Raw genomic sequence first — 144,179 nt, 5'->3', positions numbered from 1 at the left:
ATTTAACAAGAAAGAGCCAAGCAATAGTAAATTGTTTCATAGCCCTGTTCCCATGAACAGCACAAAATTTTCTCTAAAACACTACACACTCCAAAACTAACATATTCAACAGCTAAATCTAATCATACTCAATATGCTTCTACCTTACTTTGTGTCAGTGCGTAAAATCCTAACAAGATTCTTTTAAAAACTCCTTATGGGAAATCTGTCACCACCTCATTTCCTGAAGCTCCAAAGCGAGCTGTTTAACTCAGTGTTAAGAAATTTCCCACATCTTTCTTTTTGTTTTCCTTCTCCTGGCTGGCACAATTTTTGATATGTAGTAGGTACTACTTTGTTTAATTTCATTTAATTGAAGATATAAAATCAAGGTTTAAATGTTCATAAAAATTTATGAGGGAAACATTTCTTCAAATTACTAAAGCTGAAGCCAATAAAATGACAGTAAAATTCTAAAACACCTATTTTCTTTCATCCAAAAAATCCCTATTCTTCTATTGCAGATTAGCTCAAAGAACTTAAAACATTTTTTTTCAAAACCAACAAAGAACAAAAGGGTAAATTTTTAAAACACAATTCAGGAGTTTGAGCAGATTCAGAATTTTCTCGTCATTAAAGGTAATGAACCTTTGACACTGTAGCTTTAATATTCGGAGAAGGCAACGGCACCCCACTCCAGTACTCTTGCCTGGAAAATCCCGTGGGTGGAGGAGCCTGGTAGGCTGCAGTCCATGGGGTCGCTAAGAGTTGGACACGACTGAGCGACTTCACTTTCACTTTTCACTTTCCTGCACTGGAGGAGGAAATGGCAACCCACTCCAGTGTTCTTGCCTGGAGAATCCCAGGGACAGGGGAGCCTGGTGGGCTGCCATCTCTGGGGTCGCACAGAGTCAGACACAACTGAAGCGACTTAGCAGCAGCATTCTTCTTCAAATGTGTTCATAACTATTCACGGTGAAGCAGTTTTAGGTTCACTGAATTTACATGCTGCATATTACAGAGCATGACAGCTTTGAAATTCCATAGGCAAGAAACTTGTGACTTCCAATTCATTGTTATGCTGTAAATTTATAGATATGTAATAGATATTTTCATCTACAAAGATTACACTTGCAGTAAGAAGCATGATAACCATTTCATTTCTGCCATGTTTAGCACCAGTTTCTGAATGAGCACATCCAATCACGTTGTTATCTATTCCTTAAATATTTTAGGACCTTTCATGTTTGTTCCAGTATGCTAAGCCATGCAACTCTAAATTTCTAGTGCCGTCCAGAGGCTGCAAAACTTTAACATATTTTGAGATCAATTATTAGAACACAAAGGTGTCTGAAGGAGAACGTGACACAGCAACTGCGGAGCTATTTTATTCACGGGACTTTTTTGAGAATCTTATAAAGATTACAGACACTGTCAGAACAAATGCATACTTTCACGAAATTTTGCTTACAACTTTAGGAATTTCAAAGAATACTGAAGTCTGATTCTTGGATCCCAGATTAAGAATCTTCACCTAGTTTAGTCCCCTTGAGTAAGTGAGTATATGTGTGCTCAGTCATGTCCGACTCCTTGCAACCCCATGAACTGTAGCCTGCCAGGCTCCTCTATTCATGGGATTTTCTAGGCAAGAATACTGGAGTGGTTTGCCATTCTCTTCAGAGGATCTTCCCAACCCCATGTGCTATGCTGTACTTAGACACTCAGTCATGTCTGACTCTTTGTGACTCTATGGTCTGTAGCCCGCCAGGCTCCTCTGTCCTTGACGATTCTCCAGGCAAGAATGCTGGAGTGGTTCGCTATGCACTCCCCCAGGGGATTTTTCCGGTTCAGGGATCGAATCCAGGTCTCCTGCATTGCAGGCGGATTCTTTACCATCTGAGCCACCAGGGAAGCCCCTTCCCAACCTATACTGGGAGCCAAAGCCCAGCACTGTGGGCCAGGACTCAGCACTTCAGTGGCCCAGCCAGTCTAAAACTCAAGCTTTTGCTGTCTGAGTTCATTACTATTTTTCTGCACAGTACTCAAATTCAAAAGAGGTAACTAGGAACAAAACACAGGATAACAATTCAAAGTTCTTATTAGATATGGAATAAAGTCTGAACAAGACAGACAAGTAGGTGCAGTAATTCTAGCATAATATATTTAGTGGTAGAAAATAATCATAGCAAGCCATCAAAAATGACATCCTAGGGACTTGCCTGGTGGCCCAGTGGTCAAGATTCTACCTACCAATGCAGGGGACAAGGGTTCAGCCCCTGGTGTAGGAAGATCCCACATGCCACGAGGCAACTAAGCCCGCGTGCCACAACGAGAGAGAAGCTTGGATGCCGCAACTAGAGATGCCCATGTGCTGCAGCTAAGACCCAACCAGCCAAATAGATTAAATAAATAAAAGTGACAGCCTAGGCATGAGTGGTCAAAGTACATCCCACACAGTGAGCACAGATAACCAATATAAAGTGATCGCTGGAAGGAAGGAGGGGGAAGGGCAGAGACAAGGTGGGAAGTCAAGGAGGGGAGGGGAGAGAAATGTGTTTACCAGCACAGAATTAAACATTCATCTAAAATGTCGTGCTTCTGCTAAGGTTAACACAGTCTTATTTGTCCAGTTAAGTGAAAATGTGACCATGATATGGTGCTTCCCTGATGGCTCAGCAGGTAAAGAATCTGCCGACAATGCAGGAGATACACGGATTTGATCCCTGGGCCAGGAAGATCCCCTGGATGAGGAAATGGCAACCTACTCCAGTATTCTTGCCTGAAAAATCTCATGGACAAAGGAGGCTGGTGGGCTACAGCCCATGGGGTGGCAAAGAGTTGGACATGACTGAGCAACTAAGCATGCACATCATGTGACAATACAAAAGCCTGCTATTAAGTAGTTATCAAACGAACAAATATTATCTCAGTTTTTTTTTAACCTTGGAGTAAGATGGATCCTGCTAAGATGGTGCTTTGTTCAGAGAAGGAGCAGGTGGGGTGGAAGAGCCTGGGAGATGGCGGGAGCTAAGATTTCAGAAGAAAGCAGAAGCCACTCTGCACAAAGAGGAAGACGTGTTTAGAACCCCTCGTAGAGGGAAGGACAGAGATGGGAAAGAGGACAGGGTGCAGAGTGGGCAGGTGGCAGGAGGGCTCTGCTCTGGGAATGTACTGGAAAAGGGAAGGACTAATCTGACTCCACATCTCACCTGTTTCTTTTGCTTTAACACTGTGCTCAGTTGCCCGTGCTGAGTCACATTGGCTTTGCATCTTTTGTAAAAGAATGCTGCCCAGAGCCTGAAATACACAGGGGAGTCTGTTCTCAGGGCTCTGACCTTTAAGGGTCCATCCACATAGAGATAAAAAGTTGCAGAACAGACAAGAGCACTTGTTTTATTGGAAGTTTATAGAAACATAATGACCTGACCTAACTGCACAGCTGCAAGAACAAAGGATTGCTACACCAAAACGTCTGCAACAGAAAACAACCCCCCTTCCTCACCTTGCCCTTTAAAAATGTTTTGCTGAAACACTTCAGAGAGTTTGAAGTTTGGGGAGCACAAGCCACCCATCTCCTTGCATGAGCCTGCAATGACTCTTTCTCTGCTCCAAACTCTAATTTTTTTATTTGTTTGACCTCACAGTGCAATGGGCACATGAACATGCTGTTGAGAATATGAACTCAGTAACAGTATCTCTTTCTCAGAACCCCCAAATCTTGAGATTGGTCTAAAACTCAAAGAATGTTTAATATGAGTGGTCAGTTTATGGAAGACACTGAATGACCTAAACACTTTCTTTAGGGGCACCCCACTCCAGTACTTTTGCCTAGAAACTCCCATGGATGGAGGAGCCTGGTAGGCTGCAGTCCATGGGGTTGCTAGAGTCAGACACAACTGAGAGACTTCAGTTTCACTTTTCACTTTCATGCACTGGAGAAGGAAATGGAAACCCACTCCAGTGTTCTTGCCTGGAGAATCCCAGGTATGGGAGAGTCTGGGCGGCTGCTGTCGATGGGGTCACACAGAGTCAGACACGACTGAAGCGACTTAGCAGCAGCAGCAGCAGCAGGGGCCAAAACAAAGCTGTTAACTCTAGCTCAAAGGTTAAAGCATTTGCCTGCAATGCAAGAGACCTAAGTTCGATCCCTGGAAGATCCCCTGGAGAAGGAAATGGCAACCCACTCCAGTATTCTTGCCTGGAGAATCCCATGGACGGAGGAGCCTGGTGGGCTACAGTCCACAGGGTGGCAAAGAGTCGGACACGACTGAGCGACTTCACTTCACTTCACTTCAACTCTAAGAAAACTCTTTCTGACAATAGAATGTATGTCCAAAGAATATTATAGACTCTTCTCTGGAAATGTTAATGTTGAATTAGTTATCCAAGAGATTGAAATGACGTAGGTATAAAACCAACTGAACTGAAGTTCAATCAACTAACTGAAGTTACCAAAGTCTGCTAAATATCTTCTTTAGTATCTTTTAACTCAATTTTTATGTTTCCATGGTTTGCTTTTTTCAATAGTCCACATGTTTTAATATATTAGACACCATTAGAAACAAGAATTTCAGGTACTGAATTTAAATATATCTGTGAAATTCACTCATGCACATGGATTTCATTAAGTTCGGTGAAGCAAATAAAGTCTGTTGTTATGAAGAGGACCTTTGACAGCTCATAATTACATAAAAATAAGTGCATCAGTTGAGGAGTAGAACAAAATTAAGATGTCAGCATTGATGAATCTCATAACTAAAATTTTAAGAAGCACTTTAAAACTCGGTAACTTTTCCCTATTTTGTGTGGCTACATTAAAGTGGTAATAATTAATTTTGCAGCAACTTGACAGTAATTATTTAACCCAACACATCATGGAAGGTAATTTTAGAAATGATGGACTAAAATACATTAAATCTGCTTAGCTAATTAAACCATGAAAGACTAAGATTGGAATTGCAACGAGAATTCAATTTAATTCAAAACCTGAACAAAATTTATATATTAGAAGTAAATGATTGGTTCTAACACTTATAAGTAAGGATAACAATACTAAAACAAAAACAAGCTCCAGGTCAAAACGCTAGTAAGAGGCATCTTTGGCAGTGGTAGCAGCAAGATTCTTTTTGGTAAATACTGGTAGCCAACAATAGTTAGAACAGATATATGTCCAGGCTTCACTTAAAAGCTAGTCTCAGATCAAAACCCACCACACATGGTAGGTATTGCATTGAATCTGTAGACTGCCTGGGGTAGTATGGTCATTTCAACAGCATTAATTCTTCCAGTCTACAGGCACAGTATACCTTTCCATCTCTGTGTCACCTTCAGTTTCTTTCATCAGTGTCTCAGAGTTGTCTGAGTACAAGTCTTTGACCTCCTTAGCTAGATTTATTCCTTGTTATTTCATTATTCTTTATATGATTGTAAATGGGACTGTTCTCTTAATTTTTCTTTCTGGTAGTTCCCTGTTAGTGTATAGAAATACAACTATTGGCTTTGGGCTTATTATATATGACTTTATTTGAAGAAGGAAATGGCAACCCACTCCAGTATTCTTGCCTGAGAAATCCCCATGGACAGAGGAGCCTGGTGGGCTACAGTCCATGGGGTCACAAAACAGTCAGACATGATGTAGCAACTAAACAATAACAGCAACATGCCTTTATTGTGTTGAGGGATGTTGTCTCTGTAGCCACCTTGTTGAGAGTTTCTATCGTAAGTAGACATTGAATTTTGTCTAAAGCTTTTTCTGCATCTGTTGAGATGATCAATCTGTTAATGAGGTGTATTGCACTGATACATGTGTGGATACCAAACCATTCTTGCATCCCTGGGATAAATCCCAATCATGGTGTATGATCCTTTAAAGTATTATTGAATTTGATCTGCTAATATTATGTTGAGGATTTTTGCATCTATGTTCATTAGTGATAATGGCCAGTAATGGTCTCTTTTATGATATCTTTGTCTGGTATCGAGGTGACCCTAGACTTATAGTATGTGTTCAGAAATGTTCTGTCCTCTGCAAGTTTTTGGAATAATTTGAGAAGGATGGATCTTAACTCTTCTCTAAATGTTTGGTAGAAATCACCTGTGAAGTTATCTGATCTTGGACTTCTGTTTGTTGAGATTTTTTAAATTACTGATTTCATTTCATTAATGGTCACCAGAGCTATATGCTATAGGGGTTCCTCCTATGTGGACTGCATGGGCCCTTCTGCTGTTGTGAGCTGACTACTGTGGGCTAGTATGCTTCTCTGACTCTTGTTTCAGTTGGTTGCCAAGCCCTGTCTTGTGCGGAGGCTGCCTGCTGTGGTTGGTGGGGCCAAGTATTGGCATGGCTGGATATAGGGCCAGGGAATCTTGGTCCATACCACCTTATTGGTGGGAGGTGCTGGGTCATGATGGGGGGTGGACTTCTGGTAGGCAGGGTCAGTTTTGTCATGGCTGAATATGGAGTCCATGGTATCTTGGAGCCGGAGGTGGGGCCATGCCCTGGTGTCTCTAGCCCTGGGCATCCTGGAGTCAGTGTTAGCTCACAGGTGGTGGGACGAGGGCCCAAGGGATTCCAGAGATGGTGCTGTCCCTTTGGTGTGTAGGGTTGGGTTCTGGGCCCTCTGGTGGGCAGGGCCAGTCCCAGGGCAGCTGGGGTCATAGGGGTTCCATGGCAGCCAGCTGTTGTGTGGGGCTGTGTCCCCACCCACCTACCTGCCTGGTCCGGGGTGTCCCAGGGCTGGTGCTGACTGGCTGGTAGGTGGGACTGGGTTCTGGAACTAGAGGGAGGATTTCAAAATAGCACTCACAGCACCAGCATTCTCATGGTGGATGAGCCCCACACAATGGCTGCTGTAGCATCCACATCCCCAGGGTGAGCTTCCACTACCTCCAGTCTCTCTGCAAGTCTCTTCAGCATCAGCAAGCAGGTTTGACCCAGACTCCTTCCAAACAACTGCCTCTGCCCTGGGTCCTGGGTTCTGTGTGAGCTTGGCAAGCATGGAGTCTCCCCTTCCCACTTGTCTCTCTTAAGCCTTGACTTTCTCTGTAAACTTCTAGCTAGCCTACCATTGAGCTCTCAATTATCATGGAGCCTCCTCTCAACTGTGTATTACCAAGCTCTCCATCATTTCTGAGAGTGTCCTTAACTGGGAACTTCCCCAAGCTCTCCTCCAGAAAAATTCTGTCTCCTTAGGGAGGGCAGTGAACCCCCTGCTTCTTCCCTGGGAGAAGCTGGCCCATTGCTCCAGAGCTAAGCAGGACATGTGCTTTAGTCACTCAGTCGTGTCTGACTCTTTGTGACTCCATGCACTGTAGCCCACCAGGCTCCACTGTCCATGGGTTTCTCCAGGCAAAAATAATGGAGTGGGTTGCCATGCCCTTTTCCAGGGGATCTTCCCAACCCAGGTACTGAACCAAGTGTCTCCCTTCTCCTACACTGACAGGTGGGTCCTTTACCTCTAGCACCACCTGGGAAGCCCAAGGACTTCAAATAACTGCTTTCAAAATAATTTTCACCACTTTTGTTTCATTGGAGAGAGTCTACAGAGAGTCCCAGATCACCATTCCAATATGTTTTCCATTTATGTATGTTTTTACCATTCAGTTAAATTTTCTATTTGTGTTTTACAATGTAAGTAATATATTAATTTACTGCATATAATATAGTCATACATATACGTAAGTTGCAAATAATCCTACCTGTGTTGCTCAAAATATCTCCGAGAAGGCGCTCAGTCAAAACTGTATGAATGGATTTATCTCTGGGCTTTCTATTTTGTTCCATTGATCTATATTTCTGTCTTTATGCCAGTACCATACTGTCTTGATGACTGTAGCTTTGTAGTATAGTCTGAAGTCAGGCAGGTTGATTCCCTTAATTCCATTCTTTCTTTCTCAAGATTCCTTTGGCCATTCGAGGTTTTTTGTATTTCCATACAAATTGTGAAATTATTTGTTCTAGTTCTGTGAAAAATACTGTTGGTAGCTTGATAGGGATTGCATTGAATCTATAGATTGCTTTGGGTAGTATACTAATTTTCACTATATTGATTCTTCCAATCCATGAACATGGTATGTTTCTCCATCTATTTGTGTCATCTTTGATTTCTTTCACAGAGTTTTATAGTTTTCTATATATATTCTTTGTTTCTTTAGGTCAGACGTGACTGAAGCAACTTAGCAGCAGCAGCAGCATTACTAAATATTTTATTCTTTTTGTCACAATGGTAATGGAATTGTTTCCTTAATTTCTCTTTCTGTTTTATCATTGTTAGCATATAGGAATGAAAGGGATTTCTGTGTATTAATTTTATATCCTGCAACTTTACTATATTCATTGATTAGCTCTAGCAATTTTCTGGTGGTGTCTTTAGGGTTTTCTATGTAGAGGATCATGTCATCTGCAAACAGTGAGAGTTTTACTTCTTTTACAATCTGTGTTCCTTTTATTTCTTTTTCTTCTCTGATTGGTGTGGCTAAAACTTCCAAAACAGTGTTGAATAGTAGTGGTGAGAGTGGGCACCCTTATCTTGTTCTTGATTTTAGGGGAAATGCTTTCAATTTTTCACCACTGATAATGTTTGCTGTGGGTTTATCATATATGGCTTTTATTATGTTGAGGTATGTTCCTTCTATGTCTGCTTTCTGGAGGGTTTTTACCATAAATGGATGTTGAATTTTGTTGAAGGCTTTTTCTGTACCTACTGAGATAACCAAATGGTTTTTATCTTTCAATTTGTTGATGTGGTGTATCACATTGATTGATTTGCAAATATTGAAGAATCCTTGGATCCCTGGGATAAAGCCCACTTGGTCATGATGTATGATCTTTTTAATATGTTGTTGGATTCTGTTTGCTAGAATTTTGTTGAGGATTTTTGCATCTACATTCATCAGTGATATTGGCCTGTAGGTTTCTTTTTCTGTGGCATCTTTGTCTGGTTTTGGTATTAGGGTGATGGTGGCCTCATAGAATGAGTTTCGTAGTTTACTTTCCTCCGCAATTTTCTGGAAGAGTTTGAGTAGGATAGGTGTTAGCTCTTCTCTAACTTTTTGGTAGAATTCACCTGTGAAGCCATCTAGTCCTGGGCTTTTGTTTGTTGGAAGATTTTTGGACACCTTATCTTTGACAAGTAGGCAAGAATATACAATGGAGAAAAGACAATCTCTTTAACAAGTGGTGCTGGGAAAATTGCTCAACCATCTGTAAAAGAATGAGACTAGAACACTTTCTAACACCATACACAAAAATAAACTCAAAATGGATTAAAGATCTAAATGTAAGACCAGAAACTATAAAACTCCTAGAGGAAAACAGGAAAAACACTCTTTGACATAAATCACAGCAGGATCCTATATGACCCACCTTCCGGGGTAATGGAAATAAAAGCAAAATCAACAAATGGGACCTAACTAAACTTAAAAGCTTTTGCAAAATGAAAGAAACTATAAGCAAGGTGAAAAGACAGCCTTCAGAATGGGAGAAAAATAATAACAAATGAAGCAACTGACAAAGAATTAATCTCAAAAATATACAAGCAGCTCATACCAGAAAAATAAACAACCCAATCAAAAAATGGGCCAAAGAACTAAACAGACATTTCTTCACAGAAGACATACAGATGGCTAACAAACACATGAAAAGATGCTTAACATCACTCATTATCAGAGAAATGCAAATCAAAACCACAATGAGGTACCATCTCACACTGGCTGCTATCAAAACGTCTACAAACAATAAATGCTGAAGAGGGTGCAGAGAAAAGGGAACCCTCTTACACTGTTGGTAGGAATGCAAACTAGTACAGTCACTATGGAGAACAGTGTGGAGATTCCTTAAAAAATTGGAAATAGAACCCAGCAATCCCACTGCTTGGCACACACACTGAGGAAACCAGAATTGAAAGAGACACGTGCACCCCAATGTTCATTGCAGCACTGTTTACAATAGCCAGGACATGGAAGCAATCTAGATGTCCATTGGCAGACAAATGGCTAAGAAAGCTGTGGGGCATATACACAATGGAATTTTATTCTGCTATTAAAAAGAATGCATTTGAATCAGTTCTAATGAGGTGGATGAAACTGGAGCCTATTATACAGAATGAAGTAGGTCAGAAAGAGAAACACCAATACAGTATATTAATGCATATATATGGAATTTAGAAAGATGGTAACGATGACCCTATATGCAAAACAGCAAAAGAGACACAGATATAAAGAATAGACTTTTGGACTCTGTGGGAGAAGGCAAGGTTTTTGATTTGATAAAATGACTTGAAACATGTATATTACCATATGTGAAATCGATCACCAGTCCAAGGTTGATGCATGAAACAGGGCACTCAAAGCTGATGCACTGGGACAACCCTGAAGGATGGGATGGGGAGTGAGGTGGGAAGAGGGTTCAGGATGGGGGACACATGTACACCCATGGCTGATTCATATCAGTGTATGGCAAAAACCACTACAATATTGTAAAGTAATTAGCCTCCAATTAAAATAAATTAGTTAAAAACAAAACAAAACATGTATGGAGAGTTCAGACCTTTCCACACTCCTGGCTTTTTCCCCATATTTCTCTTCGGATACATTTAGCTTTTCCATCAGGGAAATCATGGCCAGCGCTCTGGGTCCTCTGGGCCGTCACCTTCCCCAGGAAGAAACTGTGGAGCCAAGTCGCTCTCCCACGTGGGCGAAGGGGTCAGTGAGCAAATACTGACAGACACAGAAGCACTAATAGGAGAACTGTGTGCCTTAAAATCATTTCAGCGAACCTCTTCAGGCTTTAAAAAAGAAAAGAAATGAAAAGAATCGTGGTACTGCTTCTTCTCCTTTAGGAAGTAGAGGATGGGCACTATTCCCAAGCGCAAATCCCGCGGGGCACCCCCAGCGGCCAGTCCCTGGCCCTGCGCTGTGTCCGGAGGAGCCAGGGAGGTTCGCGGCGGGCCGGCCGGGGTCCCTCCGAAGCCCGCGAAAAGCCGGGCCCCCCGCATCGATGCCCGGACACGCGCGGGAAGGGCGGCGCTGGCTGGGGTACCTCGAGGGACGAGGGCCTTGGAGGGGGACCGGCCGGTGCTCGCGGAACTCCGAGCACCGATCCGCGAGGCCACGGCGCTGGACCCGGGGTGGGAGCGTCTGGAAGGCGGGGGCCGGAGGAGGAGGGGTGCCCTGAGGCCGCGGGGCCGAGAATCGGGGAGGGGGCAGCGAAGGGCGCGCCCGTGGACTTGAGCGCGGGGCCGGTGCGCGTCCGGACCCCCAGCCACCCCGCCTCCCCGGGCGCCGGGTCCAGGGCGCCACGAGCCCGCACTGGGATATGGGCACCCGCGGCTGGGGGAACGCCCCCCAAGCCTGGGAGCTGAGCCGCCTTGGCGGTCGCCGAGGGAGGAGGACGAAGGCGCGGCCCGCTCTGCCCGGGAGAGGCCGGTGGTCCCCTTCCGCCTGGGATGGAGGACCTGGCGGAACCGGCACGCACCCCCAGACCCGGGGAAGCGGCTCAGGTAAGGAGCGCGGCCGCGTGCCACCGCCTCGCCCCAGTGGCCCAGTGTCCACCCCTGAACCTGCCCGCTGCTCACCCCCTCCCAGCCCTGTCCCACGAACCCCGCCGCCTCCTGCCGGGGCCCTGGCCGGCCAGCACCTGCCCCTACGCCGCTGCGCTCCGCGGAGGTGGGGAGGGGGAGCTCTGCGGTGTAGTTGGGACCCTTCTCCAGTCTTTACTCCAAAGACTAAAGGCTGAGCCGTGCGCAGACAGGACTTAACTTCGGGAGAGGGAACGGTGGTCCGTGACCCGGCCTTGCGCATCCCTCGGCGGCGGGTGGGTGGGAGCGCCCTTAGGGGCTAACCTGGGCTTCGGGGGACGGGAGGGGGACAGAAAGCCCTGAAGTGCCCCGTCTCACCCCCTCTTCACTGGGGTGGTCCCTCCATCCTCATCCACTACCCTCAAAGCACCCTTAGGTGTATGTTTACATGTTATCACTTGGTTACGTTGGGATTAATTATCAATAGGAAGTCAGTAACAGCCATCCAGCGTAGTTGCTGTTCATAAATTTCGGGACAGTAGCGTGCAGTATTTCTGGGAAGCCGCTGATCTTCAAGTGTTACCCGCTGTCTCGGAGCAGGTGATGCAGGGCTGGCGCTCCGTGTAGATGCGCGGTACCTTGGTGCAGTGCTGCTGGGTCTTCCTTAAAGCGGGTAAATCCGTGTGAAGCAGAGGAGTTGTTTTTTTTTTTTTTTTTTAAGTAAGCCTTTTAATATGGCTCTTTTCGTGCTCTTCTTCCTTTCATATGAGCAGGTTATTTTAAAACTATGAAAAGTAGATTTTACAATATTACTCAAATATTTACTTAAGCTGATCTCTTGGCTCTTGGTGGTGGACTACTTTGCTGGAGGGTTCGATGTGCCTGGTATTAAAACTTCCTCGGAGAAAACAGAGCCTCCAACAGAGTGCTGTCAAGCGATATCCAGTCCACGTATGCAAAACGTCTTTCAGGGAACTTTTCAAATTGTAGAACAGTCATGTTTTCAAGTATTTTACTTTCTGTGAATCCTGTGTTCTTTCCATTTTCAATGCTTGTTAGTGCTGACTCAACATTAAGCACAGTATTTAATAGATATTTCACATAAATCATTAACACAGATAATATACTTGCACTTACAGGTTTAGAAGCATAAAGTGTCCTGCATAATAGTTATCATCTATGAGATAATGTTTCTTTAATCTCAGAAAAAAATGTAGTGATGAGTTTTAACAAATTAAATTCATTAGAGCTACATAGCAGACTATGAAAGAAATAAGCAAAGCTTCACATTTAGCCAATAATTTGTTTGCTTTTTTTAAACTATAAAAGCACCTCTTTCGGAGATAATGAGACTCATTTCAATTTTAAAGACGTGTTTTATTCCTCTGGCTAGATCATATTTAAAATATATCAGATTAAATATATATATATGTACTATTACATTTTAATCAGCATCATTTCATTATCTTGGTTCTTATTTTTCTTTTAATTTATCAGACCCTCATTTAGTCGTTAGTACTTAAGATTGTGCCCTACAAGAACTCCTGTCTTACTGTGGGTAATACATGCAAGTGTCCACAGACATAGTTACAGTTAAGCAAAAAAAAAAAAAAAAAGGTAATTTTTTTCTTTCTCTAGAATTGTATAGTTAAAAAGTGATTTATATGGGAATGATCATTGTAGTGTAATAATTAAACATTTAATTTTACAAACATTTAATTTTCTAGACATAGGAGATAGTGATTTGTGATTTTTAAAAAAATACCTATTTTATTGTCTTCTTAGTTGAATTTATATGAAGTAAACACAACAGGCTATGTGCTGTCAGTTCTGCAAATGCAGTGTTCTCTGTATAGACGACCTCATTTGAAGTATATTTGCATATAAATTTCTGAGTGTAGCACCATCTAAATTAGGAAACAAAATAACTGTGTATAACAACTTGTCTTTTTAGCATATCATTCTGCTATATGTGAGGGAGATGTTTGTTGTGGAATAGGAGGCCTTGGGAAGAGGAAGAAGACAGAAAAGAGATGCTTCCTCAAGGTCGTATACCCCTTTGAAGATTTGGTGAGAGTTACAGGTGTGCTATCCAGAAAAATGCCTGGAGAGGTGTACCTACTTTGGATTCAGTTTCAAGAGGTTAACAACCCTCTAAGCTCAGTCTTGGACCCCAACCAAGATCACTTAAGTTAGGTTTTTAGCATGTCAGTGGGCTTGGTTGCTGCACATACAAAACCCTAAATCATTCCATTATAGCAAAACAGAGCTGCATTAATAATTACCTTCATAATAAAACAATGAAAACTGAATTGGAAAAGAAACATGAATTAGGTATAAATTTATTAAAATGTGCTTATTCTTTTTGTCTGTTGCTAAACTCTTTTTTCAAAAATAAGGTCTCTGAATGAGAAAAGGAAGAATTTTAATATGAAAATGTTAACTAAAATCGTATTACACTGATGACAGAGACCTAAGGAGCAAACAGATATGAAAAAGCTAGGACTGGACACAAGCTGTGTTCAATGTCTGTATGAATCACTGAGTTATTTAGGTGAAATTCTGTGGGTTGTGTTATAAGTGAGATTCTAACCAATGATCCCTCTTGGTAGCCATGATTTCATCCTCCGTATCCTTCTCCTTTAAGATTCTTAACTCAGTCTGTTTGTTTATAATTCCTTAGTTCAAAATGCCTTGAGGGAAATATCCAATAAATTGCTGTTGAGAATCTCCTTCTCAGATGTATCCTTAGTAATTGTCTTCTGGTGTTTGCCCTCAAAAGAAAAGTGCTGTTTTGTTGCGTTGATTGAGCTCCTGCTTAAACCAGGCACTTTAGGAGTTCTACTTCATCCCGTCTTCACCAGCACCCCCTGATTAGGGCCCCTGATAATACAGAAGGAACCTGGGCCCAGAGAGGCTGTTTTTGTTTTTTTTTTTTAACTTTACAATATTGTATTAGTTTTGCCAAATATCGAAATGAATCCGCCACAGGTATACCTGTGTTCCCATCCTGAACCCTCCTCCCTCCTCCCTCCCCATACCCTCCCTCTGGGTCGTCCCAGTGCACCAGCCCCAAGCATCCAGTATCGTGCATCGAACCTGGACTGGCGACTCGTTTCATACATGATATTATACATGTTTCAATGCTATTCTCCCAACTCTCCCCACCCTTTCCCTCTCCCACAGAGTCCATAAGACTGATCTATACATCAGTGTCTCTTTTGCTGTCTTGTATACAGGGTTATTGTTACCATCTTTCTAAATTCCATATATATGCATTAGTATACTGTATTGGTGTTTTTCTTTCTGGCTTACCTCACTCTGTATAATAGGCTCCAGTTTCATCCACCTCATTAGAACTGATTCAAATGTATTCTTTTTAATGGCTGAGTAATACTCCATTGTGTATATGTACCATAGCTTTCTTATCCATTCATCTGCTGATGGACATATAGGTTGCTTCCATGTCCTGGCTATTATAAACAGTGCTGCGATGAACACTGGGGTACACGTGTCTCTTTCCCTTCTGGTTTCCTCAGTGTGTATGCCCAGCAGTGGGATTGCTGGATCATAAGGCAGTTCTATTTCCAGTTTTTTAAGGAATCTCCACACTGTTCTCCATAGTGGCTGTACTAGAGAGGCTGTTTTTATTGGCCCAGATGGCTGCTGGGCAAAACTGAGTAATAACACAGACCTGACCCCAAATCTGTGCCTCCCATCACAGACAGAGCACAGAGGGTTTTTAGGGCAGTGAAAATACTCTCTATGAATCAGTACAGGAGGAAAACTGCAAAATTCACAAATATGTAGAAGTTAAACAACACGCTCCTGAACAACCAGTGGGTCAAAGAAGAAATCAAAGGGGAAGTGAAAAAATACCTTGACACAAATGAAATGACAACACAATATAAAATCTTTGGGGTGCTGTAAAAGCAGTTCTAAGAGGAGAGTTGAAGGCAAAGTACTTATATTCAGAAAAAATAAAGATCTCAAATAAACAGTTTCATTTTACACCTCAAGGAACTAGAAAAGTAGATCAAGCCCAGCAGAAGGAAGGAAATTACAAATGTCAGAGGAGAAATAAATGAAATAGAGACTAAAAAGACAGCAGAAAAGATCAATGAAACTAGGAGCTGGCTTTTAAAAAATAATTAAAATTTACAAATCTTTAGTTAAACTTAAAAGAGAGGACTCATAAAATCAGAAGTTAAAAGAGAGTCATTACAAATGATAGTGCAGAAATACAAAGGATCATGAGGGACTACTATGAACAATTATATGCCAACAAATTGGATAACCTAGAAGAAATGGATATATCCTAGAAAAATGCAACATACTAAGACTCAGTTCAGTTCAGTCACTCAGTCATGTGTGACTCTTTGCAACCCCATGAACTGCAGCACGCCAGGCCTCCCTGTCCATCACCAACTCCCAGAGTTCACTCAAACTCATATCCATCGAGTCTGTGATGCCATCCAGCCATCTCATCCTCTGTCGTCTCCCTCTCCTCCTGCCCCCAATCCATCCCAGCATCAGAGTCTTTTCCAATGAGTCAACCCTTTGCATGAGGTGGCCAAAGTATTGGAGTTTCAGCTTTAACATCAGTCCTTCCAATGAACACCAAGGACAGATCTCCTTTAGAATGGACTGGTTGGATCTCCTTGCAGTCTAAGGGACTATCAAGAGTCTTCTCCAACACCACAGTTCAAAAGCATCAATTCTTCGGCCCTCAGCTTTCTTCACAGTCCAACTCTCACATCCATACATGACCACTGGAAAAACCATAACCTTGACTAGATGGACCTTTGTTGGCAAAGTAATGTCTCTGCTTTTCAATATGCTATCTAGGTTGATCATAACTATCCTTCCAAAGAGTAAGCATCTTTTAATTTCAGGGCTGCAATCACCATTTGCAGTGATTTTGGAGCCCAGAAAAATAAAGTCTGACAGTGTTTCCACTCTTTCCCCATCTATTTCCCATGAAGTGATGGGACCAGATGCCATGATCTTAGTTTTCTGAATGTTGAGCTTTAAGCCAACTTTTTCACTCTCCTCTTTCACTTTCATCAAAAGGCTTTTTAGTTCCTCTTCACTTTCTGCCATAAGGGTGGTGTCATCTGCATATCTGAGGTTATTGATATTTCTCCCAGCAATCTTGATTCCAGCTTGTGCTTCTTCCAGTCCAGCGTTTCTCATGATGTACTCTGCATAGAAGTTAAATAAGCAGGGTAACAATATACAGCCTTGACATACTCCTTTTCCTATTTGGAACCAGTCTGTTGTTCCATGTCCAGTTCTAACTGTTGCTTCCTGACCTGCATACAGGTTTCTCAAGAGGCAGGTCAGGTGGTCTGGTATTCCCATCTCTTGAAGAATTTTCCACAGTTTATTGTGATCCACACAGTCAAAGGCTTTGGCATAGTCAATAAAGCAGAAATAGATGTTTTTCTGGAACTCTCTTGCTTTTTCAATGATCCAGCGGATGTTGGCAATTTGATCTCTGAAATCCCTTGCATTCTTATACACTAATAATGAGGAAACAGAAAGAAAAATTAAGGAAACAATTCCATTCACCATTGCAATGGAAAGAATAAAATACTTAGGAATATATCTACCTAAAGAAACTAAAGACCTATATATAGAAAACTATAAAACACTGGTGAAAGAAATCAAAGAGGACACTAATAGATGGAGAAATATACCATGTTCATGGATTGGAAGAATCAATATAGTGAAAATGAGTATACTACCCAAAGCAATTTATAGATTCAACGCAATCCCTATCAAGCTACCAATGGTATTCTTCACAGAGCTAGAACAAATAATTTCACAATTTGTATGGAAATACAAAAAATCTCGAATAGCCAAAGCTATGTTGAAAAAGAAGAATGGAACTGGAGGAATCAACCTACCTGACTTCAGGCTCTACTACAAAGCCACAGTCATCAAGACAGTATGGTACTGGCACAAAGACAGAAATATAGATCAATGGAACAAAATGGAAAGCCCAGAGATAAATCCACACACATATGGACACCTTATCTTTGACAAAGGAGGCAAGAATATACAATGGATTAAAAACAATCTTTTTAACAAGTGGTGCTGGGAAAACTGGTCAACCACTTGTAAAAGAATGAAACTAGAGCACTTTCTAACACCTTACACAAAAATAAACTCAAAATAGATTAAAGAACTAAATGTAAGACCAGAAACTATAAAACTCCTAGAGGAGAACATAGGCAAAACACTCTCAGACATACATCACAGCAGGATCCTCTATGACCCACCTCCCAGAATATTGGAAATAAAAGCAAAAATAAACAAATGGGACCTAATTAACCTTAAAAGCTTCTGCACAACAAAGGAAACTATAAGCAAAGTGAAAAGACAGCCTTCAGAATGGGAGAAAATAATAGCAAATGAAGCAACTGACAAACAACTAATCTCAAAAATATACAAGCAACTCCTACAGCTCAATTCCAGAAAAATAAATGACCCAATCAAAAAATGGGCCAAAGAACTAAATAGACATTTCTCCAAAGAAGACATACAGATGGCTAACAAACACATGAAAAGATGCTCAACATCACTCATTATCAGAGAAATGCAAATCAAAACCACTATGAGGTACCATTTCACGCCAGTCAGAATGGCCGTGATCCAAAAGTCTACAAGCAATAAATGCTGGAGAGGATGTGGAGAAAAGGGAACCCTCTTACACTGTTGGTGGGAATGCAAACTAGTAGAGCCACTATGGAGAACAGTGTGGAGATTCCTTAAAAAACTGGAAATAGAACTACCTTATGATCCAGCAATCCCACTGCTGGGCATACACACTGAGGAAAGCAGAATTGAAAGAGACACGTGTACCCCAATGTTCATTGCAGCACTGTTTATAATAGCCAGGACATGGAAGCAACCTAGATGTCCATCAGCAGATGAATGGATAAGAAAGCTGTGGTACATATACACAATGGAGTATTACTCAGCCATTAAAAAGAATACATTTGAGTCAGTTCTAATGAGGTGGATGAAACTGGAGCCTATTATACAGAGTGAGGTAAGCCAGAAAGAAAAACACCAGTACAGTATACTAACGCATATATATGGAATTTAGAAAGATGGTAACAATAACCCTGTATACAAGACAGCAAAAGAGACACTGATGTATAGAACAGTCTTATGGACTCTGTGGGATAGGGAGAGGGTGGGATGATTTGGGAGAATGGCATTGAAATACGTATAATATCATATATGGAACGAGTCGCCAGTCCAGGTTCGATGCACGATACTGGATGCTTGGGGCTGGTGCACTGGGACGACCCAGAGGGATGGTATGGGGAGGGAGGAGGGAGGAGGGTTCAGGATGGGGAACACATGTATACCTGTGGCGGATTCATTTTGATATTTGGCAAAACCAATACAATATTGTAAAGTTTAAAAATGAAATAAAAAAAAATAAAAATAAAACCAGCTTGAACATCTGGAAGTTCATGGTTCACGTATTGCTGAAGCCTGGCTTGGAGAATTTTGAGCATTACTTTACTAGCGTGTGAGATGAGTGCAATTGTGCGGTAGTTTGAGCGTTCTTTGGCATTGCCTTTCTTTGGGATTGGAATGAAAACTGACCTTTTCCTAAATCAGGAAGAAATACGATATCTAATTGGCCAGTAGCAAGTAGGGAGATTGAATCAAAATCAAAACTCTCCCAACAAAGAAAAGCTATAGACCAGGAAAATTCTACCTACGTTTAAAGAATTAATGCAGTTTCTTTTCAAACTCTTCCAGAAGAGTGAAAATGTGACAACTGCCTTTTGAATTTTTACTTTTTAAATCAACCTGTTCAAATCATAGGAGAAACAGGAGCCGATCATTTCAAAATGGAACATGTGACCAGTTTGATCATGTGAAAGTAAAGGAGAAGTGATGGAGGGCTGGAGAAGAAGGGGCACATGTCTAGGTGGGGGGAAATGCTAACATCCTCAACTAGAGAGCAGACAGATGAAGAGATGCTCTGTCGTCAGGGACCAGGAAAGAAATGCTGACATAGACTGTTTGGAATTTCAGAGGTGACCGCGGATAAAACAACATAGGGAAAAGGAGAAGAAGGTCACTGGGTGATAATGTGCATGAACTCAGCCAATAGCATGAGTCCAGAGTTAATAAATCAAGCTACAGCCATTTAAGGTTATTTAAAGGTCAGAAGTGAGTATGGGGAAGAAGATGTAAGTAGTGACTTGGGCCAGTGGACATGGAGATTGGTAGGGAGATGCGGGAGACTTCAGGTTTCTCATAAGACCCCCCCACCTTTTTTTTTAGCTGTGAGACTTACAGGATCTTAGTTCCCCGACCAAGGATTGAATGCAGACCCTTGGCAGTGAAAGCACAAAGTCCCAACCACCAGACCACCAGGGAATTCCCTATCACAAGCCCTTCTGATGGTTTTCCTCCCCAGCGTGTGTGGGTTCTGCTTTGCTAATTGCTCAGTGTTTCCTGTCATTCTGATGGGCACACACAGCACTTCCATACTCTGCCCAAAAGTCCATACTTACTGAGGCTGTAGTATCCGTTTTCTGTGAATTAGCAAAGTTATATGTTCATGGAATAATGCTTTTTAATTATTGTGATGCAATTCAGGCATTACCAGTGGATAACCTTTGAAATTTAAGGTCATGCTCCACTTTCTCTTCTTAAATCTTAAAGTTTTCTATTCCTTTTAGTCTTCCCTTTTCCTACCTCTTATTTTTCCAGCAGTCCAATGCTTTATCCTCTCTGTCTTCCCTAAAAACACTCAATTAGCCCTTGATACTGAATACTGACTCCTAAATTCCCCAAAAGTACCATGAAAAGTATAAGATACCCCATCAGTAGTCTAGTAGTTTCATTTTTATTGATTTGGAGACTCTGAAGGGACTATGAATTGTTTTTGTTAAAATGCATACACTTGGAGACTTCTCTGGTGGTTTAATGTAAAGTATCTGCCTGCCAAATGCAGGGGACATGGGTTCAATCCCTGGTCCAGGAAGATTCCACATGCCAAGGGGCAATGAAGCCCGTGTGCTGCAATTACTGAGCCCTCACTCTGAAGGCCGTGCTCCACAACAAAAGAAGCCGCTGCAGTGAGGAGCCTGTGCACTGCTCTAGAGAGTAGTCCCCACCCGCAGCAACTAGAGAAAGCCCGCGTAGCAATGATGACCCAGTGCAGCCAAAAAAACAAATAAATAAAAATAAAATGCATACACTTGGATCACCCCTATTTAAAAAGTCATCAGAGAGGCGGGTGAGAGGGCTCCGGGTAATTATATTAATAACATTCCAGATGAAAAACTTGAGTTTTCAGTTGTGTATAGAATCATTTGATCACTTCATTTTACTTACTTGAAAAGTCTGTGGCCATCTGTTTTGAAGAACTACAGCTTCAATTGAAGGAGCAAATGATTCACATGGTATTTTTTTAAAAAGGTTTAAAGTTGATCACTTACAAAAGAATTTAACTTGATTTCACATTTCATTTACTCTGAAAGCCATCCTCTTACCACTGTTATACTGACCTCTTCTGGATAATTCTTGCAATGTCATTCTGATCATATATGTTAGCTCTGTGTGTGTGTGTGTGTGTGTATGTGTGTGTTACTGTACACTGTGGAATTGCTGCCATTAAAAAGCAGAGTTTGGTGTAACTGCAGAGTTCAACTAATTGAGGGTTTACTATATGCAGGTGCAAAGCAGGTAGTTCATGGTCCAGTAGAGAGAACAGGTTTACAAACCAATGATGGCCATGTACCTACAAGCAATTATAATAAGTTTTTAAGTGCATATAGAAGAAAAAGCAGAAAAAAATGAGCGAGAGCTCTAGTCCGAGGTCCAGTGGGCGCCCGACAGCACGGTGACTCCTGTGGTTCCTTACAGAACCCACAGGGAGAGGACAGGTGAGATGGGCAGGGCCTGACTATAAAGGGGCGTGTGCCTGTCTGGACCTGGCACCCCATTCCGACGGCTTGCTGAAGGACTTGAAGCAGGGGAGTGATAAGGACAGCATTTCCTGTTCTCAGAGTTAATGTGGCATCGGGGAGAGTAAGACACAACACAGTGTACCTGCACTCAGGGAAGCAGGTACCAGCTACACACCAGGCAGACCTTAAGGGGAGGTCCCCAGTCAGAGGGGGACCCAGGGCGGAGAGGGGGGCAGAGCAGGAGGGGCGGTGTTGATTGGTGACCGGCAGGCGGGTTAGCAAGGGGGCTTCCTCGATGTGTCTCCCTGGACTGTGTGGAGGATGGAGTCGTAAGCCAGAAAAGGAAGGATGGGCAAAGGGGCAGGTTTGGGGAAGTGATGAAAGTGTAGCCAGGGTCAGGGAGACTTTGCTGTCGATGCTGTCAGTGGCAGGTAGAGTATAAAGTCTCAGGGACCGTTCAGGATGGGACCATTGTCTATTCATCAACTTCAGCTGGACCCTGAACGGAGACTCATACATTTCACTGGTAACTTTACTCCCTACCTCTTCAAAGCAGCTACTCCTCACTTCTCTGTTCTTTCCAAAACTCGAATTATCTCATCTAAAAATTGCTTCCCTCCATGCCCTTAGCAGCTCTGACCTTGAACAAAGTGGTTTACATCTAGTGGAGGGGTAGACTAGTTTTCTTTAAGGCTTCTTATAGCTTTATAATGTTATCATTCTGTTGAAAACAAATGCGACGTGTGCATGTGAGTTACAAACCTGAACTATGCTTTGATGCTTTGAAGATCTCTTTTCAATAGTATCAACTGTGGTATAAAATCAAAAGATTTTGTTTTCAAAGCCATCCTTCCAGCAGGATTAAAAGTTTGGTCGATAGTGTTAAATATATCTGTGAATGAGAATGGAGAACAGATATAGAACTTGACTAATGTGCTTACAAGACAGCCCCCAAGCTGAAAATTCATTGCTGTAACTCAGTTAATCGACTGATGAAAGGTCCCTTTGTAAGTAACTTTTAAGTGTGACATTTCAACCAGAATATTGAGTTAGGGGTTTCAGATTTTGACTATTCAGGCACTCGGTGATATTAAAATACATCTCATATCATCACTGTTAAATATAATAGGTATTTTTGTTGAGAATTGGTGGCTTTGCCATAGTATTTTGTCCAACTGAATTGCCACGAGAGAAAAAAATAGTGATGCACAAAGAATTCATGTAAGATTTTTCAGTGTCTTATAAATAAATGTACGATTAGTTGAAGCTGTATCAGCTTTTCATTTAAGGCCTGCAGCTGTTGGTGTAAGAAGCATCAAATTTCAAAAGAAGTTAGAGCATAAATAAATAGCATGAGAAAAAGTCTCCTGAGAAGAAAATAAAATAAAAATTAAGCATCTGGATTATCATTCACATTGCTTCTCACAGTCAAGGTTTGGTGCCAAAATATCAATTTCAAGTACATAATTTAGTCAGTTTCAATTCATGCTAGAAACCAGGCTCTGTAAAAATAATGAAGAATAAAAGATTAAGATTATTCAAAAGTTGAGTAGATTTTCTTTACACCTTATAAAAGATGAATGATCTAATTGTTCTTTTTAAAGAAACAGACTTAAATTGAGAGACTTAAATTGAAGAAAGTAGGGAAAACCACTAGACCATTCAGGTATGACCTAAATCAAATCCCTTATGATTATACAGTGGAAGTGAGAAATAGATTGCAGGGACTGAATCTGATAGATAGAGTGCCCGATGAACTATGGACTGAGGTTCTTGACACTGTACAGGAGACAGGGATCAAGACCATCCCCATGGAAAAGAAATGCAAAAAAGCAAAGCCTTACAAATAGCTGTGAAAAGAAGAGAAGCGAAAAGCAAAGGAGAAAAGGAAAGATATAAGCATCTGAATGCAGAGTTCCAAAGAATAGCAAGAAGAGATAAGAAAGCCTTCCTCAGCGATCAATGCAAAGAAATAGAGGAAAACAACAGAATGGGAAAGACTAGAGATCTCTTCAAGAAAATTAGAAATACCAAGGGAACATTTCATGCAAAGATGGGCTCGATAAAGGACAGAAATGGTATGGACCTAAAAGAAGCAGAAGATTTTAAGAAGAGGTGGAAAGAGTACACAGAAGAACTATACAAAAAAGAGCTTCACGACCCAGATAATCATGATGGTGTGATCACTCACCTAGAGCCAGACATCCTGGAATGTGAAGTCAAGTGGGCCTTAGAAAGCATCACTTCAAACAAAGCTAGTGGAGGTGATGGAATTCCAGTTGAGCTATTTCAAATCCTGAAAGATGATGCTGTGAAAGTGCTACACTCAATATGCCAGCAAATTTGGAAAACTCAGCAGTGGCCACAGGACTGGAAAAGGTCAGTTTTCATTCCAATCCCAAAGAAAGGCAATGCCAAAGAATGCTCAAACTACCATACAATTGCACTCATCTCACATGCTAGTAAAGTAATGCTCAAAATTCTCCAAGCCAGGCTTCAGGAATACATGAACTGTGAACTTCCTGATGTTCAAGCTGGTTTTAGAAAAGGCAGAGGAACCAGAGATCAAATTGCCAACATCCGCTGGATCATTGAAAAAGCAAGAGAGTTCCAGAAAAATATCTACTTCTGCTTTATTGACTATGCCAAAGCCTTTGACTGTGTGGATCACAATAAACTGTGGAAAATTCTTCAAGAGATGGGAATACCAGACCACCTGAGAAACCTGTATGCAGGTCAGGAAGCAACAGTTAGAACTGGACATGGAACAACAGACTGATTCCAAATAGGAAAAGGAGTATGTCAAGGCTGTATATTGTTACCCTGCTTATTTAACTTCTATGCAGAGTACATCATGAGAAACGCTGGGCTGGAAGAAGCACAAGCTGGAATCAAGATTGCTGGGAGAAATATCAATAACCTCAGATATGCAGATGACACCACCCTTATGGCAGAAAGTGAAGAGGAACTAAAAAGCCTTTTGATGAAAGTGAAAGAGGAGAGTGAAAAAGTTGGCTTAAAGCTCAACTTTTTTCAGAAAACTAAGATCATGGCATCTGGTCCTATCACTTCATGGGAAATAGATGGGGAAACAGTGGAAACACTGTCAGACTTTATTTTTCTGGGCTCCAAAATCACTGCAAATGGTGATTGCAGCCCTGAAATTAAAAGATGCTTACTCTTTGGAAGGATAGTTATGATCAACCTAGATAGCATATTGAAAAGCAGAGACATTACTTTGCTAACAAAGGATCGTCTAGTCAAGGCTATGGTTTTTCCAGTAGTCGTGTATGGATGTGAGAGTTGGACTGTGAAGAAAGCTGAGGGCCGAAGAATTGATGCTTTTGAACTGTGGTGTTGAAGAAGACCCTTGAGAGTCCCTTAGACTGCAAGGAGATCCAACCAGTCCATTCTAAAGGAGATCAGTCCTGGGTGTTCTTTGGAAGGAATGATTCTAAAGCTGAAACTCCAATACTTTGGCCACCTCATGTGAAGAGCTGACTCATTGGAAAAGACTCTGATGCTGGGATGGATTGGGGGCAGGAGGAGAGGGAGACGACAGAGGATGAGATGGCTGGATGGCATCACCAGCCCGATGGACGTGAGTTTGAGTGAACTCTGGGAGTTGGTGATGGACAGGGAGGCCTGGCGTGCTGCAACTCATGGGGTCGCAAACAGTCGGACACGATTGATCGACTGAACTGAAATGAAGACTACATAAATCACCTTGTTGCTGCTGCTGCTGCTAAGTCATTTCAGTCATGTCCGACTCTGTGCGACCCCATAGACAGGCCCACCAGTCTCCCCTGTCCCTGGGATTCTCCAGGCAAGAACACTGGAGTGGGTTGCCATTTCCTTCTCCAATGCATGAAAGTGAAAAGTGAAAGTGAAGTCACTTAGTCATGTCCGACCCTCAACTACCCCATGGACTGCAGACTACCAGACTCCTCCGTCCATGGGATTTTCCAGGCAAGAGTACTGCAGTGGGGTGCCATTACCTTCTCTGCCTTGTTGCTTTCATGTAATTTGTTAAACAAGATGTAATTTTAGTTTACTGAGAAAATAACTGTCATAATTTTAACATGTCGAGTCTAACTTCTCTTTATTGTAATGATCATTATTTAAGGTTTTCTCAAATATTAAAGTTTTTTCACTTAAAAGAGGTCTAAAAAAAGTGACAGTCACTCAGTTGTGTCCAGCTCTTTGCGATCCAGGGACTATACAGTCCGTGGAATTCTCCAGGCCAGAATACTGGAGTGGGTAGCTTTTCCCTCCTCCAGGGGATCTTCCCAACGCAGGGATCAAACACAGGTCTCCTGCATTGCAGGCAGATTCTTTACCAGCTGAGCCACAAGGGAAGCCCCCCCCAAAAGATCTAAAGAAAGTGATTTTTAAAGACTGTTACATAAGACTTAGCAGTTTACTTGAAAGAGAACAGTATACATTTAATACTAGCAAAGTCGCATGTGAATCTGATTTTTATAAGACTTTTGTTGACATTGGATTCCGCTGGAAATGCGTCCCACAGGCTTTTCCTGCTCATTTAAGGTCAAGTTCACTGTAGATAGTTAAAATCACATACTAGGGTCATGATTCAGGGTTTAACTGTTGGTTTTGTAGGAGGATTTTCTCCTTGGCACACTTAGTGCTGTGTCCTGGAATTGGTGCCCAGACAATTTTAAGTGTGGTATGAGCTGTTTGTGTCACGGGAATAAAATTAGATGCGCCTGTTGCTAATAGAAGGGAATGAAACATGAGACAGACCCAGAATGGGAGCCTTCCTCCGGCTGCCTGGCAAACTTGACCCCTCCCCTCTCACTGCGCAATTCCTGGGACAGCCTCAAATCCTGTCTCAGAAGCTCTGAAGGAGTACAGTTAATTCACTTTGTGCTTTTTGACAACATTTAAGGTAAGTAATCGGCTTTAACTTGGATCTTACAGAATTAGAATGTTCAACTTAAAGACCAAATAGGTATAAGGCTTCTTGATTATTTTTCCTTCATAGATGACATAATGGAAAATAAATTTAAAATGTTAAATAAATTTAGCTCAAATGATTATATATTAAATATCAACAAAATGGAATTAACACTTCATTTCAACTTTCAAGTTTTTCCAACTACTAAAATGCTACATGATATTCTAGCATGATTATGTCCTAATAGTTTTAATTTTAGAACACCATGACAGTATTTTTGTATTATCAGGCATTAGTTGTTGCTGCTGCTGCTGCTACGTCACTTCAGTCATGTCCGACTCTGTGTGACCCCATGGACGGCAGCCCACCAGGCTCCCCCGTCCCTGGGATTCTCCAGGCAAGAACACTGGAGTGGGTTGCCATTTCCTTCCCCAATGCATGAAAGTGAAAAGTGAAAGGGAAGTCCCTCAGTCATGTCTGACTCTTAGCAACCCCATGGATTGCAGCCTACCAGGCTCCTCCATCCATGGGATTTTCCATAGTGTAGTTATCTAGATAAAGAGTAATCTTTCAGATCACCTACTTCTAATTCTGGGCTTCTCTGGTTGCTCAGACAGTAAAGAATCTGCCTGCAATGAAGGAGACCCGGGTTTGATCCCCGGGTGGGAAGATCCCCTGGAGAAGGGAATGGCAACCCACTGCAGAGTTCTTGCCAGGAGAATTCCATGGACAGAGGAGCCTGGCGGGCTACAGTCCATGGGGTCAGAAAGAGTCAGACACGACTGAGTGACTATCACTTTCACTTTCACTCACTTTTCACTTCTAGTTCTACTCTTAAACTTTTGTGGTAGAAGTACATTTGCTTTACATTTTGTCATAGTTTTGTCAAAGACGTTTAAACAGAGTAAAATTCATGAGAACCAAAGCCCAGGTGGTTTGATACATTGAGAATAAGCAAAACAGAAGCAAAATGCCAGCTTCAGCTGCCCAACTCTTCTTGGATAAAAAAGGGAAAAATGTCTCTCTCCCCAAATCTGGGGAAAATAGTCTATTGCTCAAAATATGTATCAGAAAGTATAGTAAGTAGAATATGAGGTAAACGTGTGCTGTGCTTTGACCTGTTAAATGTCTGTTCTTTCTGGTGGATCCTAAGTAACATAGGCCTTTGGAGGACGTGTTTCTAAAGAAAGTCATCAAGGAAGATAATAGGGAAAAAATAGCTTGGCTGGCTGGAAAATTTGCCAGCAGAATGGAGTAACTCACTAGTGCAAAATGAACTACAAAACTCCCTGTGTTTATGTTTTGCTTGTTTTCTTGGAAACGTTTTGTAGAGATGGATACAGAGGCGTACTTACCACCTTGTGGTTCAAGTTGTTGTTAGTCTTAGAGGTTCTAGAATTTATCTGAGGTTTCTTTCAAAGCCAAATGAAAAGCAGTGTTTCACTATATTTAAATATCAAATTCCAAAGACTAACACATCCAAGTTTCCTGAATATGTTGGCTAAGCTTGCAGCTAAAATGCTGCAAATAAAGCTGTTCCGTGTTGTCCTTTAAAAAATAAACACTGTAGTCATTAAACTAAATTCCTACTGTTGTTTTTCAGTCACTTAAGTCGTGTCTGACTCTGTGACCCCAAGGACTGCAGCACACCAGGCTTCTCTGTCCTTCACTATCTCCCAGAGTGCTCAAACTCATGTCCATTGAGTCGGTGATGCCATCCAACCATCTCATCCTCTGTCGTCCCCTTTTCCTTCTGCCTTCAATTCTTCCCAGCATCAGGGTCTTTTGCAGTGAGTCAGCTCTTTGCATCAGGTGGCCAAAGGATTAGAGCTTCAGCTTCTGCATCAGTCCTCCCAATGAATATTCAGGACTGGTTTCCTTTAGAATTGACTGGTTTGATCTCCTTGCAGTCCAAGGGACTCTCAAGAGTCTTCTCCAGCACCACAGTTTGAAAGCATCAATTCTTTGGCACTCAGCCTTTTTTGTGGTCCAACTCTACTATACTGAAGGTGAAAATCAAATAACAATTGTAAATTATGAATGGGTGCCCATTTTGTTTAATTTTGCACATTTTGTGGGACCTGGGAGGGGTTCCCCCAGCTCCCTCTTCTACATGGCTGCTTCTCAAGTGAGCCCAGCACTGCTCGCCCCCCGTGGCTTTGCTTTCCTAGTGAGGAACCTTCAGAACCCACCTCTGCTTCCTTCTTTCCTTCCTGCCTCCTTTCTCAACCTCAGGAGCATCTAGCCTTATTCTTCTCTGGACCTACTTCAGGACCAGATCGTTCTGTGGTGTTCGTGTGAGCTTTGTAGAATTCCTTACCCACTGTCTTTGCTGTTCCAGACTCCACGCTCACTTCTTGTTTCACATCTTACTGTGCCTTAGGGAATTTCCTGGGAAATAGATGCAGGAGTGTTTGGTGATCTGCAGACTTACAGGAGACTTGAGACTTCTCCCAGAGTCCTTCACAGTGTCTGAGTCCACTTGACTTTGTTCCAGCTGGTGTGCTGTGCATGCTGGTGAAGGAGCTGGCATTCCCATGGGTTGTGTGTGCCCAAAGCAAGTGTGCTTCATCCTGAAGCCACTGGGATAGAATTAGTCTTGTGGGAGGTCACTTTGGTTGCCATGAAGATTGGATAAGGGGCATGGAGGGGGAGAGAGGAGCTGTAAAACGTCAAAAGATGGCCTCAGCTGAGGTCTGGAAAACAGACCCCAAGGGAGAACCAGCAGGAAGAAGTCGTTGCCGTGGAGACAGTACCTAAAACCCATCCTCACTTTTGTGACTGTTTTAACTCTTACTTGAAACATTTTCAGCGAGTTTTACATGTGCAGCATCTTTGAAGAAACACACTCTCAAGAAGCCTAGTAGGTCACTTGAGTTGATCAGTTGACCAACTGTTTGTTCCTCAGTGGACAGAATCGATCATCACGTCACAGAACTAAGCAGGTGTGACTCTTGATTTCAGTCTGTGTTATATGATAGTGAAAGGGAAATACCTAAGATAATATGGTTGAAAAGTGAGAGTAGAAACAGCCCTTCTCTGATGCTAATCGTCTTCCCAAATCCAACTCATTTATCAAGGTAGAACTTTGCATGATCTTGAAATACACTGTTGAAATACAGAGTACTTATGGATAGACATTCCTGGTAGAAAATGAAGTAGCCTGAGGTCACTAAGGTGTGAAATGCAGGACAAGTCCAGCTATAAACCTGTAGGTGCTGGTTATATACTGGTGAACAAAACAGAGAACAAAACACCCTTATTTGGGCCTTATTTCTGCTAACTTCAGCTTCTGGACATTGCCATTACTCCTTAGTCAAACATGACATAAGGACGTGGTAAAAGCTTCAGATTTCTGAGTTTATTTAATAAAAACAAGAGTAAAACACTAAGAAAACATGTTTGAATTGCTCATCTTCATAATCATAGCCCTGCTTTAAAATAGTCTCTAACTGAACTAAGAAACAAGCATGCATTTTAAAACCGCAGTTTTATGACCTAACAGTTGTATGACGGTGGCTGAAAGTGTGGTTTTTTTTCCTCTTGTTACTTTTTCATTTAAATAAAGGTTTCTTCCCTGATCAGGAATGTTAGCTAGTTAAAGGGCATTTATTCTGTTGGTTTGGTGTATTCTGTAAGGAACTTTTTAAAAATGGCAGCTTGCCATTTTGTTTTAAAAGTCAGTTCTGTTGTAGAGACGAGAGAACAGTTTGATGACCTTGTAACCTGTGACTCTCTCTGTGCGTGTGTGTGTTTTATAGCAGGGGCCTTTGTGATGGTGAGAATTGTATTGATTGTGACTTTGGATGAAATTGATAACTACAGGTTGTGTACTTTGCTTTATTTTATAGTCATGCTAAGCAATTTGGCCAAAAATGAAGCAGAACTATTTTTTAAATTATTTGGTCATCCTAAATGTAGTCATAAAGTTGGGACAGGTATAGTGAATTTTCTGTTAGCTTTTCTATTATCAGAGAAATATATATAGCAAAAGGTAGATATATACAAATTTTTTAATCTGAAAAAATACAGAAAGACATTTGGGAAATGCAATTTTAAGTGAAAAAGGTAGAATATAGAGAGAAATTATTGTTAACATTTTTAAAATTTGTTTATAGTCTGTTTCTATGGGTGTATATTTTAATATGTATTTCACATTCTGTTTTTCATTCAGCACTCTACCATTAGCATTTCTCTAGGATATTCAAGATATATGCTTTCAAGCAGTTAATTCTGTTATGTTATAATAATCCAATAACTAGTTACTCTGATGTTTAAACCTTAACATTATTTGTTGTTGTTGCTTAGTCATGTCTTGACTCTTTTGTGACCCCACAGACTGTATAGCCCACCAGGCTTCTCTGTCCATGGGATCCTCCAGGCAAGAGTACTGGAGTGGGTTGCCATTTCCTCTTGCAGGGGATCATCGAACCCCAGGTCTCCCATGTCTCCTGCATTGGCAGGCAGATTCTTTACCACTGAGCCACTAAGAAAGCCTTTACTTTCCAGTCATTCACCATTATAGATAAAGTAAAACAAATACCTTTAAACATCAATCTTCATTTTCATTCCTGATTGTTTCTTTGGAATAAGTTTCTAGAATTGAAATTACTGTCTGTTTGAAATTCTCGGTACATAGTGCCAAATATCCTTCTAGAGGAATGGTGTTAATTTTCACTTTCAACAGCAGAGGAGTTTCATGCCCATTTTTCAAACATATCCATATGATATCACTTATGTGTGCCAATGTTGGCTAGAACCGGTTTTTAAATTTCCCTTACTGTTTGAAAACTGCCTGTGGAATTTGTGTTTGTGCTTCCTGGTGAAGTAGAATCCTTTACTGTGTATTAACCATTTGAGTTTCTTTAATGTGTGTGCATGGTTTTGCTCAAGTTGTATTGATTTATTTATCTTTCTAAGGGTATTAACGTTGTCTTGTCTTTAAGGCAAATATTTCCTCCATTAGTTATCTACTGTTGAATTTTCCTTATTGATGTACTTTTTGTCACATCTACCAAGGCGACCTCTTCGTTTTCCTAAATGTTGGCACCATGTAGGAATTATGTGAGTTATGATGCAAACCGTGACCTCCAAAACTAAAAGATAATAAGATTATCTTGGATGAAGCTAGGTTTGTGATAGGTTTACACCAGCAATAGTAAGCTCTATATAGGAATAGAAATATGTAACAATTGGAAGACATACATGTGTGTGCGTGCGAGAATGTGTATATACACTCATGCTTAGAAAACAGCTGTTTTTATTGATCTCTGACAATATTGTAAAAAATATGTGATAGTTTTGAATTCTGAGTCTCTGGCCATACCCCTCCAATCCAGTCTCAGACTCTGAGCTTATCTTTTATGGACTGTCTGAATTTGCCACCATTATTTAGATGACACGTGTTTGAAATTAATATAACAGAATGATGTGATATGATGGGATTGAGTGTGTCCAGGGAAGACTTCTTGGAGGAGATGACATGTGAACTGGTGCTGAAGGTGAGGAGGGGGCCAGCAGAGGGTGTCAGGTGGGGAGGATGCCCAACAGTGAGTCCTGACCTGAGGGTTCACCTGGGCTGTTTGCAAGTAGGTGGGGCACTGTGGTAGCAGATGAAGAGGTGAGCGAAGGCTCTCATGTAGGGTTGGGGGTGCGGGCGATAGAGGAGCCTCGATGTTCTCAGTGGGGAAAAGCCATGGGAAGATTTGACATTGTAGAGTGACAGGCACTGAATTTTATTTCATGTTCCTGCCGCTGGGTAGAGAGAGGCTTCCAGAAGGGGAGGAAGGGAGACAGGTTTGCAGTGGTGAAGATGAGGGACTTCGAGGGGCTGGCACCAGAGTGGTTGCCATGGAAATGGAGGGAAGTAGGCAGCCCGAGGATCTAGGCTGAAGGTGGAGTTGGTGTGGGGCTGATGTGGGGCTTGAAGGGGAAAGGGGGAAGCAAGAATGACTTCAGAGACTTTGAAGACCTGGGTGGGTGGTGATGGACTTTCTCATATAAAAAAAAAAAAAAACTGGAGGAGTCAAAGATGAGTAAGTGAAGAATGCCCTCATGAAACTGTTAATAACTGCTTGGGTTTTGAATAATGCAGATTGTCAGTCTTCGGTGTTTGAAAATACTGAGTGATGAACAGCACTGTTTTATACAATCAGTTTGAACATGGGGGAAATGCCCATTCAGTTGGAAAGAGATTTAAAGAATTATTTTAGACCATGACATTTTAAATAAGGATATCTTTAAATCATTCCTAAAAGTAAATGCATAAAAAAATCTCAGAGGAGAGTTCTTTATGTTCTGATTCATCATTTTGCTATCTTTACAATCAGAAAAGTCATCATAATTTCTAATTTTAATTTAAACAAAACTGCGCTCTTTGTGTGTGTGTGTGTGTAAAGAGGAGAATGAGCAACTTTTACAAATCTCTTCCTAAAGTGGAAATTGTTACTGAAACTCTTACCCTGATTTACATAAAATGATGGATGTTTATAAACATTTGTACACATCCACGTTTTGATCTTTCTTGAAGTAGGTCAGTACTTGGGACCTTTATTATAAGCAAATGTTGGTGTGATTGGTATCTTGTAAAGATAATTCTAATTTTAAATTCTGAGTAATATTTAATGGCTGAAGGAAGATGTAACCTAATTGTTTGGCATAAAACTGAGGAACTGGAATTTTTTTCACAAGACTTATAGGTACCAGCTTGATTTTCCTCCCACTGAATCTTTTAAGAACTTGATCACTTGACTGTTGTAGGTTGATGCTTCAATTCCAAAGTTAATCCTGCAGAATTTTGAAAGCTGTATATGTATTGAGTTTATTGAATAAGACCTGAAAATGTGATTGTTGTTGTAGTCGCTAAGTCATGTCCAACTCTTTTGCGATCCCATGGACTCCATAGCCTACCATGTTCCTCTGTCCATGGGATTTCCCAGGCAAGAATACTGGAGTGAGTTGCCATTTACTTCTTCAGGGAATCTTCCCAAGCCAGGGACTGAACTCTCATCTCCTGCATTGACAGGTGGGTTCTTTACCACTGAGCCACCTTGGAAACCCTGGAAATATGATCACTGGATCTCAAATGAATTTGTTATATCTAATATGGTAAATGACAGATTATCACTGTGGCTGAAATACAATGACATGTTTCAAAGTATTCTTTAATGCTCTTTTCAAAAATCACTTAATTTTGGAGATTTGTTATTGGGGTAAAAAAATGTTTTGTTGGACTAATGGTCAGTCAATATTGACAAATTCTCTCTCTGTCTGTCTGTCTGTCCCTTTGTCCCTCTCCCCACTCCCACTTCCCACCTCCTCCCCTTTTCCCCCTCCCCCTCTTCACCTCCTACCTGTGGCAGATGGTGCATGAACAATACACCACGATCACGGAGGGCACCCACATAGAGCGGCCAGAGAACCAGGCTGTCTACAAAATCGGCATTTATGGCTGGAGAAAGCGTTGCCTGTATTTGTTCGTCCTTCTTTTGCTCATCGTCCTCCTTGTGAATTTTGCTCTTACCATTTGGATTCTTAGAGTCATGTGGTTTTCCCCAGTAAGTGATATTTTTCCTGATAATCGTGTTCTCGTCTTGTTTGTGCTGTCAGTCCATCCCCATTGCATCAACAGAAGCTCCCTGCCATGCAGTTAGTGTTTGTCTCCTGTCTGGATAGAATGCTCAGTAGAAAAAAAAAATACATATAACATTTAAAGTAATATAGCATTTACCTTTTCTTAACCTTTTTTAACAGTTTCACTGCTAATTATACGGTGTTGATTTTACAGTGAGTTTTCATTGCAGTTTTTCCACTCGTCATTATCTTTTCATGGTGGGAAAATTGGAGCTATCTTGAGTTTGGGGTTGATTGTGTGTCATGATTGCTTAAAGGATTATTTAATTCATTAACTAACAAAATTTTGCAAATTGTTTTTTTCTAATTTCACTAATTTATAAATATTTACCATTCAGATGCAACTTACTTGATTTTTTAAAAGCCCCATTCTGATATGCAATAAATTCTAGTACACATTTCAGTATTTAACAGCAAACTTAGTAACTAACGAATTCAGTTCAGTCACTCGGTCATTTCCGACTCTTTGCAACCCCATAGACTACAGCACGTCAGGCCTCCCAGTCCATCACCAACTCCCAGAGCTTACTCAAACTCATGTCCATTGAGTTGGTGATGCCATCCAACCATCCCATCCTCTGTCATCCCCTCCTCCTCCCGCCTTCAATCTTTCCCAGCATCAGGGTCTTTTCCAACAAGTCAGTTCTTCTTCTCATCAGGTGGCCAAAGTATTGAAGTTTCAGCTTCAGCATCAGTCCTTCCAATGAATATTCAGGACTGATTTCCTTTAGGATGGACTGGTTGGATCTCCTTGCAGTCCAAGGGACTCTCAAGAGTCTTCTCCAACACCACAGTTCAAAAGCATCAATTCTTTGGCACTTAGCTTTCTTTATAGTCCAACTCTCACATCCATACATGACCACTGGAAAAACCATAGCTTTGACTAGACTGACCTTTGTTGGCAAAGTAATGTCTCTGCTTTTGAATATGCTGTCTATGTTGGTCATAACTTTTATTCCAAGGAGCAAGCATCTTTTAATTTCATGCCTGCAGTCACCATCTGCAGTGATTTTGGAGCCCAGAAAAATAAAGTCAGCCACTGTTTCCCCACTATTTCCCATGAAGTGATGGGACCAGATGCCATGATCTTAGTTTTCTGAACATTGAGTTTTAAGCCAATTTTCACTCTCCTCTTTCACTTTCATCAAGAGGCTCTTTAGTTCTTCTTCATTTTCTGCCAGAAGGGTGGTGTCATCTGTGTATCTGAGGTTATTGATATTTCTCCCAGCAAACTTGATTCCAGCTTGTGCTTCTTCCAGTCCAGTGTTTCTCATGATGTGTTCTGCATATAAGGTAAATAAGCAGGGTGACAATATAGAGCCCTGACATACTCCTTTTCCTATTTGGAACCAGTCTATTGTTCCATGTCCAGTTCTAATTATTGCTTCCTGATCTCCATGCAGATTTCTCAGGAGACAGGTCAGGTGGTCTGATATTCCCATCTCTTTCAGAATTTTCCATAGTTTGTTGTGATCCACACAATCAAAGGCTTTGGCATAGTTCACAAGCAGAAGTAGATGTTTTTCTGGAACTCTCTTGCTTTTTCCATGATCCAGCGGATGTTAGCAATTTGATCTCTGGTTCCTCTACCTTTTCTAAATTCAGCTTGAACATCTCAAAGTTCATGGTTCACGTACTGTTGAAGCCTGGCTTGGAAAATTTTGAGCATTCCTTTGCTAGCGTGTGAGATGAGTGCAATTGTGCAGTAGTTTGAGCATTCTTTGGCATCTCCTTTCTTTGGGATTGGAATGAATAATTTAGTAACCTAAAAATCAGTCATTATAAGGAATTCAGAGTCTGTTTTAGGCACTTTCACGTTCTCAAGATAGCTGGGTAATTTTATATGCTTTAATAATATTTTGTGTCCTTTTTGAAAAAAAATTCATCTAATGCAGAGTGTTTTTTACTTTACCAGATAGTCACAGTGAGAAAAGATGCAGCAATGAACATTTTTTGGAGACTGAATGAAAGTTGAACTCCTCAGGTTTACACCCCAGGGTCTGTCAGGGACACCTCCTGACTACACGGTCCTGTCTGGCCTCAGAAAGACCCTTGCTATGTGGAAGGCTGGGGGATGAGCAGGAAGACGCTGGAAAGGCCTGGAAGGGAGACGCACCCACCCGCCCCCCACCTCCAGCCCCACAACTGCTGGAGACAGAAGACTGTAACAGCCCCTGGGCACCAGGGGCCATGCGTTCTCCCAGCCACTGTGTGATCCTACAGCGTGGTTGGCGCTCAGTCAGTGTGTCCTGAAAGAATAATGATGTGCATTTTCTTAGAAATACGTGTCAATTAATCCCACAGACTTTGCGTGAACATTGTTATACTGTGAGCCCACCTGGTGCTCTTGGCTGTTTATCATAAAGTGATTATTTAAATCTTACCTGCATTTCCTAAATAGTCCTTTGTATTTACACAAGATTTAATATAACACTGAATACTGAATAAAAACAACTAAAGTTATAAATAGAGTGCGTAAGAGAAATGCAGAAAAAGGCCGATAGGAAATCTATGAAAATGTATACATAATTTAAGTTGATAATAAAAGAAGTGAAAAAGAAAGCAATAGCAGAATCTCTGCTCTTGTTAACAGGTAGGCATGGGTCACCTGCATGTTACGGCAGATGGACTTCACCTGGAGGGGGAATCTGAGTTTTTATTCCCGTTGTATGTCAAAGAAATACGCTCCAGAGTGGTAAGAAAATGAGGACATGTTTAAATAATTTGTTTTATGAAAAATAAATAATGGTTTGCATTTCTAATGAAAAGGATGTCTGCACTGACATTGCATGGCTCCCTGGCCATGTGCCTTGGTGTGCCCGGGCACACAGTGAGTGACCAGCAGGGTCACACCCCAAACCTTGCCCAGAAACCCCAGCCCCACCCCCAGCAGGTTTTTTTCATCTCATTGACCAGAGTTGTGTCACTTGGGTCTCCCTCCCCAAAGACAGGCTGAGAAAGCAATTAGCATTTCCAGCCCCTGAGGTGGAAGCCAGAAAAAAAAAGTGGGGAGAGGGGAGTTGGAAAGCATCCATGAGACAGGCAGAGTGGTTCCCCCGACAGCTGACTGTGTCCATGCCCGGGGGTGGGCCCCGCAGCCCTGACTGCAGCCGTGTCCTCCCTTTCAGGGAGAATGATAAAAAGAAAAAAAAAACAAGGGCCTGGACGTTGGCACCTGAAGACTGGGCTCCATCATGGAACTGTGACTTGCTGGCTGTGACCGTGGGAGAACTGTCATTTAATCTCTTTGAACTCAATTTCCTCATCTCTAGATGAGGAATAAAGCTACCTCCTCCAAAGTGTGGAGGTAAATGAGAGGATGGATGGCCAAAATCTTTGGTGAATTGTTAGCTTTTATTATCATACTAGTTATTTCATAACAAAGCAAAAACAAGTAGTAAGCTCACACCATTGGATAAAAGGTGAGACGCTGGTAAACCCATGTGCTTCCACAAAGCAAATTGGAGAATTTCTAACCAGCCAGACGTCCAAAGTGCTCCTAAAACTTCTTTCCTTCTGGGGAAAAAAAAACAACGCACCATTCCTCCACAACTTTGGAAGATATTTGGTTCCCTCTGAGTGACATAAACCCACCTGAATCCAACAGCCGAATTACTGCATTCCTTTTGAAGAAAACTGTTTACATAAGAGCCAGCAATCTTCTGTGAAACAAAGCCCCCATTCAGACTGTGACCCCACTTACATGCTCATAAAGCCACTTTATCTTCCAACAAAGAGCTCTAAAAGCGTAGGCATCCAGCAGATTTTAAAAGCTCTTGAAATTGTGAGAAGGCTTTTGTGTTTTGAAAATAAGTAATACAGTCTTTATTATAGAAGAGCTAAACATTCTCTGATTTATCTTTTAAAATATATCATATCCTGAACATAAATTGTGAGAAATAAAATTTTAATCTTTTTGAAAAGACCAAACAAACACTGACTAAAATTTAATTGTTTCAGATCTTCACATTGAGAATGGACCTGGTGTATTATAAAATGTACATGGGCTCTGTAAACCCATGAGGTTATTTATATTTTGTGGGGAAATAATTTAATGCATTTACCCCATTCACATAATACAATCCAAGTTTTAAAAAATTTAGCCGCAGTTTATAGGCTCACAGGATCTGTGATATCAGAAAAATTATTTTCTATAAATCCTCAATTTATATACAAATGTAAAGGTATAGTCATTTTAGATAGTATACATTTGGCTCACTGTGTGAATCCACTTTTAGGACTCATCTCTGCTTCTGCAGTCTACACAGAATGTGACCATGAATGCACGCAACACGGAAGGAGAAGTCACAGGCCGGTTAAAAGTGGGTAAGTTGAGCTTCATCAGAGTGCTTTGAGTGTGTGTGTGGTCCACGAGCAGTTGTGCCAAATGGATATATTTGTTTTTCTCTTCTAAAGGGTTCAGAGTTATTTATGAGCAATCAGAGTGTGAGTTTTCTAAGTATCATGCTGTGTCGACCATAGAGAGTCACTCACCTGGTGGGAGGACAGTCTGAAGTATTTTAATTGAAGTTATTTTGATTCCAAGAAATAGAGGACCGTTTCAGGTAGTACAAGAAGCACAGTGACTACTGCAGGATACAAAACCATCTTGCAGAGACAGAGAACAGAAAACAAAGTAGTTGAGCTCAAGGAAAAAAAGACCCGGGGCTGAGAGTCAAAGTATTCCTCCTCCCTCTTTCTCTCCCCTTCCTTCTCTCCACCATGTTTCCTTCCTTTCTGTGTGTGTTTGCCCATGATTTTCACTTGGGTATTGTGATTACATCAGTCCTAACTCCACAGGACTCTCTGGTCCTTCCTCTGGTTGACTGTAGTTCTCAACACCAGCCAACTTAGTCTTCAGTGTCTTCAATTCTGAACTCACAACAAAGTACCCTAATTGGCCCAATCACTCTGTCCAATCAACTGCCCTTGGGTGAGCCTTGTACACCCATCTGATCAACGAATAAGATCAGAGAATATGGTCACATGGAAGCAAGGTCCCATGGAATCTTGCACAGAGAGCAAAATGATTAGAAGAATAAGTATCAATGGAAGAAATAACAAAAGAGCAAACAGATGGTGAAAGGAATATATATTTGTACTACATATATATATAATGTGTATGCATATATATAATATATATATAAATGTATATATATATATACATTTACCAGTTCAGTTCAGTTACTCAGTCATGTCTGACTCTTTGAGACCCCATGGACTGCAGCACGCCGGATCTCCCTGTCCATCACCAACTCCCAGAGTTTATTCAAACTCATGTCCATTGAGTTGGTGATGCCATCCAATCATCTCATCTTCTGTCGTCCCCTTCTCCTACTGCTTTCAATCTTTCCCAGCATCAAGGTCTTTTCAAATGAGTCAGTTCTTCGCATCAGGTGGCCAAAGTATTGGAGCTTCAGCTTCAGCATCAGTCCTTCCAATGAATATTCAGGACTGATCCCCTTTAGGATGGACTGGTTGGATCTCCTTGCAATCCAAGGAATTCTCAAGAGTCTTCTCCAACACCACAGTTCAAAAGCATCAATTTTTTAGTGCTCAGCTTTCTTTATAGTCCAACTCTCACATCCATACATGACCAATGAAAAAACCATAGCTTTGACTAGATCGACCTTTGTTGGCAAAGTATCATCTCTGCTTTTTAATATGCTGTTTCAATGGCAATATTTTAATAATATTCCAAAGAATGTACATATATAATAACTTGATTATGTTATACTCAAATATTGTAGTTAGGTTATTCTATTCAGTCATTATCACAGTTCTTAATTCAGGCCACTCATATACTTAGTAGGTGTTTTCAATAAATACTTATTGAATGAATGAATAGAGGAGTGAATGAAAGATTGTGTAGTATGGGATGGGCTGAAAAACCAGCTGGGAGAGAGTTCTAGGAGACGGACTGGGGTAAGATGGCCTGTCTAGGGAGTTCCAAAGTGCACTGGGGTTCAGGTATAAGTCTGAGCTACACCACAAGGGATTTGGGGTCATGGAGAGGATCATGGGTGGGAAACAGATTCAAAATTTAGCAGCCAAAACAGAGAGAACTTCAACAAAAAAAGTCATGAATAAAAATCAAGGGGTTAGCAGCATTATGCACAACAGTCAAAACATGGAAACAGCATAAGTGTCCATCAGTGGATGATGGATAAAGAAGATGTGGCATATATGCACAATGGAATACTATTTATTCCGCCACAGAAAAGAACAAAATAATACCATCTGCAGCAACACGAATGAACCTAGAGGTTGTCATACTAAAGTGATCAGATCAGATCAGTCGCTCAGTCGTGTCCGACTCTTTGCGACCCCATGAATCGCAGCACGCCAGGCCTCCCTGTCCATCACCAACTCCTGGAGTTCACTCAGACTCACATCCATCGAGTCAGTGATGCCATCCAGCCATCTCATCCTCTGTCGTCCCCTTCTCCTCCTGCCCACAATCCCTCCCAGCATCAAAGTCTTTTCCAATGAGTCAACTCTTCACATGAGGTGGCCAAAGTACTGGAGTTTCAGCTTTAGCATCATTCCTTCCAAAGAAATCCCAGGGCTGATCTCTTTCAGAATGGACTGGTTGGATCTCCTTGCAATCCAAGGGAATCTCAAGAGCCTTCTCCAACACCACAGTTCAAAAGCATCAATTCTTCGGCACTCAGCTTTCTTCACAGTCCAACTCTCACATCCATACATGACCACAGGAAAAACCATAGCCTTGACTAGACGAAACTTTGTTGGCAAAGTAATGTCTCTGCTTTTGAATACGCTATCTATTCTATTGGTCATAACTTTCCTTCCAAGGAGTAAGAGTCTTTTAATTTCATGGCTGCAGTCACCATCTGCAGTGATTTTGGAGCCCAGAAAAATAAAGTCTGACACTGTTTCCACTGTTTCCCCATCTATTTCCCATGAAGTGATGGGACTGGATGCCATGATCTTCATTTTCTGAATGTTGAGCTTGAAGCCAACTTTTTCACTCTCCACTTTCACTTTCATCAAGAGGCTTTTGAGTTCCTCTTCACTTTCTGCCATAAGAGTGGTGCCATCTGCATATCTGAGGTTATTGATATTTCTCCTGGCAATCTTGATCCCAGCTTGTGTTTCTTCCAGTCCAGTGTTTCTCATGATGTACTCTGCATAGAAGTTAAATAAGCAGCGTGACAATATACAGCCTTGACATACTCCTTTTCCTATTTGGAACCAGTGTGTTGTTCCATGTCCAGTTCTAACTGTTGCTTCCTGACCTGCATACAAATTTCTCAAGAGGCAAGTCCCAAAGAGATATGGCTAATACCATATGATATCAGTTATATTTTGAATCTAAAAAAAAATTATAAAATATGACACAAGTGATACATACAAAACAAAAACAGGCTCACAGACATAGAGAACAGATTATGGTTGCCATGGGGGAGGGGACTGGGAAGAGGAATGGATTGGGTGGTTGGGGTTAGCTGCTGCTGCTTCTAAGTCGCTTCAGTCGTGTCCAACTCTGTGTGACCCCATAGACGGCAGCCCACCAGGCTCCCCCGTCCCTGGGATTCTCCAGGCAAAAACACTGGAGTGGGTTGCCATTTCCTTCTCCAATGAGTGAAAGTAAAGTCTCTCAGTCGTATCTGACCCTTAGAGACCCCATGGACTGCAGCCTACCAGGCTCCTCCATCCATGGGATTTTCCAGGCAAGAGTACTGGAGTGGGGTGCCAATGCCCTCTCCAGCTGGGGTTAGTAGATGCAAACTATTACCTAGAGAAGGCATGAACAGCAAGGTTCTACTGTATAGCACAGGGAACTATATTCAATATCCTGTAATCAACCATAGGGCTTCCCTGGTGGCTCAGTGGTAAAGAATCCACCTGCCAATTTGTAGGAGATACGGGTTTGATACCTGGGTTGGGAAGATCCCCTGGAGAAGGAAATGGCAACCCACTCCAGTATTCTTGCCTGGAACATGGGGAGCTTGGCGAGCTACAGTCCATGAGGTTACAACATGAAGTTAGACACGACTTAGCAACTAAACAACAAAAACAACAATAAACCGTAATGGAAAAGAATATGAAAATGTGTGTGTGTATATATATATATAACTGAATCACTTTACAGCAGAAGTTACAATATCGTAAATCTACTCTACTTTTAAAAACCCCTTTTTAAAAACAAGGGGTTCATCCACAGTGCTGCTGTAAACAGGACTGGAGCCCTTTCCTCGTTATTTAGGTCCGTGGACTCATGCGTGTAGATGTAAAAGACTAGCCTAAAGATTAGAGTCAAGCTACACAGATAAGGGTCATTGACTCCAGGCTTATAAAACTGAACTCAATAATGCAAGATTACTCTAAAAAATTAGTAGAGTGAACTTAACTGCAGTTTTCTACTTCCAGGCCAGTATTTGTCCGGTACCATATTTGCAGCGGTAGAATAAAACCTTCCTAAAGGACTTTGTGCTGTTTGTTTTTAAATGATGCTCTCTTAAGTTAAAGCTAGCATAGTGGGGAGGGGCAACGTTAATGGGGTATATTGTGAGTTAGGGAGAATTTGATTGTGTTTTTACAAGAAAAACCCTTGGGCCAGTTTCACAAACTGAATTCATCAGACCATAAAACCTGCCTTTATTTACTTCCTTTATCTTTTATTTATTTCCCTCTTTGTTTGAAACAAAGCCTTTCATTAGAAATTTTATTTTACCAAATAGCTCTTTCTTCATCATGAAAAAAGTATTTGAGTTTTGTTTCTTAAAGGACGTGGCTGCAAATGAGGGTGATGTGTTCACTTCTAATGCACACCACTAAGGTTATAAAATCTAGTAGACTATTAATAAGAGTTAGAAGATTTAGTTATAAACAGTTATTTTAAGAGGTGATTTATTCCTATGGCAGGCTTGTTGTCACGTGGAGAACAGTTTCTTTTGAAGTGGAAAACAGAAACATGTTTAAACACTAAACATGTTTCAGTGTCTATATTTTTTATTAAATGAAGATGGAATTTTATTCACCTCTGTGCCTTTGCTGGGGTAGCCCCTCTACCTGGAAAGTCTCATTCTCCCCTCATCAGGGAGACACTGATGCTTCCAGGTCAGCCCAGACATTCTCCTCCCAGGGTGTCAGGAATTCCTTGTTGGGTTCTCGCTGGACACTGTCCATGTTCGTTTCATGGCACTTATCACATTGCCCTGGGCTTACATTCTGTTGTCCTCAGTGGACTGTGAATTCCATCTGCATCTCACTCATTCATATATATTAAATTCTTAGCACAGAACTTTGAACATAAAAAACATAAAAGAAATTTGTATTGAATGGGAGAGACTCACTCTCCTGCATTTTCTTTGATTTGACAGTTTGCTTGGCTCTGTTACTCATGAAAACTATGCAGCTAAACTCATTTGTTGAATATTTCAACAATATATATGAAGTAATGGTTACAGAAAAAATAGGTCATTTAGTTGAGCCCTTTTACTTAATAAATTTCCCTCAAATTGTCATATGAACCTGCAGGGAGCTAAACAGTGAACTCTTACTGGATATATTACTCCGGTTTTTTCATCTTGATTTTAAGCTCAAATAACTTCAAATTCATCACTTAATGCAGATCAATGTTTATATGATAAATACATCAGATATATCCGTGACCCAGAAGAGATAAATAGTGACACTGAGTCACAGGGTAACTGAGTTTGGGGGAAAGCTAAGAAGAGCAAAAATACAGGCAACTAACAAAAAATAAAGCGAGCCTTCCTAAAGAGAACAGAGAAAACATAGAGGGGGAAAAAAATCACTTCCACTTTATAACATACGCATACATACACATACATATATTTAAATGAAGCATGTATGTGGAGGGTTTTGAGGTACAGATCAGAATATGTATTGTGACAATATCCAAAACTGATTAATGTATTATTGGAAAACTTCTATTTAATTTCTAGCAGGTCCCCCTCAACTTGAATGAATGCTGTGAGGGACACAGGGACACATACACAAAAGCTTTCAGTTCAGTTCAGTTCAGTCGCTCAGTCGTGTCTGACTCTTTTCGACCACATGAATTGCAGCACGCCAGGCCTCCCTGTCAAGTATCCATTTGACAATAAACTTACTTTTCTAGATAAGACTATAGAGCCAACAAAAGAATTCAGGAACACTTGAACAAATGCTGAATGCTGTGTTCTAGAGAGATTAGTGAAGTAAAGTGAAGTCACTCAGTTGTGTCTGACTCTTTGTGACTGCATGGACTGTAGCCTACCAGACTCCTCTGTCCATTGGATTTTCCAGGCAATAGTCCTGGAGTGGATTGCCATTTCCATCTCCAGGGGATCTTCCCAACCCAGGGATCCAACCCCGGTCTACCACATTGTAGACAGATGTTTTACCGTCTGAGCCACCAGGGCAGACAGGTAATCAAGAGAGATTAATCCAGCGTTAATCCTTCATGCTGGGTTAAGGTGCAGGGTTGGAAGAACAAGAAGCACAGAGAAATTAGGAGACATAGAATGATGTGCACCAATGAGGGAGACTGAACAAGATCTCACCCACCAAACGTACATCATCACAATGCCTGGCCCTAGAAGCATCCATGAAACAAACATCTGCTGAGTCAGTCATGGGTTGCTCACAGTGGGTCTAAAGTTCATGAGAAAGGAGTCAACTTGGAGGACAAAGTGATGCCCTGTCCCTGAAATAGAAGATGTGGAGGAGACAGAAATGTCTGGGATGAAGGGGAAGGGCAGAAGTTGGAGGGTGTATTTCCATGGTGATGTCTGTTTTCTCCAAGGAGTAGGAGGTGAGGGGTAGGGCAGAGGCGAGAATCCGAGTGACTCATTGCCTGGGTTAACTTTGGTCACCGAGATGGTCTTTCACAGATCTCACATTTCAGAAAACAAAATCCTCAGTTGTTGATATGCAAAAGAATAGCAATTTAAGTAATCTGCATAGAAGAATTATATTATTTTTGGCAGGTTTTAAAAACTGGAAAAAATTAATTTTTAAATAATTCGTTCATACATATATTTGATATATACTAACACACATGTGACCTAAATTAATTTTAATAAGATTTAGGGTTAAGACTTAAAATTTAATCACAGAATTAAAAAAAATAAACTATTGGTGACAAATCCCAAATGTTTAGTAATTTGGTACTACTGCGTGACAGCACATGTAAAAGTAGAGTTTGTAACACTGCATAGAGTAAACACTTTATAATAAGCTGTTTTAATTAATTCTTTAGGTCCCCAAATGGTAGAGGTCCAGAGTCAGCAGTTTCAGATCCACTCCAAGGATGGCAAGCCACTGTTCACTGTGGATGAAGAGAAAGTCATGGTTGGTACAGATAAACTACGAGTAACAGGTAGGTATAGCTCTTAATTTTTGATTAAGGAATACTTGACAAACAACATTAGCTTCAGGTATACAGTATGGTGATTCAATATTCATATATATCGTGAAATGATCCACACTAAGTCTAGTTAATGTCCATCACCACACATATTTACAAATTTATTTTCTTGTTATGAGAACTTTTAAGATGCACTGTCTTAGCAACTTTCAAATATACCATACAGTATTATTAACTAGGGGGCTTCCCAGGTGGCTCAGTGGTAAAGTACAAGCCTGCCAATGCAGGAGACTTGGGTTCGATCCCTGAGTCAGGAAAATCCCCTGGAGAAGGAAATGGCAACCCACTCTAGCAGTCTTGCCTGGGAAATTGCATGGACAGAGGAGCCTGGCTGACTGTAGTCCATAGTGTCGCAAAAGACTCGGACAGGACTTAGCGACTAAACAACAGTTGCTTTCTGGTTTTAAAATAAGCCTGAGTAGGAAAGATACGTACACCCCAGTGTTCACAGCAGCACTGTTTATAATAGCCACGATTTGGAAGCAACCTAAGTGTACATCAAGAGAGGAATGGATAAAGATGAGGTATGTATATACAATGGAATCTAACTCAGCCATTAAAAAGAACGAAATAATGCCATTTGCAGTAACATAGATGGACCTAAAGAGTGTTATATTAAATCAAGTAAGTCAGACAGAGAAGAAGAAATATGATATGACATCCCTTATATGTGTAATCTAAACAGAAATGATACAAATGAACTTACTTACAAAACAGAAAGAGACTCACAGACTTAGAGAGTGAGTTTATGGTTGCTGGGGGGAGGAGAAGGATGGGGGAAAAGGATACTTAGGGAGTTTGAGATGAACATGTACACACTGCTATATTTAAAATGGATAACCAACAAGGACCTACTGTATAGCCCAGGGAACTCTGTTCAATGTTATGTGGCTGGGAGGGGAGTCTGGGGGAGAATGGATACGTGTATATGTAAGGCTGAGTCCCTTTTCTGTCCACGTGAAACTACCACAACATTGTTCATCAGCTATACCCCAATACAAAATAAAAAGTCAAAACAAACCTGGGTATTTGCAACTGCTTTAAAAATCATATTTGGTTTATAGGAACCTAGTGAAATCGTGGTGTTCTTGGAAAAGTAGGAAAGCAGTTATGCCTATGTTATCCCACAACTCAAACGTCTGTACAGTCAACAATCAGAACCTACATGTCCCGTAAAACGCAGTATAGAGGCTTGATCTGCTGGCCGTTGTTTACTTTTGTAAGAATGCTGCACCTTTGGTTTGTGTTTAGGGCCTGAAGGGGCTCTTTTTGAACATTCGGTGGAGACGCCCCTCGTAAGACCCGACCCACCCCAGGACCTCAGGTAAGAGTTTTGTTCAGACGCCTCAGCAGATGCTACCAGGTGGTTCCTCATTCTGATGACCTTCCACCCATGACAGGTCATTTCTGACAGAATCCAGGGGTGAACGTCCTTGTGCGCGTCCCGTCTTCCCGTCTCTGAGACGCAGGCCTGGTGACCAGCCCTGCCCCTGCCCCAGGGCAGCCTGCACTGTTCTGGTAGACTAGTTCCTCCTCCAGGAAACCTCAGGGACTTGGCTAAATGCCACTATTTTATTTATTTTTTCCTAGCTTTTTTTTTATTGTGGTAAAAATACGCATATAAAATGTATCATTGTAACCATTTTTAAATGTATAGTTCAGAACATATTTATACTTTACAAACTTAAAAGTTTTGTTTTTTATTTTCTATTATGGTTTACCACAGGATATTGAATATAGTTCCCTGTGCTCTACAGTAAGACCTTTTTGTTTATCCATCCTGTATATAGCAGTTTGCATCTGTTAACCCCAAACTCCCAATCCTTCTCTCCCTCCATCACCACTCTTCCCCTTGACAGCCACAGGTCTGTTCCCTATGTTTGTGGGTCTGTTTGTGTTTAGTAGATGAGTTCATTGTGTCATATTTGAGATTCCACATACAAGTGGCATCATCGATGGCTCAGCAGGTAAAGAATCTGCTTGAGATGCAGGAGACACGGGAGATGTGGGTTTGATCCCTGGGTGGGGAAGATCCCTTGGAGGATGACATGGCAACCCACTCCAATATTCTAGACTATTGCTTGAAAAATCCCATGGACAGAGGAGCCTGGCGGTCTACAGTTCAAAGGGTCGCAATGACTCGGACGTGACTGAGCCCACAGCACACATAAGTGACATCCTATGGCATTTGTCTTTGTCTGACTAGAATATGTACTAGAGAGTAGTATAATCTCTAGGTCCATCCATACAGTTGCACACAGCATTGTTTCACTCTTTTGTGTAACTGAATAATATTCCATTGTGTGTGTGTGTGTGTAAATATACCACAGCATCTTTATCCCTTCACTTGTCGATGGACATTGAGGTGGTTTCCACAGTTTCTGGTTACTGTGAGTAGCATTGCTATTAAAGTAGGGGTGTAAATGCAGCTATTTAAAAATGCTTCATTGACTCCATGTCAGCCATAGGAAAGTCCAGAATGCTCCCGGGGCACTTGGCCTGTGACCTAGTCTCCGTGGGGCCCCCTAGACTGGCACCCTGGGCACCTCTGCTCACTCGTCCTGAGACCCAGCAGCTGCCAGCCCCAAGCTCCACACTCCCACACACCTTGTCCCACCTGACTGGGGTGCCCCTCCTGACCTTGGACACCCATGGACGTCTCCTTGTCCTCATGCTTCGGCTCACCAACCCATCGTTCTTCCCTGAAAATCATCAGCTGAGGTAAAACAATGGCACCTTTTAGAGAAAGAGAATTGTGTCCTATATGGGCTTAAAATGTCCAAAAGGCATTCTCAGAAATTTCAGTTTATATTACATTTTTAAAATATGTGCACTGTGAGTAGAGACAAGAGCATTACAAAACTGAGAACGTGATGAATCCATATATGCAAAGAAATTGGAAAACTTTGATATATCTTTTTTCAACTGTGGCAAAATGCACATAAATTTTACCTTCTTAACCACTTTTAAACGTACAGTTCAAAAGCCTATGGCAGGCTCATTGTTGTCAACCATCCCTACCTCCAGTCGCCAGAATTCTTTACGTCTTGCAAAACTGAAACTCCACGCCCCTTAAACACTAACTCCTGTCCCCTTCCCCAGGCCCTGCACGCCACCACCCTGCCCTGTGTGTCTATGGGTCTGAGGGCTCTCGGCACGTTGTTTAAGTGGGATCGTACAGTATGTGTCCTTTTGTGACTGGCACAATATCCTCAACCTTTGGTATATCTCTATGCAATATCAAAATGTATAAAATCACCTCGTTCCATATGTGTTTATTCTTTATACAGAGTCTCTGTGTGCCTGTGTGTATTTCACCGTATCACTGGCTACTGAATGTCCTTTACTGCTGTAACTGTTTATTCCAATAGTATATTTGTGCTTTATAACAAAAACAAACAGTAGTTTTAAAAACAAGTGTCTTCAAGTCTACAGTGTCACTTAAAGTCACATTTAGAATTTGAACTGGAAAAATATTCAGGTCAACTAGCACATTCTAATATATTATGTATAATAGGGGAATAATGTACAGTAGGAACCCTAGCTTTACAAACAAGCCTGGTGACCTTGGCCAAACTAACCCTTTGAGGCTATATTTCATCATAAAACATTGGTAGTATTATATATCTCAGTATTCTGGGGAAGATTTAATAAGCTATGAAGTTAAAAATGTTTTGTAAACTGAAAGTGGCATACAAATAATCATTTTTATTATCATTATTATACCAACTAGATATTCATACCAAATGGAATTGGAGTTAGGAAATTTGGCATTTCACTTAACGTTAATGTCTAATTAAACATTAATCTAAAGCAAGTGAGAGTTCAATTCATCTTACCCACTTAGAGAACATTTGCAGCATAAAATTAGATTGTGACTATAATTAAATTGTAACAGTTTCATTGATTTTGATAAAGGACCATGAGATCAATATTAGGGAAGAAGAACATTTTATCTTTGTAGGAAAGAAACATGATTCAATCTCTTAAAAAATAATGCCATGAGAAAAATTTTGTTATTAAAAATAATATAAATTGTAGAGCTGCCAAACCACTCTTTGCAGTGAACGTCACTGTTTTAAAAGTATGGGCCTCATTATTAAACAATTCGTCTTACATTTTTCCCTTTAGGAAATAAATTTTCTGGCTTCTACAGCAGGCCTTTCAGTATTCTCTGGCTTTCTAAAACGTGACACTAAGGGAACATTCCATAACCCAAGTGTTACAACCAGAGTGACTGAGAACATAATGAAATTATAAGGAATTGCTTGAGGAATGGGGTTTGGATGGAAGACATGAACTAACAGGTTTCGAATGCCTGCCACCGCCAGGAAATGCGTCTGTGCTGTCACATAATTTCTCTCATTTCCTCATCAGCTCGACCTGAAAAGCATCAACTCAATCCCCATTTTACAAAAGAGAACACTGAGCTCAAGGTAGGAGCACGTTCTAAGACACAAAGGAAAAAAGGCAGCCAACTGATGACTCAACAGCTCTGGCTCCAAAGCCAGTGTACGCTGTGTTCCCACCTTCCACCACGCAGGGGAAGCCTTTAGTGATTCACTCCCTGATTTACCACCGGACTCTGCTGACTGAGTGCATGAGAGCTGTACTGTCTTCTGTGAGTTTGTGCTGTCACCTGTCCTTCCCTTTTTATGTCTATGTCCAGTAGCATTACTATTCCTGGCCTGAGTAAAAGGAGATCGATTCTGGAATATCTTAACTGACCTATGAAAACTTTGTGGATGTTGTTGGGTTAAGATCATGAAGATCATTTATAAAAAGACCTCTGAAATATACATGTTTAAATATCACAATTTAAATTTTGGTATTTGCTCAAATGGTAGTTATGAAAGCATAACAGTTATTTTCTTTAAGAAAAGTATATAATTGACTTGTATTTAAGCTAGATTTACATTTCTTAGGGCAAGGTCATCCTCAAGAGAAGCATGAACTGTAACATACCATTTTAAAGCTAATTCTCATTTATGCATGATATAATTCAATCTTTTTTAAAAAAAATCAGCAAAAATGTATAAAGTGTGTCTACATGCCAGAGTCTATATAGATGCTGGTTCCACAGTGATAAAAGGCATGGTCCCTGACCTTAGTGAGTTTAGAGTCTGTTGGAAGAAAGAAACGTGCAAACAAGTTACAATGACATCATTCATTGTGATGAAGGTGCAAAACGATAGTGAGGGTGTAGGAGAAAGAGTGTAACTCTTCCGAGGGTGATCTGAGATGAAGTCACAGATAGGAAAGCTCTTGAACGGAAACTTAAGGAATCAGTAGATGTGGATGCAGTGGGGTGAACTGCAAAGCCCCTACAGTCCAGTAGGGATGTGATGGTGGAAACCATGCCCAGGACACAGTAACAGATATGTTTCTTCATTAGATCAATAAAATGAACAGACATGGAAGTATTTGTTCCCATTTCAAACACTTGTAAATGTTGGTTTCCTTAGTACAGTTCATAAATATAAGTAGAAACCAAGGAAGCCCATTCATTCCCAGGTCCCAGTAATCAAGTAGAAAATTCATGGTCACTGCATGTGTCACTCAGTCGTGTCTGACTCTTTGCAAACCCGTGGACTGTGACCCACCAGGCTCCTCTGTCCATGGGATTCTCCAGACAAGAATACTGCAGTGGGTTGCCATGCTCTCCTCCAGGGGATCCTCCCAATCCAGGGATCAAAGCCAGGTCTCGTGCATCTCCTGCATTGCAGGCGGGCTCTTCACCACTGGCACTACCGGGGAAGCCCATGGTGGAGTGGAAGCTAAGTCAGGGGTACTCAAGGGGAAAGCAGGATTCCACGGAGACCAGGGGCTGGGACTTGAATATTTTATGGAGACTGAGATTCCAAGCTACAAGCCAGTGTGTATGAAATACCCAGAGATATCTCATAGATCTTGAGAAGATATTTCAGCGTCTGGTAGGACTAAGCACACACGCGCGTGCACACACACACACAAACACACACATATGCATACACACATACATACACACACACCCTCTCAGAGTTTTTCTCTCTCACCATTTCTCTGTCTGTTCTTGCTTATTTTTCCATGTTAGGTCTTTGATATCTGACCATGCTGAACGCATTCATGGAAATGTGTACTTCAGAGCATTCTCATCTTAGCCTTTTTGGTAATATGGGTCTAAACCTGTGCTGAATTGAAATGTTTCATCTTCAAGGATAGAAATGATGCAGAGGGGAGGAAGTCTGCTTCTGGGAGCATCGCGTTATGAGAACATTAACAACTAGTCATTGGTCCTGTTGAGGTCACTTGTGGTTTGAGAATGACCCTGGAAATGGACTCACCTTCACCAGGGTCCCTGAAATGGGCCCAGCAGTGCAGGGTACTCACACCCTCCTCCTTCCCCTCCGCTGTCTTCCATCAGTCCAGGCAGGAAAGACGCAGGCAGTTAGCAGTGGCCAGAAGGTGCCTCCATCAGCAGACCAGGCTCAGTGTGTTTCCCCCAACACCTAAACCCAACAGAACTTGACCAATACATTCCAGGAATATCTCTGCTTCTAACACTCAAAGTCATATTTTAACATGTATAACAGGCCAGATCTTACATACTGAGAGGGACATAAGAAAAGGGAGCTTTATTTTCCATAACAAATAGTGGTAGATGAGAAAACCTGCCAATTAAAGGTAGTAATCCACCTGACTTAAAGGTTGATCAGTACCACTTAGTCATAAAAAAGAACGAAATAATGTCATTTGCAGCAACATGGATACAACTAGAGATTATCATACTAAGTCAAGTAAGCCAAACAGAGAAAGACAAATAATATAGGATATCACTTATATGTGGAATTTAAAATATGACGCAAATGAAACTGTCTGTGAAACACTTAAGGACATAAAGAATAGACTGGTGGGTGCCAAGCAAGTTGGGGGAGGGAAGGATTGGGAATTTGGGATTAGCAGATGCAGATTATTATATATAGGATGGATAAGCAACAAGGTCCTACTGTGTAGCATAGAGAACTGTACTCAGTATTCTGTGATAAACTATAATGGAACAGAATATAAAAGATTTTATATATATATATATATAAAATGTATAACCAAGTCACTTTTCTATGCAGCCAAAATTAATTAACACAACATTGTAAATCAACTATACTTCAATTAAGAAATTATTTTAAATGTCGATCAGTCACTTCAGATGCACGTTCATTACCAGGCACTTCTCACCTCTTAAATGCTACCCTTTCCTTCTCCTACCACCTGCACCCTACTCTGACCCTGCAGTGGGATGGGTCCTTTTCTCCTTCTTGTGGATCTTTAAACATTCCAAGCAAGTCAGCCTTTCGCCTTTTGGTTGAGTCAGGCTGGAGCAGCTGAAAAGCCTGTCCAGTGATCCTGTTGGGCCATCTGGTGGAAATGCCATCAGTCGCTTCCAGGCAGAAGCAAATAAGAGAAGTTCCCTGCTCCTGTGTTCCTGGTTCTGTATCTGTGTTTGACTAAATCACAAGGAGATGCTGCTGAATCTTACAGAAACAAGGCCTGCTGAGGCCAGTCTCAACCCTGTCTGTAAACTCCATTAGTTAATCATTCTTCCAGGAGAAATTGCTGCATGTGCCCTGTAATCTTCCTAAATGGAAAAATAAAAAAGCAGACAACAAAGTCCAAACTTTTGTGAACATGTAGCAAATGAATGTGTTGCCCTTAAATTTCTCTTTTTCCCAAAGAAGTTTGGGTTTGGGCTAAAAAAAAAGTTTTCCAGAAATATTCACCAGTAGCACTTTCTTTTGGTGTGGCATGCCAGACCACTGACCACGCTGTCTGGAGCTGCCGCACAGGGCTGGGATGGTCTAACGTTTGCATCAGTTTTCAGAGGATATTAATTTCATAGATTCTCATTGATAGGAAGTTAATTTCTTTATTCCACTTTATTTCTGGATTTATCAATGAAAATCAACCCTGAATATTCACTGAAAGGACTGATGCTGGAGCTGAAGCTCCAATACTTTGGCCACCTGATGGGAAGAGCTAACTCACTGGAAAAGACCCTGATGCTGGGAAAGATTGAAGGCAGGAGGAGAAGGGGACGACAGAGGATGAGATGGTTGGACGGCATTACTGACTCAATGGACATGAGTTAGAGCAAACCTGGGAGACAGTGAAGGATAGAGGACCCTGGAATGCTACAGTCCATGGGGTTGCAAAGAGCTGGACATGACTTAGTGACTGAACAGCAGCTGTTCAGTCCAACCCCATGGACTGCAGCATGCCAGGCTCCCATGTATGGCAAAAACCACAGTATTATAAAGGAATTAGCATCTAATTAAAATAAATTAATTTAAAAAATTTTTTAAAGAATGAATGAATATACTATATATCTTACTGATATATATTCTCTATATGTCTCTATCTCTATTGGAAGATACTATGTCTTACTGATTATATTCTCTAAGATTTATGTTCTCTAAGAATATAATAAGTAAAATACATAGTATATTTTCCATTGGTTGGGAGATTCCTGAGGTGGCTGTTTTTTATGCCATTTTTTCTTGGTTTCCTTCCCTCATTTCAGACTAGAATCCCCGACACGGAGTCTCAGCATGGACGCCCCCAAAGGCATTCACATTCAAGCCCCTGCGGGGAAGATCGAGGCCCTTACCCAGATGGACATCGTTCTTCAGAGCAGTGATGGGACGGTGAGTCCATCAGATGGTGCGTGGTGGGTGCTCCCATTGTACAAGCCTCATGTCTACTAAGTAATGATGACATTCACGTCCAATAAGGCATCAGCAAATTACAGTTTGCAAAGAGACGTCATGAAAGGCATCACAGAAAATGTGAAAGAAGGAAAAAAATTAACACTGAAAGAAAAGCCAAAAAAGGTTAAAAGCAGTCTCTGTTGGATCCAGACTGCTTTCTTTGGCATTTGTACTATCAAGTCTCCTGTTGTTTTCAGCTTTGAAAAAGTCCTGGACATTCAGAGCTCGCAAAGAATGTCCATCCTGCCACTTCCTAGTGACCCTCTCGGTAGAACTGTCCCTGAGGGTCACCTGTAAGGGATAACTCTTTATTTTTTTTTTTTTTTACCACCCAGGGTGCTCGCTCACATCAAGTCCTGGTTCAGTGAAAGTCAAATATGAAAAATAAGAGTTGCAATAAAGAAAACTCTGGAACCTCCAGTCCAGAAATAAAACATCCCTGATAAGAGTCCCTCTCAGAATGGGCAGCAAGGCACAGGCTCCCTATTATTTATTGATCCTTCTAGTGTAAAATCAATTCGCCAATTACCTGTTTGAATCAGGGACATTAACAGGCCTCTCTGGGCCTCTCTCCTCATTTGTCAAGTACCGGAAATAGTATCTACTTCACTATGTCACAGGGCTAAGAGACATCAATGCAGAAAGATAATTTTGAACTGATACTAATTTAACATTAAGAGAGGGTGTGGTTGAGGCTGCAGAGGGAGACCACAGGAGGCAGGTTCAGCCCTGGCTTGGCAAGATCCCCTGGAGAATGGAATGTCAACCCAAGTATTCCTGCCTGGGAAATCCCATGGACAGAGGAGCCTGGGCCCGCTATAGCCCATGCGTCACAAAGAGTCTCACACAACTTAGTAACTAACAGCAGCAGCAGCAAAGCATTAGACAATAACCTATATAGGTTCTGCTCCAAAAAACATAAGACCATTTGACTTCCTGCTCTGACGGTGACTCAGACCCCAGGGCAAAGCCTGCCTGCCATGCACTTGTACTGTCACCCTGCACTTCCCCCAGAGACGTCAGCATCCCAGGATGCCAGTGTATTCAGAGCTTGGCCTGACGGGACCAGAGCCACATAAAACAAAGGTGGGATTCAACCTTGTTGGCGAGGAAGAACATGGGAGCTTCCCAAACATAGTTTAGTTCATTCTGATGAGTGAGCACCCTGCCAGGGCTCAGGCTTGGTTGCTCTGTACTATGACTCTAATTTCTTTCAGCTGTCACAGATTTCCAAAACTCAATCAACAGCCATTTGTGTGCATCTTGGTTCAACTAAACCTCTCTAGGAACAAATCCCATGGACGGAGGAGCCTGGTGGGCTGCAGTCCATGGGGTCGCTAGAGTCGGACACAACTGAGAGACTTCACTCTCACTTTTCACTTTCATGCATTGGAGAAGGAAATGGAAACCCACTGCAGTGTTCTTGCCTGGAGAATCCCAGGGACGGGGAAGCCTGGTGGGCTGCCATCTATGGGGTCGCACAGAGTCGGACACAAGTAAAGCGACTTAGCAGCAGCAGCAGGAACAAAAGTCCAGTGGGTCCCCTCTTATTTTAGTTGTCTGTCACCTGCTTCCTGTATCTAATAGAAGGCAACAGAGTTGCAAATAAAATTTTAAAAGCTGGAGAAATGGTTGCTAGCCATTATGATGAATTTAATTGCCTCTCCTAGGAAAATAATATCATGAGCAATTCCAGCATTCACATGGTAAAATGAATAAGATGAGTCAACTTCTGCGGCTTGTATTTTATCCTAATAGAAGGAGAAGTTGAAGGTCAAAGTGGAACACAAAGTCAATGTGAATCAAAAAATGGTATTTATTTTGGCCAGATAACTCTGAAAGGTCTTCAAGGAGTGTCACATCATACACTTTCCTAGCTGGCCTAGTGCAATGAGTAAAAGAAAAAAAAAAGACTTCCCTCCAGTTCCTAAGGAATATTTATCCCCACTGCCCAGATGGAAACTAGAAATAGGCTTTGAAAGAATCAGGTCATCGTAATGTGACTTCAGCCGAGGCAGGTGCCTACTTCATTTTCTATGCAGAGAAAGAACTTGGAACATTTGGTGCATTTGAGTTTCGTGTTTGTCATGTTCCCTCCCCCTTGACCACATCTTGTCTCGCTCTCTCCCAAGCAGGTTGTGCTCGACGCGGAAACTGTGTGTTTGCCGGAGCTGGCTCTTGGGAGCCAGGGGCCCGCGGGCAGCTCCCAAGGGCTCTACGAGGTCTGTGTGTGTCCGGATGGGAAGCTCTACCTGTCTGTGGCTGGCATGGGTACCACATGCCACGAACACAGTCACCTCTGCCTCTAAACCATCAGCATCGCCCAGGGAGCACCTTCTGTGTCTCGGTACGCTCAGTAGTGCAGACCTCAGCCTTCCCAGCAGGAGCCACTCGACAACAGTGAGCTGAGTTTGCGTGTGGGAGTTTGAAAGGAGCTCAAATGTACGACTGAAAATGTTCCCATGAAACTTTGTGATCTCAGAGTGGACCTTAGACACAGAAGTCCAAGGATCAGAAGAAGTGTTGATCCCACCAGACGGGCTCGTTGCCATCATAACCAATGTGACTTTCCCTGTCCTGTGTGTGTCGGTCTGTGATGGGATGTCAGGCTGCTGTGTGGAATGGATGCATGGATGCGTGATGCTCAGCTGGGGACCTCTGACCTCCTGTGAGAGTAGTCTGAGTCCTGCCCAGCTGCCCCAGAGTTCTCTGAGGTTTTCCACTGTGTCACTCAATCCTGCAGGAGCTGTATTCATTTCAACACAAAGTGTGTCTGGTTTCAGAAGAAAATCTTCAAGTTTTAAAGGGATGTTCAAATTGATTAGTCTTTCAGAATGTGGTCAGGGAGTAAATTGTACACAACTGATCATGTTTCTTTATATAGTCCATAAGCAATAAAAATCAACCTACATTTTTCATAGACTTCACCGTGTGTGTTACTTTCTTTAATCCTCACAACTCTTTGAGTTCAGTACTGTTTTTCCCCCAGTTGCTGGTGATAAAAAAAAAAAAAAGGTTCAGATGAGTCAAGTCACAGGTCACCCAGTATCTACTAAAATTAAACTCAACTGGACCCTAACATTTCAACATCAGTTTCCACTTTGGAAAACTTTGATCTGTGTCTCACTGCACCTGCATCACCTGTTTACCTGATACCTGCACAGACGGGCTGATGCCTACATGAAAGGTGGAGAAACTAAAGTCAAGGGGAGTTTTGTCACCCACCAAGACGGCCCCACGAGCTGGTGGGGGCTCGCCGCTGCCCAGCCCGCGTGCTCACCTCACAGGAGCCGTGAGGGACCGGGAGTGGAGTGGCGCTTCACCGAGTCACTGCTCACAGTTGCCGTCCTTGGCTGTGTGATCTGTATATGAATACGGTGGACGCACACACTGAACCCATGGATGCTCTGGTTTTGTGGTTTTACTTACACGGTGGAATGCCTTCATCACACCGAAGGCCAGGTGTTGGTTTTGATGTCTGTTTTACTGATCGTTCCCGTTAGAATCCCCACACGGCACAAGACGTGGTGGGACCAACAGCACTGCAACTTTCCCATCAAAGGATTTATGACTAGAAATACAACATCGGTTTCATTTTCCACAGTCTCAGAACTGAGAGAAAACTGGTCTTTATTTCTAATGCTGTCTTAACAAGGTGTTAACAATGCAACCCATTCCTAACAGTTTCTTAATATTTAAATTACTGGTATTATAAACATTTGAAATTATTAATACAAAATAAAATACAAATTAAAATTTTAAAAATACAGTGTGTCCTAATCAGTTAAGAGCAAACTCAACTCTGAATATAACACTCCTAGTTTCAGGGTATTGGGAGGGTGGGGACTTAGATTATTTAAATAAGTATTTGCCTTTTCCATTTAGTTAAGTCCTGATTTTTAGAATTAATGTCTGCTTTCTTGCTGTGACACTCCTGTTGTCATAGTAGTGTTGTCATTTTTGTGTCATATTTACTCTCTTATACCATGTTTGTGCAGGAAAAAAAGTCTTCCAACCCAATTGATGTAGATGGGTTCTCATAGAATGTGTGTACATGTCCAAAAAAATGATGTCGATGATAAAGCAAAGTCAAAAAAAAAAAAGAATCAAAGGACGGGGAATGAACATTTTAAATGTATAGATCAGTCTTATGGACTCCGTGGGAGAGGGAGAGGGTGGGGAGATTTGGGAGAATGGCATTGAAACATGTATAATATCATGTATGAAACGAGTCGCCAGTCCAGGTTCGATGCACGATACTGGATGCTTGGGGCTGGTGCGCTGGACAACCCAGAGGGAAGGTATGGGGAGGGAGGAGGGAGGAGGGTTCAGGATGGGGAACACAGGTATACCTGTGGTGGATTCATTTCAATATTTGGCAAAACTAATACAATATTGTAAAGTTTAAAAATAAAATAAAATTTAAAAAAAATAAAAAACTGTAAACAGAAAAAAATAAATAAGTAAACATAAGACATGACATCATAAAACTCCTAGAAGAGATTACAGGCAAAACATTCTCTGACATAAATTGTACCAATGTTTTCTTAGGTTAATCTTCCAAGGCAATCAAAAATAAAAGCAAAAACAAATGGGACCTAATGAAATTTACAAGCTTTTATTCAACAATGGAAACCATAAACAAAATGAGAAGGCAACCTATGGACTGGCAGAAAATATTTACAAATGATACAACCAACAAGGGCTTAATTTCAAAAATATACAAACAATTCATACAACTCAATAACAAAAAACCAAACAGTGCAATCAAAAAATGGAATACTACTCAGCCATAAAAAGCCATAAAAAAGAGTGAAATAATGCCATTCACAGCAATCTAGATGCAACTAGAGATTATAATACTAAGTGCAGTAACTCAGAAATAGACAAATACCATGTGATATCACTTATATGTGGAATCTAAAATATGACACAACCAAACCTATCTGTGAAACAGAAGCAGACTCTCATGGACATGGAGAACAGACTTTTTGCTAAGGCAGAGGGGGATTGGGGAAGGGTTGGAGTGGGAGGTTGGAGTTAGCAGGTATAAATTATTAAATATGTGGAATGGATAAACAACAGCACCCTAATATATAACACAGAGAACTAAATTCAGTATCCTATGATAATCCATAATGGAAAAGAATATGAAAAAAAGAATGTGTATATACATACATATGTAAAATGAAACCACATTGCTGTATAGCAGAAATTAACACAACACTGTAAATCAACTATATTTCAATTTAAAAAAAAGAAGAAATTTATCATATAAAATTATTAAAAATAAAAAATAAATAAATAAATAAAAGGTGTAAATCCAAACTTTTGTTTCTAGCTGCATTCTCCAGAGTGATGAGGAATTTCTCCTTGGTTACAACACAGACTTTCAGATGGGCTGTATTCTAGACTGTACTGCATAAACCTACCGTGTTAAGTACATTATACAGTGTAGTTGAAATCTCCACCGAAGGGGCGAGGCCATGCTAGGAGCACCCACAACGAGGCACATACCCAGAGAGCACTACACACCAAGTGGCTGCGACCACTGACTATCGGTTGATACTTTAGGGACCTTGAAAAACAGTCTTTATTTCTTTTCCAATTTCCAAACCGACTGAGAAGCAGACACAAGTCAAAAAATGAAGATCAAAATGTCAGCTTTAATAGTAAAGTTAGATTTGCAGCAAACTAGACTTGCTAAGACCTTTCAGTGGAGCAAACGTGAACCTCTCAACCCCTCCCAGTTCCGCAGCTCCTACAGGGCTCAGGTTCCCCCCTCGGGCACCCCCCAGGTCAGTCTCTGCCCGTGGGGGACAGGGTGGGAGCTCTTCTGAAGAGCAGAGCCATCCCCGGCATGGAGCCAGCGAGGCTCGGTTGCTTGCACTGTTTGTCCCCACCATTCCCTGATCTAACACATCACGGCTCACTGGGCTTCAGTCTTCTTTGTAACTGCCACTGCACACTGGCTGTGGTTTGAAAACCAAGTGAACTTTGGGTCGGGCATAAACAAGCAGGTGGAATAAGAGGGTAAAAAGGGCACGGAGTAGAAAGTGAATTTTGAGCTGAATAGTCAGTGCAGCTTCAGTTTTTGTCCTGGGCTTTGTATCCAGGGCCTTAACAAACACAAGAGAAAGAAGCAGAGATTTTAAGCATGTGGTTCCTCTTTTTAAATAAAATGTAACGCACGTTGGCTCTGGTATCCATGTCCCCCCAGGCTCTCCCATGCCTTGACAGCACAGGCCTGGGACTAGCTTCCTAACCAATGGAGGACTGATGACACTTTAGACCAAATGTGGCAAAACGAGATCAGTGGAGAAGCTTTAGAAGTCAGGGATTTAGGAAACTCCACCCGCAGTTAGGAAGCTCCAGCTCCTGCCCATGGGCAGGCATCCTGCGGGCATGGACTCTGGCCCCAGTGGCTGGTCAACTCCTGGAAGGAGACCTCTTCCCACGTGGTGTCCGCATGTCTCCCACTGGCTCCAGGCTCTGGTGGAACCCTGAGCAATACTTGACTAGCTAAGTCTTATCTACTTGCCATTCTCTACTCTCTTATCCTTGAGGTCGACAAAACGCTGAAGGACACAGGATGTCAACTGGCACTGATGGAAGGATACCCACTGGTCCCCAAAGCTAACCTGTCAACTACTTCTCTTTATTTGACTAAACGCTACGTGAATGTCTTCCCAGCATCATTCTCGGGCCTTCACCTGTTCCCCACTGGTGGCTGCAGACCACTCGGGCCTCCTGCCCACAGGACAGCACAGAGCCCATCTCCATGGGCAGAAGGCCTGTTCCAACCCCCTCCCCGGGAGCAGCTGCTCACACACTGGTTGGCAGTCTCCAGTTTCCTTTTAATAAGAAAAGCAAAATAGGGTAAAAGGCATAAAATAATAATAATAAAAAAAAAATAGTTCGGGTCCAAAATTACTTACCCTGAACTTCAAAATCTAAGTTTCAAATAATGAAAACTTCCCAAATCCACCTGCTGTAAACTCTGGGCAGCAAAACCTGATCTAAGTTTAGATAAGGCTGTTTCTCAGGTCTGTGTAGTTTAGGGTGGGTGGGTGTTCATGGTTTCACTGTGTTTGATTAAAGGGAGTGGCCCAACCCCCACCCCCAATGGAAAAGCCTCATTAGACCCAGTTTATACACAGTGGTACTAACTTTCTAAAATCCAAATTCTGAAATACATTTGTATGCAAGGGCTTCATGGAAAGGACTGCAGACCTATAATTTTTCTGTTAAAGGAAGTCTAGAAAAAACACAAAACTCCATCAACTATCACAAAGGCCAAAATTTTCTGTGTACATTTTAATATCCGAAAGCAATAAAATACATTGCAAGTGTTGAATCTGAGTTTTAAAGTAGCAATAACTTAAAAGTCCCAAATAGCTGGAGACCCAGAATTTGGGGGTCCCCAGGACAGAGAACCCCAAGTTTGGTGTGTAGGGTTTGAAAACTTGTGCCTCAGGTATAAGAGGAACATCACCCACCTGTTAGGGCTCAGGTGTGAACTAGCCCCAGCGCACAGCCCTTCCCTGAAGCAAGGTCAGCATCCATCCAGCCTCTACTACAGAATAATTCTATTTCATATATTTCCAAATACATATGTGTAATCACATATGTTGAAGTTCCAATACTTTGGCCACCTGATGCAAAGAGTCAACTCATTGGAAAAGACCCTGATGCTGGAAAATATTGAAGGCAAAAGGAGAAGGGGGCGACAGAAGATGAGATGGTTAGACAGCATCATGATTCAATGGACATGAATTTGAGCCAATTCCAGGAGATAGGGGAGGCCAGGGAAGCCTGGCATGCTGCAGTCCATGGGGGGGTTGCAAGGAGTCAGATACAATTTAGCAACTGAACAACAACAAAAATTATAAATGTCAACTAATCGCATTCCCTAAAAAGGTGAAATAAAATCAACTCTTAACAAAATCAACGAGCACCTAATAAACTGAATATATACCAAGTACTTTATACTCAGTCATAAAAAGAAACCCCTTAAAATTCCAGTATAAAATACATATGAAAGTTCTATCCTAGTATTTCCAATAAACACACATATACACAGCATGTCAAACCTTAATACCGGAAGATACTAAGTTTGATTTTCAAGGAACTTTTTCTCAAGAAATACCAGTTACAATGACTTCATATGTACATTTGCTTTATTAAAATTGTGGCACTTAATATAATAGCAGAAATCATCACATGGCTCACATCCAGAAGCAATACAATAGTGGAGGTGCAAACATTCCTTATTACCAGTACAAGTAAAAAAAGTGGTAATGTGTCCCATAAGCCCTTAATTGCATAAAATATTATACTGCACATCATTTACAGCCAGCACACTTAAATAATTATCATCTTTTATATTCTGCAAGGGATATAACGTTCATAGGACATTCAAACATGATAAAAATTAAACATCAGTTCTGAATTATTCATGGGGAAGACACAAGCTGATAATTCCTCTTTTATAACCTACTGGATATTTTCACATGATTTTACAATTTTTCAATGTCTTCAGAGTGAAATCCCAAGAAAAAAAAACTCCACTAAGTGCCATGTTGAAGGACAAAAAATGTTGAGTGCAGCACCTTTAGACAATGAAAGATCACATCCTGTCCAACCACACCATATAAATTAGGGCGTTTGTGGGAAACGCGTACAAACAAACATCAAGCAAATGCCCTCACAGGTGACGGGCATGGCTTTGGCAAGCAGTTCTCAGAAGCAATATTCACATCCAGCGAGAACAGGGGCCACCACCAGGTCTCCCGTGTGCCACCTTCGTGATCTGGGATGCCTGCAAGCCCAGGGAAGGGGACCTCCAGGAAAAGGATGTGAAGGGCACTCAGGGCACCCTAGTGGGGGCTGTCTGCAGAGTCTCAATCAAGTAGTATTCAGGATAAAATACTGTACCACGTTATACATGTGCTAAGTATCTAGTATGTAAAACTGCAACAGGCTCATAATCAGATCCAGCTGATAATGCACCCAAGAGGATCTGCTTAAAGAAACAATAAAGCTCCACAGACCTAATCCCCCTAATTTGTTTCAACCAATGATATGTCCAGTGTTTCATTAGCTCCTTCAAAAATACTGCATACATTAAAAACATAAAACTAACTCCCCCCGCCCCCCCACCACCAACCAGAGACACAGAGACTCTAACAGACCGCTGAGCTTTGGTGTGTAAAGTGCAGTTCACAGAGGTGCTGGCCAGCCAGCCAGCCGCATCCAGTGATTTCAAGTTCACCACCAGCCTCAAAACACTACTCTCTCAGGTCAAGGTTCCCTGTGGACATCCACATTAGTAAGAAGGTCAAGATTCTACCTGATCAACCCCCAATGTGCTTCACCATCCCTGAATGCTGGCAATGGGGCTTAAGGAAGGACAGTGAGTCATATTTGTGCTACGACATGTCCAGGACATAGCTCCCTGCTTCTCTCCTGGTGTTGCCTCACACTTTCTGTTGTATGAAGTTTTCAAGTTTTATGATGATACAGGCAGTACATTCCATCACCCTCATGGCAACCTCAGACGTGAACCTGTCATTGGGGATCTGCGGGAAGGGCAGCAGGTCAGGGTACCTGGTCTTCAAGCTGTCCACACCGTAGGCCTCCAGGGTGTGGACGTCGTTGGTCAGGCCCTCCAACTGCTGGCTGTACTCCTCGATCTTCTGCGCCAGGGCCGTTGGCTTCACATCTTTGTCAGATTTGCCCCGCACAGCGTAGTCGGCCGCTATGAGAGCCAGCTTGGCAGACAGGAAGCATTTGAAGCACACCCACTCGTTGGCATTCTTGTGCAGGTCATTCCTGGCAGCCGAGAAGTTGGCCCTGGCCTGGCGCAGCCACCTGCGCGCCTCCACCGGGTTGCCGACCGTCTTGAAAGTAGGGGGCACAAAGAACCTCTGGGAGTACGTCTGCCCAGCCGGTGGCGGGCCTTTCTCTTTATTTTGCTGCTGCCTCTCGGATTTGTGGCTCGTGGCCTCCTGGTTCCATGATGTGTAAAATCTCTGGAAGGAGAACTTCTCTGACTGGAACCGGGTAGCCGAGGTGGGAAACGTCCTCCTCGAGGCTCTGTCTGCATTTTGATCAAGAAAAGCCTGTTTCTCTAACCTGTTAATCTCATTCTGCAGATGCTTGAAAACCTCATTAGCCATGTCATGGTCCTCTGGGTTTTTGTCAGGGTGCCATTTCAGGTACAACCGCCTGATAATCTTCTTCCTCTCTGACTCAGGAAGCTTCCAGGCTTGCTCCACCACAGACGTCACCTCCTTTAGAATTTCTGGGAGAGAAGTAGCCTTGAGCTTTTTGGGGGAATGATGCTTGGAAGATGGGGTCTTGAGGCCCTCTCTCCCAGGGAAGAGGGGTGGGACGCTTCGAAGACCGGGGGCCAGGAACTCTGTGGGGCTGGTAGGGGTGGAAGGGGCACTGTCTCTGCTCTGGGAGCTCTCCTCTGGCCGTGAGAACTTATACAGATCCAGAGAGCTAACGATTTTGTATTCACTGTAGCCAATGTCAATCTGATAAATCTTTCCTAGGAAGCTCGAGTTGTCGGCGTCTTCTCTTTCGACCTCTTGTACGATGATGGCATACGTGTACGTTGGCTGGTACGACCCGTAGATGTCCCCGCCTTCGGCATCGACAAGGTACCCAACATACTCTCCCGGGTAAAAGACATTCATGGGGTCCATGAGCAGGGTGTAATGAATCTCAGCAGGTATTGGCGTGCCAGGCATTGGCAGTTCAAGTTTTGATGGTTCTGAAGAGTCGTACTTCACGCCTAGGCTGTCAAGCTTCTCACTGATCCTGTAAATGTCGTTGCATCCCAGCATAGCAATTAGGTAGGACGTGTCGGAGATCAGGTTATCGGTCGCCGACTTCAGCGTCATGGCCAAGGCCAGCAGGAAGTTGATGTCCTTACTGTCTGAGTGTTGTATGTACAGCAGGATGACGGCATTCCCAAACCGCTTCAGGAAAGCGAAGGTCTCGCTCCTGCTCTGGGGGATGGGGTTGAAGCCTTTCACCCGTAGTGTGGTCTGAAGCTTCTCGAAGCAGGACACCTTCAGCCCTTCCCGGAGGGCCTTGCAGAGGCGGATGGCCTTCTCCTCATTGGCCAGGAAGGCATTGTCATTCTCATGCTTCATGATCCTGACGAGGCCTGCGATGAACTGCTCAGAGGACAGCAGGAGCTGCAGCCGGCCTTGGAGTGAGCACAGTGCCCCGAACTGGCACACCCTGGGGGTCTCCTCGTCCAGCTGCTCCTCCAGGATGCTGCTCAGCAGGCGCGGACGCAGTTTCTGGGGGAAGAGCATGATGAGCTTGGTGTGGAAGCCGTGGTCCTTCCCCAAGTAACACTGGCTGAGGTCCACCAGCATCTGCACCCCGATGCTGCCCTGGATCCGGCTCTTGTAGTGTGGGGCATCATCGAATACCAGGATGCTCGACCTGACCAGCCGGCCATCCTGGCTTGGCAGGTAGAGTGCGAGGTCCCGGATGTTCTCCAGGTCGCCCCGTACCTTGACGGAGTCGTTCTGCAGACTCCTGAACAGGCCAGAAACAACCCTCTTGACAGTGCGCATCTCGTTCGGGTCCAGCTGCTTCCCTTCGGAGTTCTTGAAGATGCGGCTCAGCACCTCCACATACTGCTTGGTGGAGATGACGTCCTCAGTACCCAAATGTTTGAACAGCTGGTGGAAGGTGCCCAGCTCTAAGGGCAGCTTGTACAGATACGGCTTGAAATCGGACTCGTACTCCAGGTTGATCACCACCTCCTCCGGCTTCAGGAGCTTCCAGCCATCTTCCACCATCACAAAAGCAACACCCCGCAGCTGGAAACGGAACTCCCTCTTCTCGGCGCTGAGGAACTCGTATATGCTCCTCAGGACCTTGGCTCTAGTCCTGACCATATCTTCATCCAGTGTCGTGATGTTGCACACATTCCTGCAGTTGTTGATGACCTTGTCCACGGGGGGGTCAAGGTTCACGTTCAGCAGGCTCAGAACCTGCTCCAGCTGCTCCTGGGGGCCGAGGTCACTCCCTGCTTGCTCCCTGATGCTCAGGGGCGTGGCCTTCTCTGGGAGGATGGGGCAGGACGTCCACAGCAGCTGCAGCACATCGCACTGCTTGAACTTCGGGTTCACCTGGGCACCGCTGAACCTGATGAGGGGGAGCGTCCCGTTCACCTCCTGATATTGAGGGTGAAATCGGATGAACTCTGCGGGAGCCCGCTCTGGACACAAGAAGGGGATCAGAGACAGTTCTTTCAGGAAGTCCCCCACGAACAGATCCGTTCGTTCCTGGAATATGTGATGGAGAAGGATGTCGACCGTGTTCTGCAGCGTTTCCTTAGACCAGTTTTCTGTATTAGCTCGCACACTGATCTCCTTAGCAAACTGCAACAACTGCTGCTGAGAAAGGATGTGTTTCAGTCCAATGTTTCTTAGGAATTCTACCCAAGAGGTCATAAATGCAACTTGATTTTTGGGTTTTATAAGTTGTTCCAGTTTTTTAAAGAAGTCCTTTGGGATGAACAATTTTTCAGGAAGCATAACTTCAAAAACTCTTACAGTTCTGTCATAGAAATGCTTTGCTTGCTTTAGTCGGTTGTTAGCATCGTGGATTATCAATAAGCCTTCCAGCTTTTCAAAAAGCTGTTCCTTGATCTCAGACAGCTCCTCAACATTCGACAGTCTATTCTTGAGATAAATCAAATGCTCTAGTTTTGCATCGTAAGAGAGATTTTCAATTTTTGGTAAGAGGTGTTTCAAATATACCTCAAGATCATCCACAGGTACACAACCCAGAAGCTCATACAGTTCTTTCAGGTGTATTTTTTCTTCAAGAAATGCAGAGGACGATGATTGCGTCCATTTTTCCACTTCAGCGGAGGGAATACTTTTTGTAAGCACGTAGCATGTTCCAAACTTTGCAATGCTCATGTAGCGACCACTGATGGATTTGTAGCATGGAAGTGACTTTAAAATTTTTATGTCATCTTGAGACATCAAGTGATTCAAATTGCAGTTGAAATACATCAAAAGTGCTTCAAAGTCATTTTCCACTAATTTTTCAGTTCTAAACGTTGAGGTTTGGACCATGTAATGCACAGCCTTCAAAATGCTTGTGGGGCTCTCTATGTTGGCCGTGTGAGAGGACAACAGAGGGACAAATGCACTGTCTTTGGAGCAGATTTTGTTCAAAGCCAGCTGAATGCAGCCAGCTTTCATGAGGGCATGAAAAACCTTATCAGTCTGGGCGTTTGGGAATACAGCGATGTGCATGAGGCTCAGCGGGAGCAGGACGTCCCCCTCAGGGACCACAAGCTGGTTGGCCGACACAGTGAACTTTGTTCCGGGGAGCAGGGCCCAGTCTCTCAGGGTGTCCATGACGGCATCAAAGGCTGGCTTTGTTTCCTCTTGGTCCTCCTTCACGTTCATGGACTCGCTGATGAAATGCCAGGCATTCTTCAGCCAAGACTCACTGGCAAAGCTGTCTTTCCACTTGGTGCAGCTCTTGGTCTTGTACTCGCGGGGCAGCACAGAGGGCAGCAGGTCAGCAAAGCTGGAAATGTCAAACACTTTTGCGACTTTGCAGTTCAGTAAAATATTGCTGTACTTCAAGTACAGTGTGTTCATGAACAGGTCTTTGCGGGATGGGATCAGTTCGTGGTATGTTGTTAGAAACTTGGGACGTTTTGCATCAAAAGTTTGCAAAACACTGTCCAGGGTAATGAGAAGGGGCAGGCCCTCCACTTCAAACTCACTTTCTTCTGTGTCCTTAAAACAATAATCGACTAAAAGTTTTAAACTGTGGAAAAGCTTCAGGTTGGTCTGCTGGAGACGACAGGGCAGCTTCCCAATATGGCAGTTGGTGTCGGGGGAGGAAAAGGTCATTAAGAAAGCCCGGACATCGGCAGGGGTGACATAGCTCACAGGGATGTTGGCGTCCACAAGGCAGTGGTACAGGTTAGCAGTCTCATCACAGTTATAAACCAGGTTGAAGCCGATCTCCAAGAGCAGGTGTTTCAGCCTGTAGACGTTTTCTGCGACCGTTTTGCGTGTGGTGATGTTATAATCTGCATTTTTAAGGTGCTGTAGCTCATCCTGCAGTAGATTGTCAAAGAACGGCCTGGTTTTATTTGAGGTGGACATGTTGACCCAGGTGATGATGACGGCGGAGTGCAGGTCGGAGCCGTCGATGCTGGGAGCGCGCACCACTGGAAGGAGGCGCTTCATGTCATCGTGGATGCAGCTGTACAGCGCCTTCACCAAACAGTACAGGTCTGGCTGGAGGTCCAGCCTGTTGACGGGGAAAAATGACAGGAACTTCTTCAGCGTGTCCTTGACAACGTGGATGGGCGTGCTCTGCAGGACCGACAGCGTTGGGTCTGAGCCGGGGAAGTAGCGCTTCTTCAGCTGGGCCAGCAGCTCCACATACGCAGGCGCAATGAGTGCCGTCATCAGGCTGCTGTTCCAGTCGCTGCGCACGCCGACCCCGTTGTCATCTCGCCACAGGTTCCTGCGGGCCGAGTCCAGTGCAAAGTGGCCGTTCACGTGGAATGGGAGCCCCGTCTCTAAAGAGAGTGGCAGGAAGCAGAAGACCCTGTGGGGCTTCTTGTAGTTGTGGGTGATGCAGGCAGCCACACCCCCGCGAGGGAAGAGTGTGATGTCCTGGTTCTTGTGTGCTGACACAACGCTCTTGGACACCTTGTCCATGCTAGAGAAGCCAGACCTGTTACAGATGAGCCAGGAGGTGAGGCTCCCCTCAGAGTCCTCAGTGTCCATGGTGTAGGTGACCTGCTGCACTGGGATGTCTGGGAGCTGCCTCTTCTTTGTGACACTGTCAATGACAGACGCGTGAAACTGCTTCCTCTTCAGCCGGTCCCCGTCAGTGATGTTGCCCTTCACAGAATACAGCACGTTCAGGGCACCCGTGGCTTTGTCTATTTCACAAATAGAGATTTTTTCCATGTGGTTAAGAAACATTAACAGCTCTGCCCCATCTGACCGCAGCTTGTCCAGGAGGTTCTGGACCATCCTATCAGATGATGGAACTGATGAGATCTCCGAAACCTTTGCCATCTCTGCATTACGGAGAGGGAATCGGAACATCGTGCAGTTGTCCAGCTTGAAGTGGGTTCCCAGGTAAAGATCCAGGACGTCCGAGAACTGAGTTCTAAAATCCGCATCCAGGTCTCTGAACATGCGTCCAGGACTGACAGATGTGGCCCCCGGTGCATACCTGGCGTGAGGGTCGAAAATGCACAGGATGTCATTGCCAGAGATGAAGGAGGGGCAGTCTGTGATGTGATATACGGAGTTGAACCCCACCCCATACTGCCCGGTCTTACAAGGGTTCCCTTCCTTGGTGCCTCTGCCCAGGTTCTGGATCCCTCTGACGTCATCCTCCGTGAAAGGCTGGTTGTTGTACACACACAGTGCTGGCCCCTGCAAGGGTGCCCACTTATCATCAAATATCCTGTCCACTGGGTGCTGCCTGGGGTCAAACACAAAGCAGATCTCCGTGGCTTTTGCATCATCAGCGTTCTGAAGCAGCTCTTTCAACATTTCCTTTTCTGAAGGATAGGCATTGAGGATGCTCTTAATTCTGCTGGTCAGTTTTTCCTTCTGCCCAAACTCCGAGCCCAGCGTCGTGAAGCACACGTTGGATGCATACCGTTCCAGGGCTTTGTGCCGCTTTGGCACTGCACCCAGTTTCACGGCTACTTCCCTGGGTATGTCTGCGTGACAGTACTTGACAGTGCTGTCCTTCACTTTTATCCAGGGACAGTCATTATAGCACAGAGACTTCGCAGGGAGAAGCTTAAGGTTAGTATCTGGCAATAATATGTGGCCATAATTTTTCTCACAAAATTCTTGTTTCTTTTCTCTAATGAGACTCCATATCCCCTCACTGATTATTCGCCGGCAGAGCTGAAAATTCTCTTCTGTTACTTGTTTGGTTTCTTTTTCTTGAGCTATGGATTCCAAAACGAGGGCAAAATCTTCCACAGTGAAAGACTGCCTCACACCCACACTTTCAAAAAGTTCACGGAAATTATTTTTATATTTATTAGGCAACTGATAAAGGTATGGGGCTGCTTCAAAATTTAAATGAAAAGCCACCTTTTCTGAGTTGACATATGCATTCTCAACTAGAATGAAGCTAAAGGTTTTCAGCTTTTCAGTGACTGCCGTCTTGGTGCTGTCATTCTGCATCATCGCCTCATGGAGGTATTTGTAGCAAGCGTTGGTGATGTTCTCCTGATATAATGTGATCCCATCATCAACTGACTTTGCAACTTCTCTCAGCTGGTTCACAACCAGCTCAACTGTGGGTTTCCGGAGCAAACCCAGAAACTCCTTCACCGCCAAGGGCACAGACCCACAGCCTCTGAAGGAATGAGAATTTTCATTTAGAATTGGTTGCAAAAGACAGACTATATCCTGGTGCTCAGCTATATAGAGGTCAGTTGCTGCAAACATGGTTTCAGGCTTAAAGCTGTTGCCTTTCCAATCCAAAGAGAAACCTGCCGGCTTCGTCAGAAATGGGAGGAAGGGGATTGTTTGATACGTTGCAGCAAAATCCTTTGCTCTTGGATCCCTTATTTTCAGTTTTTCATCAATAAGACTTAACAGGATGCTACTTCGTAGACAAGCAGCTGCGTGATCACTTTTATTAATTTCAGCTACTGACTCTGCACGCTCCAGCATGTCGTCCCACAAAATATCATCCTTCGCCATACCTAGCTGGACTAGTTTGATCAGAATAATAGGGTTTAGATAGTCCTGAGTGGAACCGTAAGGAAATCGTCCATCTTTAGTATCAAATAACTTAGCGACGCGTCCTTCAGGGTGGATTAATCTTGACGGTAAAACCAAAGGATGCCCCTCCAAAGAGCAGGGGATACATGGGGTAACGCGGAGGATCCCCGAGAACTCATCAACTTTCTCATTTAGGACAAAATTCATTAAAGGATCTCTGAGTTCTGCTTCAATTTCCTGAATATTTGGGAAAAACACTTCTGAAAAAAACTGTCTCTCTGAAAATGTATTTTCCAACAGTATCTGTTTGCAGCCAGCTTCTTCAAATCCTAGCTTTACCGAAGAAGGAAGTTCAACAGCACAAAGGTTTTTCGACCCTGTCTTCTTGAGGTATTTCAAAAATATCTTGAAGGCGGCTGGACCAACATCTCTTCTTTTAAGTATGGAGTCATCCAGAAATCTCACGTTCTTCATGGAGACCCACATGGACCCGTCGGAAAAGACCCTCGTCAAGTCCTTCCCTTTCCCATGGGCGATGTCTTCATAAAACCCTTGGCAGATGACAGAAAAGTCATCATGCACTAGGTCGGGGTCAGGCCATACAGTGTGGTAAGTGTAGTCCGTCAGCTCCCCGCTGGCAGCTAGCTCACGCAGCACGCTGAGAGCCTCCAAGTACGCTTTCACGACCACGTGCCTCATGAAGGTGGTGTTCCAGCGCCCCTTCGTGTCTGTCTTCCAGATCTCTTTCCTGTTTGAAGTAACAGCAAAGCACCCATTGATGTGAACTGGCAATCCCGTCTTTATCCGCAGGGGTAAATAGCAGAACACTTCTCCAGCCTGTGGCCGCACGGCCCACTTCTGGTCCTGGACTTCAGCAAGGAGAACCGCCACAGCCCCACATGGGACCAGGCCCAACCTTCTCCCGCTCTCACTCAGGGAGAACCTGAGTGCCTCCCCTGTGTCCATGCAGGTACAGATCAGCCATGTGGTACAATCCACAGTTTTCTGGGGCAACTCATCCGACGGCTTTTTGGATTGGCCCACCTTAGCCATTTCAAAGAGAGCAGCCGGGTCATCTTCTGGACCTCTGAAAAGTGGTGACTGTAAGTCCGCAATCCTTCGGAACACATGGTGAAATTCCTCCACTGTGATCTGCAGGATGCAAGATGACTTGGGGGCCTCGGCGGGGAGCTTTTTGTTACTGGTGCCACAAGTTTTCATGAGCTTAGCAGCTTCTTTTAGAACGCTGATGACAGGTGCGGTCAGCGCTTTGGTGGAGCATGGTTTTTTTTTTATGACTATTGTGTCCTGTGCTAAGCTGGGATTGGTCTCCTCAATCTTCAGGTACTTCAAGTACATGGAGGTTACATTCTGAGTGAAAATGATGAGTCTGTGTCCACAGAGACTAAACTCATCCACCAGAGAGTAGATGTCAGCTGTGTTGTAGCAGGTGCTGCTGACCTCGCTCACTTTGGCTTCCTGCTGGGTTCTGAAGGACAGTCGGAACAGAGTCCCGCTATAACTGTAGGGTGCCTCCACCGTCAGGGGCAACTGACAGTCAAACACGTTCATGAATGGTTTGAACTGATTAGGAAACTTCCTGAGTCTCTTCTGCTGTTTGCTCCAGTTAATTTTGATCCCAGGGTTAGACCTGTCCTTAATGTGCTTGCTAATGTGGTTGATGTTCGGGTCAAACATTATCATGAACTCTCGGCTCATAATGACAGGGATGTCAGTGATGTGGTACACAGAGTTGAACCCAAGACCAAACTTCCCAACCTTGTCAACTTCGGCCCTCTTCAGAGATTCCCCAAGCCTGGTTATGTTCACAAAGTCTGAATCCGAGAACTGGGAGTTGTTGAATGACCACAGAGCCGGCCCATGGCACGCTGCCATCCCCGGGTCCAGGAGATTCTCTCGGATGTCCATGTTTCTTCTCATGTCAATCATGAAGCTGCATTCTGTTGCATTTGCATCATCAGCATTTTGAAGAAGCTCTTTAAAGATATCTGACACCGAAGGGTACTCTTCCAGAATGTTTTTGATCCTTACCGTCAGCGGTTCTCGTTGTCCTGACTGCTCAAAGCCCATGTTCTCAGGGTTGATTAGTCTTGTACTGAGGCATGGGACTTTCAGCCACTCGGCGGTTTTCATGGGTATGTCCTCATGCACCAAAATGATAGGCTCCACAGAATCTTCCAGTAAGTCATTCAGGTCATCAACTTTGATGTCACAGTAGCAGCATTCATGAATTGGCTTCATGATGAGCTTGGAAGGGTTCTTGCTATGATGTATAGGAACCGGTGTGTTGGGGCTTGCTGGAATCTGATTGCTGTAAAGCCACCTGATAATGTTCAACATAAGATGAAGATTCTGTTTGCTTTCCTGGTCACTGAGGTCTTGGTCACTTTTGAGATACACCTTCTGAATGACCATGGAAATATGATCTGCTGTCAACTCCTCTATTGAGCCACAGGCCTTAAACAGCTGGTGGAACTTTGCCATGGTTTTAGGCACACTATGCAAATAAGGCTGAAGGTCAAGATCATGGAATGGTTTTATCACAGCTTGGGCGAGAGGACAGAACTTTTTGCCAGTCCAAACCCACGGAAATTTTAAGGCTCTGAAAGCATCTTTCCCTTCATTTAAATGATCATGCATGAATCCATAAATTTCAAGCAAAATATGTTGGAATTGGTAGTAGTCTTCATCACTAAAGGTCTTTGATGTATACCAATCCACAACGATCTTAAAGTGCTTTAAGACAGCGTTGATACCAGGTTTTGTGAGGATGCCTAAAGCTTTCTCCAAGTTTACATGTACGCTCTCCACAAGGGGAAGTGACGAGCCAACCAGGATGGCATGGGCTGCATCGCACATGTCAGGGGGTGCACAGAGCTCACAGAGGTCGCCCTTCCAGACTAAGGAGCCTGGGTAGTTTGGGGGCCTTTCCTTGCAAGCTGGAACCCATTTTATCTTCTTTAAGGTCGCCTTCCCTTCACATGAGTGCAGCAGGGCAGGGTTCTTATTTAAAACCAGTAAGAGTGTCCTGGCTTTCTTCAGGAGAGTGTCCTGATTTGGACAAGAACTGGCCTGTAAGGCTTCAATTTTTTTAGCCACTTGCACAACATCTTTCTCTTTGAGACTGGCTTCATTTTTCAAGCCAATCTGTCTTAAAGAGTGAAGGATGTCTGGGGAGGTAAAGGCCGAAGGTGGGAAACAAGCTTCCTCTTCGTCATAGAAGAGGTCCTTCAACACCTCTATGTCAGGGTCGAAGAGTTCACTGGCCATCACCAGCCGCCCTGGCGGGAGCTGAATAAATTTTAGTGGTGTTAACCAATCAAGCACATTTGGGTTCTCACTTTTGAGAGAGGACAGGTTCTCAAGGACCCATAGCACAAGGTGTGTCACCTCTTCTTGAGAGTAAAATGTACTTTCTATGTCTTTTAAGATGAGCTTCAAGCAGCTGGTGGTCCTGACCTTCTCCACCTTCAGCAAGTTCGCCAGGCGGATGGTGGCCTCATCGCTGCTGTCGACCACTGAGATGGAGAGCCGCAGACCAGCCGGGAGAGTGGCCGCAGGGTGCAGGACCCTGCAGCCCTTCAGCCTGGTGTAGGAGGACAGCCCCTGGCTGGATGAATGGTTGATGCGCTTGAATATTGTCAGCTCCTGAATTATTCTCTTCTCCTTCTCACTGCTCTCAGTCAAGTTGGCTAAGAACTTACGCAGGGCGTCTTTGTGCGTTGGAAGCAGCGATGCAACCTGGTTACACAGCTTCTGCAGAGGCATCTTCTCCATGATGTGTAGCACAGCACTCGGTGAGGGCAGGTGGATATATTTTTTAATAAGTGGGTGCTGTATGGAGGCATCTAATTTTTTAAGGACAATCCCTCCAAGCTTCTGTACCACATCCGCTAAAAATTCTGGAAGCTGTGCTTCCGACTCGTCATCTAAAATGACTAATGAAGGAGCCCTGAGTCTGATGAGCTCCACACACGTCTGCCCTTCTTCTAGTGGGGTCCTGGGGATGAGCGGCATCTCATCAAATAAAGTCAGATCCTCTGAAAAATGTACGTAGAGATGCTTCCACACCATCCTAAGCCATGACACAGACGGGTGCTTTCTGTCTTCATCGCATGGGTACCACTGGACAATCAACTCTCTGCCAGGCCAGAATGTGTTCATTACTTCTTTGATAAGACGTGCAAAGCGATCTGTATTAAGGAGCTGAAGCTGAGTGCAGGGTCTTCCTGCAAGTCACATAAAGAGATGCTATGAGTACATACAAGTCTGCTGTCACTCATTTAACTTGCATATTCTTGCACAGTGGATAGGCCTAGAAAGTCACTTTGAGAGTTTTAAGCACACTGTAAAAATGCAACAATTTGGCATAATTGTGCTGATAGAGCCTAGAGAAGTAATATTTTTCTCTGGAAAGTGCTTACTTTATTTTTTTTATAAATTTTATTTATTTTATTTGGCTGCATCAGGTGTTGGCTGCAACACACAGGATCTTCAGTCTTCACTGAAGCATGTGGGACCTTTAGTTTGTAGCAAGTGTGATCTAGTTCCCCGGCCAGGGATTGAGCCAAGCCTCCTGCACTGGGAGCACGAGTCTCAGCCACTGGACCACCAGGAAAGCCCCTGGAAAGTGCTTATTTTAAATAAATACATAGAATGCATTTACATGCATTTTAAAAATTACCCTATAGTATCACACAAATGGAATCAACATGGAAAATAATTTTTAGTGGTGATTTGATCACAAATAAGACCATCAAAGAAAATGTAAATAAAGCTTAAAGAAGCCTCATTTTATTTAAGAATAATTTATAAGCAGGCCCTGTAAGAATTTTTCTTTGTGGTGCTCCCAGGAGCCAAGCAGCTGAAAGGATAAAGTGAGGCTCCAGGTGAGAGTATGGGGACTGGTGTCCCTGTCCTAGCTGACCCAGGCTGTAGGAACTGAGGCCGCCAGTAGCCTGGAGCTTCCTGTCTACCACGACTGGACATTTGAGAAGAGGGGGCTAGCACGGCCTCTCTGGGACTTGAGGGCTCACTGGAGAGAGGAAGGGGCCGAGGTTACAGCTCTGAGATGCTCTGTGCATGTCCAGGCAGGGAGCACAGCCACGACCCTCCGAGGCAGAGTTTCACTTGTGCTTATCACCCAGGAAAGGGCATTCTTCTGGACTCTGGCCTTGGCAGCAATGCTTTAGGGATAAGCAACAGGGCACAGGGGCCAGCTGTGATGGCATCCTTTCCCCACCAGGTAGCTGCACCCTGGGACGGTTGATAAACCAGGAGGCTAGTAAGGTTTTCTCTGGGGAAAAAACATGTTTGCTGATTTTCAGCCACTGGTCTAGAAGATAACATTTTATTTCTAAGCACAGTTTGTGTTTCTGTGTATTTGTCTATAATACCAGGGATAATAAAATTTTAAAATAACATGATATACCTGTGGGTATATATTTGCCTATACAGGGAAATAAAAAGCATCTCAAATTCAATCTTATGCAAACTAACATTCCATTTTCTCCCTAGCATACATATAATATCTAGACTCTGGAAAGACTAATTTTGGAAAAAAATATAAAAAGGGGAACACCTCAAGCCCCTTGAAATTTTGTCCATCAATATCTGTTAACCAGGGAAGGACACTCTTATTTCACAGACTCACATACCAGGGAGATGGCCTTAACTTCTACCAAGAAGATTCTCTCTCATGTTACAATAAGACATTTAAAATTACTGCCACAGAAGTTTAAGCAAGGACACACTTCTGCAACTGTTGAAGACACCAATACCCATGTCCTAATTATTGTCAGTTTCTACACTATGTGACATAGGGTGAGTCAGGCAGTAGTGTTTAAGAAGTCACAAAATCTTGTCTATAGTCTGAGTAGCACAGCCTCCTTGGTCTGTGAGTCCCATTAAAATATTATTTTTTAATTCATTTTTAATTTTCTGAAAAATGCTTACTGAATTATCTATAATAGAATATCCAAATCACAAGGCAAGGATATAATATCAAAGATACAAAAAAAGAGTTAGAAATTAAAATTCAGAACACTCAAAAAACAGAAAAACCAAATGTGCAGCACACTGTGTTCCATGTTAATAACTGCCACCCAACATGCACTCTGCAGATAATCCTGTCCAATAACCTTGCATGAAATTCAGCAGCCTATAAGCCACATACCTACCTTCAGTACAGCTGTCTAGTATCGATGTGCAAATAAAATGTCAATGATATGCACACACCACATGTAACATGCGACCATGTGCGCCACGTGTAACATGTGATTCACGTGTACACCACACGTAATGTGGTTGCACACACCACATGTAACATGCGATTGACGCACACAGCACATGTAACATGCGATTAATGCCAGTCATGCTTTGATGAAACAAATCATAAAAAATAAAGGAGAGAGAAAATGTAGTAAGAGACAATTCTAAGCACAGAAGTCAATTAGACTTGGAGTTCTGATTTCTGTTTATTTTGTAGTTAAGCTTTCAGCTTTTTCCCTAAAGTATAAATGTTAACACAGAAAAATGTCTCCATGCCCTGGATTGGGGCACCCTTGAAATTGTGAAGCACCTCAACTGGTATCCATAAAATAGTTCAACAGCATTTATTAAATGACTTGTGCTTCTGTGGCCCTGCCTTTCGAATTATCAGCACTGTCAAAAGAGGTTAAGTATTTTGTGCCAGGCATGTTCCTAGAGAGAGAGTGTTTATCAGTTGTAACTATTCAGGAACAACTCTGCTCAGAGTGGTTTGTGCTTTCCTGTGGGTCAGCTCAAGGTAAAACCGTCAGCATGCTAAATCTATGGTTCAGCCCTCACTTTGAGGAAGATTTTCCATGTGGATGGAAACAGGATGCTACAGTCCACTTGAAAATAAGATGAGGTGCCAGTTAAACTGTAGGCCATCTGTCAGTCAAATCTTCAAAGGAAGAAAAAGGAAACAAAGGACAGAAAAGCAGCACACAGGGATGGAGAGGGCAGCTCGGTGGCCAGCCCGGTGCTCCCAGAGCTCTGCAAGGTCCCAGGGAAGCCTCCCTCTACTCCACAGGGCACCAGGCTGGCTCAGAACAGCACTGCGAGCAGACTTCTCAAGAAGTCGGCAGTGACACTGCAGTGCGGCCCTCGCTTCCATCCTGAACAGGAGACAGACGACAAGTCGGGCGGTGGCCGACGCCACCCAGAGCACCCCCTGCCCCGGGGCAGGCGGCTAACCATGCAGCCTGCTGACAACAAGACTCTGCCTTCCGCTCCTTAAAGATGTAGGAATACAGTCACGGTAGCTGTGAGGGATCAGCCACTTTTCCTACAAGCTAGAAAACAAGGTTAATACTTATATGAATTATCACTATAACAGTGACTTAGCTTCTAAATTAATTTTAGCTTCAAGGAATAGACTGACTCCAAATGTTTACTATAATGTTTACTATAAAAACAGTTTCTATACAGCTAATCTCATATCCTGATTTTCCAAGGGAAACAGAAACTGGAGGAAAACAATGCAAGTCTATCAAAATTTTTTATAAAAAGACAGTCAATAACTGACACTTCACGGACAGAGATCCTAGAATGGATGTCCCTCTGTCCATTTCAATCTCATCATATAACAAGTGTGGACACTCTCACCCTTCCATTAAATCCCACAGCTTAAATACCAATCTCAGCATAATTGTTTCATTTGAGACTAAATGTTCTATGAACTGAAACATGGCCTGATTGTGGCATGTGTAACAACCACCTATGTACTCTACTAGTATAGTTTCCTCTCTCCTTTAATTGTTAGCACCAGAAAATAATACTGATACAACTTCTAGCTACTGGGGTAAATGAAAAAAACAGGATTCAAAGAATCAAATGAAAAAAACATCAGGCTGCAAATGAATACAACACTTAGTCATCATACCTGAGTATCCCCAGAGAAGTTGTTGTGCTAGAATATAATTAAATCCGTTCTTAGAAAAAGCCGGAATTGTCACAGTTTTCACATAATGGCTACAGCAATTATTCTGAATCTTAAGATAGCACTGTTTTCAGAATCTTACACATCATTATGTAAAAGAAAAGCCATAAACAAACTCCAAACATAGCAGAATATACATTTAAGATTTAAGGATATACTTCAATATAATTGACCTAGGTTCGATTCCTGGGTCAGGAAGATCTGCTGGAGAAGGAATAGGCTACCCACTCCAGTTTTCTTGGGCTTCCCTTATGGCTCAGCTAGTAAAGAATCCACCTGCAATGCGGGAGACCTGGGTTAAATCCCTGGGTTGGGAAGATCTCCTGGAGAAGGGAAAGGCTACCCACTCCAGTATGCTGGCCTGGAGAATTCCATGGACTGTATAGTCCATGGGGTTGCAAAGAGTTGGACACAGCTGAGCAACTTTCACTTTCAATATAAACTAAATCCAAATTATGAAGCATTCCTACCATGTGTCTGATTCAACTGCTTTTCTTCTACTTCCTCCAAAACCTATTTACCTGCTCTTCTAACTTCCAAGAGTCACCCATTTACTCAAGTAACTTAATACAGAAATAACCTAGACCTGTGATAGAAAAAACAAAACAACAGAATCTTCACCCCAACTCTGAAGCTCCAGATAGTCCTAAGTCCTTCAAGCTCTTTCAGCCTCAATGTCTCTGTCCCTCAGAGGAGGATTAAGGTGGAGAACAAATAAGACACAGAAGATATGCATTTGAAAAGAAATTCTGACTCATGGCCACACTACAGGCATCTGCCTGCTTGTATCCCCGTCCCCGCAGCTCCACCCCACCCAGCCCAGCAACGGAAGCTCAGCATCAGCCTATCAACCTGGCACTGGGAACATGAAAGAGACTAATGGGTGGCTTCCTAGTCTGTCTGGCCCAGGAAAACGGGGCTGTGATCAGGCAGAAAAGATTAAAAGGGTGGCGACAGACTTGAATGACACAGGTCTGTGTGGCCTGCAGGGGCAGGGGCGTGGGGGGGTGCGGGGGCAGGGATAGCACAGAGAGCCTCTCCCTGGAGGAGACTTGTGGGTTGAAGGCAAAGAGATGAACAGAAGCCTACAGGCAGGGTGCAAGAGAGTATTTTAAGCAAAGGGGACACTGTGTGCAGAAACACAGATGCACGAAAACCTGAATTCGTGTAAAAGAAAACTTTACCAAGTGTCCACCCTGAAGCGGGCACTGTGCCGCGCGGGGGTGACAAGCCTCACAGGGCTCTGCTCTCTCGGATGAAGGGAACTCTGGTCTCTTGAGGCCAGTCACGGGAGCCCCGCAGGCCACTCAAACAAGACGGGACCTGTCCAGAGTCAGGACACACACTGGAACCCATCAGCAGACGGTGATGAGATGAGATGAGCACAGCAGGGAGGAGGCCCTGGGGGCTCACAGCACAGCCGGAGAAGGGCGACGCAGAAATTCCATCCCCAGAGCCCAGAGACACGAGAACAAGGGTGGTGATGGTGCTGTGCTCACAAGGAAAGATCACACAAGAGGCGAGACAGATATGGACACAAGATGAGGACTCGAGCAGGGAAAGCGTGGACTTTGAGCTCCCTGAGGAGCTCCATGGACAGAATGACAACAGTGTTTCTCATTAGCCAGGTGTCATGTTAAACTACACGCTCTATGCACACCAGCTTATCTTCAGAGAAAGCCTGCCCAAACTAAAATATCACTGGAGAGGTTGTCAATAGCCTGCCTGATGGCATCATGCAAACTGGATAAAATTCAGCTGGTAGGCTGGGACTGCCTGCCATGCTCCACTCAACCCTTATTCTCATTTCATTACACTTGTAAGAAAGAAAGCAATCTTTCGTTTCATGTAGTTGAATCTCGAGCGCCCCAGATACACTTTTCTGGAAGGATGTCACTGATGAGGAAAGAGGTTCACAGAGATCAGGTAATTTGTTGAAGGTCACACAATGGAGGAATCAAGTCTGAGCCCAGATCTGTGCATTGACAGAGCCTGGGCCCATACCCACCACCCTGCACAGCACTGCGAGTCCTGAAACTGGGGACCAACAGAAGACATACAGACTACTACACGTGTGTGATCAAGGGACCTGGGTGAACAAGGAGGCCCAAAGACTATAAGGAGTTTCTGAACTGACCCCCATTAAGGGGTCAACTAAGGAACAGAAATTCACAAATAATTCTTAAAAGCAGCCAAAGAAGTATCAGGACAACAAGAGAACCGGGGAATTAAAGATGAGTGACCAGTAGGAGCAAAGCCTCAGGGGGACCAGGTAAGAAGAACAAAACAATTTCACTGGATTTAATAATTTTTTAAAAGTCATTAATTGGTGATCTCAGTCAGGCAATTTTATTGCACTGAATGAAAAGTGCGTCTGCAGAGACAGCAGATGGTGAGCAAGTGTAGACGACAAGCACATGCCACTCCCCTGGATGCTGGACTACACAGAAAGCAAACCAAAGTCAAGGTTGGCTTTGTTTCCCCCAAATGGAGAAGACTCTGTGGATGACAACAAACTGTGGAAAATTCTTAAAGAGATGGGAATACCAGACCACCTGACCTGCCTCCTGAGAAATCTGTAACCAGGTCAGGAAGCAACAGTTAGCACTGGACATGGAACAACAGACTGGTTCCAAATAGGGAAAGGAGTACATCAAGGCTATATATTGTCACCCTGCTTATTTAACTTATATGCAAAGTACATCATGAGAAATGCCAGGCTGGATGAAGCACAAGCTGGAATCAAGATTGCTGGGATGAACATCAATAACCTCAGATATACAGATGACATCACCCTTAAGGCAGAAAATGAAGAAGAACTAAAGAGCTTCTTGATGAAAGTGAAAGAGGAGAGTGAATAAGTTGGCTTAAAACTCAACATTCAGAAAACTAAGATCATGGCATCTGGTCCCATCACTTCATGGCAAATAGATGGGGAAACAATGGAAACAGTGAGAGACTTTATTTTTTGGGTTCCAAAATCACTGCAGATGGTGATTGCAGCCATGAAATTAAAAGATGCTTTCTCCTTCGAGGAAAAGTTATGACCAAAGTTGACAGCATATTAAAAAGGAGAGACATTACTTTGCCAACAAAGGTCTGTCTAGTTAAAGCTGTGGTTTTTCCAGTAGTCATGTATAGATGTTGGACTATAAAGAAAGCTGAGCACCAAAGAACCGATGCTTTTGAACTGTGGTGTTGGAGAAGATTCTTGAGAGTCCCTTGGACAGCAAGGAGATCCAACCAGTCCATCCTAAAGGAAATCAGTCCTGAATATTCATTGGAAGGACTCATGCTGAAGCTGAAACTCCAATACTTTGGCGACCTGATGCGAAGAACTGACTCATTTGAAAAGACCCTGATGCTGGGAAAGATTGAAGGCAGGAGGAGAAGGGGATGACAGAGGATGAGATGGCTGGATAGCATCACCGACTCAGTGAATATGAGTTTGAGTAGGCTCTTGGAGTTGGTGGTGGACAGGGAAGCCTGGCGTGCTACAGTCCATGAAGTCACAAAGAATCAGACACGACTGAGCTACTTAACTGGCTGACTGAACTGAAGTGTACAACTGCAAATGAGAGGCAACAGAGTTAAATAGTGAGAGTACAGTCAGTACCACAGTACTTAGCTGAGGATTTTACAGTGAAACAAGTGGAAGATAAAACTTCCACATGATGAGGTATTTTGTTGGGGCTACTCCCACTGCCAAAGAAAACACTTCCCATGCAACTGTGTGCAGCTGTACTTCCAAATGTGGCCAATCAGATTTTACTTACATTTAGGAAAGAGAAGCCCACAGTGCTTTGTGTCAGCAAAAGGATCACATAATCGGTTTTTGCAGCCGAAAAGATCCACTGACATTTCACGTCTGTGACGTTCCCACCGTAGGAAGGGAGCCCCACAGATGCAGCCCTCTTGGCCTCTCTTCTCATACTCCTGCCCCACACACCAGAAAGGAGACTGGCTCATTGACTGCTCAGTGTAGGAAGAAACGCCTGCCCCTGCCCAGGGGGATGCCCGAGGTAGCTCCCGCAGCTCCGCAGTGCAGGGCGGGCCAGGAAGGAAGTCGAGGTCCCCAATGCTGCCTGTAACCAGCCTGGTAAGCTCGTCCATCTCACCCTAGAGGTCACAGTACAGGCCCACAGCATGCCCTAAGCCACACCCCCAAGACCAGGGTCACCGCAGTGACGCAGGGCTGACCAGTAAGGTCTACCAACTGGTTCCTCTCTGGGTCTTCCTTCACCAACTGGGGTCCCAGGAAAGGAAAGCAAAGGGGTCATTACTGAGTCCCCACTGGCCCTACACCATAATGCTCCCCAAGCAGTAAATCTGTTCTTGGGGATAAGGTGACATCAAAAATACATTTCTGTCTAGAACTAATGGTAAAAAACAACAGGGAGGATGCCCAGGAGGTAGTCCCTTCACCAAGTGGCCAGATAAAGAAACCAGAAAGGCTAGAGACCAGGATGATTACATAATCACAAGGGTGGCAGGCTAATACTAATACTTAAATCCAGATAAGTGACAGTGAAGACAACTCCTGAGATAACTAGCTGCACATCACGGGTGACAGTAACAGCAAAGACGTCCCTTCTAGTGTAAAACCAGGAACCAGAGATAAAACACAGAGTCTGCAGATGATTCCAAAATAACAAATCAGAACTCACAGTAGATGAGAAAACGAGAACACACACAGAGTGGGAAGACTCAGCTTTACAAAGACGTCAAATTACTGAGTTAACAGTAGATAAATGTAACTCATCCCAAAAATATTACGATAGGTCCCCATTCATGCAAGGCTAGAGAAGAGGTTGTGGCCACTCCCTGTGCCACAGAGTACTTGAAAATTCGAAGTAAGACCAACATTATCCTGCTGGTCTTCTACCCTTTGAGTCTGATTTGATTCTGAATAATTTTCAACTGATTTTCAACTCTCTACCTACCTCAGAAACTAATGCACATGAACAAAAATTCTCTCTTCAAAACAAAGTGAAACCACACAATGAAATAGCACTGCTGTGAGAAAGAACGGTCTGCAACTGCAGACACCAAGCTGGATCCCAAATTCAGGGCCAGTGACCGCAGCAGACTGTGTGCACATGGATTCCCCCCACAGGAAGCACAGGAAGCCCTGAGTCCATCTGTGCTGTCGAGAGTCAGGGTCACAGTTGCCTTTGGGTGGCCAGGACTATCTCAGAGAGGCAGCCAGTCTTCTGGTTCTGATCTGGGTATGTTCAGCTTATAAAATTCCACTAGACCTATACGTCAAGGCTGTATATTGTCACCCTGTTTATTTAACTTATATACAGAGTACATCATGAGAAATGCTGGACTGGAAGAAACACAAGCTGGAATCAAGATTGCCGGGAGAAATATCAATAACCTCAGATATGCAGATGATACCACCCTTATGGCAGACAGTGAAGAGGAACTAAAAAGCCTCTTGATGAAAGTTAAAGTGGAGAGTGAAAAAGTTGGCTTAAAGCTCAACATTCAGAAAACGAAGATCATGGCATCCAGTCCCATCACTTCAGGGGAAATAGATGGGGAAACAGTGGAAACAGTGTCAGACTTTATTTTTCTGGGCTCCAAAATCACTGCAGATGGTGACTGCAGCCACGAAATTAAAAGACGCTTACTCCTTGGAAGGAAAGTTATGACCAACCTAGATAGCATAATCAAAAGCAGAGACATTACTTTGCCAACAAAGTTTCGTCTAGTCAAGGCTATGGTTTTTCCTGTGGTCATTTATGGATGTGAGAGTTGGACTGTGAAGAAAGCTGAGGGCTGAAGAATTGATGCTTTTGAACTGTGGTGTTGGAGAAGACTCTTGAGAGTCCCTTGGACTGCAAGGAGATCCAACCAGTCCATTCTGAAAGAGATCAGCCCTGGGATTTCTTTGGAAGGAATGATGCTAAAGCTGAAACTCCAGTACTTTGGCTACCTCATGCGAAGAGTTGACTCATTGGAAAAGACTCTGATGCTGGGAGGGATTGGGGGCAAGTGGAAAAGGGGACGACAGAGGATGAGATGGCTGGATGGCATCACTGACTCGATGGACGTGAGTCTGAGTGAACTCCGGGAGTTGGCGATGGACAGGGAGGCCTGGCGTGCTGCGATTCATGGGGTCGCAAAGAGTCAGTCACGACTGAGTGACTGATCTGATCTGATCTGATGTGTAAGATAAGTATACTTTTCTGTGTGTACATCGTATTGCACTGTAATGTTTTACATAAGAAGATAATAGAGAACTTGGGAAGTAAGAACTTGGAAAACTTTGGAGCAGAGAACGGCAGAGTCATAGGAAAGAATCCACATTAAGACTCCTCACAAGGCTCCTCTAAAGCTCCTGACACAGGCAACAGCAGCGTCCGGACGCCCTCCGGCTCACACCGCATTGCCCACAGCCTCCCTGCGCTCCATCCTGAATCAGCACCCCAAACCCCAACTCCTTTTGCTTCCATTTACAGGAATGAAGGCGCATGACCATTAGCAAGTTTTCCTTTAGCCATTACCTTTGAAAACAAACCAGCACACAGTACAAAGACAGGTCACAAAGAGCACGCTTTACAACCTTACCTAGAACAAACCCAGAATTTTTCAGGCCGGTATCTAACTTTAAAAAAGTTCAATATCCTTCAATACAAAAAACAAAAAAAAGAGTGGCTGAAAGAATATAAACAAACAAACAAAAAAAATTCAGGCAACAGTCTTACAAAGGTGCTCACAGAAGTTGAAAGATAAGGTTAAACAGAACCATGGTGATTTTTCCCCCAATTATTCTGTCTTTTCCTAAAAAGTACTCCCGATAGAGGACACCCTTTCCTGCCTCGGCCCCCAGGAGTCCTCCCAACCCTGATGCACAGGTCTCTTCTCAACGTGTAGGTCCCCAAAGCCGCCCCAACACAACCATGTGGAACCCTGGAGGCAGGTGATGTAGGGGCAGAGCAGGCGGACCCCGTCTCCCCTTGCATGTCCACCTAACCCACAGCAGCGCTCTCACCGCCACGTAGCCCACCAGGGAGGAGGCCGGGGGCAAAAAAGGGGAAAGAAATGGGGAAGCATGCAGGCCCGTGAGGCACTGTGCAGGGGTGAGGACCACTGCCATACCCGAACCCTAAACACAGGTTTCTAAACACAGGACCACCTTTGCATTCGGACAGACGTCAGCATCCACGACTGACACATCTCAAACCACGAGTACATGAGGTTGAACCACATGGGGCTGCTGACCAATAGGCAATTCCATACTCATTCAACTTAACAGGAAACACATAAATTGTTCACATTTTTATAATTACACTTATTTTTAAAAAGCTAAAATAGCTATAATACCTCGGGTTTGGGCAGCTTCCTTTAAAGCAGCTAGAAGGTGAGGCTTCAAATTATCCAAAAGAAATCTTCCTTCAAGACCTGGGAAAAGGGACCTAAAAAGTGACAGAAATGCAGCAATTTTAAGTAGATAAGTTCAATGATATAATTTCAAGCCAGTTATATGTGCTCACTATTTTACCTAAATTATAAGGCACACCTCAATCACACGCAATCCTTGTAATCCAGTCCTATCCAGGTGTGGCTTTAAACCCTGAGGCAGCATGCAAACCCAGGGACAGCCCAGAACACCTTAGAGAAACATGCACTGTATTCCCTGAAATGTCAATAGGCATCCTGAGCTATAATTACCGAGTTATTTGTGAATTTAATTTCATCAAAATAATTTCCTTTTGACTAACTTTAGTTATTACTAGCTCTTTGTAGCCATTCTTTTCTACGTTCTGTTATTAGAATTTCCAGGAACAACAATGGCTTGGACCGCTTTTTAACGCGTAAACATCTGGAGGCCCTTCCACCTTAGAACGTAATGGTGTGTTCTTTCTAATGGAGCAGCTCTGCAGAGCCCCCTAAGGCCGCACGCACACCGACGTGTGCCCCGCCTACCTGGGGTGCTCCTCTGAGGCAATGTAGATCACGTCCTGGTCGCAGGCGGACGAGGAGAAGGGGAGGAAGGCCCCGCTCTGCAGCGGCAGCAGCTCCAGCCCCAGCAGCTCGCTGTAGGCCTGGTCGGAGAGCACGAACTCCAGCAGATGCAGCCTCTCCGGCGCACTCGCGCCGCCCAGGCCCACCTTCCGCAGCACCTGCCGGGTCCACGCAGGCGTCACCTGCGTCAGCGGCCCGGCGCTGGAGGCCATGAGCTGCGCGGCGGCAGCCAGGTGGGCCGGGACCCGGACCACCTCCTTCCCCGAGCGCTGCAGGAAGCGGAGCACGGCCGGGGCGTAGTCCAGGCCCTCGTCCAGGTCCGAGAAGCATGCCTGCTCCAGGGGGACCCAGTGGCCGCCCAGGGAGGGCAGCACCTCGTGCTGGAAGAGCTCCTGGAACAGCGGCTCCAGCGCCGGCCGCCAGGGCAGCTTGACCTGAGCAGCGTCGGGCCACAGCCCGTAGACCCCGGCCACCGAGAGCGGCAGCCCAGGGCTGCAGCCGGCCCGCAGGCGGGCGACGGCGTCGAGGATGAGGGCGGCGTAGGCCCTGGGCACCACACTCAGCACGAGCAGCTCGTTCCACACAGCGGCCGGGTCCCTCCACTGGTCCAGCTCCCGCCACTTGATGCTCCTACGGTTGTCCGTCAGGCCGAAGAAGCCACTGACGTGGACCGGGAGCCCAGTCCGGCTCTCCTCGCCCGGCGGTAAGGGGAGGAAGCAGAAGGCTTTCCCTGAGAATCCAGCTGCCCCGTGCTCCTCAGCCAGACCCGACAGGGGCGTGGCGATGCCGATGACAGGGACGAAGCGCAGCTCGTCTGCCAGCGCGTCCAGCTGCGCGCTAAGGCCCCGGCCTCCCACGCTGTTGCACACCAGCCAAGACGTTTCCCGGGCGCCCTGGGCGTCCCCGTCCTCCAGGACTATGCTCACCGGGTACGTGACGCACGTGACGCCGCCGCTGGGCACCCGCTCACAGTAATCACTGAGGGCGGCCCCCAGCGCCTCCACCGCCCCTGGCCGCTCTGGCGCTGGCGCTGCCGGCTCGCGAGCCGTCACTCTGAAGACCAGCTTCTCCGAGCCGTCGGCCTCGCGGACGTGCAGAGACACGTCCTGCACATTCTTCAGGAAGAGCAGCACCGTGTCCGCGTCCGCCTGGAAGGACTCAAACAGCTCCAGTACCTTTTGCTTGTTGTAGAGGGTCCCGCTGAGCTGGGAGGGCTGCCGCCGAAGCGGGAAACGGAAGAACGTCCCAGGGAAGCTGCCCTTCACAAACGTCTCCTTGGTGCTTCCAAAAAGGCCAATAAACGGCGCAAACTGGTCTGAAAGCTCGCTAATTTCTTTGCTGTCATCTCTGAGATTCCAACACTGGCCTGATTCATGTGGACCGAAAAGTGTCTGATGAGGATCTAACATGCCAATCTGGTCACCACTAAAGATGCAAGGAACATCTGCAAAGGAAAATTCAAGTCACCATCAACTCTGACCTATACCGACACTGATAATCACAATTACACTACACAGTTACACACGGAGAAGCATGAGCCACAGAAGGATTCTAAATAGAGTTATCTAAAAATGAACTAAGTCTTGCTTTGGAAACACAATTCTTTGAATGCAAAAAATGATTTCTCTTTAGATTCAAAAAGCACCAGGTATTGAGAGGGTTTAAGTGATTATTGTGAAAACCTAAGATGTATCTTCAAGCATTTACTAAATTAATTAAAATACATAAGGAATATTTGGATATTTACACTCTCCCTAGAACCTTGTGAACCCAACTAAACAGAACAGAATTGTAGCCTGTGTGCAAAATAAAATTTCAACCACAGATTCTCTGAGAGAATAAGAAAGAACAAGTGATCTCAAGCATGCGTCCCAGAGCGAGTCTGAAATGGACAGTAACTTGAGGACCTAACCTTCACACAAGACCTCTATGGGGTCCACCCATGACACGCAGGGTCACCGACTACAGGCTTAGGCATCACAAGCACCAAATCCTGGGCTCTGGGGTATTTTTAGTAGGCAATGTTATGTCCACCAGCCCACCACCACGTCCAGTCAACAAGGCTGGTCCACAGCCCCTCATTGTCCACAGTCCCTTCTGCACTCCCATTACTGAAACTATGTCAGGGAGAAGACTGGTGGCTGGAGAGCAGAACTAATGACCTTGGAAAGTCCTTGGATTAGAGGTCAGCACCCAGGGAACCCATCCCACATAAGTGTGCTGGTTCTCAGACAGGGAACAAACCCACAGTGAGAGCAGATACCTGCCGCCAGGGGACTCTCTGGACAATACATCCCTGACAACAGGCTCTACACTTATGCAATGCACAAGTGTGTCCCCATAAAATTTAAAAACCACTGCATGTCACAGATGTGAGGAATAACTCACAAATAGTTGAACACATGACTGTTAATATTCACATAATTGTTATATAACATAATGACTTCATCAGTTTTATTATATAATACATAATATACTTAACACAATAGTATACATTATAACACTGTAAATGCAATTTTAAAAATAGATTTGCTAAAAATGGGCCATGGTGAGGATGCTTCTGCGTCCCACTTGCTCAGGGCAGTCCCAATTCGGGCCAGTGGCCAAGAATAATATCACTTCTTAACCCTCAGGACTACCCCAGTTTGGGCGATCAATTAATGTTATTCTAACAACAGCTAGAACTCTGCCAGCGCAGCCCCTTCTTCTCCTGCAAGTTCAAAATGCAAAAACAGTTCCAAATTAAGCCATAACTGGTGCTTATTTCATTAAAAAGTTTTATCTCAAAACCACAGTAAATACTAAGAACTCTGGTTCCAGAAGAACAGCCCTAAAAATTATAAGTATTTCCTAGTGTAACTGAATCAGAAACCTCATATTCTTTCTAGATTCCAAACATGACTTCAAAGTAATCATCAAAATACTCAAGTTTAAGAAGAGCAAAATTTCTATAGGGAAAGTGAGAAATCAGATCATTTTAAAGTTCTCTTCTGTGTCAGTTACGTACCATTGGATATTATATTTCCTTCTTCCTGTTATTTAAAAATATGTATAAGAAAATCTGTGAAAACCAGTTTGCCTGACTCAAAAATTTGCAGTGCAAAAGTTTTTAGAGTAACAATTTTGTATAGGCTTTCAACTGCTGATGTAGTAGGCTTTCAGCTGCTGATGTAAAGTCTCAAACTTCACATAAAGTAACTGACTATACTACATTGATTCCACCGAAAATGATGACATTAACTTTTGCATCACACGATGAAGATTTGATATGGTTACCAAGATAACTAGAGAAAACACAAGACACACTGAAATTTCATTGGCGTTCAATATTGTCTCTGAAGTTTACCCAATAATATACAAATCAGAGGCTAAAATAACTTTGAATCTCAAGACTGAAAAGCAAAAACCACACCTGTGATATGATAGACAGAATTGAAGCCAATTCCAAATCTTCCAACCTTCAAAGGGTCGTCCTTCTTCCTGCTCCGCGCTATTTCCTGAATGCCGTGCCAGTCCTCCGGGGTGAACACCGCATTGTTGTACACATAGAGAGCAGGCCCTGGGGTCAAGATGCACAGGAAGGGGCTTAGAAAGAAGGGAGCTTGGACACTCACTTCTCCTATACAAACTTCCTCTATGTAATAATGCTTATTTGATGAAAAGACAGAAAGAACTGAAAACAGTGACTGATCCAGTATCACCGTTTGGTTGCTCTCACAATAAAAACAGTATTGTTGACCCAAAATCCAAAGAGGAAAAATTATAGTGCTTAGATACTGAAAACACAGCACAAACAAGAAAATTAATCACAGTGTACTACTTTGTAAAACTTGACCCTAACATATTTACTTATATATTTTTGTAAATGGAATTACCTATAAATGTACTGAGAAGACTAAAGAAACCATGTTAAAATAATGCTTTTCACGTGCCTATGAATTCAAGCACAGATATGGGGATGCTGGTTATAATCTATGTTACAAAAATGGCATGACTGTAAAATATCTGTAAAATAGTCAAAGTAGAGACATGAAAAACCCAAGCCTAAGAGGTTACTACAGGAAGGTTGACCACATGGAGATCATGGTGTGTCCCACATAGCAGGAAGGGCGTGGGTGGGCTCTGGGAGCCCCTGCCCTTCCTTCACTTGTAGCTCCTAATTAACTACACCCTTGAAGTCCTTAGTAAAGTGAGAAACTGAGGAAATCTCTCATTTTTCTGCATTGGATCTCTCTCATCAGACACATTCTGAGTCTTCTGTCTTCTCATTATATAAAAGAAACAAAAACAAGTTGAACCCAAGAGTTCTCATCTACAACACTAAGCGTCCGTAAAGGGGAAAAAACGGTAATCCAAGAAGATGACACCAGCCAAGACACCACTCTTGTCTGAATGTGAGAAAAACCACTCACACACCATGAGCACAAAGCGCCCTCAATAGACGTTAGTTAAATAGATCACCAGCTTGAACATCTGGAAGTTCACGGTTCACGTATTGCTGAAGCCTGGCTTGGAGACTTTTGAGCATTACTTTACTAGCGTGTGAGATGAGTGCAATTGTGCGGTAGTTTGAGCACTAGTTGGCATTGCCTTTCTTTGGGATTGGAATGAAAACTGACCTTTTCCAGTCCTGTGGTCACTGCTGAGTTTTCCAAATTTGCTGGCATATTGAGTGCAGCACTTTCACAGCATCATCTTTCAGGATTTGAAATAGCTCAACTGGAATGCCATCACCTCCACTAGCTTTGTTCGTAGTCATGCTTTCTAAGGCCTACTTGACTTCACATGCCAGGATGTCTGGGTCTAGGTGAGTGAAAACACCTTCGTGATTATCTTGGTTGAGAAGATCTTTTTTGTACAGTTTTTCTGTGTATTCTTGCCACCTCTTCTTAATATCTTCTGCTTCTGTTAGGTTCATACCATTTCTGTCCTTTATTGAGCCCATCTTTGCATGAGATGTTCCTTTGGTATCTCTAATTTTCTTGAAGAGATCTCTAGTCTTTCCCATTCTGTTGTTTTCCTCTATTTCTTTGCATTGATCACTGAGGAAGGCTTTCTTATCTCTTCTTGCTATTCTTTGGAACTCTGCATTCAGATGCTTGTGAGAGTTGGACTGTGAAGAAAGCTGAGGGCTGAAGAATTGATGCTTTTGAACTGTGGTGTTGGAGAAGACTCTTGAGAGTCCCTTGGACTGCAAGGAGATCCAACCAGTCCATTCTGAAGGAGATCAGCCCTGGGATTTCTTTGGAAGGAATGATGCTAAAGCTGAAACTCCAGTACTTTGGCCACCTCATGCAAAGAGTTGACTCATTGGAAAAGACCTGGATACTGGGAGGGATTGGGGGCAGGAGGAGAAGGGGACGACAGAGGATGAGATGGCTGGATGGCATCACTGACTCGATGGACGTGAGTCTGAGTGAACTCCGGGAGTTGGTGATGGACAGGGAGGCCTGGCGTGCTGCGACTGATGGGGTCACAAAGAGTCGGACACGACTGAGCGACTGAACTGAACTGAACTGAACTGAAAGAGATTACCAGGGCTTCGCTGGTGGCTCAGATGGTAAAACATCTGCCTACAATGCAAGAGACCTGGGTTCGATCCCTCGGTCAGGAAGATCCCCTGGAGAAGGAAATGGCAACCCACTCCAGTACACTTGCCTGGAAAATCCCATGCACCAAGGAGCGTGGTAGTCCGTGGGGTCGAAAAGAGTCAGACATGAACTGAGCAACTAACACTATAGTCCATGGGGTCGCAAAGAGTCAGACATGACTGAGCAACTTTCACTTTCAAAGAGATCACAATCGTGTTCAGCTCCTTCTGGACATCCAAGTTTTAAAAATCTGTCTAATGTGACATCACTGACTCAGCTAAATAGCAAAAACTCCTAGACATGAAAGAGCTGAGAAGCAAAACACCTCCAGGATCTCTTCCCATTTACAGCTCTACAGGACACTCCGACCAGCAGAATGATGCCAGACAGAGAGCATGGCGACACACGCAAGCTCCTGGGACCCTCAGAGTAACTGGGGGTGGCCGTGTCCTCGCCAGTCCATGGACAAGCAGGCTGACATGCCACCAGGCTCAAGCTCCACTCAGGCCCAGGGAGGAACTCGAGGGGCAGAGCTGACACTGGGTACCAGCGCCCATGGACGTGGAGCACGGGCAGCCCCAAGCAGGATCGGGACTTAGACAGAAGTCCGTCACATCTGCACTAAGTGTCTTTCAACAATGCTTATATCACAGACTCTCAGGGCCAGGAAACCTACTGGTTTCATCCTCTCACTGTAAAACTGAGCTTGCCTGAGATCAGCAAAGGTGGCAGGAGTCAAGACTAGAATGAAAACCTCTTAACATGTTACATCTCATCTCTTTATAGAATAAAAAAAAAAATGCAACTTCCACATCATAAGAATAAACATATGAGCTATCATAAATGCTAAATATTTAGTATTTAAATATTTAACAGTAATGTTGATTATCCTCCTAAATCATAAAACATCTTTTAAAGAATATATGATTTACACCTCTCTAAAAAAGTATGTCCAGGGAAGTCTGACTTGATCTTCCCTTTTCTCAATGACTTTCCACCACAAACAGTCATTCACAATCATTCTGTAGACTTTAATGCTGCTCTGCAAGTGATGAATACCCTTTTCAACGCAGCACTTCACAACGCAGGGCTTCAGGAGTCCATGTGTTAGTTATGGTTCCTACTGTCTTTCCTTTCATTCTCCTTACTCTATCCTCTCTAGTATTTCTTCCCACCTCCCTTCAAAATACTCCAAGGGCACCTCTCACAGCAGAAAGTAAGACAAAAAACCACAGCCTCTCATGTGAAACAAATCGCCAGTCTAGGTTCGAGGCATGATACAGGGTACTTGGGGCTGGTGCACTGGGATGACCCAGAGGGATGGGATGCAGAGGGAGGGAGGGGGGTTCAGGATGGGGAACACATGTACACCCATGGTGGATTCATGTCAATGTACGGCAAAACCAATACAATATTGTTAAGTAAAATAAATAAATAAAACTGAGATTAAAAAAAAAAACACCACCTCTAACTTCTTTCCAAATGCAAAGAAGTGTTCTCTTTGGAAAGCGTGCCATTCTATCTTGCTAACAATATAAAAGGCTCACAAGTTTACTGAGTAGAATAAGAGGTTTACGTATTTACACTGTTTGTTACTCTGAGTTTTAAGATTTTTATTCTTTTCTGTTCTGTAAAAATACCAACTAGCAGAGACAGTTGCCCACGAAAAGCAGAGAAAACCTCTGAAGAAGTGGAGTTAAATACGCAGAGAATTGAAGGAGAGGTGGTAATGTGACCATGCACTGAACGCTGTACTGTAAACCATGAAATTCACCTGTTAGTGCACAGAATAAAACATGCCCCTGACTAACGACTGACTCTTACCCTGATATTGTGCCATGTCTTTCGACCAGAGAGTCTGTGTTCCATACTGAGTCTCATCATACAAGAACTTAACTTCTGTGGCCCCAGCATCTTCCGCATTCTGAATTAATTCCTAGAAATACACCAGAAAGAGTAATAGTTAATAAAACAGTAATCTGCCCACCTTGTATTCACCTCGAATATGTAAAAAGCATTTAAACATAAGTAAAGGAAACCCACTATCTGGATCACGAGCTGGTCTTTGTAGGTTTGCTTGTTTAGTTTATTTAATGAGTGTATTCAAACTAAAAGGATATATCGTAAATACAAATACTGAACTAAAACAATTATCCTTTTAAATACACTCACCCAAAAAGCAAACTTCTAAATCCAGGAGTCAGGCAGGCATGGGTTCATGGCCCCTGACTGTGGGTTTAGTATTATTTTATTTGGTCAGCTGGTTGGTTTGCAATGCTCCTGCACAATGTTTTACATAAATTCACAAAATTACAATATGTAATTATATAAAAATTGCCCCAAAAAAGCATTAGTAGAGCAACACTGCTTGACTCCAGCACACAGGGGCCCCTTTGCCTCTGAACCCTCACACATTCATGCCAACTGCATCTCAAGCCGTCCTGTTCAGCACATGCACGGCAGGTGCAGAGGGAAACAGATACAGCCATTCAAATCTAGACAAAGCGTTAAAATGCAAACACGAACAGGACTTCCTGGTAATCTCTCTCATCTCATGGTTACCAGCATGGAGGTGCACATGCATGCCACCCTGCCCTACCTTCAGAATCTGCCCTCCTTCTGGGTACCGTCTCAAGATGTCCTTGAGGAAGTCCACAAGCGGTGGCGTCGTTTGACCAAATCGACCTAAAAGAGAGAACACGTTCCAACATGATTGTTATTAAATCATTAATAGCCTTTACAAATAATGAATACCATTTGGTTCTTAGAGACAGTAAAGCTGTGCAATTCTTACTTCACACACGTCACTGCAGCCCTCTGGTATGAAAACCTACCTGACTACACAGCTTCAGTACAAAGTAGAGTAGACTCAATTTTATCAAATCTGAAACTTCTTAATTAAATTACAAATTTGGGTTTTAAAAAACACTAAAAAAAATCCTAAATGTCACATAAGATTATTAACTCAAAAATAAAGAGCATGGGGAGCTGCTATTTTCCAAAGCAAATGAAATAAATGGCGCTATTTTATGGGTGCTTTGGAGGTGGTTTTTGTCGCTAAGTCGTGTCTGACTCTTTGTAACCCTATTGACTGCAGCCCGCCAGGCTCCTCTGTCCACGGGATTCTCCAGGCAAGAATAGTGGAGTGGGTTGCCATTTCCTTCTCCAGGGGATCTTCCCAACCCAGGGACTGAACCTGTGTCTCCTGAATTGCAGGCAGATTCTTTACTGCTGAACCACCAGAGAAGCCTTTGCATCTAAGAAGCCAGAGATGGAAGTGCCTGTCATGCCAGCCTTAATATTATTCTCAAATCAACCACCGTTCTCACTGTTCTGAAATGTGGCACAGGCAGCATTCCAATGGCTGTCTGGTTCCCATACCCTCCGTCTCTCCTAAACTGGAGACTTTCAGGACAGGCCAACCAGGTCACCTTCAAACAGGGGACAACAAAGTGTAGGGAGAACAGGGGAGGGAAAGTAATTTCCTACATGTACAGAAAAAAATACATGTTTATAAGCAAAAACGAAATCTGTGCTGATGACAAAACCTCAGTCTTAATTAATCTGCATCGTTCTAGTACAACGACCCACCACCACCAAACCCCACAGAACCCAACCCGCAGACAGCTCACCCCAAGGGAGGCTCACTCCACCCATGTGTGCTTCTCTGACCCTGACATGCCCTCATCACATCCCAGTGGTATGTACTTTCATTTCATTTTTAAAACATTATCTTTATGCAATTAAAAATGGAATTGACTCCTAGTAAAGTCAGTGGTATACCTCCCCCTTTTAAGCCTTTTGATTGAAGGTTTACAAAAAGATGACAGTTCTGGGAGGTCAGATCTCCAATCTTGATCCAGTCAGATAACTGAAAAAAAGAAAATGTATGAAAAGCAATACAGTTCCTACTTCTATAAATTCAAAACTTTACCTCATTCTGTTTCACTTAAATAATGTTTGTTAAGTGTTCTAATCAGGAAATAAGTTGCTCTGGAGAAGTGAATATTTCAGAGAACAAAATTTAGTCAAAAATTTTATTTAAAAATTTAAATGGCTCTTCCTTGTGTGCGTGTGTCAGTCACTCAATCATGTCTGACTCTTTTCGACCCTGTGGATTGTGGCCCAGGTTTCTCTGTCCATGGGATTCTCTAGGCAAGAATACTGGAGTGGCTTGCTGTTTCCTCCTCCAGGGGATCTTCCCCACCCAGGGATTGAACCAGCATCTCCTGCATCTCCTGCATTAGCAGGTGGGTTCTCTACCACAGAGCCACCTGATTTTTCCTTAAATAATTACAAATAAAGAGACAGGGACACAAGCCATGGAAGAAAAGCACTGAGGCCAAGAGAGACTGTTAACACTGTTCCAGTGCTTCAGTTGAATGATGGGTTCGTGGCTGTTCATTCTATTAATAATTAATTGATGACTAAAAGAGAGCTATGCATAAGCCAAGGATTAGTAGTTCAACTCAGTTAGCTAAGGTACATTTAAAGAAGAATGCCAGGAAGGGAAGCAGAAGTTTGTACCAAGGACCATGTCTCCAGGTTTTAAGGAGGACTTGAAAGGAAGAACACACGCTGTAGAAGCCTGTTAGTGACAACAGACATGACTGGCTGTGTGACTCCGACACTGGATGCTTCTGGCAGATTGTAATCAGTGGCCTATCTCAGGCAGTAATTCTCCCAAAGAGAACTCAAGCAGCAGAGAGAACCCAGCAGTGTACCTGCGTTCCCTCCTGAGCCTGCCAAGATCTGGGGGTTCTGCTTGGGCCTCTCTCTTGAGACCTTAAGTCACTCAACCAAGCAAAGCTGGTCATATCCATCTCCAGAGGCAATGAAACCTTAAAAGTTGCCGATTTCAGTCTTTGTATTTTGTTTTTAGAACAGAATGATTACAAAATAACGTGAACATTTGGGTCTCTGTTCAGGTCAGCCCTGCTGCTGCTGCTGCTGCTGCTGCGTCAAGTCAGTCGTGTCCGACTCTGTATGACCCCACAGACGGCAGCCCACCAGGCTCCCCCGTCGCTGGGATTCTCCAGGCAAGAACACTGGAGTGGGTTGCCATTTCCTTCTCCAATGCATGAAAGTGAAAAGTGAAAGTGAAGTCGTTCAGTCGTGTCTGACTCTTCGTGACCCCATGGACTGCAGCCTACCAGGCTCCTCCATCCATGGTATTTTCCAGGCAAGAGTACTGCAGTGGGGTGCCATTGCCTTCTCCGTCAGGTCAGCCCTAGTCTTCTTTAAAAACCTCAGCGATGCTCATTTTCATTTTCCATGAAACAATCATTGTGAAGCAAATAGTATAATATTAACTGCATCTGGATCTCCCAATACTTTTCCTTTGTTCAGTTGTCAAGAGCACAAGGAGTCTCTCAAGATTCAAGGGTTGATAGGCACATTTCTGATGAGCTAAATAAAAGGTAACAATACTTCCCACATCCCGGTTTGAGGTTCAAGCAGATTTGGCTGGAGGAGAAAGAGTCAGGAAGACACACAGTTCTAGTGAGCAGTTTTCCTCTCTTCACGGGACAGGAGGTGGAGGGAACAACGCATAGACCCCTCTTCCAGACCAGGAGAAGCAAGAGAGACAAGGAGGAGGAGGATGGCAGGGGACCTGGAAAGACTGAGGACCAAGTATTGTAAGAGCCCACTCCTAAGTCCATAACCAACCAAAACCAGTTTCTTGCACACCATGAAATATTTAGAATTCTCATCAATAATTCAAATCTCAAAAGTTCTGAGCAACACTGGATAAAGAGGAAAAGAAATTCACCTCTGTGAAAGGTTCACTTATGTAAAAGAGACCCTTCTTGACAGTACATGTTGGCATCACTAAGGTCACCAGTTCAGTAGAAGTCACAGCTCATCTTCTGCATCAGGAGAGAATTACACCCTCTGATTGTTTTCTGGGAGAGCTCCAAACTTGAGTTCAAAGATCACCTTTACTAGTTTAAGTTCTTCTTTGTTTTAAAGAACTTTACATTTAACTTTCATTTATTCCCGATTGACAGCCTGACAGGTTCTTTCTGGTGTGGACTTTGGAATCAGACACACATGGGTTTGAATCCTGATTGGATCCTTCATCTCTCTGACTCTTAGTTTTACTCTTCTGCAGGACGGACCAATCACAACTCTCTCATGAGGCTGGCTGTCCTGCATAGTAAACGAGATGACATGGGCAAAGTCACCAACAGAACAGTATGTGGAACACAGTTGACTGCCCAGCAAACATTAATCATTTCCCCAGTGAGCTTACCAAGATGCAGAAAGAGAAAGGCCCTGATCAAGTGGTTCCCAAACTCATGGCCCCAGCCCTGCCCTCTAGCCCTTGAGCTTCAGGACCAGATCCACAGCTATCTGTGGGCCACCATGCCCTAGACCATTAACACAGCAGAGATCTTAGAACTGGATCGGTTCAGTTCAGTTCAGTCACTCAGTTGTGTCCAACTCTTTGTGACCTCATGGACTACAGCATGCCAGACCTCCCTGCCCATCACCAACTCACAGAGTTCACTCAAGCTCATGTCCATTGAGTCAGTGATGCCATCCAACCACCTCATCCTCTGTCGTCCCCTTCTCCTCCTGCCTTCAATCTTTCCCAGCATCAGGGTCTTTCCCAATGAGTCAGTTCTTCACATCAGGTGGCCAAAGTATTGGAGTTTCAGCTTTAGCATCAGTCCTTCCAATGAATATTCAGAACTGATCTCCTTTAGGATGGACTGGTTGGAGCTCCTTGCAGTCCAAGGGACTCTCAAGAGTCTTTTCTAACACCACAGTCCAAAAGCATCAATTCTTCAGCGCTCAGCTTTCTTTATAGTCCAAATCTCACATCCATACATGACTATTGAAAAAACCATAGCCTCGACTAGACAGACCTTTGTTGGCAAAGTAATGTCTCTGCTTTTTAATATGCTGTCTAGGTTAGTCATAACTTTTCTTCCAAGGAGCAAGCGTCTTTTAATTTCATGCCTGCAGTCACCATCTGCAGTGATTTTGGAGCCCCAAAAATAAAGTCTGTCACTGTTTCTACTGTTTCCTCATCTATTTGCCATGAAGTAATGGGACCAGATGCCATGATCTTCATTTTCTGAATGTTGAGCTTTAAGCCAACTTTTTCACTCTCCACTTTCACTTTCATCAAGAGGCTCTTTAGTTCTTCTTCACTTTCTGCCATAAGGGCGGTGTCATCTGCATATCTGAGGTTATTGATATTTCTCCCAGAAATCTTGATTTCAGCTTGTGCTTCATCCAACTCAGCATTTCTCATGATGTACTCTGCATATAAGTTAAATAAGCAGGGTGACAATATACTGCTTTGATGTACTCCTTTCCCTATTTAAAACCAGTCTGTTGCTCCATGTCCAGTTCTAACTGTTGCTTCTTGATCTGCCTACAGATTTCTCAAGAGGCAGGTCAGATGGCCTGGTATTCCAACTTCTTTAAGAATTTCCAGAGTTTGTTGTGGTCCACACAGTCAAAGGCTTTGGCATAGTCAATAAAGCAGAAGTAGATGTTTTTCTGGAACTCTCTTGGTTTTTCGATGATCCAACAGATGTTGGCAATTTGATCTCTGGTTCCTCTGCCTTTTCTAAATCCAGTTTGAACATCTGGAAGTTTCACAGTTCACGTACTGATAAAGCCTGGTTTGGAGGATTTTGAGCATTACTTTGCTAGCATGTGAGATGAGTGCAATTGTGCAGTAGTTTGAGCAGTTTTTCGCATTACCTTTCTTTGGGCTAGGAATAAAAACTAACCTTTTCCAGTCCTGTGGCCACTGCTGAGTTTTCCAAATTTGCTGGCATATTGAGTGTAGCATGTTCAAAGCATCATTCCTTTAGGATTTGAAACAGCTCAACTGGAATTCCATCACCTCCACTAGCTTTGTTTGAAGTGATGCTTCCTAAGGCCCACTTGACTTCGCATTCCAGGATGTTTGGCTCTAGGTTGGTGATTATACCATCATGATCATCTGGGTCATGAAGATGTTTTTTGTATAGTTCTTTTGTGTATTCTTGCCACCTCTTGTTAATATCTTCTGCTTCTGAAGGGCAGAGAAGCCCCAGCAAGATGGTAGGCGCTGGAGCGGCAGCTGCGCAGCACTTGAGCAACTGTGAGAAGATACCCTACGTGCGAGAACAAAGGAGAAGCCCCAGCAAGGTGGTAGGAGAGGAGAAATCGCATTTAGAATCAAACCCTATACCCACCAGAGATGCTCAGAGGACTCAAACAAACCTTGTGCACACCAGGACCCAGAGACCCACAGGGACTGAGACAGATCTGTGTTTGAGCATCTCCTGTGGAGGTACATCGGAGAAGGCAATGGCAACCCACTCCAGTACTCTTGCCTGGAAAATCCCATGGACAGAGGAGCCTGGTAGGCTGCAGTCCGTGGGGTCGCGAAGAGTTGGACATGACTGAGTGACTTAACTTTCACTTTTCACTTTCATGCATTGGAGAAGGAAATAGCAACCCACTCCAGTGTTCTTGCCTGGAGAATCCCAGGGAAGGCGGAGCCTGGTGGGCTGCCGTCTATGGGGTGGCACAGAGTCGGACACGACTGAAGCGACTTAGCAGCAGCAGCAGCAGTAGTGAAGGTACGGGTCAGCAGTGGACTGTCACAGGGACAAGGGCTCTAGGTGCAGCAGACCTGGGTATGGCATAAGCCCTCTTGGAGGAGGTCTCCATTAACCCCACCATAGAGCTATCAGAACTTATACAGGACTGGGAAACAAACTCTTGGTGGGCACAAACAGAATCTTATGTGCACCAGGACCCAGGAGAAAGGAGCAGTGACCCCACAAGAGACTGATCCAGACTTGCCCGTGAGTGTCCAGGAGTCTCTGGCGGAGGCATGGGTCGGCGGTGGCCTGCTGCAGTGCTGGGGGCACTGAGTGTAGCAGTGCATGCAGGGACCTTTTGAAGGAGGTCACTATTATCCTTCATTAACTTCACCATAGTCTGGCCTCAGGTCAAACAACAGGGAAGGAACACAGCCCCAGCCATCAACAGAAAATTGGATTAAAGATTTACTGAGCATGGCCTGCCCATCAGAAGAAGACCCCAGTTTCCCCCTCAGTCAGTTTCTCCCATAAGGAAGCTTCCATAAGCCTCTTAACCTTCTCCATCAGAGGGCAGACAGACTGAAAACTACAATCACAGGAAACTAACCAATCTGATCACATGGACCACAGCCTTGTCTAACTCAATGAAACTATGAGCCATGCTGTGTAGGGCCACCCAAGATGGATGGGTCATGGTGGAGAGTTCTGACACAACGTGGTCCAGTGGAGAAGGGAATGGCAAACCACTTCAGTATTCTTGCCTTGAGAACCCCATGAACAGTACAACTGATTAGAATTCATTTTATTCCACTGCTACCAGAAGAGGAAAACAGAAGTCTATCGTGTGTTACTTAATTTGGCCCCTGTTACCCACTGGTAATACAGAAACAAGATCTAGGTCACCCCCTTTTCCATGTGCTGTCCTAACTGCTTAAGTCCTGCACAAGCTCAAACACACATAAAAGCAAACTGAAACCTGGGTCACCCCCATCCGCGACCTGCTCATCTCTGCCAGCTGAGAATTATCCTCCCGTCCTGCTCAAGGCTTGTGAACATCCTTGGCAAGGCCTTCCCCTTTATTCTACATCCAACACTCACCCACCATTTCTCCCACTGTTTGCACAAATACACATGGCCATTTGGTACCACACAACCCTGTCTTTCACAAAGCCCCCCATGTATCCTTTCCTTTGGGTTTAAACTCTACAGCACAGGTCTGAAAGCTCACCACTTACACGAGCACAAGGTTCCTACCTAGACTCTCCACACCCACCCACTCAATCCGACCGCTCTGCAGGCCACACCCACGCCCACCACCCCGCATGGGTGCTCTGCAGAGACGCATCCAGAAACGCTACCAACGGCAAGACTGAGCCACAACTGACTCTTTGGCTATGACCATACCTAGAGGATAAGATGACAAAGCAAATCCAGAGGAGCAACCAAAAAGGTAGGTATAGGACCAGGAGAGGATGTGCAGGAAGGTCAAGAGATGGAGGCGGATGCAGAGAGAGAGGTAAGGCCGAGGAGTTTTCTCCTCTGTCCTGTCCAGAGCCCTGATCCAGTCACTGACCACCACCAAACACCCTGGGGACCAAGCAGTAGGAGGACTGATCCCTGAAGGAACATAAGAACAGGCTAACCTGAAAGCTGTTTAAGCAGGCAAGAAACGGGAGGGTGCACCAGGCACCCTAAAGGCCAGAACTACACTGCGAGATTAAAAATCACAGGCACCAAGTATGTCACCGATGTCTGTACTGGTATTAACAGTAAAGAAATCCAGTACTTGAAATGCCATCCTGGGTACTCAAGCAGTCCTGTGTATCTGGTTCAACTCTTAAAAAGTGAAGATATTTACGAGGATAAAATAATAAGCTAGTTTTTAGTAAAATGTCTCCATTTAACACCTCCTTTAGGAAAACTGCAGTATTTTCACCAGTCTTAAAGGTTATATATAACATGAAATACTCCTGTTTTCCAAAGTTCTGATTAAGTCATTCATTTGCATCTTACAAGCTTTCATATAAATTTACTCCTCAAAATAATGGCTTACATGTTAGAGTATGCCTGAAGACCTTCTCGGCCCTAAATTTCTGTGCTTCAAAGATGGGGGGAACTTCTAAAACATAAAAAGCTAAGGTACTGACCAAGATCCCAGTCAAATGCATAACAAAATCAGAAAAATATGAGTAATGATGAAGTCACTTCAGTGGTGATGGCTCCGAATAAGCAAACCATAAAAAAAAAAAAAAAAAAAAAAACCGCTTGCTATACCGCACATCAGAAAAGTATCTTAATTCAGGAAGTGAAGATTCAGACAAAAAGGGAGAAGGGGATACAGTGCTAAAAAGGCAAATCGACAGAAATCTGAGCAGTGACAGGCGCACACAGCCACCTCATCTGATCACTATTCTCAGAGAAGGATGACTTCCAGGCGGGCAGGAGCCTGGGGCCCCTGTCCCCTGCCTCTCGCCCCCAGACCCCGGTCCTCCAGTCCTCCACCACCGCCCCTGATCCCCGCCCCCAAGCTCCGTCGTCCCAGGGCCCCGTCCCGGCCCCCAGCCATCCCTATTCCTCTTCCCCAGGCGCCCTGTCCCGGGTTCCCCCTATCCCCATCCCCGTTCCCAGACCCCCCAACCCCTGTCTCCCATCCCCGATCCCCATCCCCAGGCACCCCATCCCTAGCTCCCCATCCCAGGCCCCCTCATCCCCTGTCGCCCCCCATTCCCGATCCCCGTCCCCAGGACCCCCGATCCCCGCTCCTCCTCATCCCCGACCCCCGTCCCCAAGGCCCCTGTCCGGTCCCCGGCCCCACCCCAGGGCCCGTCCCCGCCCTACCTGCCGGCCGCCGAGCCACAGCTTCTGTTCCGACGCGGGGAAGCCGGTCTCGGCCGCGAGGCGCCGCTTCACGTCGCGCACCGTCCAGGACGCGGGCACCGCTACTGTCCTGCAGCCCGCGCAGCCGGGTAGCACGGTCACCCGGAGCCACCTGCGTGAAGGAAAGGTCTCAGCGGGAGCCACGAGGGGCCTCGGCCCCCGCCGACGCGCGCTCACCTGTCGCCCATGGCGGGTCCTCACGGCCGTGACCACCGAACCCTAGCCATGCTCCCCGCCGGGCCCGGCCCCGCCCGCCGACTGGAGCCGCGGGAGGAAACCGCGGCCGGGGAGGGGCCCCGGAGACGCCGCCCGCGGGTACGCGCCCGCCAGGACCGTTAGCTGAGGAGACGCCCGGCCTGCGCGTCAGGACTTGGAGGGCTGGCCCCGCCCCGCCCCAAGCTCCGCCCCGCTCTCCAGGTCCCGCCCCTTCCTCACCTTTTCTTGAGAAACCCCTGGGCCCACCAGGCCTCACCCGCCCGTTAGGACTCGCCCCGCCCATCCGGCCTGTCCCGTTACTTCAGACGCCGCTGGCCCTGCCCCTCTCTCAGGCCCCGCGCGGCCCCGGCCCTCCCGGATTCGTAGGTGAGTTGCTGCTGGCCCCGCCCTCCCCCCAAGCCCCGCCCCGAGGCCCCGCCCCCGCCCCGCCCTCCCCACGTCTCTCGCGCGGACAGCCTCCACACGAATTAGAGAAGACGTGTGTTTTCCGTGACCGAGTTCCAAAGAGCCGGTTCGTGCAGAACTAGCCCTTTCCAGGGCCTCCGTCTCCTTCAACCCTAGGAACTTGTGTCTGGAGGCATCTCCAGATGAGATCGGCGGGGGCCTCTCGGGCACCAGCGGGGAAAGAGGCGGCCGCAGAACCGTGCCTCCGCGCTTTCGTTTCCTGTTTGCTTTTAAGGCACAAAAGGACGATCTATCGATTCAGTTTCCTGCTGGACTTCCAGCCAGAAAGCCATAGATGAGAAGGCACGCGGACTTAACTCGGCAGTATTGTCTTCTGTTGTGGCCTGTTACCCATCGCACCTGCAAGCTCCTTGAAATCAGAAGCACGCTCTCAGAGTCGATGGACTCGCCCCCGAGTGACCAACGTGGCCTTGCCATTTGAAAGTGTATGTGGCTTGATGACCCTTCAGAACATGTCCTTTCTTCGGGCTAACTTCTCCTAGGTGTGGATGAGACACGTTGCAAAAAAAAAAAAAAGGCAACATCTACTAAGGCAGCTCAGACTCTGTCGTGAACAGGTAAACTTGTGTGCTTCTTGTTTAAATACCCTTGGTAGAATTAAATTTTCGTGTTGACCCCAACGATGGCATTAATTACTGGTTTTCAATTATACTTCTCTCACACACACACACACACACACACACACAAGAAATATTACTCAGAACTCATTATCAGTAATAAAGATACAAAACATCCCTACAGCTGTTCCAACCATATTTAAAAGTGAAGTTCCTGTAAATCATTCAGTTCTTTCTCTGCTTGGAAAGTAAGTTTGTTCAATCAATCAGAGGGAGACAAGCTAATGCAATATAAAGATCAGGTCAGAAAACTCTAACAAATATTCACTTCTTCAATCAGACAAGATGATACAAGCAAGTGTATCAGACAGAGTGAGACTAGTATGATATGCTATAGCTTATATGCAGAATCCTGATACAAATGAACTTATTTACGAAACAGAAATAGGTCTCAGAGAAGTAACTTATGATTACCAGAGGAGAATGGTAAAGGGGAAGGATAGATTGGAGTTTGGGATGGATATGTACACACTGCTATATTTAAAATAGATAACCAAAAAGGACTTACTGTATAGCATGGGGAACTCTGCACAATACTCTGCAATAACCTAAATGAGAATTTTTAAAAGAATAGATACATATATATATATATAACTGATTCACTTTTCTGTACACCTGAACCTAACCCAACATTGTTAATAGACTATTTGTGCTTAGTTGCTCAGCCATGTCCAACTCTTTGCGACCTCATGGACTATACCCCGCCAGGCTCCTCTGTCCATGGGATTTTCCAGGCAAGAATTACTGGAGTGGGTTGCCATTTCCTTCTCCAGGGGATCTTCCCAACCCAGAAATCAAACTGGGGTCTTCTGCATTGCAGGCAGATTCTTTACCAGCTGAGCTACCAGGGAATACTGCAATATAAAATAAAATAAATTTCTTTAAAAGACTGTCAACAAGTAGAATGTAAGCTCTCACTCCTCTGCTGAAGTGTCACAGTATGCACGACCCCAGGACAAATCCTTCACACCTCAATCCTTTGATAACCCCCTGGTCCCTGATTTTCTTAAGCATCTCCTAGGGAGCCAGGCAAACAGGATGTGGTGACAGAAGAATATAGATGCACAGTGAAGACTTGAGAGACAGAGAAATGACCTGAAAGGACAGGATTTCATAAGAATCAAAGCAGATTTGGCTGGGGAAGGACGCGGATCACAAAAAGCTCTGAATATCTGGGGTTCATAGTATGCTTGAAATACACGTTAAAGGATTAGTCAGCATGGGGAATGCCCATCTGGAACTCAGCAAGGTGTCAAAGCTAAGGATATAGAGTAGGGAATCATTCATTGAATCAGTGAGTATTTATTCAACCTCTCCTATGTACTAGATCAAGTCACTCAGTCATGTCCGACTCTTTGCGACCCCCTGGACTGTAGCCCTCCAGGCTCCTCTGTCCATGGAATTCTCCAGGCAAGAATACTGGGATGGGTTGCCATTTCCTATGCCAGGCCATTCTCCTCACCCAGGGATCAAACCCATATCTCTTGCATCTCCTGCATTGGCAGGAGGGTTCTTTACCACTAGGGCCACCTGGAAAGCCCAGGTGTCTGTTTAGAAACAGACATTTCTAAATGGCAGGAATACAGCAATGAACGAAACAGAGTCCCTATCGCATGCTGATGTTTTGAGGAAGGAAAACAATAATAAACAAGTGGACAAATTATATAAATTCACATCACGAGGTCAGCCTGTTCTTTTTTAAGTGAGCGGAGGGCATCGGGGCAGTACAGGACAGGACAGGAGAGGTACTAGGGTGGTTGGAGAACTCCTACCTAAGAAGGCCCAGTGAGCAGATGCCGGGGTAAAGCACAGGGAGATGACCTTATGCAGAAAGAACCTACAAAGGGGGACAGAGAACTGGGGCAGCTAGCACTCCCTCCCCTTTCACCTGCATTCAGTGTGATCTAATTCTTTTCCCTCTGCCAGTTCTCTCTCTGATCCATGTCTCACCCAACACAAACCCAGGTTTGGAATTACTGTGTCCTTTTACTGATGGTTTCATGGGGCCTGGAAGAGGTCGTCACACACAATAGGTGCTCAGTAAATACAGAGAAAGGAAGGAAGGACCGAGAGAGGGAGGGAGAAGAGAAGGAATGAGTTAATATCTGGAACATACAAAGAAGTGGAAACTCAAACATTATTCATGATACGAATGCCCACCCAAATGCTAATGATTTTATACACTGCCATAAATGTAAGGGTTTTTAATATGATGGTAATTACACCATGGACAAATAGTATTATTCAGTATTCTTGTCACGGTGTAAACCTCATTTCTAATAATTTCCTGACTTTCCACTGCAAAGAACTATCTTAGGCCACTTAACCCAATGAATGCTTACATGGGTATTTTAATTTTTCAAAAGTGTACAAACTTCAATGAATATCTGTTCATGAAACATCACCATTATGTATGACAAGAAGGAAATTTGAAAAATATATTCTAGGAAATGTTAGAGAAGTGTGAAGTTCGCTCAGTCATGTCCGACTCTTTGTGACTCCATGGACTGTACAGTCTATGGAACTCTCCAGGCCAGAATACTGGAGTGGGTAGCCTTTCCCTTCTCCAGGGCATCTTCTGGACCCAGGAATCGTACTGGGGTCTCCCACATTATGGGGTGGATTCTTTACAAGCTGAGTCACCAGGGAAGACTTAGGAAATGTTAAGCTGAGCCTTAATGCTTTTATCAAATGCAGAACAACAAGAAACCAGAGCTTTCAGTCCCTCCTTTCAGGCTAAGTCCAAGTCAGTAAGCAAGGGGGATCATGGGACCACCCTCTGAGCCTGTTTCAGTTGTGGAAACGGGCAGATAAAGCTGTTTGATCGCACATGTTGAACTCTGCAGGACACATTGAACAATATTCCTTCTCATGACACCTGTTATAACTTGCCCTGGTGTTTCCTTTCTCTTTCCCTGGATGTCACACCTGGCACAACACGGGCCCCAGCTTCCCCATCACTCTTAGGTGATGAAAATCTCCCAGTCCCTGCCAAACGATTCATTTTAGTAACTGAAAATCCTACCCAGGGTCATCATCAAAAAACACCAGTCCAGGGCTTCCCTGGTGGCTCAGTGATAAAAAATCCACCTGCCAATGCAGGGGATCTGGGTTTGATCCCTGGTCCAAGAAGATCCCACATGCTGCGGAGCAACTAAGCCACGCACCACAACCACTGAGCGTGTGCTCTAGAGTCTGCGAGCCACAACTATTGAGCCCAAGTGCCACAAATACTGAAGCCTGTGTGCCAAGAGCCTGTGTTCTGCAACGACAGAAGCTACTGCGATGAGAAGCCCTTACACAGCAACGAAGACTAGCTCCCTGCTCACTGCAAGCAAGGAAGAGTGCGGCCATTTTTGTTGTCGTTTAGTCGCTGAGTCATGTCCTACTCTTTACAATCCCATAGACTGTAGCCCGCCAGGCTCCTCTGTCTTTGGGGTTTTCCTGGCAAAAATACTGGAGTGGGTTGCCATTTCCTTCTCCAGGGGATCCTCCTGACCCAGTGATCAAATCTGCATCTCCTGCATTGGCAGATTCTTTACCAATGAGCTACTAGGAAAGCCCATAAATAAATGAATCTTAAACACACACACACACACACAAAACACGAGTCCAATCCAGTGTAAAAATTCCTAAATTTTTATTGTGGTCCATTCTCAGCCTCACACTGCAGTTTGGAAGCATAGCTCCAGGCTGAGGTTAACTTCCCCTGAAACAATTGCTTCATGACTTTATGAAGTGGAATGTTCCCGATTGTGTGTCTTTGATTCAAGGGAAACAATTAATTGGTTCCTTCTGCAGAATGTTGGCCAGTTATAAAAAGACAAAAGTGTAACAAATCATTATTCCCTTGTTTCATGAGTCAGCACAAGACTATTTAACTTGGAAACAGAAAGATGACGATATTGTGGGCACACAGTTCAGTGAAGTCCTAAAGGATGAGTAAAACCATAAGCCAAGCAGAGAAAGGAAGACGGTGTCTAAGGGGGAGGAAACCGGACCACAAATCATGGAATAAAAATAGCAATAAAGCTGAGGAGCTTCTACAGTTGCCTTTGAAAGGGTCAGAGGGTAAAAGTCATGCACAGCATGAAAAAAATAGAACCATGTGGTCATGAAGCCTCTACACCACGAACATGTGGAGTGACCGGAAGGACATAGGGAGCACCCTTTAGACTTTAATCAGGTTAGGTGATCATAGCTACATTCTACAAAGACTCCTCAGGCACCAGAGCTTAGGATGACTGAAGAAGATAAGACTTAAGAACAAAACCAAGAAAAACTGGTCTCTGTGAGATTAAGTAAAATGCTTCAAGAAGGGAATCAAGAGTGCCAAGTTGCTGAAGTGCCCCCACTTGACAACAAGCAGGCCACTCTTGACTTAGTTCTTTGCTCCAAAACCTACAGTGATCTGTAGGATCAATGGTCAAACTATCCAGCGTGGCACATAAGGCTCATCACAGTTTAGCCCCCATCAATCTTCTCAAATTCTTCTGTGGCCACCCTGCCAACCCTGATACAGTCTGTGTCCAAGATCAGCTGATACTTAATATCAGCATTCATGGAATACTCACTACATGCCAGGCACCTACTAAAAACCTTCTGTGATTCAGCTCATTCAGTCTTCCCAGCCACCCAGAGAAGCACATGAAGACCTCAATTTCAGGTAAGGAAAATGAAAGTAAACATCTTACTTATAGTTCTACAGCTACGAATGGAAGAGTCTGATTTTGAACACAGGAAATGCAGCTGCAAAGCTCCAGCACTGTTCAGTGTTAACCTAGTCAGTCAGTTCAGTCGCTCAGTCATGTCCGACTCTTTGTGACCCCATGGACTGCAGCACGCCAGGCCTCCCTGTCTATCACCAACTCCCAGAGCTTGCTCAAACTCATGTCCATTGAATCAGTGATGCCATCCAACCATCTCATCCTCTGTCATCCCCATTTCCTCCCGCCTTCAATCTTTCCCAACATCAGAGTTTTTTTCTAACAAGTCATCTCTTCACATCATGTGGCCAAAGTATTGGAGCTTCAGCTTCAGCATCAGTCCTTCCAATGAACATTCAGGACTGATTTCCTTTAGGACTGACTGGTTGTATTTCTTTGCAGTTCAAGGGACTCTCAAGAGTCTTCTCCAACACCACACAGTTCAAAAGCATCAATTCTTTGGTGCTCAGCTTTCTATATAGTCCAAGTCTCTCTGTTAACCTAGTGTTTACAAAATGTGGTCACTTCACACTGCCTGACCTTCCCCATGGGCTCACCTGCATTGTCCCACCTGCCTGCATCCTCCAGTCAACCCTCTCTTTCTGAAAATCCCTAAGTTGTAGTCCTAGATCACTACTTCCTTAACTTTTCCTGAACTCTTCAGTCTGATTCATCCTGTATAACCTGTATGTTGTACATTCACATTGGTACTATAGTGCCAATCACATTTCTGTTAATCATATTTCATTTCTATTCATTGCAGTGCGTGTCTCTTTGTACCTTAAGGGCCTAGAACTAATAAATGTTACTCAGATAGTTAGAGTTAAATGAATGGCTGCATATAAATGGATATTCATTCTACCCCTAACATCAGTCAGCAAGGTTTTATTTTGTTTTTTTGTTCTGTCCAAGATGCTTTTGGTTGCAAATAACTGATTACCTGACTAGCAGTAGCTAAACTGGTAAGGGTTTGTTTTTCTCACAGCTCAGAGGAAGGGTGCTCTTCTTAAAGATCAGCACCCCAGTGACGTGGGGACCTCTCCTCCTTCTCATAAAATGGCTAATACAGCTCAACATTTCCACATTCAGTGAAGGAAGAAGGGAAAAGGGAAGACTCCCACCCTGTCTGTTTTATGGGAAAAGTAGAATTTCCCAAGCACACTTCTGTTTCTCTCTCATTGGCCAAAATTCTTATCACATGGACACCCTGTAGCTGTGAGGAAGCCGCAAGAAAAGTGAACACAGTTGTCCCTGGGTATGGCGGGCAGGATGGAGGTGGATTGGTTCCAGGACCTCCATGGTTTCCAAAATCCTTGGATGCTCAAGTTCCTTGTATAAAAGGACATAATATCTACACATAACCTACACACATCTTCTGCGTACTTTAAATCATCTATAGGTTTACCATCTGAGCCACGAGGGAAGTCCCTAATACTTTAGGCTGAACCAACAATTACTCATAAATTCTATATAGGTTATATATAATACCTACTACAATGTAAACACTCTGTAAATAGTTGCCAGCCTGTAGAAAATTTAAATTTTGCTTTTTGGAACTTTCTGAAATTTTTTTCTAGTATTTTCAACCTATGGTTGGCTGAACCCTCAGATGCAGAACCTGTGAATACAGAGGGTCCATGGGTTTATCTAGCCTTCCAAACATCTGTGGTAGGTTCTAGCAAGAGAGATGGAATTTATGAGTGATTGTTGGCTCAGCCTACAGCTTTGTTCTAATCTACACAGCAAAGTTATGTTTGAGTTATCTGTAGAAGTATTAGGGACTTCCCTCATGGATCAGATGGTAAAGAATCAGCCCGCAGTGTGGGAGACCCAGGTCCTATCCCTCGGTTGGGAATATCCCCTGGAGAAGGGCATGCAACCCACTCCAGTATTCTTGCCTGGAGAATTCCATGAACAGAGGAGCCTGGTGGGCCAGGGTATGGGATCGCAAATAGTCGGACACAACTAAGTGACTAACACATACTTTAGAAGTGTTAGAAAACAGTGTAACTGGTAAGACTGTAAAACCCTGAGTACTAACACGTCAAGGCACATTTTCTGAAGGATTAGGGGTAATGTTTTGTGCTCGTCACCTTTCTCTGCCTTGGGATGGTAATCAGGGCAGATTCTATGGTTTTTCTGCTCACTCTAACATAACCACAGTTCTGAGGTCTCTTTAAGTTATACAACATGATTTCACTTCTATAATTGGAACAAATCCAGCCAAAATCATTATATAAAATTTAAACCTTCAATCCTCATGCAAAGGTCAGCTTTCTCCTTGCTGAAGCCATCAGCATCCCACACTAGGGTAGGTAGTCAAAGGCTGCTGGCCTTTGAGGGGAGCACATGGGGGTCTGCTCTCTCCCGACCCCACATAGTCAGCTGCAGTTGACCCCACATAGGCCAAAGCCCTGAGACAAGAGAGGAAGGGGGTGGGCTGTTCCTCCTTGGCTGGGTGGTCCTGAGCCCCATGGCTCTGGCAGGGGAGTGAGTTCACCCTCTCTCTTCTTACCCCCTGTTCCTGAGCATCTCTGTTTGATAAAGCTCTCCCATTTCTGCTTTCCATCAGATCGCCTGACCTTGAAGGAGCACAGAGAGTCCACTGTCTTGGGTGAGGTTTGGTGGTCGCACAGGCTTTCTCTCCCGGCTTTCCCAGGGTGCCCAGCACCTGTCCTCTGCCCTGTGCAGCCTCCACTGCTGGTGAACATCCTAAAAACCCTTTAAAATGGTGAGTCTCATGATATGTGAATTATATCTACCATAACAACAACATTGTAGTTGATGTGAAGCAAGGCGTTCCCTGCACACTGTGTGTAGAACCCCTCTGGGCTCAAACACCTGTGAACGTGGCTCCCGTGATCTTTCTGGTGGGTCCAGTGGTTTATCTATTTAACTGTCTTCTTAAGATGTTCTGGGCCTTTTCCAGAGTGGTCGAAACAGACATCTTTGCCCTCAAACACATACGTGAACAAGATGAACTACAGACTCCTTAGGAGAACATGCGAGTTCTACTTTGCACACTCATCCACGCCCCCCCACCTCACCACTGTGCTCTCCCCGCCTTTCACCTCCCCTTCCTGGCTCTGCTCCAGCCCCATCAGATCAGCTCCCCTGCTCTCTCACGTGGCCTTTGCCTGTGTCCTTCTTCCTCCTCCAGCACCTACTCCTCTTTCAGATTCGGGAAGCCTATTTGACTTACCCCGTGTGTGTCTGCTCCCTAAGCTCACAGACCCCACGCTCCACCATCAAGGCCTCACACAGAGTGATCCTTACACAGAGGACCTGGTCTTCAACAAGAGAGGCCGGTGGCCCAGGCATAGCTTTTCCAGAAACCACGTTCAATAACCAATCAACCAAACAAGTGAAAAAACTTCCTTCTCTTCATGCCGGTGTAGACACAGTAGTTTGACTTCTATTTTTAGTTCCATTCAACATGCTTTGGGAAATGATGTCATGTTTCTGAATTAACGTTCCTGCCTTTGCTTCTTCCAAAGAGGGCATTATGCACCCCCTAGAGTAAAAGCATCAGGTAAAGCATGAGACTGTACACGCTTTACCTGATGCTTTTGAATCTGTTGTTAATGTGAGAGGTAGTTGTTGAGTTGCCAGAAATCCAGATTGTTCATATATAACTGGGCCAAAGCCCCATTACCCAGGAAGAGCCTTAAGTGTAGTCGTGCTTCTGAACGGCAACAGGGTAATCAGAAAGAACTTGGCATTAGAAAGGGAAAAAGTGACTCAGGCCCTCAGATTTTGTCAAGGTGACACATCTTGAGCTGTCTTAACCATTTCAGGAATAATAAAACCGCGCATGGCCCCTGAATTCCTCTTCTATTATGATAATCTTTGATGCAACATCCTCTTTTGGAACATTTTATAGAAAATACAGGGACACAGCGAGCTAACTATGGCAGTAGGTACATTAAAATGAATGTACCCCATGCTAATAATTAGAGTGAACTGAACTGAATGGAGTCTCGCCCTAGACACAACAGTAAGGAAACTTTTGACATAAACCTATAAAACGCTCCATCATAAAAATTGATTACACTGGATATAAAAAAGGAAATGGTATGAGCAACGATACCATAATGCACTCTAATACACTTCTTTTTTCTGTTTCTTCTGGCTATTTATATTTTTCTTTTCTTTTAGGAAATTAACAATTTCCCTTCTGTTTTGCCCTTTATTTTACATGTTGCTTTTCTTCACTCTCCACCTGTCTCCACCCCTACCCCCTTGAAATTGAAAGTGAAAGTCATTCAGTCATGTCAGACTCTTTGCAACCCCATGGACTATACAGTCCATGGAATTCTCCAGGCAAGAATACTAGAGTGGGTTGCCATTCCCTTCTCCAGGGGATCTTCCCAACCCAGGGATCAAACCCAGGTCTTCCACATTGCAGGTGGATTCTTTACCAACTGAGCTATCAGGGAAGCCCTCTGCCCCCTCGTGTGCAAATGAACTGATGGTCAGATTCTCGGCTCTCACACCTTTCCATGGGAGGGATGTCACCACTCCGAGCTCACCGCCTCACCTGTAGGACCCTTCCTTGGGGTTATGAAGAGGTGAAACAGGCTATCGCTGACCTGGAAGGGTCACTTGTATTCATACAATAAAAATGCACGACAACCAGGATGCTCTAGGCACTGGCACTCTGATTAAGGGGCACAGTCCCTAGAGGGGTATGTCCCCTTCTATCTGGGGGGTGAGTCAGCTCACAGAAACAGCAATCAGGCAGGTACCATGAGAAGGAGGCCTCACACCCTTGTCACCTTCATCTTCCCCCGTGCTCTCCTCTCTGGCTCTGGAGGTCAGTGCCGGAAAAACCATGAAGCAGGCCAGTGTGTCTCAGGTCCCCTTCAACCTTTGATCTGAACTTCACCTCCTCTCCTGACATGCTCTGTGCTTGTATGCACTGTATCCCCAGCTCTGCTGAGCTCAGTAAACATTACCCCTCCTAGGTGTAGGCTCTCTGCCAGGGGCTCAGAAATCAGACAGATAATGATCTTAATAACGGCTCCACTGCCCATTAGGAACTCAACAGCCTGTGTGCTCAGTCATTCAGTCTTGTCCGACTCTTTTGCAACCCCATGGACTGTAGCCCACCAGGATCCTCTGTCCATGGAATTTTCCCAGCGAGAATACTGATGTAGGTTGCCATTTCCTCCTCCAGGGAGTTTTCCTGACCTAGAGATCAAACCTGCATCTACTACATTGGCACTCAGACTCTTTACCACTGAACCTTGAGGGCAGCCAAGACTAAAATTACGCAGAAACATCATTTCAACATAAAAGGGACATGCTGAAATAAAGGCAAGCTGCTGAGTGCCACAGCATGGCTTTCCATTAAAGGCTTTCCTGGACGAGCATTGCAGTCAAGAAAGAGACTGCTTTCCTGGGTGACCCTCTGTCTGTACAGAGGTCTGGTCTTCTCTTCGCTTGTTGTCTCTCCTCCTGAGCGTACCCAGGCTCAGCTCCCATCAGCTGTATCCTTCACACCCCCACCAGGCACACCCCTTCTGCGCACCAGGACCCCCTCCAAAGTGGCCCTGGGACTCCATTCTGGTGCATTCCCCTGTGTTCCTGTGTGTTTGGAGATATCATTTATTTTTCCTTCCATCTCTTTAACCTTCTTTGGAGAAGACCACACACACAGGGAGCTCCCAGCCAGCCCTCCCTCTCCAGCCCGAAGCACTGCACTCTGACCCCCGCTGCTTCTTCCCCCAGTGGCTCAGCAGACACTTCCTGGCTCTCAAGGGGCTGTTTTAATTTCTACCACAGTGTGGGCCCTGGGATCACAGGGCAGGGGGAGGTACATCACTTACTGCCTCTGAAATCCTATCCCCAAGACCGTTGTTCACTTAAAGCAGTCATTGGGATGTGAGAAATGGAAAATCATGCACAATAATAATAATCCATGTGGCTAATGAAACACTTCCTAGGCACCAAACACTTGTCATTTAATCTTCACTAAAATCCTATGAGGCATGTTTATTCCTATTTTACAGATGAAAAGGAGATTCAGAAAAGTTCTAACTGCCCCAGACCACATGCAGAACCTGCAAATCCATACCCTGTGCATATCCCCATGTGGGGCTGTTTATCCTGGGGAAACCGTGACTCCAGGGTGCATGCTATACTGTTCAAATCGGAGAAAGGTTTTCATGTACAAAAATTTCTGTGACTCCAGAGACAGATGTGGGGTTCACTATAAGGAAAAATATCCCACCAATTAGAACAGCGCTTGTTTGTATTTACTTATCACCAACCACATGCTGACTCTTTCACATCCACTGTCGTATTTAATTCCCAGATGAATCTAACATTATCATCCACAATTACAAATTAGGACTCAGGACCCAGAGAGGGCAAGTAATTCGTCTGAGGTTTCCTTGCAAACACCAAGTGTCAAGACCGGAACCCAGATCTCCATTCAATGTTCTCATTCTGTGCTGCACCCCAGAATTGAAGCAAAAGAGAAACATCTGCTTTGAGATTCTAAAAATCTCGCAGAGTCAGCACACCTTAAGGGGTGCATGCATGCTTGACTGCTAAGTCGCTTCAGTCATGTCCGACTCTTCGTGACCCCATGGACTGTAGCCCACCAGGCTCCTCTGTGCACGGGATTCTCCAGCCAAGAATACTGGAGCGGGTTTCCATACCCTCCTCCAGGGGATCTTCCCAACCCGGGGATCGAACCCATGTCTCTTATGTCTCCTGCATTAGGCAGGTGGGCTCTTTACCACTAGCACCACCTGGGAAGCCCATGCCTTAGGGGTAGGTGCCCTAAATTCTCTCCTAAGAGCTAATCACAATCTTGTATTCTCAAGCATGTGGCAGTTTTACAGTCTGGCCAGACCTAGGCAGCACAAGAGCCCTTGGGCACATGCTGGGAAACGCTTTTAAATGAATATGATAAATATGTGAGCATGCACTACAGAATAGAGACACAGACAATGCAGCCGAAAGGGTGTGATTGTACATTTCACTACTTCTGTTTCATTCATGATAGCCAATTGAGTTACTTGTTTAAAACTACGCTCCCCTACATATTTGAGTGCCTCTGAGAGTTCTTGAAGGATAGGCCTGCTGCAGTCCATGGAGTCGTAGAGTTGGACATGACTTAGGGACTAAACAACAACATATTTAGCTGTGAAGAAGTGTTTCAAACAGAATCCCTAGACCATAATTTGATTAAACTAACATCCTCTGGTCAGAAGTATTTGAGAAATGAGTTTATTTATGAAAAACAAATGGGAATCTTCTTTATTTTGTCATATTTTATCTTTACCATTTCTTGCTTATGTTCATTAAAATTTTTTTTAAACATTTCTTATTTTATCTCATTTCCAAATGTTTGGACTTGGAGTAATAATGTCAATGAATGATCACTTCAAAAGCATCATGTTTTATGTCTGTGCAGTCAGTGCCACAATAACTTGAAAATATGAATCATAGAAACTGTGCCCACAAAATTATAGATCTGTGAATTTGTGAGAAACAACTTTCTGGTTTTTTCCTTTGCTTTGTATAAAAAGGGATCATGCTACAGCCTTCCTCATATGGAAGGTTTACAAATAGCTTCATGCATTTGCTGTTTGGCGGACAATGATAGTAGTTGGCAGGCAACCACTTGGAGGGGACACAAAGGAAATGCTAGTTAGAAATAGGTCAAGAGAGAGTTTTTTAAGGAAAATTGGGAATGAATCCATAAAAACCAAAAATGACTGAATTTTATATGATTACTGTAACTGAATGGACACTTCCACTGTTAAAATCCTACATTTTGCTCATTTTCCAAACCATTTCAAAATTTCTCTTGATAAGGATTTTATTGGATAAATTAGTTATAAAATGGAAAAGATATCTATTTACTAACAGCATCTAAAAAATGAATATTTCTGAAGAACCAAAGACAAAATTTTTAACAGAGAAAGCATAGACTAATAGTCATATGAACAGTTTTTTTTTCAGAATTCATGCAAATCTAAATCTGAAAAAAAAAAACCCTATGATTGTTCACTATTTCTATAATCTTTATAAATATAAAAGCTAAGTAATTTTGGCTGATTCATGTTGATGTTTGATAGAAACCAACACAATACTATAAAGCAATTATCCTTCAATTAAGAATAAATACTTAAAAAAATAAAATAAAAAAACTCATCAGTGTAAAAGCTATTAAGGGCAATTGAGTGTACTTCAGAAAACATATGCTTAATGTTATTAGCAATTAAAATTTATATGTGTGTTTGTCTTTTAAGCCTCTGGTCACTTTCTTGTTTTCTAAATATTTTCGCACTGCCCCGAATCCTTTCCCCTCTGACTAATCCTGTTAATCAATTCCTGTTGCCACTGAGTTGACCTGTTATGAAGTATGACTTAGCCTCTCCCCAGCATAACAACACTCAGTCCTTCAAGTCCAAAGGCTCCGTAGACTCAGCCTTCCCACCTCATCCCCACCCCTCCTTCCTGGGCATCCTCCCAGAGCCCTGCAACCACGCTTATATCCTTATACCTTTTTTGCACATTTCTCTGGACATTCTGTTTTAAAGACATTAAAGAGGAAAAAAAAGCACCAACGACTAGACATGACTTAACCAGTCAACTGAGTGGACTTAATCCATGGATAATCCATGCTATGAATTTCAAGAATGGGCTAAACCTAACTAACCCTTTAACCCTTCACTAAACAGTTGTAAGTAAACTGGGTAACATTCACGGTATTTATGCTAAAAATGCATTAGCACAATTTCCTGGTCCAGAACAGGAAACAAGGATTTCGAATCATCTCTTATTGTAACATGACCTAAGAATGCAAAGAATATGATGACAAGGTACACAACTACTAAAATGCAGACATACAGATGACCCTCCCAGTGTTTGCCTTTTTCAGTGACTGTGGGCAGTGGGCAGAGAAGCCTCCAGTTCTCTGCAAGGCACATGTTCTGCTTGCCAGCCCTCTGTCCTCTTCTTCTGGGGCTCAACTGAAGCTTTAAGTTAAGCCTTCCCTAGTTTAAAAAAAAAAGGACAATAGAAGTGTATGATGGGTCTCTAGTCATACACAGATCCATCACATTTGCCTCCATCTTCTCCATGCATGAAAGGAACAAATTAAATAGTGTCTGAAATCTCTTCCTTTGGGACTCTGCTTTCAGCCACCACTTTCTTGCAACATGAGAAAGGTTTTCTTTATTTTGTTTTTTATTTTTTTCTCTTTCTGTGGGCAGTAGGGAGCAGGTGGCCATTTAATTTTATGTCAAAATGTCAGATTGTTAGGCTGCGCCTTCCAATGCCAGTTGTCACAATCATAGGCAATCCCTTTTATACATTTTTCTGTTTTTAATATTTTCTATGATTCTTCAAGGGACGTTTTCTCTATTCAGTCTTTGAAGGCTTTTTCTACAGCACCTATTTAACTTGATCTAGGGATGCTGCAGGTTTCAGATTGCATTTGGCATTGGCTCTGGAAAGAATTAGCATTTTGTTTCTATGTTGTTTTTCTGCGGCTATTGCTTTCAATCATAACAAACTAGAAATAAAAACCATTTATATTAAAGTATCATAAACAAATCATTTTGCCTACTGCTTAATTAAAAAAAAATAATAATCTTGAGTCAGTTGGACTAAGTTACCATTTCTATATGAGATTCCCTCTCCCTCCACCCCTCCCCCAGGAGATTCAGTAAATGAGATAATTTAAAACTGCGTTTTTTGCTGGATAATACACTAACATTATCATTATTCTCAAGGAAAAGCTATCAGTTGGTTTTTCAGTGGAGTGGACCTTCCTGAGCAGTATCTAGAGGGCAATAATTCCGACCCCTGTGAATTTTCAATAACACATGTATTTCTACAGCTGAGACAGTTCCTCGTCTCCCATCAGTGATTCTGTGACTGCACTGAACCCGTCCTGGGTCTGCACACAGGTCCTCCTTCCCCGACACTAGCCCTCCTAAAGCGGGGCAGCCCTCGGGGTTCCCCAGGGACCGCCCTGCAGTTTACAAAGCTCACACACACACACATCTGTATCCCCAGGGCTCTGCTGCGAGGACCAGGGAATATAGGACATCTAGGGTTTGCTTCAACATGAAAAGGCAAAGAAAAAGAGAGACAGAAATAACTGGCAGAATTATGACAACTGCTGAAATCTCCCCATTGGGTATAGGATGTTCACTGTAATAAACAGTTCCCTCTGCTTCTCTGGACACCTGAAATTCCTCATGATAAAATTTTTTTACCACGAGGCACAGGGGTACCAAGGCCAAGCAGAGGATTTCTGCTAATTCCAGGGGAGGGGGATGACAGCCGGCACCCTCCATATGCACCAGCACCCCACGGGAGGCCCACTCTCCACCTTCTCTGGGCCCCAGACCAGCCTGGGACCCAGAGTGGACCGTCAGTGGTGTCTCCAGGATGCTCCTTGGGCCTTCTCTTTGCCTCTTGCACTTCCTGTCTGATGGCCAGTGACATGCCATAAGCCCCTCCCCAAAGAGATTCCAGAGCAGGTGGAAACAGAGGGGCTGACACTGACGGGAAGTGACACCCCGCCACCAACAAGAGGGACGAGACAGACTGGTCTGCAGCTGCTCTGTAGGCTGGGGCAGCAGTGGTGGTGACCGCGGCACCCCCCAGGGCACCTGCATTGAGGACAGGTGCCCAGGTTGTGGTTGGGGCTTCGTGCAGGCTTCTGGAGGATGGAGGGATGAGAGCAGCATCAGATACAACACAAGTGTCTTACATTCACGGGCTCTCATCTAACATTTTTATGGGCATTGTTTTCCCTAAGGCTGCATGACTAGAAAATGGGATTCAGACCAAGTATGTCTGGCTCCAAAGTCTACACTCTTTCCATTACATGATTTGTTTTCTCTTAAAACAAATGGGTGTCTGTGTTTGTGGAGGGTGTTTGTGGAGTTGGTCCTGTTTTGTTTGGATGTGGAGGTGTGTGTCTAAGGAAGAGAGAAGATGTAGAAGGGACAGGATGGGACCCAATGTCCCCTCTCTGGCCACATGAGAGGGACCGGTTTGGAGCCTGTGAGGACAGAGGGTGAAGGACCAGTGCCATGAAACCCTGGGTGGGAATAAGTCCAGGCAGCACTGCCTCTCTCCCGGGAAACAAAATCAGCTCGGGCTTGGGAAGAAGGCATTCCTCTTCCTGACCTCCAGTCCACAGGTGGCAGTCACTTTGGTCTCACGGGCTCTGCTGGGTTAAAGTCTTACAGAGGCACCACCTACAGAGGTCATGACAAGTGCCCCTGACCCAGAGGCTCAAGTGGAAAGAACATAAGCAAATCCATTCCTGAGACCATAGGAGATGTCACCACCCCAAGGACACCCAGAAATAGCCAGGGAAGAAGTTAAGCCAACAAAAAGAGCATCAGGGTTAAGGTCTTATCAACAGGTGAAGATCTGGAGTCATGGAGACGTGGGTGTAAATATGAATTGACCTTATTTACACTCACGAACTTCTGAAACCTAGGAGGGGCAGCATAATCACTAAAGCACTTGCTCTTTCTCTGGACTCCACCTCCCCAGCTCGAGTCCTGGCTGACTGCACCACGTCCATAGCTCCATCAGAAGTCAGGGCTGGCTGGTTTGCTTGGCCCTTTACAGCCCACTACTGCTCTTCCCCACTAAGCTTAGTCTTCATACACTTGGACTCAGCTAGTCTGCCTCCTCTCCTGCTCTCTGGACCCTACTCTCTTACCTGAATCTTTACTCCTCCTACTATGGCATAATAGGAAATAAATATGTGCTCTTTGCCTCTGAGTCTTGGCACAAAACTCCTAAAACTCTCGGAATTCCCTGAGAAAAGAGTGTCTTTCATATACTGATGAGGTAGCTCAAGGCAGGGCCCGTAGATAGCTTCAGATGGGGAGGGAGGCCTCAACCCTGTGATTAGAGGGTTGGAGTTTTCTGACCCTTCTAATCTCCATGGAGTGGGAAGGACTAGAGTGAGTTCAATCAGTCGATGATGTAATCAGTCACCCCAACATGGACACTTTGCTGGGAACTTGGAAACAACCACTAAGCTACAGGAACTTCCAGGCTGGTGACCACATGGAGGTGCTGGGATGTGGGGGCCCCCGGAGAGGGCCTAGGAGCTCTACACATGCACTGCCCCCAAATCTTGACCCATGATCTTGACAAGAGCTCTTGTCTCTTCCATGAGCTGTTACAATAAACAGTAATTGTAAGTAAAGCACCCTATGGGTTCTGGGTCAGTCTAGTGAATTATTGAACCCAAGGGAAGGGGTTCTGGGAACCCCTGAATTTGTAGTTGGGGTGTCCCAGGGATCCCATTCCCACAGGCACCTGAAGTGGAGGTGATCCCGCAGGACTGTCTGTGACATGGGGTCTGTGCTAACTCTGGTAAGTTAAGTGTCACAATCAACTTAACAGGCTGGACTCCCAGGAGGTCCTGGAGAATTAGGGAACCGATCATTTTGGAGAGACGACTCAATCCCCATCCTCATTGGGTTGTTGACATTCATCTTAGATGTCCTGGCCACTCTGACACTGCCAGGTGGCCAGAACACTCTCCCAGCCTCAGTGGAGAGACTGACATGGGAGCAGCACTGAGAGGTCAGTGGGGGGCCTCCTCCATGCAGCCCTCCTGGCAGCCTCGTCGCTCACCTGGGTGGTGACCACAAACTGTAGTGGGCCTTCCTGCCTCTGCTCCTGTCCTCCCCACAGCAGCTGGAGGGATCCTTTTACAAAGGAAGTCAGATTATGCCTCTCCCCACAGTGGGTCCCCATCTCCTTCACGCTTCCTCTTTAACTGTGACTTCAGCTCCCTGGCCCTAAGCCCCTCCCCCGCCAGCCCACCAGCCTCCTCCCTGTTCTTGGAACATTCCAGGCAGCACCCACCTATAAGATCTACACAGTCTGGAACATTCTTCCCCTAAAGAGCTTATGACTAATTCCCTCACCTCCTTCAAGTGTCTGCTCAAATGTCACTTCCAAGAGATTTGTCTTGACTATCCTATTTAAAACTGTGAGTGACACACGTTCCTATGAAACCCCGTAGACTCCCACCTCCTTTTCATGCTCACTGGTCTTTTGTTCCATCGTGTGAGGTACGACTTAGTGACTAAACAACAACAAAAATGAGGTACCCTGTAATTTAATTATGTATTAGGTTTATTGTGTACTTTCTGTCTTCCCCCTGTTGGAGTAGAAAATTCATCAGAGTCAATACCTACATCCATTTCATTCGCTTACATATTCTAAAAGCCTGGCCTAATAAATGCCCCACATACGTTAGCTAAAGGAATGACTTTGTGATGAGCAGGACCCTATAGGGTCTTCGCAAAACAGACCTCCCTCGCTGTCTCAGCAGGTCCTCCGCCTGCCTTTGTCTGTAGAAAAACTGTAGGCTCTTATGTTTTTCCCTGAGTCCCAAAGAGTAAATTTAACCAGAAAAGTGAGAAAATGCAGGAAGAAAGGAAACAGTCAAGCAAGATAAAATAATAGTTTAGTCGCTGAACAAAGCTGAATATCTTTAGTTCCACCTCAAGGGCTGTAGAGGATATTCAGAGCCTTGTCCTTTGAGCTGTTTTGCAACTGCTGAATGAAACCCCACCAGGTGGGAGAAGTTAACTGCACACTGTCCAGAAGCACACAGACCCCAGATGAGTTGAAACCAGGTTGATTATGCTGACCCTGATAACCTTACCATCAACAAAATCAGAAGAAAGGTCCATGAGCCGACCACACAGCCCATGTCCCCTCCTTCACCCTGTCTTTATGAACCTGTCCCTGAAAGCTTTCAGGGAGTTCAGACTTAAGCACCAGCTTGCCTGGAGTTCTCGCTTGCAGTGAATGCTGCCCTTTCCTTCACCTTGACCCCGGGGTCAGCACACTTGCCTTACTGCATATGGGACTCGCCTTACTGCGTGTGGGTGAGAGGATTTGTTTGGTTCAGTAACAGTTAGTGTGGAGGGTCCTAACTGAAAGGCTGCACTGTGGTCCCCTGGGAAGGTGGACACTGGACACCGGATGGACCCTGGAAGAAGAGAGGCTGGTCCAGCCATTCTGGGTTTGTACCTGACCAGAGCTCTGTCTCTCTCCTTGACCAAACTTCAGAAGCTCCTCTGAGCTCTCTTTTCAATGAGTCTCATCCTCGGGCTCTATCTTTGAACGGCCTGGCCCAGTTTTAGCAAGAATCCCGCTGTCAGTGTAGCGAGACCTCCTCCCCCTTGAGGTCTGAGTAGCCTCCACGTCTGACCAAAGTCCTCCCCACCCACCCATGACATCTGAGCACCCTGGCCTGCTGTCAGCAAGTCAGTTCAGCCGGGGTCCCTGCCCTTGATGTCCCATTAATTTGCCATCCACTGACTCCCCTCTCTGTGCTCAGTGGCTGTAAATACCCAGCTCTCTATGCTGTATTCCAAGTTAAGCCAGATCTCTTCCACAGTTGCAATAGGTATTAAGTCTTAAAAAAGACTTCCTTACTATTTTAATAAGTGTCAGCATAATTTTTTCTTTAAAACCCTGTGAGTTTGAACAAGTCACATAACTTCAGTTTTCTCATTTCATCTCATCAATCCACTAAGATAGGATCTTTCAGATATTGTCACCAGCCTGAATCAACCCCAAATGGACCAAGCGCTTTAGCACCCTGAACTTAGAACTGTTTCTTCAGCACCTTAGGGGACAGGTTCCCCAAATCTGGTCCACCTCTCCATATCCTGGAATCTGCTCTTTGCACGGTAACACACTGACACTCCAGAGGTCCCCTGGACACAATGGAAGGGAACCAGTCCCAAAGTACCCTTCAACAAGGGAGACCCGGGACTTCCCTGATGGTCCACAGGGAAGGGGACCCAGGTTCCGTCCCTGGTCAGGGAACTAGAGCCCACATGCAACTTAGAGTTCACGTGCCCTAACTACAGAGTTCACATACTGCAACTAAAGATCTCTCATGCTGCAACTAAGATGCATTGCAGCTAAATAAGTTTTTTTTAAGTAATACCAACTCAATTTTAAGGTTAATATTCAGATGGTATAGTCAATAATATGCCTGCTTTTATCTTGACACAACATTTTAAACTGCTTATCACATAGATAATCTTCTTTTCCTGAATACTCACATAAATCCAGTGGGCTGGGAAGGCTCTGCATGTTAACACAGTGGGTAAGAGCAAGCCTTACAGCCTACACACGCCCCCTGAGCACTCAGTTACAGCGCCTAAGATCAAGCCCACCCCAGATCCTTTTTAGCTTTAAAAATTATTATCTTGCCCCTTAACAAAAAGACCAGGCAATCAAGTTTTACATAGTAAGGGTCTTAATGAGACAAGTTTTAAATATCTTAATAAAAATGTGTTTATAAAATAATCTTAAGATGCTTTGATGATGAACATATACTCTGTGTATTTATAAATGCTGTTGTATGCGGTCACTGACATTTTAGCTTTAAGGAAATTATAAGTTCTGAGGAAATTCTAAAGAGCCCAAAGTCTACAGGATGTAAATCTCTGCAAAGATATTCTCAAAGGTAATTTATACCTTGTTCTAGCTAAAAATAGGCTTGAGCACCTAGTGACTGCAAAGATGATCCAATCTGTTGGGTTTTTTTCACTGTCTCTTAGATGCTTCAAGTCAATCTTAATTGTTGAAAATATATGCTTAGTGTCAGCATCAAAATGTCTGTGTCATCACTGCTATTTAAAATAAATTTATACATGAAATTATTTCTAACAAATCTACTAACTGATAAGCTGAATGAAAATGAGTTAACATTTAATTGGGAAAAAAATCTACTTTCAAAACAAGAGGAAAGCACTATATGGAAGCAGTTTGCTGCTGCTGCTGCTAAGTCACTTCAGTCGTGTCCAACTCTGTATGATCCCATAGACGGCAGCCCACCAGGCTCCCCTGTCCCTGGGATTCTCCAGGCAAGAATACTGGAGTGGGTTGCCATTTCCTTCTCCAATGCATGAAAGTGAAAAGTGAAAGTGAAGTCGCTCAGTCGTGTCCCACTCTTAGCGACCCCATGGACTGCAGCCTACCAGGCTCCTCCATCCATGGGATTTTCCAGGCAAGAGTACTGGAGTAGGGTGCCATTGCCTTCTCCGATGGAAGCAATTTAGAAGGTTAAAAAAGAAAGAAAGAAAAAATCCACAGAAAATACTGTGATATCATTTGTATGATGCTATATGAGGGTTCCTCTATCAAGCTTAAACAATTTAGTGTCAGAAATAGCGAGAAAATTCATCTCAGATGACTTCTTATAATATTAGAAATAATCAAAAGTTCCAGTTTGTCAAAACTCAAACCCATTAAGTAGTCTCTGTTCCTGTGTTATTCTCACATTTGAATAACAATCGTCACAAGTTAATCCTGATTTGTTAAGAAGTAAGTTCAATTGAAAAAGTTACTCTTGAACTTCCTCTGTCTAATGAATAAAGGTTTTCAAAAGGTAAATGAGAAAAACAAATATTGGGTTTTCCCAATGTTTCAAATTGGAAAATCAAATTTAAAAAGTCCTTTTATTCATCGATGTCATTGGATTACAAGATGTGAGGACTTACCTGGTCTCTATGGCCCTAACTTTTCGATTATTGAACACACTATTTGAATACAGCCATCAAAAATCAATGAAAGAGTTTTTTGTTATAAGAAAAAAGGAACACAGAGAAATTTAAAGGGTAATTCTACATATCACTGATACTATATGTTTTTGCATATACCCTCAAGCTTATAAAATAAGTTCCTATAAAACAGCAACTAAATTTGCTGAAAGGAGCAAATGTTATCTTTTATCTTCATAGTTTATAAAGGAAAAGCAGAGAGTCCTCTCTCTTCTCTTAGCTTATCTGATACAATTCCAGGTACTTGACAGTTGTTATTTAATATTTTCCAAATAATCACAGGCCAGTGAAAGGCACCAATACATACATTTTATGAGGGAGAAAATAGGACACATCGAGTCAACTGTCCACTGTAAGAGCCACACCAGGAAACAGAACCCAGAACCATCTGGGAAATGGAAGGAATGATCGTCAACCCATGGGGCAAGTGTTATCCGCACAATCCCCATTTGAACCAATGTGTCTGGGGTTGATTCACTTTTACCTCAAGAGAGCTTCCCTCTGTTTTTGCCAACGAATGTTTCCTATGTGAAAACCCAGCAAGCCTTGAATCTCAGTGCAAAGTGCCGTAATTTAAAACATTCACTCATTTACCTATTATCCTGGGTCTCCATTATCACTTGTCTTCGAATATCTGTCTGGGAAAACCATGAAAATATTTTTCCTCCTTCCAAGTCGTTCCTATAAGCGTGGACTCCAGTCCAGCTTGTCTGGCCAGCAGAAAGACTGTTTCCCCCTCAGCGTCCATTCATCATCTGATGTGGGAAAGCATCGCTGTGTTTGGTGTCTGCGCTCCTTACAGCAGGGCTCTCCAGTCTCAGTGTCACCTCCCTGGGTTACGCCTGCTGATCAGCAGCCCACGGGCCTTCTTCAGGTAAAACTGATCAGCTAATGGGTTCTGGCTTTTCCCCCCCAAAAAAGAGGAGCTATTTTCATCTGAGAACCTTCCTTATTTCTTTCTGCAGGAAGTGGGAAAGATGTTGTGGATGTTCTTGGGCCCCGTGCTCCTCGCCCTCATCTCAGCAGACGTACGATACTCCCTGGCGAGTGCCCTTCTTCTTGCTCTGGTGACACCTGCATCTTGGCATCACTTCTGGGATCCTGAAAGAAAAACCAAGGAAAGGTTAAAAAGGAGTAGGGGAAAGTCCTCCAGTAAAGGCACAGAGGAGGCAGCTCCTCGTGGCTGACAGCCACAGTGCTGAGCTCCAGGGACTTTCTAATTATAAGCTGCTGCTTGCGTCGGAGCCCTGCCTAGGAGCATGGCACTTGGTCTCCGCTCACCACCAGTAGATACACGTCGTAACCGCACACAGCCGTCGCTATAAATAAAAACACATCCACTTAGTTTCATGTTCTCACTCCCTACGCATTTCTCCTTATCCCTCCAATTCCCTGGCTTCGTCCAAGTGGAATATGTGCTTCGCACAACGTACCTTTTCTCAGGAACAGTACCCCAAGACCCAAACCTATGACTTTATACATTATAACTCACATCTGAAAATGAAACATCTATGTTTAATAAAAGAGTATCTTATTAGCAATACACTTAAGAACCATGGGTGCCTTCAAGAGTCTAACATGTTAAGAAATAAACTAGAAGGAAAAAATGACAAACTTGGACAATCAGACTAAGCCAGAGGGGTGTATGAGACTGAATTTTCTACCCACTCCTGCAAGTATCATGGTTACAAATCCTTTATAATGTCCAAGGCATGACAAGTCTTAGACATGATGGCATTTCTTTGGGGGAGACAGCTGTGTGAAAGCAGGAAACTTTCACACATCTAAGAAATAGCAACTCTGCCGGCGGTGAGGGGAGACCAGGCACCATGCTCCTAGGCAGGGCTCCGATGCAACTAGCAGTTTATAATTAGAAAGTCCCTGGAGCTCAGAACCACGGAGCTTAGAAACACCAAGCTAAGTGGCGGTATTTCAGATGCTCGACTAGAAAGTGAGGGGCGGAAAACGAGAAAACCAGCTGCTGACTTATTCTGTTTTTGCTACCCAGCAATGTAGTACTTGCCTTATGGAGAAGGCACTGGCACCCCACTCCAGTACTCTTCCCTGGAAAATCCCATGGACAGAGGAGCCTGGTAGGCTGCAGTCCATGGGGTCGCTAAGAGTCGGACACAACTGAGCAACTTCACTTTCACTTTTCACTTTCGTGCATTGGAGAAGGAAATGGTAACCCACTCCAGTATTCTTGCCTGGAGAATCCCAGGGACGGTGGAGCCTGGTGGGCTGCCGTCTATGGGGTCACACAGAGTCGGAAATGAATGAATCGACTTAGCAGCAGCAGCAGCAGCAGCAATGTTGCCTTGTAGACAAGTAATGTAGAGATCATAATCTAAGCTATATTTAGATCACTATAGATTCTTGGATTCATGAAAACCCAGGGAAGAAACTGAAGACTTGCTGCAAATTCTTCCCCAAACACTTCCCTAGTGACTTGATACCATAAAAATATCCTGGGTGCCATAAGTGAGTGAGATTAATGGAAACAAACCCATCCAAAATCTTATTCCTCTTTTATATGAAATCGTATATGAAATGGGCTTCCCTTGTGGTTCAGCTGGTAAAGAATCTGCCTGCAATGCGGAAGACCTGGGTTCAATCCCTGGGTTGGGAACATCCCCTGGAGAAGGGAAAGGCTACCCACTCCAGTATCCTGGCCTGGAGAATTCCATGGACTATATAGTCCATGGGGTTGCAAAGAGTCAGACACAACTGAGAGACTATCATTTTCATTTTCTGTCATCTGGGATGTTAACTAACCTTGTATCACCTGGCACGTTTGATAAACTTGCTAACAGCAAAGAGCCTCATGGCAAATTATTGTAACTTTCCTCCAGATGGACAATGGATCATCGTTACAAAAAAACAAAAAATCTTTGGGTCATTTTTCCTAAATAACTCTGAGCTGTAATGAATGCACATCACACACGTTTTTCTGCCATCATTTCTAGCAGGATACAGCGACTTTCCCCAGTATATTATTATGGTCAGGATACTGTCTTTCTCCTGACCCCTACTGAGCTGCTGTCTGAACGGTTTTGTCGAAGGGAGAAATGCACTGAAGATGTGCCCCCCTGCACCCACGCTGGGACCCAAGGACCACCACGTCCTAACCACTCATGACCGCTCGCTAGCAATCCCATCTTCAGTTTTAGTATAACTTCTATTATGAAATCTGACCCACGATTTGGAATTCCAGAAACTATTTCCCTTTTTTGGACACTGAACCATTTGTACATGTGAGTGTCCCCAGGACTTGTCTTAATCCCTGATTATTCAAAACTCACCCTCTGTGGCTGAACAACTATACTTGCCAGTGACCATGCAAGTGGGTAAGAGAAGGCAGTGAACTGCCTGGGACATCAGTTTCCCAAATGACAGTCACAAATTATAGTCATTTCATAATGTTTCTCATATTTGAGGTGCAGCATACCATTCTGAGGATCTTTGGCCTACTATGTATCACCTCTTTGATTATTTACTTACTGTTTTTCTTTCTTAAAATAACTCTCTACTTATATATATTATAAAAGGAAACTTTCCACCCACAATATAAATGGAAACCCAGTACCACTTTCCACAAATAGAGGGTAGCTCTAAAAATAAACAAAAGGAATCTTATTAAATTCTGATTGAAAGCAAGTGCCCACGAAAAACACTGAGGCTTTGACTTGCTCCTTCTTCATTATAGAGGGGGTTTTGTAGATTTATGGGACATTTCTTTAGAAGGAAAGTTATGACCAACCTAGATAGCATATTCAAAAGCAGAGACATTACTTTGCCAACAAAAGTCCATCTAGTCAAGGCTATGGTTTTTCCTGTGGTCATGTATGGATGTGAGAGTTGGACTGTGAAGAAAGCTGAGTGCCGAAGAATTGATGCTTTTGAACTGTGGTGTTGGAGAAGACTCTTGAGAGTCCCTTGGACTGCAAGGAGATCCAACCAGTCCATTCTGAAGGAGATCAGCCTTGGGATTTCTTTGGAAGGAATGATGCTAAAGCTGAAACTCCAATACTTTGGCCACCTCATGCGAAGAGTTGACTCATTGGAAAAGACTCTGATGCTGGGAGGGATTGGGGGCAGGAGAAGGGGATGACAGAGGATGAGATGACTGGATGGCATCACTGACTCGATGGACGTGAGTCTGAGTGAACTCTGGGAATTGGTGATGGACAGGGAGGCTTGGCATGCTGCAATTCATGGGGTCGCAAAGAGTCGGACACGACTGAGCGACTGAACTCAACTGAACTGATTATCTATTTAAAATATTTCTCCTGTTCCTTTCTTTCTTTCTTCTGCTGACATTTTCATCACTAGTGTGTTATGCTGCTGAACTGAACTGAACTGATGGGACATTTACTGCCTTCAATAATTTCATTCAGGAAAATGAATGACTGAAAATTAAGTATCCATTTCAAGACCTTAGAAAAAAGATTATGGGGATAAATCCAAAGAAAATAAGATTGAGAGTAGATAAGAGTAGAATTAACAAAATAGAAAACAAAGATACAATGGAAAAGTGAGTTATTTTAAAAGTCTAATAAAATTGGCCAATTTGCAGCAAGACTGATCAAGATAAAAGAAGTAATATACATAATATATACATATATATAGGGATGAAAATGGGGTGCATCAGGAATTTAAAAGATAACAGAATATTATTTTTTAAACTTCATTTATTTATGTATGTGTTGGTCATGCCATGTGGCTTGCAAGCTCTTACATCTCCTACCAGTACTGGCTACATTCTGTGCTTCCCAGATGGCACTAGTGGTAAAGAACCTTCCTGTCAACGCAGGAGAGGTAAGAGACATGGGTTCGATCCCTGGGTCAGGAAGATCCCCTGGAGTAGGAAATGGCAACCCACTCCAGTATTCTTGACTGGAAAATCCCATAGACAAGAGGAGCCTGTCCAGTTACAGTCCATGGGGTCTGACAGTCCATGGGGTCACAAAGAGTCGGACACGACTGAAGTGACTTAGCACGTCACCAGGAATTGAACTCAGACCCGAGCAGTGAAAGTGCAGAGTCCTAACCACTGGACCACCAGGGAATCCCCTAAAAATAACTCTAAGGTAATGAATTTTCAAACTTTGAAAATAGACAAAGTATTGAAAAAATATAAAGTACCAGACAAATTCAAGAAACAAGTCAATCCAAAATAGTTTCATTCACTGATATTTAAAATCTCTCCAAAGGGAAAACATTAGGCTAGATGGTTTTACTGGAAAGATATACCAAATATTCAATAAGCAAGGTAACTCTAAAACAACAAAGTCTACCAGAAAACATAAAAACAAACAATATGCCCAAAAATGTCATCTGTCTGATAATATTCCCAAATCCAGTTATCTAAACCAGACTGGCATAATATGGAAAAGGAAAATTACTGGCCAATGTCATTCATGAACACAGATGCAAAAATTCTAAATACATATTAGCAAGCTGAATACAGCATATATAGTATAATACAAGATAATAGTTTATGACCTAATTGATTGGGCTTATCAGAGGATCAAATTCCATACCCATTAAAGACCTTCTGTCAAATAGAAAAGAAAACAAAAAACATTTAGTAAAGAGGAAATAGATGGGAACTTCTTACTGAGCAAACCTCACCCGGGCTATCTCCGTGTCTAGTAAACACTTCACTGGACAGGGACAGGAGGTGGGGGAATCATCACCTTTCACACATGGGACATTCAAAAAGTATTTCAGACAAGTCAATAGAATTAATGACAGAGTTGATCCAGATTACTGATAGAAGTTCAACTGTAGTTCTACACACCAGCAAAAGTTTTTTTAAGGTATTTTTAGAGACAACCATTTATAATACCAAGAAAAAAAAAGTTACCTTGGAATAATTATAACAAAAAACTTGTATAAAAAGTTTAGGTAGAAAATCTATAAACTTGAACAAAAGACACCCTTTAAAAATGGTGATATGTACATGATGCAGGGCAGGAAGGATCAATATCACTGAAATGCCCCCTCTCCTCCAATTGGTCTTTTAATTCAAAGACATTCCAATCAAAATCCCAACAACCTTTCAAAATAATATTTGAAATTCTAAAAGTTCTATGGGAAACCAAGGGGGTAAAAATAAAGACAGTCTTTCAGAAGTATGAGGGGAAAGACTTGCTTTGCTAAATAGAAACTGTAATGTAAAACTATAATACCTGAGTTGGTATGGTATTCAAACAGAAACAATCAAAGGGTATAAAGCTCAGAAACAGATCCTTGCATTAATGGAAACTTGATAGGTGACAGAGGTGTTGGTAGAGTACAGTGGGGAAAGCTGGACCATTCAAGAAATGTTACTGGGACAAGTGCTTACCCACCTGGAAATAGAAATGTATTTGAACCTCACAGTGCACACAAGTATCAATTCCAGGTGATTAAGGGCATCAGTGAGACAATCAAACCGTAAGGTTTCTAGAAAGAAATTGAACCCAATATCCTCATGACCTCAGGGTAGAAATGAACTCTTTAAACAGCAGATAGAAAGCACGAACCACAGAAGAAAAAGATGACTACATTCAAACCACATTAAAAAGATGAACATCTCAAGCTACGCACATCAGGAGAACATACTTGCCACACAAATAATCAACACAGAACTCTTGAAAATAAAAAATAAACTACCTCAAAAGAAAGTGGGCAAAAGAGTCTAATTTATACATACTCTTTTGCCCAAATTTGCTACCTCCAATTGTATCTCATTATTAAATGGTATTTCCATTTAATAATGGTAAAAATTAAATGTCTACTATACTGTGTCTCCAGCATGGGATAATGTTGAAAATACATTTATAACATGATAGAGTAGTATATAATGACAGCTTTGTTTGAAGTAGTATCTTTAATATCTTTCATTTATTATCATAATAGCTGCTCATTAAGAATGAGGTACAGATGGACTAATAGACTCAACAAACAGGGTTTTTAAAAAGAGGAAGAGGAAAAAAGGGGAGGGGAGGCAAGGAGAGAAGAGATTTGCAGAAAGGGTCACCCTTGCATTGCAACCTCATTTTTGCTGCCTTTGTGAGGAGTATCTAGAGAAGGCAATGGCACCCCACTCCAGTACTCTTGCCTGGAAAATACCATGGACAGAGGAGCCTGGTAGGCTGCAGTCCATGGGGTCACTAAGAGTCAGACATGACTGAGCGACTTCACTTTCACTTTTTACTTTCATGCATTGGTGAAGAAAATGGCAACCCACTCCAGTGTTCTTGCCTGGAGAATCCCAGGGATGGCGGGGCCTGGTGGGCTGCCGTCTATGGGGTCACACAGAGTCGGACACAACTGAAGTGACTTAGCAGCAGCAGTGAGGAGCATCTATTCCGTCCCTAAACACCACTCATGCCCTCTCTTCTTATCAAGGTATGCACCCAAGGCCTTGTGAAACCACCCTGAGAACTTACTCCCCAAGCATTCAAAGTATTCCTCAGGGTTCCCAAGACCCCCTCGGTACCAAATAGATCATTCTTCATTCATATGAAATTCTGCACATGGTATTTAAATAATACTATTTATTTAATAGTATTAAATAGGGGAGAAAAATTTGCTACCTCCAATTGTATCTCTTTGGCATGAGAATGAATTTGGGCTGATAAGCCACATAGATGGACCTGGAGGTTATCATACTAAGTGAAGTAAGTCAGAAAGGAAAAGACAGATACCATATGACATCACTTATATGTGGAATCTAAAATGTCACACAAGTGAACTTATTTACGAACAGACTGATAGATGTAGAGAACAGACCTGTGATTATTAACAGAAAGGCAGTCAGGGAGGGATGGACTGGGAGTTTTGGGGTTAGTAGATGCAAATTAGGACTTCTCTCATAGCTCAGTAGGTAAAGAATATGTCTGCAATGCCGGAGATCTGGGTTTGATTTCTGGGTCGGGAAGATCCTCTGGAGAAGGAAATGGCAACCCACTCCACTATTCTCACCTGGAGAATCCCATGGACAGAGGAGCATGGCAGGCATTCATGGCATCACAACAGTTGGACACAACTTAGCAACTAAATCACCACAGATGCAAACCGTTATATATAGGATGAATAAACTACAAGGTCCTACTGTGCAGCATGGGGAACTATATTCAATACCCTGTGATAAAGCATCATGGAAAAGAATGTATGTATTTATGCATGTATAATTGACTCACTTTATCACCTAAGGACTGATTTCCCTTAGGATTGACTAGTTGGATCTCCTTGCCGTCCAAGGGCCTCTCAAGAGTCTTCTCCAACACCACGGTTCAAAAGCATCAATTCTTTGGTGCTCAGCTTTCTCTATGGTCCTTCTCTCACATCCATGCATGACTACTGGAAAATTTAGGCTGATGCTTTGTAAGGCCCCAAAGACTCAGGAAGAAGCTTTGACCTTCTCACTAACTATCTACAGGAACACAGAGCGTCTATTCCAGGATGGGCCATCGCCGTACAGAACTGTGGTATGAACTAGGCACACGGACAGGGAGGACCCTGCAGAGTCTGTCTGCTGCAGTTCGCCTGTGTCCCATTGTCACTGCCTGGTCCAGCAAACAGCCGTTTACCAAACGTTTGCTTTCCTATCTTCGGGTCAGTTGCCTTCCTCCCCTTTGAAGTCCCAAACCACTACCGCCATTACCCTGTCTTTAGCTGAAGATGGTACTTAAGTTGAGGGCTCTGGCCATTTCAGTGAATTATTCAGTCCCTGGGTCTCTCCATGTATCTGTGCTTGTCACTCAGTCGTGTCTGACTCTTTGCGACCCCATGGACTGTAGCCTGCCAGGCTCCTCTGTCCATGGGATTTTCTAGTCAAGACTACTGGAATGGGCTGCCATTTCATTCTTCAGGGGATCCTCCCAACCCAGGGATTGAACCTGGGTCTCCTGCATTGCAGGCAGATTCTTTACCATCTAAGCCAGACTCCTTAATAAAATTTTGTTTGATTTTCTCATCTTACTCCTCAGACAAAGCAGAACTTAGAAGGTAGATGAAAATTCTTCCTTATAGTTTCCTCATTTTATAGGTTAAGACACCAAAGCTAAAAGAGGTTAGGGGCTGTGCCCACAGCCTATGGGTGAGGAGAAGGGGACAAGATGACAGATGTCCTCAGGACCTGTCAATGTCAGTTACTGAGACATTAATTCTGCAGGTGGGGTGCGAGACAGCAAGTGTGTCACACCTTCAAGAGCATCTGGGGACACCAGGAAGTGACCCGCCCCAGCAGACCTCTCCACCCCACGTAGGGGATTTCAACAATAAACCAGGCTACTTTCACAGAATAACACTGAAAAACATAGAGCACATCAACGTTTACAAAGCCTCTGTTACATATTATTTTACTTATTCTCATGATTACTTTGTGCTAATCCAAGATCAAAATATATAGACAAAAGAAATATTAAAATGTCTTAATTCTCAATATGTGATTCACACAAACACACTCACACCTTTATTCAATTCAACAAATATCCATTTCTTGGTGTGCAGTGGCCAAACAGTCTATATATGAAGATAAATGAACACATCTCTCCCTATAATTAAGTGTGTGTGTGTGTGTGTGTGTGTGTGTGTGTGTTAGTCGTTCAGTCATATCCAACTCTTTGTGACCCCATGGACTGTAGCCCACCAGGCTTCTCTGTCCATGGGATTCTCCAGGCAAGAATACTAGGGTGGAGTGCCATTCCCTGCTCCAAATTAAGTGTATATTTATTGCTATTTCATCCTTATTGTTTTAAACCATAGAAATGTTTTGTTCCTTGCTGACTATCACTATATAGGATTTTTATACTCTATGTTTAATGTTTCTATTGTATATAAATCTCCATCTGATAATGAATCCATTTTTGAGTGTTTCAGTATACCACACGTTTACTTCTATAAATCCTTTACAATGACAATACATGGAAGATAAAAGCTACTAGCCTTTCCTATGGCATCTAATATGATTGAACAGCAGTCTAATGCAATTTTAAACATAAGAAATATAAACATTCAAGCTATCCATACTAATAAATTTGACAGTTCCTCAATAAGAAAAATCAAATTAATCATGATATGTTAAATCTAGGGGTTTTTTTTTTTACTGCTTTCATGATAATTTTGTCTTTATTTCATTAACATGATCAAGAATATCAGAATATCCTAAATTTTGAATACAGTGGAAATGTTACTGATAGTAAAACTGTAATGTAGTGTGGTGAGATTACGTTGCAGAGGTGCAGTGTTTTTAATTTGTTAGAGTGGTTTTATAGATACTGTCTTGTTTCAGTCTCATAAGAGCCTAGTGATTTGGTAGCAAATTAAGGAAATTGGTGTCCAGGAAAGTCAAGCACCATCTCAAGGACTTAAACTAAGGCTTTTACTCCATCTCTTACCTTAGTCCTGCTATTGACTGCCGGACACAATACAGACGCTGAACTATTATGTCCTCTGCCCATACATTTCCCCAAAGGGGAAGTCGGCTGCCCCTCTCATATCACTGAAGGTGGAGGCCACGGCCTGGGACTCACATAATCTCTCATGCCCTGCCTTCCTCACAGTGGCCCAGGACAGCTGGCCCCATCCACACAGAGTCATCGCAAAGACCAGCCTGAACAACATATATAAGTACCTAATGAACTGCAGGCCAGTCCCGCACATACGAGACGCCAGTCTTTGCTCATGGAATATTCTCTAACACACGAAGGGACATGACAAGCTCATGGTCTCTGCCCACTGACCCTTGTCCTTCTCTCACGAATCAGGGGCCAAACAGTTGGTGGCCTACAGTGGCAATTAAGGAACCGGCCTGGTGGTCAGCCCTGGCCAGCTGTGGAATCCACGCATTTGGCCTCATCACCCGAAGCCACTGCCCGCCGCTAATACGAACACTGTGTGTCCATCCAGCAAAAGTGCCCTGCTTTGGCAGCCCAGGCTTTCCCATGGCAGGCGGGGTTGGCACCATGTATGATCTCATTCAAGGAGCAGGAAAGAAACATGCCAGCTCCACTTACCAGGGCGAACGTTTCTTTGAGTTGCTCTACTTGAAACAGAAACAGGTCAGACACCCAGGGTTTAAATCATGACCACGTGACCGAGGGCCGTGTCTAAGGAAGTGGGGACTCGAGAGGGCCCCTCCCCCTTCACTGTTCTCAACAACCCTGAGCTCTACCTGTCTCAACCACACCAGTCTCCCTAGAAACAGTCTTTACACCCCTTTATAGCAAAGACTCAAGCCAGAAGAGACTTCAGTGACCTCTTGCGAATAGAACACACATTTCTCTAAAGATGGGAATTAAAAATCAGTATTACTTTTCATCATGCTCAATCAGACACATTCACACACAGCTTAATCCTCTATGATGTGCTGAAAAATTCACCCTTGAAAGTCCCTAACATTACAGAAACAAGGAGCCAGTGCAGACAGACTCCTGACCCACAGGAGCCTTCACTGGAATTACCCTCGGAATAACAGTATTGCTCTCCTTGCTGTCAGAGCAAAACATGAGTCAGCACTGACTTGAAAAAGGCATCTTTGCAAAACAGAGAAGTCAGATTAATTCACCTTATAAATCAAGAGCCCAAAATGTAAGACAAAGGAAGAATTGCAGCCATTCTTAATAACAGAACTGCCTGGGCACGGTCTACTGGAGAGAAGGTCATGGTCACTAGAGCCATTACATGACCCCAGATAAACATCCCTGAAATGGAAGATTTACATAATATGCTTTACAGAGCCCAGACGTGGAGTTAAAGGTAACAGATACTTATTATGTAGGACGCTTGATGGTGTGTCCTGTGTGCCTGCTCGGTCATGTCTGACTCTTTGTGACCCCATGGACTGCAGGTTCCTCTGTCCATGGGGATTCTCCAGGCAAGAGTACTGGAGTGGGTTGCCATTTGCTTCTCCATGGGATCTTCCCAACCCAGGGATTGAACCCGTGTCTTGAGTCTGCTGCACTGCAGGTAGATCTTTTACCACTGGCACCAGCTGGGAAGTCCTCATGTGTGTACGTGTATGTGTGTGCAATTAAAGATTTCCAGTAGAATGTACTGCATAAAAAATACCGTATATCAAATCTAATAAGAAAAATGTATAAATTATCTGCTCAAGTGTCCCAAGTGTTCTCTTCTGTGTTATACAAACCTTCCTTGTCTTTGCAAGAAGGTCCTCCGGAATGTCTTGTTCACCTTTGCCTCCCCTGGTCAGATGCAAGGCCGTGGATACAGAAGGTATTCAATAGAGAATGAATCATATCATCACTCTGGCCATTCCAGGTAACAAGAGACATCTGTACGTTCACAGCATGTCTTGAATCGAGCGGATCTAGTGTCAGCATTTGGTCCATCAGAGGGTGGAGCTAATTGTTGGAGACAAGGATCTGGAGGGGCTACCACTGGAATAAGCTCCCTGGAATCTCAGATTGACCTTTAAAAGCTCAATTATCTTCCAAGTTTATACAAAATTAATATGCCGTATGGGTGAATTGTATTAGTATGTGAATGATATCTCAATAAAACTTTTACCTTTTTTTTAGATTTTTTTTAATGTGGACCATTTTTAAGTCTTTATTGAATTCATTACAATATTGCTTCAGTTTTATGTTTTAGTTTTCTGGCCTTGAGGATCTTAGCTCCCAGGCCAGATATGGAACCCAGGCCACCTGCACTGGAAGGTGACGTCTTAACCCACTGGAACCCTAGGGAAGTCCCTCAGTAAAACTTTTAAAAATCATACATTAAAGATAGATTATATGATTGAAGCAGATCGCATTTGATATTATCTAATACTATTATCTGACTTTTTGAAGGGAAAAGTAATATGCACTCACTCACTGGAAAACTCAAGTTTCTCTAGAAGCCTTGGGGAGGGGACTTTGCCCACGTGACATCTGACAGTGGTGGGATGGGGGGAGAGGGGTGCGGCCATTGAGCATTTAAGGAGGAGGAAGTTGAGTCCATATAAGAGGAAAATGAGTCCATTTAAGGAGGAAAATGGTCACTGAGTCCATTTAAGGAGGAGGAAATTGAGCCTCTGCAAGACGAAGCATCACAGCTAGTCTCACATGCAGTCAGTTTTAAACCATGTTATCTGACTCCAAATAAATACATTTAAAATCTTGGGTATTTTTTTCAGTCATTAGCAGGGCCTCTGAGGAACATGAGGTGACTGGGACACACTCTTCAGGATCAGAATCTTCTTAGGATAATCATGTGGTTTAAACATTTCATAGACAAAAGCTTTAGTCAATAAACCCAGGGAGATGCTTGGCATATTATACAAAATTGATGAAGACTGGATGTAATTTATATTGTAAGTTTAAAAACCTAACAAGTTAGTATCTTTATGCCCAATGAAATGAAATGAAATATTACTCAGTTGTGTTCAACTCTTTTCGATCCCACGGACTGTAGCCCACCAGGCTCCTGTGTCCATGGGATTCTCCAGGCAAGAATACTGGAGTGGGTTACCATTTCCTTCTCCAATGAAGTAACCATTATTTATCAAGTAAGGTTCTGCTTACATAAGGGTGCCAGATTTAGCAAGTAAAAATATGCCTAGTTTAATTTGAATTTCAAACAAATAATTTTTTTAGATTATGTTTATCTTATACAATAGTTTCTGTAATTCATCTGGTAACCCTATTAGGACTTTTTTAATGGTTAAATGCATCATTGCATTAAAAACAAGGAGAAAGACTGAACCTCTATTCATATGGTAAAACAGTACACAAATTCCAGATGCAGCAAAAATCCAAACTTCTCTCTAGGACTTAGTACTTTAATGAAATAAGAAGTTCTATGAAGTTTAAATCATCACCCATAAAAATATTCAAGCAGCTTTGACTTTTTTTTTTTAATGTCATTTCAGAACACGTGAAAAAGCTATGTGAACAGCAGAGCCCATATTTTCTGGACTAGATGACAGACTGGTGGTCTCAGCCAGAGCAAAATACTGAAAACAGACGTTTGTCTGGATGGAACATTGCTGTAAGTGAATCACCAATGTCCCTGACAAGACAGAGAAGCCCTGTGGCATCCTGGGCTTCACATGGCCATGACCTCTGGGTGCCCTGATGCAGGGCCCCATGGTGCAGGGGTCAGTATTCAGGGAGGGGCGCTGATCTCAGCGTTCACTGACGTCCAGTGAGAAAAGCGAAACTGGAGACTGTCCCATCAACCCCCTCTTTCTACAAATCAGGAATGGTCAGGCCTCTACTCTGTCTTAATTTTACATTTAATAATGTGCAAAATGGGCTGCCTGCTTCATAAGGCTGCTGTGAGAATGGAGAGGCAACAAGCATTAAATCGTGGAATTTGATGGAATAATTGTTATAAATTGAGTATGTCAGGCCTTGAAGGAAATGTAAAGACGGTCTACACCATACATCTCACCTCAGAGCTGAGGTTAAATGGCTCTCCAATTAGCACAGAGAGAAGCCAAGGCTGAGACAGGGCCACACCCCTGGTTCCCAGGCCGTGGCCCTTCCCACTTTGTCGTGTCTCCTGAGGCACGGGTACAATGGCCCATCCTGACTGCAGTCTGACACAAGGCGCTCAGTGTGGCGTTTCAGGGAGGCAAAGGTGGCGAGGAGAAAGGAGAAAGGCACGTAAAATAGAAACGAAAGCAGTCCCAGCATGGGCAGTAGGAAAAGCAGGTTACCACCCTGGTTGTCCACCATCAGAACCACCAGAGGAACTGTTTCCATTTCCAGTTTGGCGCCCTTTACATCATTCTCTTAGCGGTCCTCAGTTGGACTCACTGCAGGACTATCGATGTCCTCAATTCTGCCATCACTCAGGACTTAAAGGGACCTAGGGAAAGGGACGGGCCCTTCCTCCTCCAGCAGAACACGCCTGTGCCGACATGGAAATGTCTGCATCACTTTTACAAGAGATCCTTCCCTCTGCTCTCTCAGTCGTGTCCAACTCACCACAACCCCACGGACTGTAGCCCGCCAGGCTCCTCTATCCGTGGGATTCTCCAGGCACGAATACTGGAATGGGTTGCCATGCCTTCCTCCAGGAGATCTTCCCAACCCAGGGATCAAACCCATGTTATCTGCATTGGCAGGGGGATTCTTTTACCACTGAGCCACTTGGGAAGCCCTAAGGGATCCTTATGAAGTACTGAGTATGTTTTATGTACTCAGAGGTGATTAAGAAGCACTTGGTCACACGATCGTTTCAAAATCCATTCCTTCAGGGACTCGGTAGAGAACCCTCTTTAGCCTGCTTCCCCATTGATGGGTGGACAGGTAGCTAGAAGAATTGAATGGGAAAATGACAAAACATCCCCTGAGTAGCTACATCTGTGCCAAGGATGGTGCTGGGTGCCTTCAGACAAACTGGCTCATCTCAATCCTAGAAAACTGTGTGAACAATTGCCATCATCTTTAGCATAGGAAGGAACTGAGGCTCACAGAAGCTGAGGGGGTTTTCAGGGGTCTGCAGAGCTGAGATCTGAACCCAAGTCTTCTGATAGCAAACCCAGCGTAGAGCAACATGAGATGTGCTGATGTAAGCTGCTGCTGCTGCTGCTAAGTCGATTCGTGTCTGACTCTGTGCGACCCCATAGACGGCAGCCCACCAGGCTTCCCCGTCCCTGGGATTCTCCAGGCAAGAACACTGGAGTGGGTTGCCATTTCCTTCTCCAATGCATGAAAGTGAAAAGTGAAAGTGAAGTCGCTCAGTCGTCTCCGACTCTTCTCGACCCCATGGACTGCAGCCCACCAGGCTCCTCCGTCCATGGGATTTTCTAGGCAAGAGTACTGGAGTGGGGTGCCATTTCCTTCTACTGATGTAAGCTAACCTTCTCTTAAAGTAAGGCTGTCATGAGGCTTCCCTTCCTATCATGTGAAGAACAGAAAACACCATTTTAATCATGGAAAAGATCTCGAAAACCAAACAAGGAGCCAGGAAGATATGAGAGTATGGTTGGTTTGAAAAAGAAACTGAAGGAGCCTTGACCTCGACAGAAAAGGAGCAGTTTGGCCAGGCAAAAAGCCAAAAAGGTAAAGAAAGGATGAAGGGACGGCCGCGGGAGGAAGGAGGACAAGGAACTGGGTGTCATTTGTCCATGATGAGAAAGAAGACTTTGCGGCAAGATTAGGGACAGACAGCCGGTTAGTCCTGAGTAAAACCAGTGGGACGTGATGCCCATGCACTAACCTAATACATGCCTGGTTATCCATGTATACAGCTTTAAGAAACAACATGCGAGATCTGCCTTCCAAGTGACAAATAAAATGAGGTTGAGGATCTATCACTCCCATCCGCACTGGAGAAGTCAGAGCTCCCTGGGTTATAACTCCAGGGAGCACATGGGGTTGACCTGCATTCCGCCTTTTATCCAAACGGGCTCTCCTCACACAGGGAAGACAAAGTCACACAAAATTCAAGCCCAAACACTGGCACGTCAGAAACAAACCCAGCCCTCTTCACCGAGGTATCAACCTTGTTTTAAGAAACAGAAAAGGAGCGAGAGATTTTTTGTTGTTGTTAAAACTGGGATACTCTTTCTAAGAATTTAAGGATCACTGATTAAAATATAATTTAATAACTGTGGAAAACGTGGTCCACTCAAAGCAGGGTGTTCCAATATTGCTATGTAAGATAACTGGGTGATATGTGTGGACTCATTTCAGGGCGTGCAGTTTAAAGAACAATTGCTCTACATCAGGCTGGAAGGCACTTGGGGGATCCCGCTTTACAATTCAACAGGACACTCCCGGGCCCACACTCCACGTTACAGCAAAGGATCCTTTGTGAGCAGACCCAGAAGCCTTGCTGGAAATGAAAATGACAAAGCCGGGCTGTCTGAGCATCTCGGCGGGGGCGGGTCGCCTCGCCCACCGCCGCAGGCCGAGGCCCAGACTAGGGGGAGAGGAGAAAGAGACCCTTCCTCACCGCGGCCAGGGGCGCTCCAGAAGCGCCCCAGTCCTCTCCAAAGACGGCTCCCCCATCGGCCGCAGGGCCCGGCGCCTCCCCCCGCCCCGCGGGGCCCGCACTCCCGGGGCCCCCTCCGGGCCCCCAGCCGGGGCCTCACACGCTCACCGGGGCTGCCAGGGCCGCGTCCGCCCTTTGTTGTCCTTGTGTCCCGTCAGCGGGTCCGGCGCGACTGACCCCGCAGCCGCGCTGGTCCAGGCCCCGAGCCGGTGCCGCAGTCAGCAGCCCGCCCTCCCCACCCGCACGCATGCTTTTTTTTTTTTTTTTTTTAAAGAGATAGAACCATCCCCAACCTCCGGTGTCGATAATGCTGCACCAGGCTGCCTGCTGGCTTGGGCTGGTGACACAGACCACAGAGAGCCCGCTGTCCCTTCTCTTCTGACTGCAGAGATTCATTCGGAGGGAGGCACGGCTGCAGGAGGTCATCTCCGCTGGACCCTGGGAGACCTAGCGCGTCGGTTACCTTAGACAAGTTTTTAGCGGGTGGCATTTTCCCACGGAAAACAGAGTCCCTGTCCATGTCCAGTCTGGAAATCCTGTAATTTACTAGAATCACCTAGAAAAATACCAGCTGCATACTTGCTGCTGAAATGCAATAAATACACCATGTGTGCCTTGCAGGTTCTAGCTCACACAGTGGTTTCTGTATTTTATTTGGATTTGAGTAGGAGGTCCCAAAGGTTAAAAAAAAAAAAAAAAAAAGC

At 43.9% G+C, this 144,179-nt stretch overlaps 2 protein-coding genes across 6 annotated transcripts; one reads left to right on the top strand and one right to left on the bottom strand.

Annotated features, from left to right (window-relative positions):
* Nucleotides 1–11,368: 11,368 nt before the first annotated feature.
* Nucleotides 11,369–57,062, top strand: SGCG (sarcoglycan gamma). Of its 2 annotated transcripts, none has more exons than XM_027557583.1 (8): nt 11,369–11,477; nt 33,728–33,922; nt 36,592–36,693; nt 38,237–38,324; nt 45,232–45,351; nt 46,651–46,723; nt 53,954–54,077; nt 56,276–57,062. In XM_027557583.1, the coding sequence occupies exons 1-8, from the start codon at nt 11,424–11,426 to the stop codon at nt 56,447–56,449; spliced, it is 930 nt and encodes a 309-aa protein (XP_027413384.1). In that variant the 5' UTR covers nt 11,369–11,423; the 3' UTR covers nt 56,450–57,062. The 2 variants fall into 2 exon arrangements, with proteins under 2 accessions (XP_027413384.1, XP_027413385.1); XM_027557584.1 differs by lacking the exon at nt 11,369–11,477 and adding an exon at nt 26,218–26,357.
* A 5,240-nt stretch (nt 57,063–62,302) lies between these two features.
* SACS (sacsin molecular chaperone) lies at nt 62,303–143,945 on the bottom strand. Of its 4 annotated transcripts, none has more exons than XM_027557580.1 (11): nt 143,769–143,945; nt 127,126–127,632; nt 103,882–104,032; nt 96,266–96,353; nt 95,082–95,167; nt 94,307–94,418; nt 90,304–90,450; nt 86,853–88,335; nt 86,250–86,341; nt 78,858–78,884; nt 62,303–75,177 (listed from the first exon to the last, which is right to left on the bottom strand). In XM_027557580.1, the coding sequence occupies exons 2-11, from the start codon at nt 127,143–127,145 to the stop codon at nt 63,620–63,622; spliced, it is 13,764 nt and encodes a 4,587-aa protein (XP_027413381.1). In that variant the 5' UTR covers nt 127,146–127,632; nt 143,769–143,945; the 3' UTR covers nt 62,303–63,619. The 4 variants fall into 4 exon arrangements, with proteins under 4 accessions (XP_027413381.1, XP_027413380.1, XP_027413383.1 ...); XM_027557579.1 differs by lacking the exon at nt 143,769–143,945 and adding an exon at nt 143,584–143,696; XM_027557582.1 differs by lacking the exons at nt 78,858–78,884; nt 143,769–143,945 and adding an exon at nt 143,584–143,696.
* Nucleotides 143,946–144,179: the final 234 nt, after the last annotated feature.

Source organism: Bos indicus x Bos taurus, chromosome 12, assembly GCF_003369695.1.
Source record: "Bos indicus x Bos taurus breed Angus x Brahman F1 hybrid chromosome 12, Bos_hybrid_MaternalHap_v2.0, whole genome shotgun sequence".
NCBI lineage: Eukaryota > Metazoa > Chordata > Mammalia > Artiodactyla > Bovidae > Bos > Bos indicus x Bos taurus.
Note: the sequence above shows the minus strand (reverse complement) of the source record. Positions and strands in the feature narration are given on the sequence as shown.

Bases quoted from the DNA above. Each gene is read 5' to 3' on its own strand.
- SGCG (XM_027557583.1), top strand. From the start codon at position 11,424: ATGGAGGACCTGGCGGAACCGGCACGCACCCCCAGACCCGGGGAAGCG. The intron at 11,478-33,727 runs GTAAGGAGCGCG...TACCTGTGGCAG, and splicing joins GACCCGGGGAAGCGGCTCAG to ATGGTGCATGAACAATACAC. The intron at 54,078-56,275 runs GTGAGTCCATCA...TCTCCCAAGCAG, and splicing joins TTCAGAGCAGTGATGGGACG to GTTGTGCTCGACGCGGAAAC.
- SACS (XM_027557580.1), bottom strand. From the start codon at position 127,145: ATGGAGACCCAGGATAATAG. The intron at 88,336-90,303 runs GTGTGGTTTTTG...TTTCCTTTGCAG, and splicing joins TTCTGTCTATCATATCACAG to ATGTTCCTTGCATCTTTAGT. The intron at 75,178-78,857 runs GTATGATGACTA...TGTGACTTGCAG, and splicing joins ACTTCTCTGGGGATACTCAG to GAAGACCCTGCACTCAGCTT.